The sequence below is a fragment of the Rhinoraja longicauda genome, chromosome 1 (genome assembly GCF_053455715.1).
Source record: "Rhinoraja longicauda isolate Sanriku21f chromosome 1, sRhiLon1.1, whole genome shotgun sequence".
Taxonomy (NCBI): Eukaryota; Metazoa; Chordata; class Chondrichthyes; order Rajiformes; family Arhynchobatidae; genus Rhinoraja; species Rhinoraja longicauda.
This window is the reverse complement of record NC_135953.1, coordinates 126343165-126487343: the sequence shown is the minus strand read 5'-3', so window position 1 is coordinate 126487343 and position 144179 is coordinate 126343165. Positions and strand designations below refer to the sequence as shown.

General features: G+C 41.9%; 1 protein-coding gene across 1 annotated transcript; it reads right to left on the bottom strand.

Moving 5' to 3' along the window:
* Positions 1 to 34878: 34878 nt before the first annotated feature.
* Positions 34879 to 111609, bottom strand: enpep (glutamyl aminopeptidase). The gene is made up of 20 exons (XM_078412446.1): positions 110785 to 111609; positions 86420 to 86561; positions 85510 to 85638; positions 84583 to 84703; positions 79429 to 79583; positions 77965 to 78078; positions 69663 to 69797; positions 65759 to 65824; positions 65335 to 65400; positions 65093 to 65244; positions 58242 to 58324; positions 54187 to 54311; positions 50371 to 50426; positions 45365 to 45515; positions 45199 to 45272; positions 45007 to 45108; positions 44180 to 44350; positions 43527 to 43667; positions 39958 to 40039; positions 34879 to 35332 (listed from the first exon to the last, which is right to left on the bottom strand). The coding sequence occupies exons 1-20, from the start codon at positions 111423 to 111425 to the stop codon at positions 35189 to 35191; spliced, it is 2850 nt and encodes a 949-aa protein (XP_078268572.1). The 5' UTR covers positions 111426 to 111609; the 3' UTR covers positions 34879 to 35188.
* Positions 111610 to 144179: the final 32570 nt, after the last annotated feature.

The window sequence follows — 144179 nt, the reverse complement described above, 5'->3', positions numbered from 1 at the left end:
AGATGCTGGTTTACAAAAAAAAAGATACTTACTGATAGGATCATCACCCAAAACATTACTTATTCATGTTCTCCAGCGATGCTGCCTGACCCACTGAGTTACTTCAGTACTTTGCTTCTTTTTCAGGTGTTAATATGTGTTCTATTTGAAAAATCAATATCTCTCCAAGAGAGTCCAAAAAGATGCTTGCAGGAGTAGTAGGAAAGATGTGCAGATGCTGGTTTAAATCGAAGGTAGACACAAAATGCTGGAGTAACTCAGCGGGACAAGCAGCAACTATGGAGAGAAGGAATGGGTGACGTTTCAGGTCGAGACCCTTCTTCAGATTGAAAAGTAGTCTTGCAAAAGTAGATTCCTTTGATTTGTCGGGTAATAAGGAGAAAGTGGTAAACTGTCTGCATTTGGAGGACACAGAATTAAGGGAAAAGGCAAAGTGCTGAAGTAACTTAGCAGCTCAGTCAGCACTGGAAAAGGTGGCTGGGCAATGTTTTGGGTCAGGACCCTTATTCAGAAGAATGGTCCCTTCCTGAAATGTCACCTGTCCAACCCTGCCCTAGATGTTGCCTGACCAGCTGAAGTACTCATGCACTTCTTTGCTCATATCTACAGAGTTAAGAAAATTGGCACAGGAAGAAAAGAGAAGGAAATTACAATTTTTATTCACATGTGCTTTGAATTGGTATGTACTGCTTGTAAGGCCAATGGATACAGATGTAATGGTTACCGTCAGTGAAAACTATTTGCGTGACTGAAGGAATGGGCCTGATTGAGAAGGCATTTCAACACATTAGGTTGGATTGTTTCCTTCCACGTTGTATAATTCTACAGTGCCATACAGGGCGGCACGGTAGCGCAGCGGTAGAGTTGCTGCTTTACAGCGAATGCAGCGCCGGAGACTCAGGTTCGATCCTGACTACGGGTGCTGCACTGTAAAGAGTTTGTACGTTCTCCCCGTGACCTGCTTGGGTTTTTTTTTTTTTTTTTTTTTTTTTTTTTTTTTCTTTAAATTTTTTTAATTTTATAATTGATTACAATGCATATAACAACAACAGTAAACCCCATCCCTCCCCTTCCCTACATAATCATGAAAACAAACAAACAAAAACAAACAAATAAATAAATAAAAATACATTAAAAAAAAACATAACTACAATGTAACAAAAAAAGACAAAAGCACAAAAACATGAGGCAAGGTAATTTTCACAAGTCAAATATTTCAGTATTTTCACTGCTGGGTTCAAAGAAGGTACAAAAGCATGTGGCATTGAGGGGATAGTTTTACTTGTCCTTAATATGCTGCAGCACTGGGTTCCATATGTTGAAAAACTTTTGAGGGTTGCCAGACAATTCATATCTCAACCTCTCTACGTGTAATATGCCCATTAATTCTCTTAACCAAGTCTCAAACTGAGGAGCAGAGTCTGATTTCCATAGTTTCAAAATACATCTGTTGGCAATTACCATACCATAAACCAAGATTGTGCGAGCATTATGGTCTAGCTTCTCAAGCGTTGTGGAATACCCGAATAGAGCAGTTTCAGGGTCCGGAGTTAAAGTGACGTTTAAAACAGTGGAGTATCATTGAAATAAAAGACACCAAAAGTTGTGAAGTTTTGGACAAGTCCAAAAGTGGTGAGCGAGTGTACCCTCAGCGGTCTTGCATCTATTACACAAAGGTGAGAGATCAGGAAAGATTTTATGCAGCTTAACCTTAGAGTAGTGTAATCTGTGTATAACCTTGAATTGAATCAGTTGTAGCCTAGAATTAATAGAACAGGATTTTATACTTTTCAGTACTTCCTTCCAGACATCGTCATCAATTTCAATGTTAAGGTCTTCTTCCCAGGTTTGTTTTATTTTTAAAGTAGATTTATCTAGTTTGTTTAAAAAGATACCTACAAACGATGAGATTAGGTTCTTTGCTTCCGGGGGACCCAGCAAAATTTTGGACAACAAGTCATCTTCGGGCAGGGACTCAAAAAGCGAATTGTTTTGTCGAACATAATTTCTCAGCTGTAAGTATCTGAAGAATTGAGTTTTGGGCAATGAGAACTTGGATTGTAGCTGATCAAATGATGCAAAGTGTCTATTTATGTAAAGATCTTTTATTGTAACTATCCCTTTACAGCTCCATTCTTTGAATGCTGTGTCTGTAAATGATGGGGGGGAAAGCGTGGTTATGCCAGATTGGGGCGTGCATTGACGTATTCGGAAGCTCACAAGCTTTCCTAATTTGGTGCCATATTCTCTGAGCATTGGACAGAGTGAAGTGATCCTCTCTAAGAGAGGTGAGAGATCTGGGTAATGAAAAAAGGAGAGCAGGGAGAGAAGTTTTTGGGGTTAAGCTTTTTTAAATCGCCAGCCAAGGGGGCAGGTCATATCCAACTCCCCGTTCATATGCATACTGCCAGTATACCATGACTCTAACATTGGCCGCCCAATAGTAATATAAAAAGCACGGTAACCCCAGTCCCCCATGTTCCCTCGTTTTTTGAAGATAAGCTTTTGAGATCCTGTGTGCTTTATATCCCCAAATAAATGGCATAATGATAGAATCGATTAACTTAAAGTAGGATTTGGGGATAAAAACAGGAACATTCTGAAATAAATACAGAAATCTCGGCAGGGAGACCATCTTTACTGCGTTCACGCGGCCAATGAAGGAAATAGGCAACGTTCTCCATTTCTCTATGTTCTCCTTTAGCTTGTTAAACCTTTCGGTAAAGTTAATTTTAAAAAGGGTCTTGGGGTTTTTAGATATTTTAATGCCCAGATATTTTATACTATCCGGATTTGTTTTAAACTGCATGTTGGCTAAGAATACAGGGTCTAATTCTGCTGTTATCGATATAAGTTCACTCTTCTGCCAGTTTATAGTGTAACCTGAGACCTCGCCAAAGGAATTAATAAGCTGGAATAGGTAAGGAACAGAATGTTCAGGGTCAGATACAAAGATGGCAATATCATCCGCATAAAGCGAAATCTTATGTTCCACCCCACCCAGTATTATCGGTTTTATAAGCGCATGCCCTCTTATGCCGATTGCCAGCGGCTCAATGGCTAACGCAAAGAGGAGCGGCGAGAGGGGGCAGCCCTGTCGCGTACCCCTCTGAAGGGCAAAAGGGGGTGACCTATCCTGGTTTGTGAGTATGGAAGCGGTGGGATGAGCATATATAAGACGTACCCAGGAAATAAAAGAGGCTCCAAGACCAAACTCTTCCAGCACTCTGAATAAATATCCCCACTCAACCTGATCGAAAGCTTTTTCTGCGTCTAAACACAGAATGGCTTGTTTGGAAGAACTATCGAATTTGTGATACATAATGTTCATTACTCTTCTAACATTAAAGAAAGAGAACCTATTGGGGATGAACCCGGTCTGATCCGTATGGATAATGGATTCTATACACTTATTTAGTCTAGTCGCCATTATTTTAGTAAAAATCTTGAAATCCAAATTAAGCATAGAAATTGGTCGGTATGAGGAGGGATTGGTTTCATCCCTATCTTGTTTCAATAAGAGAGAAATATTAGCATTGTACAATGACGGTGGGAGCTTTTTCAACTCGATTGAGTGGGAGAGCATCCTGTGCAGAATCGGAGTTACCTGGTCAGCAAACTTCTTATAAAATTCGACTCCAAAACCGTCTGGCCCAGGGCTCTTGCCGTTTTGCAACGACCTAATTGCATCCTTGATTTCTACAGAGGAGGGTTCTGAGTTTAAGGCCTCACAAGAGGCACTATCTAATTTTGGTATGTCCAACTTTTTTAACCATGCATTGATATCACCGTTAGCTTTGGATTTATACAGCTCTTGATAATACTCCTCAAAGCGTTCATTTATTAATTTTGGATCGGTTAAAGCAACACCCTTGCCTGATTTTATTATATGTATGGCCCTACTTGCTTGTTGCCCTCTAAGCTGACGGGCTAACAATGTATGCGGTTTGTCCCCTAATTCAAAATATCGCTGTTTCAGTCGCAGAAGCTGGTCACTGACTTGATTTGTTAGAATCGTGTTATACTCATATTTAAGACTGAGCATATTTTGCAGCGTTTGGGGGTTGTTTGTGCTCCGATACAACGTCTCCATTGGAGAAAGCTCCGAATCAATTTCTTGTAGACGTCTCTCTCTGGATTTCTTTAAAGACGCTTCATACGAAATAATATGACCCCTCATAACTGCCTTGAAAGCTTCCCACAAGGTGGAGTCCGAGACATCAGAAGTGTCATTGGTCTCCAAATATTCTGTAATTTTTTCAGACATGTATTTACAGAAAGTTCCATCATTAAGCAAGGAAAGGCGTAGTCGCCATTTAGCACATCGTTTAGACAGCTTAAAGTCAAAGATAATTGAGGTTGGAGCGTGATCTGAGATCAAAATGTTATGATATTTGGTATTTATTACATTAGGTATGAGTTTCGAGTCTAATAAAAAATAATCGATACGAGAGTATGAATTGTGCATTTTAGAAAAAAAAGAGTATTCTCTGTCTGTGGGATGCTGTATCCTCCAAATGTCAACTAAATTGGTGGAGGAGATGAGATTTTTCAAAACCGTGGATGCATTCGAAGGGCTACACATTTTATTTGATGACCTATCCAGGTGCCAGTCAAGGATTGTGTTATGGTCCCCTGCAACAATCACATTCGTATTAGAAAGGTCAGGTAGCTTATCAAAGATTTTGCGAAAGAAAGCTGCATCATCAATATTCGGACCATAAATGTTAAGCAGTGTTACATGAACAGAGTAAAGGTACCCAGTTACTATGAGAAATCGACCATTCGGGTCACTTACTGTAGAAATATGTCTGAAATCTATGTTTTTCTTAACCATAATTGCCACCCCGCGGGCTTTGCTAGAAAATGTGGATTGAAATATCTGATCTGCCCATCTGCAGCGCAACTGTCTCTGCCCCAATGTTCTAATGTGAGTTTCTTGGAGGAACACAAGGTCGGCAGATAAAGACCTAAGATGTGAAAACACCTTAGCTCGTTTAATTGGGTGGCCCATGCCGCGGACATTCCAGCTCACCATGGTAACCCTCCCACGCACATCATCATCCCCAGGAACCATCAGAAGGTGTAAATTGTATTACATAAGCAGCGACATAATAATTTGCCTCAAACAAAAAAACAGGAAGACCACCAACACAAAAACACACACAAAACTCGGACTTTCCCTCCCCCCATCCCCACTCTCCCAAACAAAGTGAGAGAAAATATCCTAACATACTGTAAACGGGGGTTACTTCAACTATCTAGCCTGTTAAGCCCAAAGGCTAGCTAAAGGCTAAATTGTGAAACCGCTAGCTAGTTAACTACAAATTCAGTCGGCATCCCCTCCGATGAACAAACAAAATTACGGATCTGTTCAACAAAAAAAACGTTTCCCTTTGAAAAATTAGCAGGAACCCATCCTGTAAAATCATCCTATTCCTGAAACGAATTAAGCACATTAAACAAAGTTAAAGTTAAATCTATTGAGTCCAATGTCTACCTTTCGTGTGAATGACCATGTCCATGGCTCAGAGTTAACTCGTTCGCATGTTAGCCGACGCCCGCCGTCCACTCCGGGCCAGCGGCTTAAACATGGATAGACATGGGAGAGTCAGTGCACTTGGACAAAAGCTTGTATCCTCAGGATTTAAGCTTACTCGACAAGAGGGTGACCATGCCCCCACGTTGAGATTGGCTGAAACAGCTGGTCTGGAGACCAGCTAGTCAGTGTTAGTCTGTTAGCCGACATTAGCTCACTGTTGTCACCGGGCTGGGCGGCAGGTTATCCGCGAATAGTTTGGCCTCCTCCGGGGTGCTAAATATCGACGTGTCGATACCCTGGGTAACCCGGAGGCGAGCAGGGTAGATATATCCGGTTCGCAGGCCTGCCTCTTTGAGCTTCTTCCTCGTGACCTCGAAAAGACGACGTTGTTTCATTATCTCTGCCGGGAGATCAGGAAAAATGTGAATTTGCTTCCCATTGTAGTTCAGCGGGTATTGTTGTTGTGACAGTCGCATTATCCGCTCTTTCTGATGGCCGCTGTGGATCTTAACTATCATGACTCTGGGGCGCGCGAGATCGTTAGCCGGTTGTCCTCCCAGCCTATACGCCCTATCAACTTCTATGGGCATCGAGAAATGTTCTGCCCCCAACAAGTCCCGAATAAAGTTACCAATGAACTCCATGGGGCGGCCGCCTTCAATCTTTTCTGGTAGTCCGACCACTTTTATGTTCTGGCGTCTGGAGCGCGCCTCCAGATCAATAACTTTATCCTGGAGGGCCTTGTTAGCATATTCTAGCCTTAGCCACTGCTGCTCCAACTGAATTAGTCGAGTGTCATGGTCACTGCTCGCATCTTCTACCATAGATATCCGTGCTCCATGTTCAGTCAGAGTGGCTTGGGTAACTTGGAGGGACACCTCCAGGGTATTAAATCGGTCATCCATCTTCTTGCTCATTTCATTTATAGCTGTAAGAATGATGGCTGTTTCAGGAGTTCCTTCTGCCGATAGTGTGATTAGCTCCGGCTCTCCACCACTAGGCCGCTCCTCATCCAGTGACGATGCTGGGTTTTCATTAAATTTCCTGACGGCTGGCTGCTTTCTGGACGACTTCTGCGTTGTCATTTTATGTCGGTCTGTTATTACAGCAGTAGACACAACTTAAAGTGGGAGTTGTACTATAAATAGTCTTTTATTCCTTAATCTCGATTTATCGGAGGGGAGCTCTAGCAAAACACGTCTATTACATCATATGCACACTAGCGCCCCCTGCTTGGGTTTTCTCCGAGATCTTCGGTTTCCTCCCACACTCCAAAGATGTACAGGTATGTAGGTTAATTGGCTGGGTAAATGTAAAAATTGTCCCTAGTGGGTGTAGGATAGTGTTAATGTACGGGGATCACTGGGCGGCACGGACCTGGTGGGCCGAAAAGGCCTGTTTCCGGCTGTATATATATGATATGATATGATATGATAATATCCGAGATAATGCCATATTATAGCATAGCCAAGGCCTCCAAACAAACTAAACTGTTGCAACATGCAAGATAATAGAAGAAATAGAACGAGAAGGTTAGAATGCATCATCAAGCTTTCTTCTCATTCAGTAAGATCATGGGTCATTTCTACTTCATCCCCACTTATCTTCCCTTACCCTGTCATCTTTTGTTTACTTGGACTCACCAGAGCATGAAGAAATGATGATGCTTTCAAACAAGTTTAAAAAGACAGTTATACAAGAAGCTTTTCAGCTTGCTTCAGTCATCTGCATCATGGATCAAGCCTCTGATAAGTGCATCTGTTCAGGAACTCAACTAAATAAAATCTTTTCTTCCTTGCCTCAAATTGTACACAAATAACAATGTTATTTTCCCTTCAAAAATTGAATCCTTCACACACAAAGAATTGTTAAGACTAAAAATTATTCCAGCTGGTGTTTTAAAAGGAAAACCACAAGGAAATGAAAACTAAATGCAAAAATATTCCAATTGCAAATAACCTTTTAAGACAGAGTAATTATTTCCTTGTCTTACTTGAGGGAGAGCTGACCAATCACTGCAATCTGACATTGAATCTAACTTCAGCAGGAGCACAAAAACGGTTGTTTGCAAATTGGTATCGGTGTTGGTTTGTAATTTTAAACTGATTTTAATTCGCACAGTGAAAATCTATTTTTGGGTGCTTTCTAGGTAAATCATACCATACATGAGGACATCTCGTCAGACAAAAGAGAAAAGAAACAGAATAAAGAATGTACTAATAATGGTACAAAGACAGTGCATTTCAAATTTTAAAAAGTGCAAGGGCCACAGCGAGGTAGACTGGAAGATTGGGAATTCTTCCCAGGCATTTGAGAGGTCCGTTCAAGAGTCTGACAATAGTGGGGAAGAAGCTGCTCTTGAATTTGGTGGTATATGCTTTCAAGGTTTTGTATCTTCTGTCTGACTGAAGAGGTCAGAAGAGGAAATGACACTGGTGTAAGGGGAGCTTGATGATGCTGGCTGCTTTTCTGAAGCAGTGCAAAGTACAGATTGGGTCGATTGGAGGAGCCAGTTTTGTGCCATTGCTACATCCATAAGTCTCTGCAATTTCTTGTGGTCTTGGCCAGGACAGTTACCATATCAAGCTGTGATGCACCCGGTTAAGTTGCACTCCGTGGTGCATCTGTAGAAGTTGGTAATGATCACTGGAGTCATGCCTAATTTCCTTAGCCTTCTGCAAGAGTAGAGGCATTGATGTGCTTTCATGGACGCCGTGTCAATGTGGTTAGACCAGGATAAATTGTTGGAGCTAGGAAGTTATACCTAGGAATTTAACCAGCAATGATACAGTCTGTGCTCCGCCCCGCTTCCTAAATTGACGTCGAGCTCCCTCATTTTGCTGACATTGAGGGAAAGGATGGTGTCGTGATACCTTGCCACCAAGCTCTTGAACATGTTCATCAGTGTTTGAGATCCGGCCCATTATGGTGGTGTCATCCACAAAATTGTGAATGGAATTAGACCAGAATTTGCTTGCACAGTTGTGAGAATAAAGGGTGCACAGCAAGGGGCTGAGAAAGCAGTCTCGAAAAACACCAGTGTTGAGAATTACTGTCATAGAGTCATAGAGTTATAGGGTGATACAGTGTGGAAACAGGCCTTTTGGCCCAACTTGCCCACACCAGCCAACATGTCCCAGCAACATTCGTCCCACCTGCCAGCATTTGGTCCATATCTCTCCAAACCTGTCCTATCCATGTACTTGCCTAACTGCTTCTTAAATGTTGGGATAGTTTTGGAGAATGTTACTCCTTATGATTGAGGTCTGTGGGTCAGTAAATCAATAGACAATAGACAATAGACAATAGGTGCAGGAGGAGGCCGTTCGGCCCTTCGAGCCAGCACCACCATTCAATGTGATCATGGCTGATCATTCTCAATCAGTACCCCATTCCTGCCTTCTCCCCATATCCCCTGACTCCGCTATCCTTAAGAGCTCTATCTAGCGTTCAGTTTCAGAGGGAAGTGCTGAGTCATAGGACCATGAGTTTGGAGATGGGTTTGTTTGGAAAGTCAGAGCTAGTGTTAATAATAAAAGAGTTTGACATAGATATTATTCTTGTTATCCAGATCTTACAGGGATGAGTGTTGGGTCAGAGGGATGGCAGCTGGTGTAGACCTGTTACAGTGGTTTAGTTTAGTTTAGTTAATTGTCACGTGCACCAAGGTACAATGAAAAGCTTTTGTTGCGTGCTAATCAGTCAGCGGAAAGACAATGCATGATTACAATTGAGACATCCACAGTGCGCAGATAGATGATAAAGGGAATAAAATTTAGTGCAAGATAAAGTCCAGTAAAGTCTGATTGAAGATAGTCTGAGGGTCTCCCATGAGCTAGAGAGTAGCTCATGATTACTCTCTAGTTGTTGTTAGGATGGTTCAGTTGCCTGATAACAACTGGAAAGGGACTGTCCCTGAATCTGGAGGTGTGCGTTTTCACACTTCTGTACCTCTTGCCTGATGGGAGAGGGGAGAAGAAGGGGTGACTGGGGCGAGACTTGTCCTTGATTATGTTTCTGGCCTTCTGTATCTTCAATTTGTGCAGCAAAGTCCCAGGATGGCGGAACTGACATATGATGAAAGAATGGGTCGACTGGGCTTATATTCACTGGAATTTAGAAGGATGAGAGGGAACCTGAATGAATACGCCACAGTCGTTACAAACTTCATAAGGAAATGTGTGGAGAACTGTCTTCCTACAAAAACAATCCGAGTGGTTCCTAACTAGAAGCCTTGGATGAACCAGGAGATCCGCATTCTTCTGAGGACCAGATTCCAGAGCATTCAGGTCTGGCGACGCAAAGGTCTATAAGAAGTCCAGATATGACCTTGACAAGACCATCAACAAGGCCAAAAGGGACTTCTGCTCAAAGCTGGAGGATGGGGCGGATGTTCGGTAAACTGTGGCAGGGCTTGAATGCCATCACCTCCCACAAGGCGAAATCAGGAGGCAGCTCAAGCAACAGTGAAGCATCACTCCCTGACGAGCTCAATGCGTTCTACGCAAGCTTTGATAGGGAGAATGCTGATGTGCCTTTCTGAGCCCCCATACAGTCACAGTCACAGAGGCCGACGTCCGAAGATCCTTCAGGGGGGTGAACCCTGGGAAAGTGCCTGGACCTGACGGTATGCCCGGTCGAGTTCTCAAAACCTGTGCAGGCCAACTGGCTGCAGTTTTTGCGGCCATTTTCAACCTCTCATTATTGAGGTCTGAGGTTTCCAACTGCTTTAAGAGGGCATCAATAATACCGGTGCCCACGAAGAGTAAGGTGGAGTGCCTCAACGACTATCGACCAGTGGCACTAACGTCCGTGGTGATGAAGTACTTTGGTTATGGTGCATATCTTACGATGCCTTTGGTCATGGTGCACATCAACTCCTACCTCCACAAGAACCTCGACCCACTACAGTTCGCCTACCATCACAACAGGTGAACGGAGGATGCGATCTCACGGGCTCTCCACTCCGCACCGGACCACTTGGACAATAAAAACACTTACGTCAGGCTGTTGTATATAGACTACAGCTCGGCGTTTAATACCATCATCCTCTCCAGTTTAAAAAAAAAATTATCAAAAAATATATTCAATTATTTAAAAACAATATTTACAATACAATAAAACAAAACAGAACCCACCACCAGAATACAACACAAACAAATATACCAAATGAAACTATTATACAACTATATTGCAATCCCTATCCAGGATGCATCCAATCCCTTGTGGTGCCCAGCGGTCCCAGAAATCCCCCAGGGTGCCCGTGGACTGCGCATAGTCCCTCTCCTTGGTAACCAGCTTTGGTTAAACAAAACTATCTTCTGGTATCTTCAAATGCCTTTTCTTAATTTAATATTACATGCTTCTAAATGCATCTGCGACAACCTAGCAAACCTGGGGACAGCATGCGACAGCGCCCGCAATAAGCTACGATACCTGGCGACAAGCCAGCTATCGCCGAGAAATTTCTATCTGGGAAATTTTTCCGCAACGCGCCGAGATCCGCTACGATTCATTGAAGACTCCTCATGATCATGCCCGCGACACCCCGGCGAACGTTTGGCGACAGCCTAGTCGCCGGCAGTCGCCTTAAAATCGCCTAAGTGGGACAGGTCCTTTATGCGTCCCTTGTTTTACTTTTCTTGACTTGTGCATGACTTAAATTGTCAGCACTTCATTCGCAATTTCTACTTAGCTAATTTAAAAAAATACTATACCCTGCATTGTGAAAATCTTAAATTCTTGGTTCACCTACCATTTCAGTCCAAGGACTTTCTTTCAGGACCCAGAGGAACTCCTTTGTCACTTTTCTTAAAATATGAATTGCATTTCTGTCCAGTTGTTTCCTCACTTTCTCCAACCTACCTTGGCTCTCCCAAAGTTCCGATGGAAATTCCAGGGTAGGGGGTTCACTTGTTAATTTTCAATTTTGTAAGAGCATTCCTGTTTGATGATGTGTTAATTTTGAACGATCGACCCTGACACATCCAATGAAATAATGATCCTGGATTGAGTGAGTATCTTTGAAAAGGTTTCTCCTGAGACCAATGCTCTGGTTCAGGGTAATGTATTGATCATTCTTTTGCCCAATCCTCATTTAATTACAAAATCCTTCAGGGTGTCAAGGGTGCTGTAAATTTGAAGTATTGTTTTCTTTTCATTTTCGCTTTATTTTTGAAAAATTGTTTCCTCCTTAACTTTGAACTGCCCATCATTAATTTGCCTTGATAAATGGAACAACTGACATCCAAATGACACCCAGCGCTGAGGAGAAAAATGAAAATAGCCAATCCAACCCACCTCAAACAAAGACTCATTTAAAAGTAAATTTATCAACAGGACCTTTGCAAACTTTGGAGAGTTTGCAAACATGTAAAGCAAGCAAAGAGAATTAAGAATTTGCATGTATTTAGTGTTTGTGGAACATCTCAGAACATGATATGAAATGGATTACTTTGAGGCACAATATGAATATTGTTAAGGAGACAAATGGAGTTGCCTATGGTGATCCTATGGGAGATGAATGGGCAGGTATCCTGCTTCTTGACAGCATTGATTGTTCCCAGGACACATAGAAAATGCCCTGTATTAATCAATAATAAGCACAAGTCACATTGGACCATTCAGTGGGGGGATGTAACAGATGGAATACTGGGGCCAACAAGGTTTCAGGTTTGATCCATGGTTTGGGGGTACATGTGAGATAGGGTTGAGGTAGCTGCACTGTAATCAGCGAAGTTTATGTTTGACGTTCGTACACATGCTCCTTGCCAGACGTGTGTGAAGTTGGTGAACATTCAGCCAAGAAACAGCCTTTCTCTACTTGCTGTACATAATGTATATCCAGAGATAGAAGATTCCTTGCCTTTCAAGATCATTGCCAACTTCATGAAACAAAAGGGGAAACAAAAAATATATGGAAAGAAAAGGCAGAACCATAATGAGACATCCTCAACTAGCAACAGGATAATTTATATGTTTATATCATTCAAAGTGCTCGAATGCAGTTCCTCTGGCATTTGCTTTGCACTCTGCCATGTGTTTCTGTTCAGGTTGCACATAAATTCTCAGCTAAAAAAAATGCAACAAAGTAAGGTAACATTACAGTTATGATATAACTGAGCTAATTTTATTCTGCGTGAGAAACATTATACCCTTGTGCATTCGACGAGATACAGGGTTTCCTTCTCCTGCACAGAACATTTTCCAGATGTTTGATTGGTTCCACATGTGTACGGGTGAAGTAAGCAGAATAAATGTGTGCAAGCTGAAAGGGCACTTAGCATTATGACCAAAAGCCAATTTTTTAAAGATGAAAGCTTAGCGACCCACCCAAGGTTTGTTAAACTGGGTGACTACCTCTGTTCTTCTCTGTTGAAGAATGACGATGTAACGAAGGACTGCCATTTCCAGTTGCAAGTGCTTCCTGCAACAATCGATTGTCGAGCACAACTAATTCAAAATACATTTTATTTGTCTGCGTACCTTCAAAGTAACTCAATGGTTGAAGTAAGTTCATATTTTGGAATCAATCTGTTACAACTGGACACATTTTGAAGAAGTGCCCGTTCATGTATAAGAGTGTTGAGTTTCAGTCCCCTCATCTAGTGGAAACTTGCTAGGGCATTTATGGTGGGATAGACAGTAATATAGGACGCACAGTTCAAATGGATGAGGGTCAAGGGTCAAGGGTCATTCCCTTCCAGCCAAGGCAAGGCTAAATATCATTTTAAAATGATCGGCAAGATTAACTACCTGGACATAACAATATTGAAGTGGAAGTAGCAAACAACATGGAATTAAAACCTAATTGTTTTAATCTTTCTGTTTTGGATATATGCTCGAGATTATGATCGCTGGTCTCTGTGGCCTCGTTGGGCCGAAGAGCTTGTTTCCATGCTCTAACTTTCAATCAATTCAATCAAAATAATGTAAAATACAAGAGAGTTTAGATTTTTATCGATATACTAAAACTCTCGTTTGTTTGTATGTTTGTTCCCGAACTACAGCCAAAACGGTACACGATAGTGCAACAATTTTGGGCCCACCTTACTCACCGTCGTCCCTTTGGTGCTAATGGAAGAAGTTTAATTGAAATCGGTGTTATATTTTTAAAGTTATTCACATTTTAAAGTTTAAATCTATCTCCAAGGGAGGGAGGCAGGAGGGAGGGAGGGAGGGGGTGGAGGGAGGGGGGGGAGGAGGGAGGGGGAGGAGGGAGGATAAAGGGGATTGAGGGGGATGGAGTGGGGGAGAGGGGAAGGGGGGAATGGGGAGGGGAAGGGGGGGAGGGGAAGGGGAGAGGGGGAAGGAGGAGGGGTAGGGGAGGAGGGAAGGGGAGGTGGGAGGGAGGGAGGAGTGGGTAGGGGAGGGGGAGAGGGGGTGGGGGGGAGAGGGGAGGGGGGATGGGGAGAGGGGAGGGGAGGGGGGAGGAGAGGGTGCTGCACCAATGCAGGAGAGGTCTGGGCCCAACGGGTCAAGTGCTCTTTAAATATTTGTCTGTTGAAATAGAAGGAGAGGGCTCATATTTGTCTCTGTTATTCATGGCACATTTTCTCTTTTCCAAATCTGCATACCATTTGCTGCTATTCAATTCTATTTAGTTAGTAGTTGACGACTGATGTTGTTTTGTGCATGTGGGTTTTTGTATGGAGATGTATGAAATTCTCCTCTTTGATCAGAAAACTGGAATAGCTGTTGTTTTTTTCAAAGGTGAGGGAATAGTCAATGTTGGAGTACTGAGAGTTTTTATATGAATAACTGTTATCCAACTTCACAAGTTAAAATTACATATTAGCCCTTAATACATTTGGGTATAACGTTTCAGTTTAGTTTTAGAGGTGAGTTTAAAGATACAGCTTGGAAACAGGCCCTTCGATCCACTGAGACCAAGCTGACCATCGATCACTCGTTCACACTAGTTCTACAATCTAAGAAAAGACACAAAGTGCTGAAGTAACTCAGTGCATCAGGCAGCATTTCTGAAGAACATGGATAGGTGACGCTTTGGGTCGGGACTCTTCTTCAGGCTGATTGTGGCAGTCAATAGTCAATAGTCGTTTATTTGTCACATACACATAAATGTGTAGTGAAATGAAACATTACCCGCAGTTGAAACACTAAGACCAATAAGAATAATCAATAAAAATGCAATAACACATACAATCATACACTAACACCAAACAAAAGAAACATCCATCACAGTGAGTCTCCTCCAGTCCCTTCTCACTGTGATGGAAGGCCAGAATGTCTTTTCTCTTCCCTGCCGTCTTCTCCCGCGGTCAGGCTGTTGAACTTGCCACGTCGGGGCAGTCGGGGCACCCGACATTGGAGCGCCGCGCCGGACGGTGAAAGGTCCGCGGCCTATTTCAGGCCACGCCGGACGGTGAAAGGTCCGCGGCGGGCCGACCCAAGCCCCGCGATTCGGGGAGGGGAAGAAAGATGGAGAGGGATAGAAAGGAAGGGCAGGAAAAAGCCTGGCAGGAAATAGGTTGATATAAGTGAGGTGGGTATTTTATAGGCAGATAGTTGGACAATGGCCAGAGACAAAAAGACAGGAGATGTTGGACAAAAGGATTAAAGAGTTGTGAAGCTAGAGGAAAGAATGTAGGTGGAAGAGGAAGGGTAGGGGAGGAAAAAGGTAAAAAAAGGTGCAAGTCCAGGTGGGGCACAGAGAGGGTGGGGGGGGGAAGAAGGGTGAGGGGATGGGGTTTGTTGTTACCTGAAATTTGAGAATTCTATGTTCACGCTGTCGAGTTGTAAGCTCCCCAAGCAGAATATATGGTGCTGCTCCTCCAGAATGAGCTCACTCTGCCAATGGAGGAGTCCAGGACAGAAAGGTTATTATGAGAATGGGAAGAGAAGCTAAAATGGTTAGCAACCAGGAGATCCACTTGGCCTTGGCAGACCAAGCACAAGTGTTCGGTGAAACAATTGACAAGTCTCACCGATGTGCAAGAGCTCACATCAAGAACACTGGATGCAGTAGATGAGGTTAGAGGAGGTGCACCTAAACTTCTATCTCAACTGGAAGGACTGCTGGGGTCCCTGAATGAAGGAAATGGGTGTTACACCTCTTGCGGTTGGAGGGGAGTGGTTTGCGTGGTCCTATGTTATCCCACTTTCGTATCTCATCCCTACACACTAGGGACAATTAAGCTACATGGCCACTGTCTTTGAGATGTGAGAGGAAACCAGAGCATCTAATGGAAACCCATGTAGTCACAGGGTGAATGTGCAAACTTCACACAGACAGCACCTGAGGTGCATAAAGTTTGGTTGAATTAGAGAGGACACCGTTGATGGAAAAAAAAGACATATTGTGCTGCAGTAACTCAGTGGGTCAGGCAGCACCACTGGAAAACATGGGTTTAGTTTAGTTTAGTTGAGAGGTACAACGCATAAACAGGCCCTTCAGCCCACCGAGTCCGCGCCGACCAGCGATTCACGCGTATGAATTCACGCATACGCATAGTGTTACACGCATATAACACTACCCTACACACACTAGGGAAAGTTTACATTTATAGAGGCCAATTAACCTACGAACCTGTTCATCTTTGGAGTGTGGGAGGAAACCCAAGAACTCGCAGAAAACCCAGGCGGTCGTGGGGAGAATGTACAAACTCCATACAGACAGCACCCATAGTTGCGATCGAACTCGAGTCTGCCGTTGAAAGTGCTATAAAGCAGCAACTCACCGCTGCTCCACCGTGCCGCCCAACTTCAATATTTATTCCAGTTTCAGGATAATAAATGTCTGGACTGGCTCAGACAGTTCTTGGGTAGGTGACATTTCACAATGAGGCCCGTCTTCAGACTCACTATCTCACTTCTGTTCTTTCACTACTGTTGATGGAGGAATGTGGGCAGTCGTTCCATGACCTGAGGAATTTATCTTAACAAAGTGGATTGATTCCAACAGTGAGAGGCTTGACTTATAAAGACTTATACTGAGTAGAATTTGCTAATTCTCTCTATTGCCCTAGGAGTAAAGAGATATTGTTGGAGACCAAAGATCCAATGAGTTTAGGGATTGTACTGGTAATGGAAGTCCACAGAGTTCAGGACAGTGCAAGAGGCAAGAGATCCACTGATGGGGGGAATTGAGTAGAAAGGAGACCCCTTGAGTTTGGGGATAATATGGAGGAAAGAGGTCCCCAAAAATTTAGGGACATTATAGGAAACAGGGGACACAAGAAATTAGGGGAAATGTGTGATACATGAACCTGAGTTCAGGAACAATAAGGGAGACTGAGGGTTTGTGATTCAGGTACATTACAGGAGACAATGATCCATTAGTTCAGGAACAATATGGGAATCAGAGGGTCTGTGATTCAGGTACATTAATGGAGACAATGACTCATGAGTTCATGAAAAATATGGGAGACTGAGGGTTTGTGATTCAAGTACATTACAGGAGACAATGACCGATGAGTTCAGAAACAATAAGGGAGACTGAGGGTCTGTGATTCAGGTACATTACAGGAGACAATGACCCATGAGTTCAGGAACAATATGGGAGACAGAGGCCATGAGTTTAGGGGTAACATGGACTTAGAGGCTGAGAGTTCAGGGACAATATGGGAGACAGGGGGCCTATGATGTAATAGTTAAATGGTCCAATGGTCCGATGGTCCGAGGTACAGTAAAATACTTTTTTTGCATACAGCTCAGCAAGGCTATTGCCATATGATACGATACAATATGATATGATACGATATAACTTTATTTATCCCAGGAGGGAAATTGGTCTGCCAACAGTTATGAAATACAAGATACATAAAACATGATATTAAAGTGTTGAGTGGAAAGTAGGATTGGGGATGTGCAAGGTTTGGAGGGGGGGGGGGGGGGGGGGGGAAAGAGGAGTCATCTACCCGACGACAGAAGGGGGAGGAGTTGTACAGTTTGATAGCCACAAGGAAAAATAATCTTCTGTGGCGTTCTGAGCTGTATCTTGGTGGAACCAGTCTATTGCTGAAGGTACTCATCAGGTTGACCCGTGTGAGATGGAGGGGGGGAGTTGTATTGTCCAGGATGCTCTGCAGTTTGAGGAGCATTGTCCACTCCAAGACCACCTCCGAAGAATCCAACTCCGCCCCCAGGATGGAGCCAGCCTTCCTGATGAGTTTGTTAATTCCACGGTCGACGTAAGCATAATCCCCCGGTTAGTACGGAATGTACAGAACAACCCACTGAGTCTATATGCAAGAGGCACCATTTTGGTGGCACTTTACAATTCCAACAGCAGCTGGCCACAAAGGTCCATTGCAGTCGTCGCCTCCATTCTGGTTGCCCAGCGAACCTTCATCCTTTGTACGATGCACGGCCCATGTCAGCCCTTGTTGCTCGGGGGCTTCCTCCCAGAGCCCATCTTGAGGGTGCAGAAAGTAACACTCCCCTGGTTCTTCTTCCCGGCCCTTTGTCCAGCGTCTGCTGCCTTCTCCCTCCATCCTTCTCTACGCAACTTCCCTCTCCAGGCGCGTTCCCCAGTTCTGCCGCGCTCGACCCAGGCCTGCCGTTGCGGCTTGCCACGATTCCTTTTTGCTGTGCGCGGCTCGCTGGTATTTAAAGGATAACACAGGAGCCAGAGGTCTGTGAGTCTAGAGACAATACAGGAGGCAGAGTTTAGTCAAGAGTCAAGAGTCAAGTCCGAAGAAGGGTCTCGACCAGAAACGTCACCCATTCCTTCTCTCCAGAGATTCTGCCTTTCCCGCTGAGTCACTCCAACATTGCGTGTCTATCTTCGGTTTAAACCAGCATCTGCAGTTCCTTCCTACACAAGAGTCAAGAGTGTTCATTTGGCATGTGTACTGGCAATGGAACAATGAAATTCTTACTCCCTGCAGCATTACAGGGGCATTAATACAATAACGCCGCACAATTACACAATAATCAATAATGCCATAAATAGATAATCAATATTAATCAGTAACCAAAATCGTAATAGCGGAAGACCAAAGTACATAGTGCAACTAAAGTCCATGGTAGGTCATAGCTGCTGAGGTCTGGTTGTGGTTGGTGTTGGGTAGTGTCTAATGGTTTGATGGGAAGAAGCTGTTCTTGAACATGGAGGTCACAATTTTCAGGCTCCTGTACTTTCTTCATGATGGTAGGACCGAGAGTTACTCCAGCTTTTTGTGTTTATCTGTCGTGAGAAGAGAGCATGGCCAGAGTGGCGTGGGCCTCTAATGACATTAACTGCCTTTCTGAGACCAAAAAAATCCTGTTAATCACTTCAACATTCGCCCAGAAGGCTCAAACTCTGGGAAGAGTGACTAGAGAAATCTCCGGAAGGCATTCACATGGCAATCGATCCCTCTGAGAAACTCCCACCAGGTCCCGACCAACCGTGGATAACCTGGCGCAGTCTCAACAAACTGCGGACAGGCATGGGGAGAAGCAAATCGAACATGCTGAAGTGGGGATATAATGAAGATGCGGCAGACTGCGAGTGCAGATGGGGCCTCCAGACTATGGAACATCTCCTGAGCTGTGACATGCTGCATGGCACACGCGCTGTAAAGGATCTTGCAGAGGCCAACGACGTGGGACTAAAATTTGCTCGCTATTGGCAAACAGTTGTGTGATGACACGAATAAAAATAAAACTTCAACAGTGGGGAGGTCAGTACCTGATATGGACCGGGCAATGTCTACCACTTTCAGCGGCCTCTTTCATTCACGGGCGTTGGAGTTGTCAAACATGGCCGTGATGCAACCAGTCAGTATGGTCTCTTTGGATAGACATTAGACAATAGACAATAGGTGCAGGAGAAGGCCATTCGGCCCTTCGAGCCAGCACCACCATTCAATGTGATCACGGCTGATCATTCTCAATCAGTACCCCGTTCCTGCCTTCTCCCCATACCCCCTGACTCCGCTATCCTTAAGAGCTCTATCTAGCTCTCTCTTGAATGCATTCAAAGAATTAGCCTCCACTGCCTTCTGAGACAGAGAATTCCACAGATTCACAACTCTCTGACTGAAAAAGTTTTTCCTCATCTCCGTTCTAAATGGCCTACCTCTTATTCTTAAACTGTGGCCCCTAGTAGTAACATTTGATTATTTGGTATTTGGCGGCGTGCAGAATCTCCTCAATCTTCGGAGGAGCGTTCTTCGTGATAGCTTCGATGTGCTGGGCCAAGAACATAACTTCAGAGGTGAATTTTGGAGTTGTGTCTGGAAACACAGTTATGGGTTGGCAATTGGAATTGTTGCAGACAGAAGCCAAAGGGAGTTGATGCAAATATAAATGGCAGCAATACTTTGTACCAAAACCCGAACCATAAATCAGACTACTCCAAAGGAATAACCTTCAGCGACAGCTATGAGATTGTGAGTCATTTACCACAAGGTCCATACAATAACAAAACAAAATATAAACATTAGTTGTAATTATATACAAGTGATTGACATAATTACAGTGACATTAAGATATAAAAGTGGAAGTGCAAGTTGTTACAAAGATTCGTGCTGATCATAATTCACAATTCAGTCACAGTCATGCTGGTTTACAAAAAAGACACAAAGTGCTGGAGTAATTCATGGTCTCACATTAAATAGAATTTAGGATTAAAAAGGGGAAATTTGTTCAGCCAATTATTGGTGAATCTTCAGAACTTTTCACTCAAATGTACTGTGGATTTGTGTCAATGAATGTACGCACGGATAAAATGGAAAGAATTTTTGGATACTGGGGGAATTAAAAGGCAGAAAAATATAATTGATGTAGTTCCACCAAGTTGCTATGGAATGGCAAGGCCACAGAGCGAACTCCTGCTCCTAATAATATTCAATGCTCTCTATGGACTCTGCTGGTCTTAATATATTAAGATGCATTCCAAGGAAAATCTTAATAAGATATGAAATTCAAAGGGTGCATCTACAGGTTTTTCTTCCCGCTCCCATCTGTAGATGATACAGAAGCTTGTAATGTGCACCAGCAGACTTGGGAAAAGCTTATTCTCCTCTGTTATTAGACTGCCTGTTAAGGATAGCGGAGTGAGGGGGTATGGGGAGAAGGCAGGAACGGGGTACTGATTGAGTGATCAGCCATGATCGCATTGAATGGCGGTGCTGGCTCGAAGGGCTGAATGGCCTACTCCTGCACCGATTGTCTATTGTCTATTGTCTATTGCTGAACATTCCTTCGATAAGCTAGGGTACAGTCCCAATTTTCCAGCCTACCTCATTGCAGACTTTGGACTGTTACACAACAATGCTGAGAAAATATATTCTGCACTTTGGTAATTTTTTTGTTGTTGCTCTACCTGTTGTATTTGTGTGTTGGCCTGATTGTATTCCTGTACAGTAGTATCAGATTTGTTTGGATAGCATGCAAAACAAAAAAGTTTAATATATTCCTTTGATTCCCTCAGTATCTAAAAATCTTTCCACTTCCACCCAGAAGTGGGTGAACGATCTGAACCTTTTCTTCAACAGGTTGGATCAGTCACCTACCCCTCCCCCGGTCCAGTCACCCCTGCTGCAGCCCCCCTTGTCTGCACGTCCGTCCAGTACACTGCCCCACCTCCCCTCCCACAGCACTTGGTTCACAGTCACCACCCACTGCTTCTGCTTCTCCTGCCCCAACCCCACCACCCCCACCTCCTCCCCCCACACCATCCACCCCCCACCCCCCCCCCCCATGCCTCCTCCTCCTCTCACACCCTTGAGCACCCAGCCCCTGTGCTCCAATCTGCCTTTCTCCACAGACCAGGTGAGAAATGAGCTCAGGAAGATCAATGCGAGGAAGGCGGCTGGTCCGGATGGCATCAGCTCGAGGCTACTCAAGTCCTGTGCAGACCAGCTGTGCGGGATAGTGGAGCACGTCTTCAATCTGAGCCTGAAACTGGGGAGAATTCCACAGCTGTGGAAAACATCCTGCGTGGTACCGGTACCAAAGACGCCGCACCCGAAGGAACTCAACAGCTACAGGCCGGTGGCACTGACATCACACCTGATGAAGACACTGGAGCGTCTGGTCCTCGCTCATCTCCGCCCCTGGTGAGACCATCAATGGATCCGCTGCAGTTCGCCTACCAGACTCGCATCGGGGTGGAGGACGCCATCATCTACCTACGGAACTGAGCTCTTTCACACCTGGAGAAGCCGGATAGCACTGTGAGGATCATGTTCTTTGATTTCTCCAGTGCATTCAACACCATCCAGCCGTGGCTTCTGGGGGGCAAGCTGGAGCGCACAGGAGTGGATCACCACCTCACTTCCTGGATTCTGGACTACCTCACCAACCGACCACAGTATGTGAGGACAAAGGACCTGGTCTCGGACAGGGTGGTCTGCAGCACTGGGGTTCCGCAGGGAAGAGTGCTAGCTCCATTCTTGTTCACCCTGTACACTGTGGACTTCAGGCACAGCTTTGCAAGCTCCTATCTACAGAAGTTCTCTGACGACTGCCATCGTTGGCCTCATCACGGGCGACGAGGACAGGGCGTACAGAGAACTGATCAAGGAGTTTGTGGACTGGTGCCAGCGGATCTGCCTCCGGATCAACGCGGGGAAAACCAGGGAGATGGTGGTGGATTTCCGCAGGTGCAGCCAGGTCCCCCCGACACCGGTGAACATCCAGGGAATGGACATCGGGAGGGTGGACTCTTATAAGTACCTGGGTGTTTACCTCAATAATAAATTGGACTGCACCGAAAACACCGATGCACTGTACAAAAAGGGCCAGAGCAGACTTTATCTGCTGAGGAGACTCAGGTCCTTTGGAGTGCAAGGGGCACTACTAAGGACCTTCTACAACACGGTGGTTGCATCAGCCATTTTCTATGGAGTGGTCTGCTGGAGCAGCAGCATCTCAGTGGCAGAGGGGAAGAGACTTGACAAGCTGGTCAGGAAGGCCAGCTCTGTCCTTCGTTGCCCCCTCAACTCAGTGCAGGTGGTGGGAGAGAGGAGGATGATGGCAAAGTTAACATCGCTGTTGGACAACGACTCCCACCCCATGCAGGACACTGTCACTGCACTGAGTAGCTCCTTTAGTGACAGACTCCTTCACCCCAAGTGTGTGAAGGAGAGATATAGGAGGTCCTTCCTTCCCGCTGCTGTGAGACTGCACAACCAGCACTGCTCCCAGCAGACAAGTCAACAGTAACAGCTAAGGAATACAATTTATCCTTGTCTCAACATTTATTTATAATGAATGATCTCTTGCTATCCACTTTGCTGCTGTAACACTGTAAATTTCCCTGGTGTGGGATGAATAAAGGAATTTATTATTATTATTATTATTATTATTATTATTATTATTATTATTATTATTATTATTATTATTATTATTATTATTATTATTATTATTATTATTATTATTATTATTATTATTATTATTATTATTATTATTATTATTATTATTATTATTATTATTATTATTAACCAGAATCCACAGTCCATGTGTGAAAAGATCTGAAGATTCACCAATCATTGACCAAAGAAATGTCCCCTCTTTTTAGTCTTAAATGGTACTTAACATGAAACCTTCAACTACTCCAGCACTTTGGGTCTTTTATTGTAAACCAGCATCTTCAGTTCCTTGTTTCTGCTCTTCACCTTCTCAACATCCCTTGGTATGTGTGACAATAATAAACCTAAACCTAAACATAAACCAATGTAAGAACTTAAAATGTCAACAATTTATTTAGAATATTACATTGTAAAAATGAATTTAACAAGTAAGAATCTTTGTAACCACTTGTACTTCCACTTTCATGTTATAATTTCACTGTAAATATGTCAGTTGCATACATAATCACACCAAATGTTTATATTTTGCTTTGTTACAGTAGGTTATATTATATTGTAAAATACTCACAATCTCGTAGCTGTTGCTGAAGGTTATTGGGTTGGTGTGATTTGATTTGTGGTTTGGGTTTTGATACATATCATTGCTGTCATTTACATATACATCAACTCCCTTTGGGTTTTGTCCGTTGCAAGTTGAATTGCCAATGAATTTTGATGTAATATTCCCCTCTGGGCAATAAAATCTAGCCGGGGGCTTTATCCTTCCTCACCATTTTAACACAAGTGTGAGGACATTACTGCATTCTGCAACTCTGACAAGCTGATCCAGACCTGTCCTTTTATCTTTCAGTTCTTTGGGCCCTTTGTTCAATCCAGTAACTCTGGCCCATTCACACAACATGTCTCTGTTCTGGTTGCCCACATAATCTGACCACCGAACTGTCCTGGGACATGGACAGATATTTTTCACATCTTTCCAATTCTGAAGCTACAAAAACAAAGAAGTTCAAAAATTATATTTAAACATGTGGTATAAATAAAGTGAGACAGAGCCGGTAGAGAGAAATTATAAATGTCTTTACTCATGAGACTGGCCAAGGCCTTATTCATGAGTTCTTCAGTTAGCCTCACGAGTGAAGGCATTTGTCTTTCCTTTTCACTTCATGCGTCCAACTGGTGCAAGAAATCTTCACTTGTTGTACCCTTGCATTTTTACCTGGCTTTTACCTGGCTTTCTATGTCCATTGTCACTCCAAGACACTCCAAGACCAATGAACCCATGCTTGTGGTGGAAGGATGTTAGACCATACAATGCGCCAGGCACCCGAGGATGACCATGGGTACCATGGGTACTAACATTTCAGCTCGCTTTATTTTGTAACCAAGCTATAAATTGGGAATAGAACTCAAAGTGCTAGAGTATCTCAGTGGGTCAGGCAGCATCTCTGGAGGACACAAAATAGACAATAATTTGTATGGGGACTCTTCTACAGACCCAAAATGTCGCCCATCCATGTTGTCCAAAGATAATGCCTGACGCGCTGAGATACTCCAGCCCTATGGGTTCTACGCAAGATTATAGCATCAGCAATTCCTTGTGACTAATAAACTGGGAGATCTTGACACAAGCAAAGGTTGCAAATACATAGCAATTTTGTAACTTTGCCCCTCCTACACCCCCCCCCCCCCCCCCCCCCCCCCCCCCCCACACACACACACACACACACACACACACACACACACACACACACACACACACACACACACACACACACACACACACACATACACACATACACACACACATACACACACATACACATACACATACACATACACATACACATACACATACACATACACATACACATACACATACACATACACATACACATACACATACACATACACATACACATACACATACACATACACATACACATACACATACACATACACATACACATACACATACACATACACATACACATACCCATACACACATATATATATATATATATTTATATATGCACTGAACTTCTTCCCGTTTATTATATTGTGTACAGAGTCCTATGTTTACCTATTCTGTTGTGCTGCTGCAAGTAAGAATTGGATTGTTCTGACATATGACGATAAAATACTCTTGACTCTTGAGAAACTATGAGATATAGAAAAGTGCAGTTGGAAATTGGAAACAAAAGGAAATGGTGGTGATGCTCAGCTGGTCAAGTAGCAACTGGGAAGAGAGGAAAACTGAGTCCATCTTGCAGATGGATGACCAGTTCTGAACACAAACAGGAACGGCTGGTTATCTGAAATTGTTCAATTGGACGTTACTTCCTGAGGGGTGCACTGTTCATAGACAGATGGTCATGGGCTGTTCCCCAAGCTTACATTGGGCTTTGTTGATGCCCAAAGATAGAGAGGACAGCATTGGTGTGGGATGGAAAATCAAAGTCCCAGATCATTGGAATTTCCTTGTTGACTAAATGAATAAATCAGGTAATATGAGAGATAAGTAGGAAGGAAATACAGATGCTAGTTTACACCGAAGATAGACACAAAATGCTGGAGTAACTCGATGGGTTAGGCAGCATCTTTGGAGAGAAGGAATGGATGAAGTTTTGGGTCGAGACCCTTCTTCAGACCTTCTCCAGTCTAAGGAAGGGTCTCGACCGGAAACGTCACCCATTCCTTCTCTCCAGAGATGCTGCCTGTCCCGCCGAGTTACTCCAGCATTTTGTGTCTAACATTAGAGATACTCTGCTCATGGAGTGGGTGGACCTTATGTGGACTTAGCTGTCTGAACAGGCCTTCACTTTCAAAGGGGAATCGGATAGATTGTTAAGTGAGAAAAAAAGTGCAGGGAATCACAGAAAGATCCTAGAATTGGACAGGCTGGATGGTTAATTATGGAACCAGCATGTGGCCAATGGGTCAAACAGCCACAGTCATGATGCAGATTCTCAACCCCATCTGTCTGCCTCCAAAAATGCTACCTGACCTATTGAGTTCCTCCGCTGGTTTCTTCTTCTGCACACAACATCCAATATTGGAAATGCAGGTTAATTAGTTAGTTTGGTTTAGTTGTTTTATTTATTGTCACGTCTACCGAGGTACAGTGAAAAGCTATGGTTGCGTGCTAACCAGTCAACAGAAAGAATACATGATTGTAATCAAGCCATCAACAGTGTACAGATACATGATAAAGGGAACAACGTTTAGTGCAAGATAAGGTCCAGTAAGGCCCGATTAGAGATGGTCTGGGTGACTCTAATGAGGTAAATGGTAGCTCAGGACCACTCTCTAGTTGTTAATAGGATGGTTGAATTACCTGATAAGCATCTTGGACAATGCAGCTCACCCCCTCCATGACACACTGGTCAACCAGAGGAGTACCTTCAGCAACAGACTGGTTCCACCAAGACGCAGCACAGAATGCTACAGAAGATCCTTTTTTCCTGTGGCTATCAAACTGTACAACTCCTCCCCCTTCTGTCATGGGGTAGACTGATTCCCCTCCCCCTCCCACCCCAATCTTTTGCGCATCCCCAATCCTGGACTTTCCACTCATCACTTTAATTACATGTTTCATGTATTTTGTGTTTTATGACTGTTGGCAGACCAATTTCCCTCCAGGGATAACTAAAGTTCTATCGTATAGGTGTCATATAGCAGCTGGAATGAAACTGTCCCTGAATCTGGACCTGTGCGTTTTCACACTTCTATACCTCTTGCCTGATGGGAGAAAGGAGAAGAGGGAGTGACCGGGGTGACAATCATCCTTGATTATGCTGCTGGCCTTATCGAGGCAGTGAGAAGTGTAAATTGAGTCAATGGAAGGGAGGTTGGTTTGTGCGATGGTCTGAATATAAATTCAGATATTGAGACTGCAGATTCTGGAATCTTGAACAAATTACATTCATTGTTTTAGAAAGTGGAAATAAAAAGAGGCAGTGTACATTTCTAATGTAATTCAATTTGGCAACTATCTATGGATAGCAATGCCAAATGTCTTGACAAGATAACAATAGAGCAAAGCTTCTGGAAGAACAGATCAAATCAAACAAACACTGCTTTTCTGTGCATGTGCAGTCAACTGATGTCTGATTTACTGTTTGGGAACTTTTGACTGCTGATAGCTCCACTGTGAATTTTACTGTAACTGCAAAATCCACTTCCATGTACTTAACAGCTATTTAGGCCTTTCTTTGCAGCAGAGTAAGCTTTGTTGAAATTTAGTTCTAGTGAACAAATGACCTGGCAGTTGAAGAGAGCATTGAAGCAAGGCTGAGGAGCAGGGAGAGAAATAAATGACCTGGTACCTCAAGTGTTTTTAACATCCACATCCAGCCATCTGTGCTCAGCTAGAACTGAGCGTAATGTACAATCAACTTTAACACTTGCTTTGAAATGTACACAGCTGAACGTGCCGATTTGACTATAGGCTTCGTCCACAAATTTACAGGTTAGTTGCCAAGAGTTTGGCTGATCGATGATGCTGTTGTGACTGTTTTAAATTTGCTGACTTCCATGGGAACCATTGAGGCATGATGAGCATTGCTTTGCATTCAACTGTTTACATGAAGCGGTATCTCTAATGGGTGCATCGGCAAAGAGAACGAGCAGAGACTAGGAGAGTATCGCAGGGAGTAGAGTTGCTGCCTTACAGCGCCAGGGACCCAGGTTCGATCCTGACTACAGGTGCTGTCTGTGCGTAGTTTGTACATTCTCCCCGTGAGTTTTCGCTGGGTGATCCGGTTTCCTCCCACACTCCAAAGACGTGCAGGTTTGTAGGTTGATTGGCTTCAGTAAAATTGTAAATTGTCCCTAGTGTGTAGGATAAAGTTAGTGTGCGGGGATTACTGGTCGGCGCGGATGCGGTGGGCCGAAAAACCTGTTTCTGCAGTTCATCTCTAAACTAAACTAAACAAAACAGGTAGACTAGAGGAGGGGTCCAGCCCAGATATTCATGAACCACTTCTCATAGAGCTGCAGCTGGGACTGTAAAATGACGTCAAAATGGTTCCTCTTGCAGATGGAATCACTGGGCTGTTTTGTACTGACCAGTGTGTTTGTGCTTATGTACGGGGGATGCTCTTGCTGATCTGCATACAAAAAAATGTCTTTCACTGTACCTGGTACACGTGACAATAAAGTAACCATAATAACCATAATAATAATCCCTATTTTTAGATTTTTTAGTTTTAGACATACAGCGCGGAAACAGGCCCCTCGGCCCACCGAATCCACACCGACCAGTGGAACTCTCTAGGTGTTCACAACTCTCTAGGTGTTCTTCAATATCTCGGAGAAAATCCACGTGATCATGGGGAGAACATGCAAACATATAGAAACATAGAAACATAGAAAATAGGTGCAGGAGTAGGCCATTCGGCCCTTTGAGCCTGCACCGCCATTCAATATGATCATGGCTGATCATTCAGCTCAGTAGCCTGTACCTGCCTTCTCTCCATACCCCCTGATCCCTTTAGCAAAAAGGGCCACATCTAACTCCCTCTTAAATATAGCCAATGAACTGGCCTCAACTACCTTCTGTGGCAGAGAATTCCACAGACTCACCACTCTCTGTGTGAAGAAATGTTTTCTCATCTCGGTCCTAAAAGACTTCCCCCTTATCCTTAAGCTGTGACCCCTGGTTCTGGACTCCCCCAACATCGGGAACAATTTTCCCGCATCTAGCCTCTCCAACCCCTTAAGAATTTTATATGTTTCTATAAGTTCCCCCCTCAGTCTTCTAAATTCCAGCGAGTACAAGCCCAGTCTATCTAGTCTTTCCTCATATGTAAGTCCCGCCATCCCAGGGATCAATCTGGTGAACCTTCTCTGTACTCCCTCTAAGGCAAGAACGTCTTTCCTCAGGTTAGGAGACCAAAACTGCACACAATACTCCAGGTGCGGTCTCACCAAGGCCCTGTACAACTGCAGCAGAACCTCCCTGCTCCTAAACTCAAATCCTCTTGCTATGAATGCCAACATACCATTCGCTTTCTTCACTGCCTGCTGCACCTGCATGCTTGCTTTCAATGACTGGTGCACCATGACACCCAGGTCACGTTGCATCTCCCCTTCTCCCAATCGGTCACCATTCAGGCAATACTCTGCTTTCCTGTTCTTGCCGCCAAAGTGGATAACCTCACATTTATCCACATTATATTGCATCTGCCATGCATTTGCCCACTCGCCTAATCTATCCAAGTCACTCTGCAGCCTCCTAGCATCCTCCTCGCAGCTAACACTGCCACCCAGCTTCGTGTCATCCGCAAACTTAGAGATGTTGCATTCAATTCCCTCGTCCAAATCATTAATATACACTGTAAATAACTGGGGTCCCAGCACTGAGCCTTGCGGTACCCCACTAGTCACTGCCTGCCATTCCGAAAAGGACCCGTTTATTCCTACTCTTTGCTTCCTGTCCGCCAACCAATTTTCTATCCACCTCAACACTGAACCCTCAATACCGTGTGCTTTAAGTTTGTACACCAATCTCCTATGTGGGACCTTGTCGAAGGCCTTCTGAAAGTCCAGATATAACACATCGACTGGTTCTCCCTTATCCACTCTACTAGTTACATCCTCGAAAAATTCTATAAGATTCGTCAGACATGATTTGCCTTTGGTAAATCCATGCTGACTTTGTCCGATGATTTCTCCACTTTCCAAATGTAATGCTATCACATCTTTAATAACTGACTCTAGCATTTTCCCCACTACCGATGTTAGGCTAACTGGTCTATAATTCCCCGTTTTCGCTCTCCCTCCCTTTTTAAAAAGTGGGATTACATTAGCTACCCTCCAGTCCTCAGGAACTACTCCAGAATCTAAAGAGTTTTGAAAAATTATCACTAATGCATCCACTATTTCTGAGGCTACTTCCTTAAGCACTCTGGGATGCAGCCTATCTGGCCCTGGGGATTTATCTGCCTTTAATCCATTTAATTTACCTAACACCACTTCCCGACTAACCTGGATTTCCCTCAGTTCCTCCATCTCTTTAGACCCCCGGTCCCCCGCTATTTCCGGCAGACGGTTTATGTCTTCCTTAGTGAAGACAGAACCAAAGTATTTGTTCAATTGGTCTGCCATCTCCTTGTTCCCTATGATCAATTCACCTGTTTCCGACTGCAAGGGACCTACATTTGCCTTAACTAATCTTTTTCTCTTGACATATTTATAAAAGCTTTTGCAGTCTGTTTTTATGTTCCTTGCCAGTTTTCCCTCATAATCTATTTTCCCTTTCCTAATTAAGCCCTTTGTCCTCCTCTGCTGGACTCTGAATTTCTCACAGTCCTCTGGTATGCTACGTTTTCTGGCTAATCTGTATGCTTCATCTTTTGTTTTAATACTATCCTGGATTTCCCTTGTTAGCCACGGATGCACTACCTTTCCTGGTTTGTTCTTTTGCCAAACTGGGATGAACACTTGTTGTAGTTCATCCATGCGACCTTTAAATGCCTTCCATTGCATGTCCACCGTCAACCCTTTCAGCATCAATCGCCAGTCTATCTTGGACAATTCACGCCTCATACCCTCAAAGTTACCTTTCTTTAAGTTCAGAACACTTGTTTCTGTATCGACTTTGTCACTCTCCATCCTAATGAAGAACTCTACCATATTATGATCACTCTTGCCCAAGGGGCCTCGCACAACAAGACTGCTAACTAACCCTTCCTCATTACTCAATACCCAGTCTAGAATGGCCTGTTCTCTCGTTGGTTCCTCAACATGTTGGTTTAGAAAACCATCTCTCAAACATTCCAAGAAATCCTCTTCCTCAGCACCCCTGCCTGTTTGGTTCACCCAATCTATATGTAGATTGAAGTCACCCATTATAACTGCTGCGCCTTTAGTGCATGCATTTCTAATTTCCTGCTTGATGCCATCCCCAACCTCCCTACTGCTGTTAGGTGGCCTGTACACAACTCCCACTAGCGTTTTCTGCCCCTTAGTGTTTCGTAGCTCTACCCATATCGATTCTACTTCCTCCAAGCTAATGTCCTTCCTTTCCACTGCTTTAATCTCCTCTCTAACCAGTAACGCTACCCCACCTCCTTTTCCTTTCTGTCTATCCCGCCTGAATATAGAATATCCCTGGATGTTGAGCTCCCAGCCTTGGTCACCCTGGAGCCATGTCTCCGTAATCCCAACTATATCATAATCATTAATAACTATCTCCACATTTAATTCATCCACCTTATTACGTATACTCCTTGCATTGAGACACAAAGCCTTCAGGCTTGTTTTTACAACTCTCTTACCCCTTGTACGATTATGTACCCACCCATCCTGTTAGCCACTCCCTGCTATATCCACGCAGAAATCTGCGGATCCACATTGGCCTCAATAGCCACTGCAGAACCCATCAAAAGCAATAAGGAATGTAGTTATCTTCAATCCCGAGGGACTGCCGAAGAGAGTTTTGACAGTACACTGCACTTTCGAATACTGCAGGCTGGCTTTAATTGCGCTTAGGCACCCAGGAAATCACGCCCCCTTTGCTATCCTACACACACTAGGGACAATTTACACTTATACTAAACCAATTTACCTACATACCTGTACTTCTTTGGAGTGTGGGAGGAAACCGAACATTAAAAAAACCCATAGAATACAGGTGCAGGAGGAGGCCATTTGGCCCTTCGAGCCAGCACTGTCATTCATCGTGATCATGGCTGATCATCCACAATCAGTAACCCGTCCCTGCCTTCTCCCCATGTCCCCCGATTCTACTAGCCCCTGGAGCTCTATCTAACTCTCTTTTAAATTCATCCAGTGAATTGGCCTGTGGCAGAGAATTCCACAAATTCACAACTCTCTAGGTGTTCTTCAATATATCGGAGAAAACCCACGTGATCATGGGGAGAACATGCAAACATATCCACCCACCCATCCTGTTGGCCACTCCCTGCAATATCCACGCAGAAATCTGTGGATCCACATTGGCCTCAATAGCCACTGCAGAACCCATCAAAAGCAATAAGGAATGTAGTCATCTTCAATCCCGAGGGACTGCCGAAGAGAGTTTTGACAGTACACTGCACTTTCGAATACTGCAGGCTGGCTTTAATTGCGTTTAGGCACCCAGGATTGTGGGGGGGGGGGGGAGAGAAGAAAGCTGGAAGAAAGGAGGAACAAGACAGTATTTGGCAGGCAATAGGTAGATACAGGTGAGGAGTTGGGGTTTTTTGGTAGGCAGATGGTTGGACAAAGGCCAAAAATGAAAGGACAACTGGATAGAAGAGATGTGAATTGTGACGCTGGAGGAAGGAATGGAGGTGGAAGTGGAGAGGAGAAATGGATGCGAGTCCCAGTGGAGCACTGGGAAAAGATGGGGGAGGAAAGGGTTGGTTAGCTACTTAAAATTGGAGAATTCAATGCTCATACTGTTGCGCTGTAAGCTACCCAAGTGCAATATGAGGTGCTGAACAGGAAGTTTAGTGGTAGCTCAGACAAGAAAGGTGCTGACAAGCCAATGAGCCTTTAGTATGGGTTTGTTTGCATAAGAACAAACTGACATAATTAATCTTGCACCATAATCCTCATGCCTGCTTTAGGCACTATAAAATTTAGCGCCAGAAGTGTGAAAACAACTAACACGCGTATCTAAATCTGAGAGCCACATGATTAAACATTCTTTGCTAAAATAGATACACTGTCTTTTTCCTGCATTTCTGTTCTTTTCAAAGCCTCCAGTCAGAAACCCAAGGAAAGTGAGGAACACCAGCAATCCTGGAAGCTGCCTCCACTAACACAAGGTGGTGTGACAGTGTCAGGTGATATGTTCAATCCAGATCCTATCAGCCTGTGCTGGAATTTCAACAGAATGCCAAAGATCTCCAAAAACTTCAAAAGTTCTAGGAGCAGAATTAGGCCATTCGGCCCATCAAGTCTACACTGCTATTCAATCCCGGCTGATCTATCTTTTATTCTGAGGCTGTGCCCTCTGGTCCTAGACTCTCTCATGTGTGGAAACATCCTCTCCGCATTCACTCTATCCAGGCCTTTCACTCTTCAGTACGTTTCAATGAGGTCCCCCCTTCTAAACTCCAGCGAGTACAGGCCCAGTGCTTTCAAAGCTGTACTCGTGCCCAAGGACTCATTGCTCGCTGAATCAAAGGCACCTGAGGAACAGCTGGGTGGACCATTCATCTCCCAGCGGGTGCTGAATGGTCACCAGATATTTTCCAACATATCAAGTAATTCATTGTGTGGAGCATCTTTAAAACACTTTGATTCGAAAGCCATTACAAATATTATTTATTCATCATTCAGCTTATGAAGTATTGAATTAAACGATTTGAGATATTTGAGCCAACTGCAGCATATGCAGGTAACTCACTTTCACCCAAGGTTCTGTAATCTATTGAGGCAAACATATGGCATGGATCAGTGGCACAGCGGGTAGAGCTGCTGCCTCATAGCACCAGGGACCCAACTTCGATCCTGCCCTCGGTTGCTGTGTTTGTGGCGTTTGCACGTTCTCTTTGTGAATGTCTGGGTTTCTACCAGGTGCTCTGATATCTCCTCCCCCACCCCACATATTACAAAGATGTCCAAATTTGTAGATTAATTTTCTTCCATAAATTGGCATGCTATCATACACCACTTTGGCTGTATTTCAGGAACAAACATACAAGAAGAGAGTCTGATATATATAGACGGTTCTACCGGGGTATGTGCAAAACAAAGCATTTAACTGTATCTAGGTACATGTGACATTAAAGTCTCATGTTATAGAATTGAATTGAATCATTTCCACATTATTAGCTGTTTGTGTCATTCGCACAATGTTGGCACAGAATTTTCTGTCAGCCACGAGATGCTTATGCCCATTGATGATTGCAGGAATAAGTATGAATTTGCATGATGTGACCGGGACACTGCAATCAGTAATGCGGTACTTGCCGATCCACTCACGGCAAATCACTACAATGCAATGAGACATTACGGGATCACATGGGGGTGAGGCGAGGGGAGGTAAATGGGCCAAAGCAAGTCACATGCAAAATAAACCCCAAAAAACTTTAGACAGTGTGCACCATGTTGACTGTTGGAAGCATCCAAGTTGTCTCAATTCTTCCAATGTCAAAACCATTATTAAACATTTAAAATGTTGAATAGTTTAGCAATGTTTAAACAATTAAGTAAATCCTAAACCACTTTGAAATCCCTTTTAAAAATATCTGAAGAATTTTAAAAAATGAACTAATTGTAAAAGAATAAATATTGAAAATATATTCAGCACCATGATTTTGGGAGGTGGTCTTGGAAAGGAGGATGCTCCTCAAACTGCGGAGCATGTTGGACAATACAGCTCACCCCTCTATGCCACACTGCTCAACCCGAGAAGTGCCTTCAGCCACAGATTGGTTCCATCAAGATGTAGTACAGAACACCACAGGTGATCCTTCTTCCCTGTGGCTATCAAACTGTACAACTCCTTCTTCCCCTTCTGTCATGGAGTAGACTGTCTCCCCCCCCCCCCCCCCCCAATCTTTGCACATCCCCAATCCTTTCCACTCATCACGTTAATTTAACATGTTGTGGCGGCTCCCAAGGGTCGGGCCATACTACTACCGACCCCTCGGCACGGGAATGGACCAGTCCAGGGAAGCGGTCCGGTACCATGTATATAAGCACAAGGTTTTGGGCGCGAAGCCATTCCGGCAGACTCGACCCGTCTGATAACCGAGGTATAATAAAATATAACGTCCCCGAAATACCTGGCTCCTTGCCTTTATTTCGGGCCTTTATCGACGCGCCACAATGTAATGTATCTTGTTGGAAGATCAATTTCCCTCTTGGAATAAATAAACTTCTATTGTATCGTATCACAGGCAGCATTAACTCTGCATTTTTCTCCGCAGATACTGCTCAAGTTGCCAAATATTCCAACATTTTGAATGCTTTTTTTAGGTTAGTTTTTCAGCAACTGCAATATTTTACTTTTACAATAACTAACAGTCATGCTGATATAAAGATTTCCAGAATTCATTGTTAGATGCAAATAAAGCCAACTGCTTGCAAGATCTAATTTCTAAAATGTTCACATTTTATTTATTTTTTCCCTCTTTATAACAATAGTTCTCATATTGTATTTGATGCAATAATGGCAATGTGTGGCTTATTCCAGTTTAATTGATTGCATTGTAAACAATGTCATCATAAGGCACAATGATTGCATGAGGAAAACAAAAGGCAGCCCACGAGCTACCTGACCACAATTAAAATATAATTTTTAAACAGTAATTTCCAAAAACTTTTCAAAAATAATACAAATTTTGACACTGGACTCAAACACTGCTGCTGCAAATGTCCTTGCATTCAGCTTTCACAAAGATGATTGTAGGTCCTTACAATTTTAGGAATTGCTCTGCAGCCATTGATCAATTTCTTTCTTGTTGTTATTTAACCAGTCTATATTTGTCTGCACAGTTTCAAGAGCTTGTTTACGAGGCATTTCTCCTGCTCCAGCTTCTGGATATTTTGCAAAGAAGTCTTTCATCTAAAATGAATAAACATAAATTTGGTATCTTGGGGGAAAGAAATTGTCCATTAAAGTAATTATTCTTCCCTGCTGATCTACACGAGAGTTTCTCTTTATTTTTCCTCCTTGCACTCTTCTAGAGCAATTGATTGATTCAATAGATTGTTATCAACTATCCAGTACAGTGTCACCACCCATCAAAACTTTCCCTTCCCTTTCATCATTTCAAAGGGAGCTGTCCTTTCTGTATAGACAACAAATGCTGGAGTAACTCAGCGGGACAGGCAACATCTCTAGATAGAAGGAATGGGTGATATTTCAGGTCGAGACCCTTCTTCAGACTGAGAGTCAGGGAAAGAGGGAGACACAGAGATAAGGAAGGGTAAGATGTGAAAACAAGACATCAAAAGAGATGCAGTTCAAGGAAAATGTAGAATAGATCATTGTTAGCTGGGAGAAGGTACACCAGCATTTTGTGTCTATCTTCAGTATAAACCAGCATCTGCAGTCCCTTCCTTAACATTCTTTCCTCCTAATCTACCTCTCAAAACACCCCGCTACCCTCCCATTCACACGGCACCTTCCCAGATAAGCATGAGTAATGCCGAATGTGTTTTCGCTGCATTCTTCCCATTATTTACGACCCCAAATAATTTGACATGCAATAGTAATTAACTTGGATTTTTTTTCTAGTTAGTAAATTATAATTGTGTTTTCATATCATAATTCAATTGATAATTTTTCTTGCCATCTCCAATCAGTCTACAAGCATCACCCTGAACATCGTGTTGTCCTCATTTTAAATATCTAACTCCGCATGTTCTCAGTGTCCAACACAAGAAGCTCAACAGAAGTTCAAAGATTTTTCAATTAGTAATTTCAAAGCCCTTTGACTACAATAATTACAAATCATTATCACAACTTCCATTTTCCCATCTTAAAAACATAGTTCTGGAACATATATCAGTTCTGTTTCTCTCTCTGTTTCTCTCTTCACCGCCTGATATTACCTGAACCAGAAAGCAATTCCAGCATTTATGTTTTATATTTGGCGTTCTATAGGCCTCCAGAAAATGGTTTAGAGTACAGGTGACCTTCTTGTTACAGCCATCTGGGAAATGGAAATTCACCCTTGCATAATTCATAAAACACAGCCCCAAAATTTGACATAAGGAATAAAATGCACCTTTTCACCATACATGTGGAGATGACTTGGCTTGGTTGGTTAATGTTTGGTTAAAGAAAAATACAGCAATTGTAAAGGTATTGCAATAATCCTTGACCACTGCAATCTTTGGATAGAGTGGATGTGGAGAAGATGTTCCCATAAGTGGGAGAGTCTAGGACTAGAGGTCATAGCCTCAGAATTAAAGGGCGTTCTTTGAGGAAGGAGATGAGGAGAAATTTCTTTAGTCACAAGGTCATGAATCTGTGGAATTCTTTGCCACAGAAGGCTGTCGAGACCAAGTCGGTGGATATTGTTAAGGCAGAGATAGATACATTCTTGATTAGTATGGGTGGCAGAGGTTATGGGGAGAAGGCAGGAGAATGGGGTTAGGAGGGAGAGAGATCAGTCATGATTGAATGGCGGAGTAGACTTGATGGACCGAATGACCTAATTCTACTCCCATTCCTTATGACGTTATGACCCTTATTATAGATTGTAAAAAGATTAGGAATGTCCAGGATAGTTTGTTACATTTTGAAGCCAATCAGGGAACAGAGTATTTAAGCAATGAACATGTGTAATAAGAGAGATTTATTAATGGTCTCACACTTAAGGATCCTCTCGTGAAGAGTTATCAAAACATGGCAGAATTTCAGATTCAGTTTAAAGTTGATTTGTTCCTTAACCATAAGGTAGAATTGGCTGATATGAACTGGGAAAATAGATTAAAGTTTAAAATTGGAGATAAATAGTGGCCTATATTCACCAAGATTTGATCATTCTCAGAAAAGTGAAGGATCTTAGGATTGGCATTAATTGAAAGAATGGGTGGAAATGTTGCAATGATTTGTGATGATCCAGAAGATTAGTGAACATGTTTAGAAATCGGTAAAGGGTGATTTAAAAAACAAATGGAGGAAATGCATCAAGAGTGAATTAGCAAGAAATATTAAAAATTGAAAGAACTTTTACCATGACATAAAAAGAGAGTAAACAAGGTGTCTATTTCTTGGATGAGACTACATTTTTTGTTTTGTAAAGTAAGGAAATAGTAAAAACTGCAAACACAAGTTTAGCATCTGGCTTCACACTTGAGAATACAAAAAAATATCTATAATAGTAAAAAAAAATCAGAGGGAGAATGAGGAGAACATTTTAAATGATTACAATCACTAGAGAATAGGCACCAGGAAGACTGATGCAACACAAGGGAGACAGTTATCTGATATTCTCCAAAAAAAAATTAGCTGCAGACATAACAGATATTTTGCAGTGATTTTTCAACATTCCCTAAATTCTGAGAAGGTCCCTGTGGATAGCAAACTTATAAACATACTATCTTTATTCGAGAAAAGAGGAAGATGTAAAGCAGAGAACAAAATGGCAATTGGCTTAACATCTATCATTGGGAAAATGCTGGAATCCATTACTAGTAACAGGACATTTAGAGAAAAATAACAGTCAAGCAGTGACAGATTTATGAGAGGGTGTGATGTACAGGGTAGGTAAATGGAAACCAACATTCAATAAGGTGTCACGTAAAAGTTAACTACCCAAGGCAAGAGCTCAAGGCATTGGTAGTTATAATAACTGGAATTATGGATTGGCTAACCAAGAGAAAACAAAATATTGGGAGAAATTGATCATTTTCAGATTTGCAAACAAGTCGGCTGAGTGCCAAGGCCACTAATTTCCAATCTATATTCAAGACTGATATATAGCCAATTATGATACAAAGATGGGAGGAAAAGCAAGTTGTGAGGAGGATGCAAAGGGAAATTGATAGTCTGAGTGAGTTGTGCAAAACATTGGCAGATGGTGGATAATGAAGGTTGTCCAGTTTTGCAAGAGGAACCAAAACAAAAACATTATTTAAATGGAGGGAAACTAGAGAATATACAGAGGGATTTGGGTGCCCTCATCCAGGAAACAGAAAGTTAGTATGCAGGCAATTGGAAAAGCAAAGGTGAATTTGGCCTTTACTGCAAAGGGGTTGGGATATAAAAGTAGGAGTCTTGCTATACCTCTTGGACAGACCACTCTGAGTATGGTGTACACTTCTGGCCTTTTTTATTTAAGGAAGGAAATATTTGTAATGATATCAATTCCGAGATAGTTCAGTGGGTTGATGTATTAGATGACAAGGTTAGTCCTGAAGAAAAGGTTGAGTAGGATGGATGTATACTTTGGAGTTTCAAAGAATGAGTAGGAATCTTACTGAAACAAATAAGAACATGCAGGGGCTTGATAGGGTAGATAATCAGAGGACATTGCCTGTAGTTGGGGAATTTAGAATTAGAGGGCATAGTTCAAATAAGGAGTTGTCCAATTAAGAAGGAAACAAAAAACCTTCTCCGAAGGTGGTGACTTATTGGAGTTCTTCATCCCAGAAGAATGTTGTACAAGACGACATTGATTATAGTCAAGAGTAAGATAGATTTTTGGTCTGTTGGGTAGTCGGAGGTTAGCTGAGCAGATGCAAAGTGGAGCAGACTTGCAGAGTCTCCTGTTCCTTTCTCACATTTATATTTCAGATTTATCACACACATGGTATGTTGCCTTTGGAATGCAAATGGTTCCTCCAGTTATTAACAACAAATGCTCACTTCAACGTTTTCATCACCCGCACATTGACCACGTGCTAGTTAGAACAAGTTTGAAAGTTGCTAAAGCTTCTTAGTATCTTACTTATATTCCTGCAGTCTCTGATTCTTTTCAAGTAAATTTAACACTGAGTCAAGACTTCAGTTGCTGTCTTACCTTCCTTCCAGGCTCTTAACACCTACGAATTCAAGGGCCCGCATCGTACTTTCATTAAATGATGTATCCCTGTCCCACTTTCCCCATCTACCACTTCATTCCACAAACTCTCATAATTAAAACCAGCCTGCACCCAAGAGTGGAGCTCAGAAATAACAGATAACTATCTTTGAATTTTATTTCTTTGCATTTATCTGAGTGAGCTTGTGATCTTGACTCACAAACGCATAGCTCCAGATTCAGGAACAGTTTCTTCCCAGCTGTTGGCAGGCAACTGAACCGTCTTCTCATCATCTGCATGTGTGGCCCTGACCTCCCTCCAACCTCTTTGGAGGCCTTTGAACTGTCTTTAATCGGACTTCAACATTACATCTTTGCACTAAACTTTGTACACTTTATCCTTTATCTGTGCACTGCGGACAGCTTGATTGTATTCATGTGTGGTATTTTCTTTGACTGAATAGCATGCAAACAAAGGCTTTTCACTGTACCTCAGTACACATGACAATAATAAACTAAATTAAATATACACTACTAATCAGGATTTTCACACAATAATGCAAAAAAAAATCAAAGATTTTCTAAAACTGCCATCTTGCTACTTAGTGTAAGAAAATAACTGCAGATGCTGGTACAAATCGAAGGTATTTGCTACTTATCTTATTTTATTGTATTATTTTATTTTAATATTTCTTATAAGTATCTTGCTACTTACCTGCCACAAACTGAGTTCAGTGTTAAATGATCTTGTTATTCTCAATATCAGCCTTCCAAGATTTCTATTAGTAATTGTGTATCTGAAAGGTGAACACAATGTAGGTTTGCTAAGTTGTTCTTTAAAGCAATATTAAACACTTGATCATTTCAACCCAAAAACATTCCTTTGAAGACCTGAACATACAGCCAACCTAAAGGTGGACATCAGGAAAACACAGGCACATCATGTGTGGATTCCTGATAGGCAATAAAAGATATTGTATTGTATTGACTGGCAACTTATTTTCAGAAAACTCAGCCTTGCTTAATTCCCAACACCAAAAGGAAAAAAAGTGGTAGGTCATTTTCATATCACTCCCTGTGATACCCTGGTGTACACAATTGACTGCAGAACTTCCACTGTTATACAGCAAACTAAAAATTACCACCTCACTTTAAAATGGTTAGGAAAATCTGGAGAAAGTAAGTTTTTCTTTCTTAAATTAGCTGAAGAAAAGTGTGTTTTTTTTCTTTCAAAAAAGTTGCAGTAACAATACCATCCAAAAAGTGATCTTGGAAGTGTTTAATCATGTTCACCCAGAAAGCTTTATCGAGCCATTAAAACGCATGCTAACATGGTGCTATGTGAGCATGCAATGCCAGTTTCATGCAGGGGACATAAATGGGTACATTGTCCCAACATGTGGCATACAAAAACCACATGTTACATTGAAATTTGCACGTAAAATTGAAAGTGCGATTCTCTGCAACATTGGGTGCTCAGAGAGCAATGATTGGTGTTGTGAACTGCCAAGTCCAATCATGATGCTAATTTGAGACACCTTATCTTCATAGGGTACATGTGAGATGAGAGTGGGCACCGCACACCTTTGAAGGCCAAAAGGATATTGTTATGTTCGAGGTAGGTGCTTGGGGCAAGGGTTGCTGCATTTGTCCAAACACAAACATTACATGTCCCATCAGTGAAAATGAAAATATTGCTGCCATCTGTGATGTGTGGCCCTGATAGCAAGCCTTGTTTAATTGGACTCCAGGTAAGGTAAGAATTAGTCTTTTAATGCATATGGAGCAGCCGATCATGCTTCTGTGTAGGCTTGCTCCCACAATCAAAGTCCAATCTACTCTTGCATGTCTACATGTGCCACAATATGGCAGCAAAGTGTGGAGTCATTCATTTTGGTAGTAGGAATAAAGTCGTAGACTATTTTCTAAATGGGGTGAGAATCCAGAAATGGGAGGTGCAAAGGGACTAGGGAGTGCTGGTGCACAATTCCCAAAAAGTTCATCTGCAAGTCAAATCAGTAAAGAAAGCAAACTCAATGCTGCCATTTATTTCAAGAGGGCTTGAATACAAAAACAGGGATGTAATGCTGAGGCTCTATAAGGTGCTGGTGAGGCCACATTTGGAATAGTGTGAGCAATTTTGGGCACCTTATCTGAGGAAGGATGTGCTGGCTCTGGAGAGGGTCGAAGGAGGTTCATAAGAATGATCCCAGGAATGAGTAGGTTAACCTATGATATGCATTTGTCAGCACTGGGCCTGTACTCTCTGGAGTTTAGAAGAATGAGGGGGGACCTCATTGAAACAGAATAGTGAAAGGCTTGGATAGAGTGGATGTGGGGAGGATGTTTCCACTAGTGGGAGAGTAAATGCAATGTGTGTTGATGAACACCAGCAGCCATTGTTTAATTTAGTTTAGAGATACAGCATTGAAACAGGCCCTTCAGTCCACCAAGTTCTTAATGACCACCAATCACACTGGTTCTATGTTACTTCACTTTCGCATCCGTTCCTTCCACTGTAGGGGCAATTTGCCGAGGCCAATTAACCCACAAACCCTCAAGTCTTTGGGATCCAGGAGGAAAACCAGAGCACCCGGAGGAAACCCATGCAATCACAAGGAGAACATGCAAACTCCACACAGCAGCCAAGGTCAGGATTGAATACGGGTCTCTGGCATTGTGAGGCACCAGCTCTTCCACAAGGTCATGAGGGATAGGAGTAGAATTAGGCCATTTGGCCCATCAAGTCTATTCCGCCATTCAATTATGGCTTTTCTGTCTCTCCTTCCTAACCCCATTCTCCTGTCTTCTCCCCATTACCTCTGACATCTGTACTAATCAAGAATCTATCTATCTCTGCATTAAAAATATCCATTGACCTAGCTTCGAGAGTCTTCTGTGGCAGAGAATTCCAGATTTACTACCTTTTGACTAAAGAAATTCCTCCTTATCTCCTTCCTAAAAGAACATCCTTTAATTCTGAGGCTATGACCTCTAGTCCTACACTCTCCCACTAGTGGAAACATCCTCTCCACATCCACTCTATCCAAGCCTTTCACTATTCTCTGTTTCAATGAGGTCCCCCCTCATTCTTCTAAACTCCAGTGAGTACTGGCCCAATGCCAACAAATGCATTTCATAGGTTAACCTACTCATTCCTGCGATCATTCTTGTAAACATCGACTGGACCCTCTCCAGTGCCAACACATCCTTCCTCAGATATGGTGCCCAAAATTGCTCACAATATTCCAAATGTGGCCTTACCAGCGCCTTATAGAGCCTCAGCATTACATCCCTGTTTTTGTATTCAAGCCCTCTTGAAATAAATGCCAGCATTGAGTTTGCTTTCTTTACTGATTTGACTTGCAGATGAACTTTTTGGGAATCGTGCACCAGCACTCCCTTGTCCCTTTGCACCTCCCATTTCTGGGTTCTCACCCCATTTAGAAAATAGTCTATGCCTTTATTCCTACTACCAAAATGAATGACTCCACACTTTGCTACACTATATTCCATCTGCCACTTCTCCACTCACTCTGTCCAAGTACTTCTGCAGAATCCCTGGTTTCTCTACACTATCTGCCCCTCCACCTATTTTCATATCATCTGCAAATTTTGCCACAGAGCCTTCAATCCCCTTATCCAAATCAATAACATATAAGCTGCACCTCCGTGCTGTGCAAGCTCAGTGTACAGGAAGAACCATGATACCATTTACCACAGTGTATACTGTATGTATAGAGGTGCAGATTGCTTGGCACATTCAATCTTAGGCTTAAATAACGTTTTCAGCCCAGCTTATTTTCATTTTGGTCACAAATCCGACTTATTAACTTTGTTTTTCTCTCCATTGGTGTTGCCTGACCTGATGAATTATTCCAGCATTCTGGTTTTATTTCAGATATCCAACATTTACAATATAGCTCCGTTCACTATTGCATCCAACCATCCATTACCAAACCGCTCCAATTGTGGATTGCATGCTTATACACATTTTTAAAAAAAAGGTATTTGAGACATCTGCCTTTGAATGAACTATGCATTGTGAAGAGATTTGAGATTTAACAGAACAATATGCAGGAATATCGGGGTTGAGGGGGAAAGGTAGATCAACTATGATTGAGTGGTGGAGTAGACCTGATGGGCCGAGTGGCCTCATTCTGCTGCTAGAACTTATGAATAACTATAATTCTTACCATTAACAACTTGGGAGAAACATAAATTTGAATAAGTTAACTTGTTCGTGAAACTGTACTGGCAGAAGAAAAGATGAGATGCCCCTACCTTTGCACTAAGTATTCCCAGTTGAGTCGTGTCCAATCCCATGCCATAGTTTTTCCGTACTTATTGTATGAAATGTACTGGATAATAGTAAACACATCCTGACTCTTTATAAGGCTTTCATTTTTTAGATATTTGAGGAGCCTGCATTATAAAGGAAAAAAAATTAGTAGATTGATTTTTGAGACAATAACAACGGATTTATATCTATGAAACAAAAAGGATGGATGACATATTGGGTACTGGCCATCGGTTCTGTAAGTTGGCTTTCAGTTTCTCCTTGAGTTGTGGAACTTCAAATCTAAATAGAGGGCTCACGTTGTCGACCTCCCCGTGGTGAGCCCTGTCAACTGACCTCAGTCAGGCGAACGACAACAGAGACAGCAGAAGCAGCTTCATAACTTCTGCTGCCTCAAACGCAAGAAGCAGATCTAAATACATTCATAAATTTTGTGTTACTTGCTCAATCTGCCATGACACCAGTCTCTGCTGACTTTGAACTGAACACTGCTGAAATGGCAACCAGATAAACAACTGGGGACAGTTTGAAGTTACACCAAAAAAACAGTTTTCACAAAATCTTTTCAGTTTCTGAAGTGGCAACAGTATATTGCAATAAATCTCACGAAGTAGGTCCAGAGCAGTTTTGCAATTACCTGTCCAATAGTTGTATATCCTCCACTGAAGCCAACCCGTAAAGAAGCTTGTCCTTCTCCTGAGCAAGAGGAGTGTCCTGATACTTCTTAAACATTAATTCCCATGAAGTCTGATTCCCAGCCTGTTGCATTCCATAACGGTACACAATCAGTCGCAGATTAGGTGCAATACTAGAATAAATAAAATTAATTTGAAATTATTTGCAAAAAAACAATCTTCTTTTAAGAGTATTTTTACTAGAATAATGCTGTATTAAGGATGGTGATATTGAGTTGAGAGAAGAAGAGTGTGCATTTTAAGTCCCATAATTTGAGGCATCAATATTTAACAATTGTGCAATATGACTGCAACCCATTTTCCACCACGTTTTGTAAATGAAGGTTGCAAAGTGTGTGTTGATCTTGCGCTCAAAAAGTAGAATGCCCATTATAATACATAATCAGGCTCAAAATTGTAAAACTAGCCTGCTTGGATTCCCAGGGTTTAGTAACACCAAAACCTGAAGTAAGAGCAGCTGGATTCACCAGACATCTGCCATTAGTCACAGAAGTGCTCTCTCCAATCCCTCAAACAAACCATTACAATAATTGCTGAGGACCCAAGACCATTGGAGGCTTCTATTGAAGTTATCCCAAAACAGAGTAAGTAAAAGTCTCCAAATTCTTTGAACAAATTGAAAGTAATAAAAAGGGGAAATTCTTCTTCAGCAATTACTTACTCTTAATAAAGCCAATGGATGTTTTGACCACAATTTCTGCCTTCCAGCCCTCCCTCCTTACCGTACTCTCTCGACCTTCCCTATAAATATCAGAAACAATGTGCTCACCGTTTTCCTGCCAACCATTCTTGAAATAAGCTGGTTGCATTGTGTAATGCTTCAGTATCTCCCATGCGGCATGAAAGTCCCAGAACATCTTCCCTTAATAACCTAGGGATACAGCAAAATTAATCTGTAGTCTATATTACACAATTCAATAGTTGGAGGGATTCATAATTTTATTATCACAAAATAGTATACCTGTTCAAATGGCTGCTTGAATCACTCCAACCAAGTGTACTTGCAATGGGCTTCACCTGTTTTCTCCAATACATCTACAAAACCAAAAATGCCAAGGAAAACATAAATGGTATGTGCTTTTATATTGACTTTTATTCATTCTTTCAAGATATTAATTATAGATCACCTGGAATTTTGGGTAAAGAATGTAATCATCTTCCAGCATGTCCCGAATATATGCAATCGATGAAATGGCTTTCGACCAAGGTAAATAATCTTCTTCTTTGACTAGATATTTTGTCATGTTTAAAGCCACAGAGTACTTTAGCAGGGTTGCCCTGCAAAAACAGGACGAACATCACAGGAAAGGTAATTAAAATTCAGCACCCCAACATATTTTACTCTTGTCAGTACAAATGTTGGTGTCAGGTGACCAGCATCTGCCCTTGATTCATTTGAATGTGCAACATTTATTGAGACCAATCTTGAATATACTGGGCCTTCGCAGCCCTCATGAGCAAGGAAATTTAAAGGTATACTGCCCTCTGGATGAAGGCAGTTCTTCTTATCCTAGTCCTAAAAGGACTCTGCCTTTTCTTTTGGTACAATGTCCCCTAGTTCCAGAAACTCCAGCATCATCCCTCAACTTACTATGTCAAGCCCAATATGAAGTTAGTATGTTTCAAGACCACCCCTCATTCTTCTGAACTCTTGAGAATATCGACTCAGTGTACTTTGTCTCCTCGGAAGACATTTCTTCCTTTTCATTACACTCCCTTTATTGAATGTATATCCTTCCTTGGGGAGGGAGATCTGACTTGTATGCAATAGTCCAGAGACTTATGTAATTGCGGTAAGGCATCTTTATTCTTGTATTCAAATCCTCTTGCAATAAATGATAGCGTTCAATAATCTGTCTCCAAGAACACCCAAATCCCTTTGAAGAGCAACACTTCAATTTCTCACCATTTCGTTTTTTTCTATTTCTTTTGCAATCAATTTTGATGACCACTATTTTTTTTCCACATTAGATTCATTTTGCCTCATGCTCACCCAATCATTTAAGGTCTATATCTTGGTGAAGCTTCTCTGTATTTTCCTTAAAAATCTCACAGCATATTGTAGATATCACAAAATGCTGGAGTAACTCAGCAGGTCAGGCAGCATCTAGGAGAGAGGGAATGGGTGACGTTTCGGGTCGAGACCCTTCTTCAGACTGAAGAAGGGTCTCGACCTGAAACGTCACCCATTCCCTTTCACCTAGATGCTGCCTGACCTGCTGAGTTACTCCAGCATTTTGTGATACCTTCCATTTGTACCAGCATCTGCAGTTATTTTCCTTCACAGCATATTGTGGTATCAATAGCAAACTTGGAAATAAATGCAACAAAAGAAAAGGGGCAGTCACACTTTTGGAAATATATTTTGGAACTCCAAAGAGACTGAGGGAGAAGAAAGAGCATATTTGCCAAAGCACTGGCCTCGCAAGGCAAAGCAAGGCAATGAGATGTCAATGGCCCAAATTGTGCAGAGGAAACAGATTCTCCAAACTGCATCCAGGAGCACATTGTTTGCAAATATGTAGTCATCCCAACTGGAGAGGAGAACTTCCAGATGTTGTTTTTTGGAAGTTAAACTGAACAGATGAAAGGAACATTTTTGAGGGGACTATTTCTAATAGTCAGAATTAACATAGCTCTGGAGAAGGACAAAGATAAAATAGGACTGAAAATAGCCACCTGAAATTATATCAGTCTCAAATTACTTGGAGGTGTTTATGAGTCAAAAGGTTCTAGATAAATAGAAGGAAAAGGTGGTACTGGAAGCTCGAGGATTCAAGGTGATAGAGGGTAGCATAAGACAAATAAACAGAAGCTGGTGTCCAATAAGTCATAGCAGAATTAGGACATTCGGCCCATCGAGTCTACTCCGCCATTCAATCCTGGCTGATCTATCTTTCCTTCTCAATCCCATTCTCCTGCCTTCTCCCCATAACCCTTGACACCCTTATTAATCAGGTATCTGTCAATCTCCGCCTTAAAAATACCCAATAACCTGGCCTCCACAGGCAATGAATTCCACAGAATCACCATCCTCTGACCAAAGAAATTCCTCCTTCCTCATCCTTATAAATTCCAGCGAGTACAGGCCCAGTGCCGTCAAACACTCAACAACATTAACCCAGTCATCCCATCTTTATTCCACATTATCACTTCTCAAGCATCATTTTCCAGTGGTCCAATGTCCACTCTTGCCTCTCCCTTACTTTTTATGTATCTGAAGAAACTTTTGCTTTCTTCTTTTAGATTATTGGCTAGCTTACCTTCATATTTCATCTTTTCTCCTTGTATTGCCATTTTAGTTACCTTCTGTTGTTTTTTAATAGCTTCCCAATCCCACTAATCTTTGCAACATTATATGCCTTCTCATTTTGTTATATGCTGTCTTTGACTTCCCTTGTCAACCACAGTCACCTCATTCTCCCCTTAGAAACTTTCTTCCTCGTTGTGATAAACAGATCCTGTGTCTTCCTTACTTCTAATACTTCTAATACTTAGAGCTTTATATGATGCAAGCCTGCAAGAGTAAAGAGAGCAGTAAAATTAAAATAGAAATTCAGAAAACAAAAAGAGGGTATGAATAAATATTGGGAAGTAAAAATAAAGAGAGTCCAAATATGTTTTGTCAATACAAAAAAGATAACTAAGGAATAAACTGGGTCTTTTTAGAATCAAAAAGGTAACCCATGCATGAAAATAGTAGATGAGGGCAAGTTTTTTTGCAGAAATATTCTGCAATTGTCTTCACAAAAGGTTTCTGATATTGGAGTGAAAGCAATAGTGTGATATATTGGATAAAAACAAATATTAAAGGGTGTATCGTCCTTGAAAATAGATAAACCACCAGATCCAGATGCAATATATCCCAGGTTAATTAAAGATGTAAAAAGGAAGCTAAGGAGACCGTGAATATATATTTTTCAATTTCCTCTGGCCTCTGGGGAACTTGGACAGTGCCATTAATAGTGAGGATATTAATGGTAACAGTAGTATTTTTTTGAGGATATTCTGTATTACAGTTGAGAAATGCTAGATGTCCTAAATCGTATTAAGGCAGGTAAATCTCCAGGGCCTGATCATATATATCCAAGGACAATGTGGGAGAGTGAAGATGACTATCAAGAATTACAGTGAGATCTTGATCATCTTACAGCTGGACAAGTGGGCTGAGGATTGGCAAATGGAGTTAAATTTGGATAAGTGTGAGATGAAGCATTTTGGCAAGTTAAACCTGGGCAGGACCTTTCTGTGAATGGTAGGATCCCGAGGAGTGTGGTAGAGTAGAGGGACCTAGGAATACAAGTATATAGTTTCCTGAAAGTGGCATCAAAGCGCCACTATAATGTGTTGAAGGCGGCTTTTGGCATGTTGGCCTTCATCCGTCAGGGAACTGAGTATAGAAGTTGGGATGTTATGTTACAGTTATACAAGACATTGGTGAGTCCACACATAGAAACATAGAAAATAGGTGCAGAAGTAGGCCATTCGGCCCTTCGAGCCAGCACCGCCATTCAATAAGATCATGGCTAATCATCCAAAATCAGTGGTCCGCTCCTGCTTTCTCCACGTGTCTCTAGATTCTGTTAGTCCTAAGAGCTAAATCTAACTCTCTCTTGAAAACATCCAGTGAATTGGCCTCCACTGCCTACTGTGGCAGAGAATTCCACAGATTCACAACTCTCTGGGTCAAAAAGTTTTTCCTCATCTCGGTCCAATCTGCCTTCTTGTTCTTGCCACCAAAGTGGATAACCTCACATTTATGCACATTATACTGCATCTGCCCACTCACCCAACCTATCCAAGTCACCCTGCAGCCTCATAGCATCCTCCTCGCAGCTCACACTACCATTCAGCTTTGTGTCATCCACAAACTTGGAGATGTTACATTTAATTCGACACTACATAGGATGAAGTCGTTTCCTTTATTCTTCAAAATAAATTTTCATAGGTCCAAAGATATGTCCTCCGTTTCTGTAACAAATTTCACTCCTTAATCACCAACTCCATCCCGGTATATGGCTCTTTTTAGAATGAACTGCATGATTGTCGACCTTGTTATTTTATTTGATATGTACTAGGGACCACAAACGAAAAGGAATGCGCTTCCATCCCCATAGAAATTCATTCCTTCTACCACTGGTACACTGTGGCTGCTCTGTGTACCATCCATAAAATGTGGCAGAAGACCAATTTGACCGTCCTCAGTGGAGCTCCGTGCCCATTCAGGAAAGCAAAGAATTTTTTTAAGCATTTTTTTCTACGTTTTTCCTCCAGTCTTGACAAAAGACCGGGAATGCACAGCCTAAAAGGGCAATGGAAGCAGATTCAACAGAATCTTCCAAAAGGTGTTTGGGGAAAGAGAAGGACAGTGGGACAAAATGGATCTCTTGTTTAGCTTAGTTTAGTTGAGAGATACAGCACAGAAACAGGCCCTGCAGCCCACCGAGTCCGCACCGGTCAGCGATCCCGGCACATGAACTCTATGCTGAAACACATTGGGGACACAATTTTGTACACTTATACCCAGCTAATTAACCTGCAAATCTGTACGTCTTTGGAGTGGGGGAGGAAACCGAAAATCTCGGAGAAAACCCAAGCGGTCAGGGGGAGAACGTACAAACTCCGTACAGACAGCACCCGTAGTCAGGTTCAAATCCGGGTCTCTGGTGCTGCAAGCGCTGTAAGGCAGCAACTCTACCGCTGCGCCACCGTGCTGCCCTTCTATCAACAAGGTGGGCAGTTCTTTATGATGATGCCCAAATGGTCATTTGTGTTACTGCAATTTCCTAGCATCTGCTATCCTAGTGGAATGCTACCGCCAGGGGTCATGAACAATATCACTGGTGCCTGCAGCTTAACCAAGAAATCTTAAAGAAGCTGGAACTTGGAGTTAATGCAAGCCTCCTTTCTGCTTCATTAATTGGCCATCACTGATATTGCACTCGCTCAGCACCCAACCTGAAATTATCCCACTCTGTTTCTAGAAATGAGATCACTAATTTACCTTTCTGTCATGAGCTCAACACCACAGTCCTGGGATCTGTGAGATAGGATGCTAACTTGCTGTATCAACCAAGGCTCCTTCTGGAAACATTTTCTCTCGAAATTCAAGGGTTGTTACTCAAACACTTACCTTGCAAGTGAAAATGTGTCATCAATAAATCCTGTGCGATCAGAGCGTGAAAATTCCTAAACAGGAAAGCAGATATTATGCCAAGTTTAGAAAGCACAAAGCTCTCTTCAAGAGCTGTGGATTGGAAAATGGCAGCAAATCCAATACCACTGTACCTTAAATGGTATACCTAACAATAAAAGACATTTGAAATGGCAATGCTGCTAACTCTAAACAAAGATGCCTATAGTGATTTTGCAATCTATTTGCTATAGATTTCCTCTTACCTTATGTAGCCATTTAATTGCAGTAGAAAACTGTCAGAGACAACAAACCAATAAGGAAACAACACAGATCTGTGGCCATTTTTGCTTCAACGAGAACAAAAAAGTCCTATACGTGGAACTAGGTTTGAGGTTAAATTGAGGTAATTCAACCTGAAAATATATTTTGTATACCATGGAAGTTTGAATTCATTATTTCACTGATTTGGGCTCCACACATTTAAAATCCATTTTGGGTTATAGGTTGTTAAGCAGTTATTGCTGCTTGGTGTACAGTGAACAAGATAAGTTTTGCTTCATTCAATAGGCCAGATATTACCAACACATAGAAACATAGAAAATTGGTGCAGGAGTAGGCCCCCCCATCTCCCTTGATTCCCTTATTCCCAAGAGCTAAATCTAACTCTCTCTTGAAAACATCCAGTGAATTAGCCTCCACTGCCTTTTGTGGCAGAGAATTCCACAGATTCACAACTCACTGGGTGAAAAAGTTTTTTTCTCATCTACCCCTCATTCTTAAACTGTGACCCTGGTTCTGGACTCCCCCAACATCGGGGACAATTTTCACACCTCCCATGCCCCACCTTCACTTTGACAGTTTCCTAGTCCCAGCTGGCTAATTGTCACTATGAACATCCAACCCTTTCACATCTCCATCCCACTTTGGTCTGAGGTTCCTACATTCATTCCTTGAACAAAGACACAACCAGTCCTTTCTGCAGTGCCATTCATCGTCTTGCGAAACTTCACAAAGAGCACAAAAAAATGTCATTGCTTTTCTGCCAATTTCATTCCTGCACTCACTTTCACTTCATCCTTATCTGATATTTCCCCTGCCTATTGTGACTCTTCCATCCCCCTCATGGCAAACTTATCAATGACAAACCCATAAGCTCCCGCAGTTATCCTGACAGCAATTCCTCACACCCTGTTTCCCGTAAACACTCCATTCCATTCTCACTGGTTTTGTGGCTTCCCAATATGCTCTGACGATGATACTTTTCACATTGTTGCTTCTGATAAGTCTTCCACTTTTCTTTAAGTCTGGCCTCTTTGCTATCATCATTGACAGGCCCTCAATGATGTCTGGTCTACCTCCTGCACTTCTGCTCTGCCAAAGTGGGAAGAAGATTGCTCTTGGCCTCCCTTCCACACCATCTGTCTTCAGATTCAATAAATCATCTTCTAATTTCAGACAGGATCGATGAGCCACATCTTCTTTCCTTCCATTTCCTCAACCACTCCTCATACCATGTAATGGCATTTTCCCCAGCATCTCATGGAGTAGCAACACCTGTCATTTTCTCTTCTCCACCGTCCAGGGTCACAAGCATTTCTTCCAGATAAAGCAGTGATTATCTTGTACTTTGAGCATCGAGTTGCCTGTCTCATTAATACTGCATACCACTCCCACTCTGTGATATCTCTGTATTTGGCCTTCTGCAGTCTTCTTCGGAAGCCCAACATTGACCTAAAGAACAACACCTTATCTTCTGTCTCAGCACACATTCAGCAGGATAATCAGCCTTTTCTGTTTATAGACAATAGGTGCAGGAGTAGGCCATTCAGCCCTTCAAGCCAGCACTGCCGTTCACCATGTTCACGGCTGATCATCCACAATCAGTACCCTGTTCCTGCTTTCTCCCATATCCTTTGACTCCACTATCATTATGAGCTTTATCTACCTCTCTCATGAAAGCATCCAGGGAATTGACCTCCACTGCCTTTTGAGGCAGAGAGTTCCACAGCTTCACAACTCTCTAAGTGAAAGAGTTTTTCTTCATCTCCGTTCTAAATGGCCTACCCCATATTCTTAAACTGTGGCCCCTGGTTCTGAACTCCCCCAACATTGGGAACATGTTTCCTGCCTCTAGCGTATCCAATCATTTCATAATCTTATATGTTTCAATAAGACCCCCTCTCATCCTTCTAAATTCCAGTGTATACAAGCCCAGTTGCTCTAGTCTTTCAACATACGACAGTCCCGCCATGCCGGGAATTAACCTCGTGAACCTATGCTCAATAGTAAGAATGTCCTTCCTCAAATTTGGAGACCAAAACTGCACACAATACTCCAGGTATGATCTCACTAGGGCCCTGTACAACTGCAGAAGGACCTATTTGCTCCTATACTCAACTCCTCTTGTTATGAAGGCCAACATTCTATTAGCTTTCTTCACTGCCTGCTGTACCTGCATGCTTACTTTCAGTGATGGATGAACTAGGACACCCAGATCTCGTTGTACCCAGACCCCTTTTCCTAACTTGATACTTCAGATAATAATCTGCCTTCCTGTTCTTACCACCGATCTGGATAACCTCACATTTATCCACATTAAACTGCATCTGCCATGCATCTGCCGACTCACACAACCTTTCCAAGTCATCCTGGATCCTCATAGCATCCTCCTCACACTTCACACTGCCACCCAGCTTTGTGTCATCTGCAAATTTGCTAATGTTTGTGTAAGCTCTTGCCAGTCCTTTTCTAACTTTATCCACCCGAGACATTAACTTGTTTTATTTACCTTTCACAGATGCTACTTGACCAGCAACCACCAAGTGCTGTGCCCTGCATCTCACAATTCATCCCTTCTCCCGCCCTTATTCATCTCTCTCCACTTATGCTCCTTCAGACAAATCAGCTATGACTAATTGAGGCGGCACGGTGGCGCAGCGGTAGAGTTGCTGCCTTACAGCACTTGCAGCGCTGAAGACCCAGGTTCGATCCTGACTACGGGTGCTGTCTGTACTGAGTTCGTACATTTTCCCCATGGGTTTTCTTCGAGATCTTCGGTTTCCTCCCACACAACAAAGATGGACAGGTTTATAGGTAAAGTGGCTGGGTATAAGTGTAAATTGTCCCTAGTGTGTGTCGGATAGCGTTAATGTGTGGGGATCACTGGTGGGTGTGGACTCTGTGGGTCGAAGGGCCTGTTTCTGCTCTGTATCGCTACACAAAGCTAAGCTAAACAAGTATTGATTACCTTCTCTCAGATGGAGCTAGAAACATAGAGCTAAGACCATTTGGCAATGAACTCCTGGTTTCCACCTCGTCGTAGATATTCCCTTTCTTCACTCACTCTCTAAAATATGATGGTTTTCTCAGTTTTTCAGTTTTGATGAAAGGTGATCCACCTGCAATGTTAACCTTTGTTTCCTTATACACATGGGCTGCCGAACCCACCAAGTGTTTCGGCCATTTTGTGTTTCTTAAATTTCAAATTTCTAGTCTTTGCAGTTTTGTTTTGATTTTCAGGTAACATTTTCAGGATTTATTTTTACAGCCACCATATCTGCATTCAGTGATTCACCAATTCACGATGCTGCTGAATGCTGCGGAGCATCCTGTAATAACACACTCCATGGAAGCACAGGGATCCCTGAGCAAAATTAATGGTTACACCAGAAGCTGCTCTCAAATTCCCTCCATTATAATGGTGATATTGACACCCTCACATCACAGCATCCTGAGTGTTTTAAGCCTCCACAGTCCTTGCCATTTACACTTTGGAAGTTGAACTTAGGAGAAAGATCATTAAATCAGTCTTACAGTGTGGTTGGCCTGTAGTTGATTGATGATTATCTGCCAGGCCGTTTCTTCATACTGTACACGAAAGAAGCCAACATGATCCGTGTTTACTTTTAGGATGTCATTTTGTGGCAGATATAATGTTTCTAAATATTTGGGGAAAAAAGAACAGCAACAAGCTATTGTAAGAAAATAGCAAACTGAACGAATGGCATTTCTAAAATAAAGAAAAGTATTATTGAAAATACTTCTCTATTGTTCTTCATTTTTGTCAACATAGTCTGACCTTCTTTATTAATTCTATTGAATTAGTTTATTAATTCTTTAATAGTTATTAATAATAAGATTGAAACTGTTAAAAAGTATTTTTATTTATTTTCTCTTTTCTTCAGTGTCTAATAGTGCTTTATTTAGACAAAAAGATGTCAGTATGTAAATCCACTAAAAATTAAGCCACATTTATCAACATTTTGTTTTCCTATCAATATAGTCAGCCCCCTCTTCTGTTTCTGGTTTTGTGGCCAAACTCTAATTTAGTAAACAAATAACTAAAACTAAATAACCATGGCACACTGGTCAACCTGAAGAGTACCTTCAGGACAGACTGGTTCCACCAAGATGCAGTACAGAACGCTGCAGGAGATCCTTCTTCAAACTGTACAACTCCTCTCACTTCTGTCGTTGGGTAGACTGACTCCCCTCCCCCCGCCCCCTCCCCAATCTTTGCATCTCCAATCCTTTCCACTGGTCACTTTAATTGCAGGTTTCAAGTATCTTGTGTTTTATGACTTTTGGCAAATCAATTTCCCTCGTAAGTAGGTATAAAATCAACTTTACGTATCGTAAAGTATAAAATCAACTTTTTAAGTTAAGTAAAGAGTAAAGATTAAAGGAATTTATTTTTAAATTTTAGGTGCCAGTATGCTGTATGTATGTACTGTGCATACTGTCACAAATAAAAGCACTGTTCAAGGTTGTTACTGACTTGCCTTCTAAACTGACTGCACCAAGCTTTAAGATAGTGTTTTATGGATATTTGCCTTTCTTGAGAGGAGGGCCCTGTTTCGTTATGGCCAAATAGCAACACAACACCGACTTTCAATCACATCATCAATGGCGATTGATTTCCAATCTCGTACCTGTACGCCATAGGTATACAATATACTTGCTTTACTGATCTCCAACTTTGGACCCAAAAAAAGTGGACCTGTGAACCTGCTATAAAGTATATTTTAATCAATAGACAAGAAACCCAAAAGTACAAATCAGTGTTTGGTCCATTGTGGGCTCCACCTTTCTTTGATTATCATTACTTTTTGCATATCTTTCATTCACTTGTTCTAGATCTCTCTACATAATCATCTATACTCCTCGTTTCCCTTTCCCCTGGGTCTCAGTCTGATGAAGGGTCTTGACCCAAAATGTCACCTCTTCCTTTTCTCCAGATATGCTGCCTGACCTGCTGAGTTGCTCTTAATAATGTATTGTTGTCCAACGTCTTGTCAGACGTAGCTAGGAAGTGACAGATACAGGACGTTCAAGGCCATTGCTTTGCTTAAAGTAGGTAGAGTGAGGAGCATGCTTCAGAATGGCCAATGAATGTAGTGCAAGTTAAGGACCACAGGACAGGGAAAAAATGCACTCCCCATATTGGGCTTGGAGAAACTCTTCTTATCTGGAGGTGCCTCTTTTCTTGCTAATATTCCTTCAGATAGCTCCAGTGTTGAAGGCACTCCAAGGCACTTGGAGCAACTTATTCAGATATACCAATATCATAAGTCAGCCCCCAGTTATATCATGGGAGCCTGATCAGAGTATCGAAAGAATGATCCAGCTGGTTCAAGAAGGAATTCACGGTGCCCTCGGTTGTTAGCATCAGACTTGGAGGAGATCAACTGGGTATTCCACTTAATTTTAACTTGGGCATTTAAAATACTCTTCGTGTCATGTTTCCTTTGTAACATAGTGTGATGTTGGGGTGGGTAAGTCATCTACTGCCAGTGGGGACATACTGGGTTACCTGATATTAAAACTTGGTGCTGACACATTTTGAAGTGTAGGAATAAATTTACCCTAAATTCATATTTTAGCTGTTCCATTCTTGTGTGCAACAGTTTGCTGCCTTAAAATAGGCTCAGTGTCATAATTAAAATTCCCAAAGCTTGACTAAACAGAACTCATTTTCTCAGGGAATATTTGAAGATAAAGTAGAGATGTTTCTAAAATTTTCACTTTTGGAATCAACTGGATGCAATTTTCAATGTATGTTTCCAATTGTTAAGGTACATCCTCAAGGGGAAACATATTAAAAATTAGCACATAGAATTCATTTGCAAATAAACATAATTGGCTTCAACTGCTAGAATATGAAAAATAATAGAACATTAACAGAACTCAGCAAAGTATCTGTGGAGGCAATAGGTGCAGTACTTTCTGTATCAGAACTCTGCATCAACACAAGAGGGATTAGGAAATATTGCAGTATATAGTTGAGTGAGGGTGGGGGTGGGACAGAGGCTGGTTGGATTAGGTGGAATCAGATGGGGAGAGGATGGTGGGCAGAGAAGCCAGGTTGGAGAGGAGAGAAGGGGAAGGGATGAGAGAGGTGCACAAAGGGAAAAGAAAACTAGGGAGACAAGAAACTGCAGACATTGGAAATTGAGTAAAACACAAAGTATAAGGATGGGAGGGGGAGGGAGGGGGGGAGGGAGGGGGGGAGGGAGGGGGGGAGGGGGGGAGGGGGGGAGGGGGGGAGGGGGGAGGGAGGGGGGAGGGAGGGGGAAGATTGGACAAAGACTAGAGATGAAAAGGAGACAAGAGGGTTTCACTCCAGGAGAGAAGAGGAGTGAAACGTAAAGCCAGTTGAAGTGATAAAGGTGGAGGTGGACAGGGATTGGCAGGTGAGTGAAAATGGGAGAAGAATACCAGGGTTGTGGGCTTCTTGCAGTTGAAAATTTCAATACCAAAGTGAATTCTGAGATGTCCGTGCAATTTGCATTTAGTCTCACCACATCAACGGAGAAGACCAAGGGAATGGATGTCAGTGTGGAAGAGGGAAAGGTAGTTAAAATGACACATAAATGGAAGGGTAAGATGGTCATTGAGAAAAGAGCACTGGTGTACTGGAAAACAGCCAAGAATTCTTAAAGCAGCATTGAGATTCACTGTTCAATTTTGAGGAAAGCTTTGAAGAACTACTCAGATAATATTATTATCGTATTACAGACACAGAAGTATTTTAATATTGAATCCTTCCAAGCTCACCAAAATGAATTAAATGCATGGCAGACATTTATTGACATAAAACGGGCAAGAAAATGTGATATTAGGTAAGTTTTATTCTATTCAGCATATATTGCCCATGCAGGTTTTTTGTCTAGTTTCGAGACACAGCATGGAAACAGGCTCTTTAACTCACCAATTTCACACCTACTTGTGATCACCCCATGCATTAGTATTATTCTACACACCAGGGACAGTTTAACAGAAGCTAATTAACCTACAAACCTGCACAACTTTGGAGTGGAGGAGGAAACCACAGCACCCGAAGAAAACCCACGCGGTCACAGTGAGAACGTGCAAACTCTGTACAGACAGCACCCAGTAGTCAGGATCAAACCCAGGTCTTTGACGTTTTAAGGCAGCACCTGTACTGCTGCACCACCCTTTCTGTGCCTGCAATTTCTTAACTGTACAAGAGTCTGGCCACAGAAATTATTTGTTCCGGGGATGAGTAACCATCAGCTTGGATCGCTTCGATGTAAACAGACTAATACACAATTACTTAATGTTCAGTGATTTCAGAAAAGTGGAACCAACTCTCATGACAACGAGACAATGGTCTCACGAGAGAAGGGTCAATTTTTGAGTTTCCACTTGGAGTGGAAATCCTCGTTTGATGTAAATTTGGGAAGGCAGTGTGTTTTGATTTTCAGAGAGAGTATTTCATATTCCCAATTTGTTGAAACTCTCCATCATTTTCAGGACCTGCTACCTACCATTTGCATGTTCTGTTTTTCCATCATTTCAAATGTTATCAAAAGACTATACTTCAGAGTCCCATCACTCATTCATACCTGCTTCTTTCGACATGTTGAAAAGTAAAGTTCCATTTTGTCCATTCAGTGCGTGCCATTGTATGGGAATGTTCCATCGGTAGCTAAAACCCAAAGAACAAAGCATTCAATATTCCTTGCACTACTTTATTATTACATTGCACGGTCCGAATTTTTCATTTTTCTTCTGCTTATAGCCATGCCTTCTCACTGCATTACTGTGCACTGAAAAGAAAACTAGTCTTTCTGAACATAGGCAAATCCAACTGAGGTGTGGAGCAACAGTACCACGCGAACAGGCAAGAAGAGACCAGTTGATAATCAATCATCTTATGTATATCCCAACCCCACTGTGGACACTAGTTTTTGTGTGCGGAACACATGCATTACAATGCTGACAACTATATTCTGCACTCTGTACCTTTCCCTTTACACTACCTATTGTAGTTACGTTTGACTTGATTATATTTAGGTACAGTATTATCTGATCGGATTGCATGCGAAACAAAGATTTTCCCAGTACCTTGGTACACATGGCAAAAATAAACCTAAACCTATTGGTAACTGCTACTTCATGATCATTCTACAGCTTCTCCAGCCATCTCCTGAAATTAGGGGAGAGGAAAAAAAACAGGGTCACGATGAGAAAACAGACACTTGGATAAATACCTTCCAAGCCCCAAAGACGATTAAGCAACTTTGTAATGTCTTTACATGAAGAAGTATTGTATAATCACTAAGTGATATTGGCTGTGGAATGAAGTTCTCTTTTTCTTGAACAGCTTAGTCGGTGTGAACTGCCCACACAGTGAGCTTTGCACACAAGGCTTGTGTTTTGAAACTGAAGGTTAGCATTAAAACCACCCTTTCATTAATATCACTTTGTCACTGATGAATACAGAATTAATTACCAAGGTAGACTGGGGCCTATTTTGAGCACTTTCATTTTGGATTCCTGGGGCAGCATCCAAACAAGGTTAATAGCCTTAAAAACAAAGTTAATAGCCTTATCACCCAATTAACTCCAGCAATGTGAGCAACCCACTTGAAAAGGTTTACATGCGCTTGTTTTGAACAGTTAATATCAATACCAAACTTATTAGCATTTTAAGTCAGAATTGGCAGTGTCAGGATGGGCAAGTCACTAGGCCTGCAGCAATCCTGGAGTAAAAATGTAACCGTTTACATGTAAAAAGCTCTGTTCTATGGAATACAGTTCAATTGCTGTTCGAGCACCATCTTGTACTTTTTATTTGTCTAAGGTGGTAGCAAAATAGATGTTTGTAAGAACAGAATATCACAACACTCTACACCACCCATATCTTCAACCTGTCCCTTTTAAAATCCACCATCCCTCCCTGCCTGAAGTCCGCCATAATCATCCCACTGCCGAAAAAGCCTGTCATCAGCGGTCTTAACGACTACCGTCCGGTAGCACTCACACCGGTCATCACAAAGTGCTTCGAGAGACTGGTCCTGCAGCACATCAAAGCCAGCCTCCCACCCACCTTCGACCCATACCAGTTTGCCTACAGAGCAAATAGGTCTACAGGGGATGCCATCGACACTGCTCTTCACACTGCACTGACCCACCTTGAACACCAGGGGAGCTATGTGAGGATGCTCTTTCTCGACTTCAGCTCTGCCTTTAACACGGTCATCCCGAGCAGACTGGTCACCAAACTTTCCGACCTTGGATTTTCCCTAACCATCTGCAAATGGATCAAGGACTTCCTGACCAACCGCCCCCAGACAGTCAAAATAGGCCCTCACCTCTCCTCCACCATTACACTGAGCACCGGCTCACCACAGGGCTGTGTGTTGAGCCCCATCCTTTACTCCCTCTACACTCACGACTGCGCCCCCACCCATCCCACCAACACCATCATCAAGTTCGCGGATGACACGACTGTGGTTGGACTTATCTCAGAAGGAGATGAGACAGCCTATAGGGATGAAATCCAAAGGCTGGCAGCATGGTGTTCAGTGAACAATCTGGTCCTGAACTCCTCCAAAACAAAGGAACTTATAATTGACTTTAGAAAAACCAGTGGAGATTACGACCCACTCTACATCAATGGGGTCTGCGTGGAAAGGGTACCAGCTTTCAGGTTCCTGGGTACGCACATCGCAGAGGATCTCACCTGGTCTACCAACACCATCACCACAGTAAAGAAGGCACAGCAGAGACTCCACTTCCTGAGGATCCTCAGGAAAACCAACCTGCAGGAGAAGCTCATGTTGTCCTTCTATCGCTGCTCCATCGAGAGTGTGCTGGCATACTGTATAACCACATGGTATGCCAGCTGCTCAGAAAAGGACAGGAAGGCCCTTCAGAGGGTCATCACGACGGCCCAGAAAATCATCGGCTGCTCACTGCCCTCCCTGGAGCACCTGTTCAGCCTGCGCTGCCTCAGTAGAGCAGGCAAAATAATAAAAGATCCATCCCACCCCGGCCACCGTCTGTTTGTTCATCTGCCCTCTGGTCGACGTTTCAGGTCAATCAAATCCCGAACAAACAGACTTAAGAACAGTTTTTACCCCAGGGCCATACGAGAACTGAACACTACCTGTGCACTAGGCAACACCGTTAAAAAATCTTGTACTTAATTTAATTGTATTTATGTATTTATTTGTTTTTGCATTTATTGCATATATGTTTGTACGCACCGTCAGGATTGGCTGTTTTTTAATTTCGTTGTACTCGTTGCAATGACAATAAATGAATATTATTATTATTATTATTATTATACCATTCATTGAAATCATTCAGCAATCCACAATCCATGAAATTTAGTTGCTGCAGCTAGATTGATTTGGACAAACCAGATGAATTCACAACCTAAATCTTTGCACTGGCTTTTCAGGAGTCACTTTGGGACTGCCATACCAGGCAGATATTTTTTTTTCACCCAGAGAGATGTGAATCCGTGGCATTCTCTGCCACAGAAGGCACTGGAGGCCAATTCACTTCCAATAGAGAGTTAGATAGAGCTCTTAGGGCTAAGGGAATCAAGAGATATGGGGAAAATGCAGGAATGGGGTACAGATTTTAGATGATCAGCCATGATCATATAGAATGGCAGTGCTGGATCAAAGGGCTGAATGGCCTACTCCTGCACCTATTTTTCTATGTTTCTATGTTTCTACCATACAATCTGCATGCTTTGTCTGTGTCCATAAAGACCATTACCAGTGTCTATGCCAGAGTTGATACTGAACAGAGCTATAGACCAGCACATAACTTGAGTAAATGTACTATTCCCTGCTGTGGGGCAATTCCCTTGACATAAGCCCTACAACACCTTCGATTACCTGTTAAATTGCTGTAGAGATTTGAATTCAATCTATATTACAACTAAAACACAAAATAAGTGCTAGAACTCCAGGATAAGCGCTCAATTAAGAAAACCAACGCCAAAGTATTATCTAACTATCTAACTGAACGTATCAACATATGCTAAGGACAATAAATAACTCCATATGCAAAAAAACAACTACCTACATGTTAACTAACTCTTAAAAAAAAAACCTAACCATATAAATGCAAGTATATCATTGGGGTTATCAAGTGGCATCTCCCTTCATTGGTGTTTCATTGAGTTAGGCCCCCGATACCTCAGGAAGGCTCAACGGTTGGTTCTGGCATCACAAAACAACCTCTTTCCCCTCTGTTCTTACCATTAATGTTATCTGTATCTTCTAAATAAAGGAAGCTGCTGCTGATTAACTCACTCAAACACCTGCATCCTATCTTCCACTTATCCTAGTCCATCATTAAACTCGCAACATCACAAGCATCAATCTTGCATAAAACACTTACACAGACTACACTTACAAAGAAATCAATGTAAGTCACTTACACTGACAAATTCTTATCTGCCTATACGTAATCCGTAATAACTAGTGTGTTTACTTTCACTATATTGGGGCTTGAATTAAAAGATTACTTATTCATAGATCATTGCTCAAATTATTCTAAAAGATTTATCACCAGGCAGATCACTGGTGAAAAATAGAGTATTCAGTAGTAAGGAGGTGACTTAAACATGATATTAATGAGACTGGCTCTAAAGTCGACACCACATCGAGTCATAGAGTCATAGAGTGATACAGTGTAGGAACAGGCCCTTTGGCCCAACTTCCCCACACTGGCCAACATGTCCCAGCTGCACTAGTCCGACCTGCCTGCATTTGGTCCATATCCCTCCAAACTTGCCCTATCCATGTACCTGTCTAACTGTTTCATAAACGTTGGGATAGACCCATCCTCAACTATCTCCTCCAGCAGCTCGTTCCATATACCCACCACCCTTTGTGTGAAAAAGTTACCCCTCAGATTCTTATTAAATCTTTTCCCTTTCACCTTGAACCTATGTCCTCTAGTCCTCGAATCCCCTACTCTGGGCAAAAGATTCTGTGCACCTACCCGATTTATTTCTCTCATGATTTTATACACCTCTATAAGATTGCCCCTCATCCTCCTGTGCTCCAAGGAATGGAGACCCAACCTACTCAACCTTTCTCTTTTGCTCAGACCCTCTACCCTGGCAACATCCGCGTATCTGAACCCCTTCAAGCATGACAATATCTTTCCTACTACATGATGCCCAGAACTGACCACAATACTCTACATGCGGTCACAACAACATCTTATACAACTGCTATATGACCTCCCAGCACAAGGTATTGGGGGTAGGGGAAGGACATGGATAGAAAATTGGTTGGCAGACAGGAAACAAAGAGTAGAGATTAAAAATGGGTCCCTTTCAGAAATGGCAGGCAGTGACTAGTGGGGTACCGCAAGGCTCGGTGCTGGGACCGCAGCTATTTACAATATACATTAATGACTTAGATGAAGGGATTAAAAGTAACATTAGCAAATTTGCAGATGTCACAAAGCTGGGTGGCAGTGTGAACTGTGAGGAGGATGCTATGAGGTTGCAGGGTGACTTGGAAGGTTGTGTGAGTAGGCAGACCCCTGGCAGATGCAGTTTAATGTAGATAAATGTGAGGATATCCACTTTGGTGGCAAGAACCATTATCTGAATGGTGTCAAGTTAGGAAAAGGGGAAGTACAAGGAGATCTGGGTGTCCTTGTTCATCAGTAACTGAAACCAAGCATGCAGGTACAACAGGCAGTGAAAAAAGCTAATGGCATGTTGGCCTTCATAACAAGAGGAGTTGAGTATAGGAGCAAAGAGGTCCTTTACAGTCATACAGGGCCCTAGTGAGACCACACCTGACGTATTTTGTGCAGTTTTGGTTTCCAAATTTGAGGAAGGACATTCTTGCTATTGAGGTAGTGCAGCGCAGGTTCACTAGGTTAATTCCTGGGATGGAGGGACTGTCATATGTTGAAAGAATGGAGCGACTGTATACACTGGAATTTAGAAGGATGGGAGGAGATCTTATTGAAACATATGATTATTAAGGGATTAGACGCGCTAGAGGCAGGAAACATGTTCCCGATGTTGGGGGAGTCCAGAACCAGGGGCCACATTTTAAGAATAAGGGGTAGACCATTTAGAACTGAGATGAGGAAGAACTTTTTCACCCATAGAGTTGTGAATTTGTGGAATTCTCTGCCTCAGAAGGCAGTGGAGGCCAAATCCCTGGATGCTTTCAAGAGAAAAGGCCGGAACGGGGCACTGATTGTGGATGACCAGCCATGATCATGGTGAATGGCGGTGCTGGCACGAAGAGCCGAATGGTCTACTCCTGCACCTATTGTCTATTGTCTATTGTCTAAAACAGGGGCCCCCAAACTTTTCAGCATGAGGGCCACATTAAATATTTGGTGCATTTTTGCGGGCCATAGGAAAAAATAAAGAAATGTCAGTTTTATAAATTTAATGAGCTCAAAAGAGAACTTAAGTAAAACAAATGGAAGAAATTCAAGCCGTCTGGAGTACATGGCAGCCTCCGGCATACACTAGTAGCACATGCAACACGTACGTTCTTACCTTAAAAAAACCCGCCAAAATGGTCAATTTTTGTGCTGTAAAAAAATGGGGAAGAAGCTGAAGGATCCGGCAGAGGAAGAGGAACTGGGAGAAGGGCTGCAAACCCCACGGACGCAAGAAGCAGCTGGGAAGACGTCTGGCCAGCTGCCGGGAGATGGGGAAATGCGGCCGGGAAGGGAGGCAGGAGAGCAAGGCCGAGAACCAGAGGGCCACCGATCGGTGGGAGAAGAAGAGGAGGAGGAGGAAAGGACAGGGTTGAGCGAGCTGGGAAAGGAGCAGCGGGAAGAACCCGAGCCGAGGGGCCTGAAGAGTCTGCAGGGGCAGAAGCAGCAAGCGCTGGAGGTCGGTGACCTGCCGGGGCCTGAGGGCGAAGGGCACAGGGAGCCATGCTAGACGGCCTTGGAGGAGGAGGCGGTGGAAGAGGAAGAGGAGCACTGCTCTGCTCGGCGGCCCCAGCCTCGAGGTGTTGAGCGCCGGCCAAGTGGAAGCGGACCCCGGCTGATGGAGATGGCATGTGGGGAGATGGGGCTGGAGGGCCAGCAGGAGCGGCGAGGGGCCGAAGAGCCGCAGGACGCGAGGCGCGGAGCAGGGGCACCGAGCCTGGAGGAGCGAGGAGCTCATGATCGGGGAGAGGTGTCGGGACACTCGGAGCGCCGGGAGGGAGCTGATTGGAGAAGACGGGGGAAGCCGAGCCACAGCACGGAACATGTTCAAATCTCTTGGGGAGCCAGATGTGGCCCGCGGGCCATAGTTTGGAGACCCCTGGTCTAAAACCATGTTAGTTCTATTACTAAATTTGACCTATGTTAAATAAATTGGTCCTCTAATGTATATTTGAAAAGCTTTGAAAATATGAAATATTAGTATTCAAAGCAAATTTGTTCCAAACTATTAAAGATATCTTACTTCAGATATGAGGGAGGTTCAGTTAGATTTGCGTTTACATCCAACAGGAAGCGTTTCTGTGTAAGCTTTGCATTTGAATCAACACTCAGCACAGGGAAACCCATTTGTCGTGTCCATGTATCCATCACTTCTTTCACTGGATCACCGCTGACCTGAATATGAAATGAAATCATCTCTACTTATTGTGGTAGCCACAACCAGCAGCATAATCAAACAAAAATAGACACCCAAAGCTTACCTACCTGAGTCAGGGCTTCCCAAAAGTCATCTGTTTTTGCATTTTGATACTGATGATCACGGAGGTATTTCTGGAGGTAGAATGCAGTATTTTATTCACATTCTTCAGTTATTATGACCAGAGAGTTCCTCTGTACTATGACAGATAATATTTTCTTTCTTTCTTGGCCCCTTAGTGCTCCAAGCCATTCACAGCCCAAATTCATACAAATTATCTCGGCTTTGCCAAGGCCACACGGATGACCCCTGTCACCTGTCGTGTTAGTCTCCTGGCCTCCTGCTGGCGGCATCTCAATGATGCCGAGGGTGTCAACGACAGCGTGACTAATAATGGGAACTCAGGACGAGAGGACTATCTGCACAAACAACCAATTCGGATAACGCAATGCCTGCTTCATTTTTGAAAATTAAAAACTAAACATCTTGTACCTGGCATCCCTTCTGAAATTTTTCTGGAGTTATCCAGTTACGCAGCATACGCAGAATCGACGCACCCTGCAATCAGAAACATACGGCATATCTATAACAAAACTGCAGATGCTGGTACAAATCAAAGACATCACAAAAAGCTGGAGTAACTCAGTGGGTCAGGCAGCATCTCAAGACAGAAAGAATGGGTGACGTTTCGGGTCGAGGCAATAGACAATAGACAATAGGTGCAGGAGGAGGCCATTTGGCCCTTCGAACCAGCACCGCCATTCAATGTGATCATGGCTGATCATTCTCAATCAGTACCCCGTTCCTGCCTTCTCCCCATACCCCCTGACTCCGCTATCATTAAGAGCTCTATCCAGCTCTCTCTTGAATTCATTCAGAGGCCCTTCTTCAGACTGAAAAAAACGAGCAAAACTGAGTTTCATGAAAGAAGTGGGCAAGTTTCTGACACAAAATGGGATTAAGAATACCCCAGATAGATGAGTTGAGATTTAGATTTAGAAAATACCCCAGGCAGATGAGTTGAGTGATAAAAGACTTTCTCTTGCCTGCAATTTGGACTTTGCTACTAGGTTAGTAATATAGCAAACAGATTACTATAAACTAATTCATAGTTTAACAGCTGGGACCTATTGAATAATATATCTGGCTACAATTCTTTTGATGAGGAAGTAAATGGAACTTTATCATTTTTACCAAGGCAATGTGAATGAAATTAAAGGTGGATCTTAATTACAATCAAACCTTTTAATTCCAAGGGACTGGCTGGAGGAGGTTCTTTTTTAATACCTTTCAACTCCAACTCATATCCTTTTGAAGAAGGGTCTCGACCTGAAACGTCACCCATTCCTTCTATCCAGAGATGTTGGTGCCGGTCCCGCTGAGTTAATCCAGCATTTTGTGTCTGTCCTTCCCCAGAGAAGTCCTGGTGCACCTCGAGAATATTTTTACAAAGTCACAAGACAACTTCTGTATGACTGCCTTCCACAGAGCTCTGCTGGTGCCACCAAGAACTGGAGATCTTCAGATTAGTGATTAGACAGTAAAGGAAGCAATGGATACGTTGTTACAATAAACCGGTTTCGACCATTGGTAATTAGACATAAATGCAGATCCAACTCAATGTTCTTCATCTTTGAAAACAACATCTTTTTTTTGTGTTCTTCCTGGCCATTTAATCACACAACCCATAGCATCCTCATCGTTCTGCTAAATTTCTAGGCCCCTGCACCTGGGATGTCAATGTCCCCCCAAAATATCAATGGTCCCATCCCTAAAATTGGACATACGGTCTGTATTCATGCCATCTGGGTAGCTGAGTTCAGATAGCAGAGAGGGGAATTGAGAACAATTTTAGCAGGTCCCATGTGATTTTCATCGAGCAGGAATGTGAATTAAATAAAAATAGAAAAGGTGTCAGACAATCACAGTTCCAGAGTTCTGCGGAAGCGAGAAACTAATCAACGTTTGTGATCCTTCTGAGCAATTTGTCACACCAGATTATCACTTTACAGTGAAGAGAATGGACCATGGGATGTTCATCGCCATGCCATTTGAGAAACTGCCCAAATTACAAATTGAGGATAGTATTTTCACACAGAAACTTCAGTATGTTGGGTGTTAAGAGGTTATCAAGACAAAAATATTATTACATAAAATCGAATTACATCTGTTTGTAAATGAACAAAGTAGAGGGTCGGAATCAATAAAAATTATAATTGAGAGGGACTTTCCTTTCCTCTCCAAATCTATTGAATCTATGTTCCCTGTCATTAAAACAACTGCAAAAAAAAGAAGAAAATCCATACTCTCTTCTTTCACAGATCTACAGTATTCCTGAGGGTACCTTATTATTTCTAGTTTATACATGACCTCAGTTTCCAAAGATACACTGGCAACATGCAGCTTCACCTCACCACTATCTCATTCTCTGTTTGCCAATATTTAATACCAGTTGAGGAGAAATCCTCTCCTGGTAAGGATCAGAAAATTTAAAGCCATCATAACTGTACCATCACAAGTGCCACCTCTACCATTCTAAACTTGTCTCAATTTAACTGTTATTTAAAATACCATCCATGCTGTTGTAAGCTCTAGCCTTGACTCTTTCAATCCCCTCGAGTTACTCTTCTGTAAACTTTAGATTATATAAATCTTTGTAGTCCACTTCCTAACTTGTACCAAGCCCCATTTGGCCATTATTCTTGTCTACACTGACAAGTATAGACAAATGTGACCTTTGTGACCACACACAAATGTGACCTTTGCGACAGAGACAGTCACTCCCGCATTGGTCTCTTCAGCCACAAGCGACGCTGCTCTAGCCGAGGTGTGGAGCAAGCGGCCAACTAGGATGCATCACCCATGGTCAGCCATGACCGAGGGGGGGGGGGGGGGGGCTAAGACTAAGACTGGTCAAGCAATAGCTCAATTTAAAATATCTTGGCTTGATTTTCAGAATTATCCATATCCTCTTCCTCCCTCTCTCCATACCTATTATGTCCTCCAGTCCCGTAACTCTGATAAATCCACACTTTCCCATGTTCTAGTCTCCTGAACGTCCCTAAATTTAATTTGGTAGCTGAAGACCTAAGCTCCGAAGTTTTCTTAAAGAAGGCTACCTTCTTCAAGATTCCCCCTGAGATCTATCACTTTTTAATAAGATTTTTTTCCGACAGCCGAGCATTGATCATTGTTTAATAAAGATCCAGTGAAGCGTCTTTCGATCAATTTGATCAATTACTTTCAACGTGCAAAAGAAATGAACGTCAGATCAGCCACCACACTCCATTTTATGCAATCACGTGAGACAAAAGTGAGATTGACTCAAACAAACCAATGCCACAGCCAGTGCAGTCCCATGCATGAAGCCACGTTACCAATAATTAATGCGCATTGCATAAAGATAGAAAATTATATCATCATTCCAAAGCACACATTTACAGCAATTAATGTGGTTGAACAATATGGTTTTCTCTCATTATCCACCACGTTAGTTTTAATCAGTTAATTTGTAGTACTATTTTATAGAAACATAGAAACATAGAAAATAGGTGCAGGAGTAGGCCATTCGGCCCTTCGAGCTTGCACCGCCATTCAATATGATCATGGCTGATCATCTAGCTCAGTAACCTGTACCTGCCTTCTCTCCATACCCCTTGATCCCTTTAGCCATAAGGGCCACATCTAACTCCCTCTTAAATATAGCCAATGAACTGGCCTCAACTACCTTCTGTGGCAGAGAATTCCACAGACTCACCACTCTCTCTCTATTTTAGATATAACATTCTGTGAAGTACAATAACAGGCATAAAGGCACATAAATTAGATATTTGAAGAATACATTTGATGTGGGTGAATATAATATTTATAAAGGAATGGATTGTATTTAGAGGTAAGATCATTCTTTCTGAAGACTCCAGCAAATTATTTTGCTTCAGATAGGCCACTATTTACATTTAACTTTTATAGTCTGCAAAGCAAATTTGTTTGCAGCATTATTTGTTCAATCTATTAAAAAAAGAATTCACTTCATTATCATTTTCAAAATATCTTGACATTAATACATGTACAAAGTAATTCAATAATAGAAGTAATGATTTGACTTAAGTTGCACATTTCTCAAAATGAACCGTGTTTAAAATTGTTCTGCAATTAGCTGAGAAGTGCAATAATCAGTCGCATGTCTTAAATGTTGTCAAAGTCTTTCAGAATAGTAAATTTCACACTAATGTGTTAATTAAATGTTTGCAATCAAACACACAATGGCATTTTCATCCCATAGTTTCTAAATCATTCAGTAATTGAAAGTGCATGTAAAAGAATCGAGCATACATTTGGATGCCTCACAAAACAGTGCCACAGAAGAGGTCTAATGTGTACTAATTCCATTTTTTACCTTACTATATGATATGCCATCAAATACAGACGTGATTTCTGCTGGGATTGATACATTAACAATGATTGGATGGGATGATAACAAAGCATCGTCGGCCATTACGTCCAAGACATCATCTGCAAGAATTTGATCTAACTGTGAAAGATAATATCGGAGATGTTATTAATCAATCACTATATCCAAGTTACCTTATCAGAGAGTTATAGAAACATGCAGCACAGCACAAGACCATTTGTCCTAACGTGCCCATGCTGGCAAAGGTACTTTAAAGGCACTCTGAAGAAAGGTCTCGACCCAAAACGTCACCCATTCCTTCTCTCCAGAGATGTCGCCTGTCTCACTGAGTTACTCCAGCATTTTGTGTCTATCTTCACTTTAAGGCAGGTTTGGATAATGTTAATAACCTACCAGTATGTTAACTTTTAACACGATAAAATCAATTTGAAATTTAAATAAAATGATAATGGTTACATTACATATAAATAATAAAATCTTCCTTTGCATTATCATTTATTTTATTTTTATTTTTTTTATTTTTTTTAAATAAAATTTTATTGGGGATAGGTACATAACCTGTTTACATCTTTACAGTCATACATTTTTGAATTGATAATATTGTCAATTATTATTATATACCTTTTACCCCTTTTTTTTAATTTATTTTATATAAACTAAATAAAGCTAACGAAGTAGATGAAGTGAAGAAAGAAAAGAGAGAGAAGAAAACTAAAAACAAAAACCAATTTAAAAGAAAAAATAACTAAAAACAAAAAAAAAAATAAAAATAAGGAAAAAATTAGTTAAAGAAGAATGGAAAAATTTATTAAAATAACAAAAACTTCATTCGAGATATATTCGTACATTCCAAAGTATAGCATTTCATTCATTCTTTAGTCCGAGTGCTAGTCAGGTTCCTGTGCTGAACTATTCTGACCCTTTAAGTAATCAATAAAAGGAGACCATGTTTCAATGAATAATTCCTGTTTGTCCAACAGGGAAAATCTGATTCTTTCCACGTTTAAGGTCTCCGTCATTTCTATAATCCACATTTTAATTGTGGGGGCCGTAGGGCCTTTCCAAAATTTTAGAATTAATTTTTTTCCTGTTATTAAACTATAATCAATAAAGTTTTTTTGTGTTGTTCTGAATGTTTTATTTAATTCTAATTCTAATATTCCGAGTATAATTAATTTTGGATCTGGGTCCAATTGTGTGCTGGTTATTTTAGATATTATACTAAAAATATTTACCCAAAATTTTTTAATTTTTATACAGTTTGCAAACATATGAGATAATGTAGCTTCTAAATGTTGACATTTATCACATTTAGGTGAAATATGTTGGAAAATTTTATGTAGTTTTGTTTTGGAATAATGTAACCTATGTAATACTTTAAATTGTATTAGAGAATGTCTGGCGTTTAGTGAACACTGATCTATATGTTGCAAACTTTCTTCCCAAGTATCTTTCGTTATTACTTGATTTAATTCTTTTTCCCATTTTTGTCTATATAAATCCGTAGAAGGCATGTCACTGTCTAATAAAATATTATATATATAAGATATTAATTTTTCTGTATTAGGATGTTTGTTCCAACATTCGTCAAGAATTTCTGAATTTCTAATTTGAAAATTTTGGGAGTTCGACTTTACGTAATCTCTAAGTTGAAGATATCTGAAATAATCATTTCCACGAAGACCATAAATCTGTTGCAACTCCTGAAATGTCAGAAAGGTGCCTTCCTTATAAAGTTGTCCCATATTTTTAATTCCATAATTCTTCCACTGTGTAAAACCCCGGTCTAACCATGAAGGCTTAAACAAAGGATTATTCACAATTGGAAGAAAAAGCGATAAATTATCTAGTTTTAATGTCTTTTTTAATTGTTTCCAAATTCGTATAGCACTAAATATTATAGGGTTTTCCCTATAAATTTTTTTGTTTAATTTAGACGTGGCAAATAATATCGAACCAATATCAAAAGGCAAACAATCTTCCTTTTCCATTTTTAACCAGTCTGGTTGAAGATCTATTTCTTCCAACCAGAAATTCATATTTTTAATATTAACTGCCCAGAAATAAAACAAAAAATTGGGTAAAGCCAGGCCTCCATTTATTTTTGATTTACACAAGTGTCTTTTATTTATCCTATGATTCTTATAATCCCAGATGAAATCATTAACAATAGAGTCCAATTTTTTAAAAAAGTTTTTTGTCAAATATATCGGAATTGTCTGAAAAAGGTATAATATTTGCGGTAAAAAAATCATTTTTATGGCATTAATTTTGCCTACCATTGAGATGGGGAGTGTTTTCCAGTATTGAATATTCTTATGTAGTTTGTTCAGTAACGGGGGGAAGTTTGCTTTAAATAATGATGTATATATCTTAGTTACATAGATACCTAGATATTTAAATTTTTCATTTACTATTTTAAATGGAAATTGTTGTATTATCTGTTTGTTATGTTCCCTTATTGGCATAATTTCGCTTTTATTCCAATTTATTCTGTATCCTGAAAGTGATCCAAATTGGGTTATTAGCTTTAATAAGTTTGGAATACTAATTTCTGGTTTTGTGATGTAAATTAATACGTCATCTGCATATAGAGAAATTTTGTTCTCTGTGTCCTTTGTGTTATATCCATGTATTTCCGGATGCCCCCTAACTCTTTCTGCCAGTGGCTCAATAGCAAGCGCAAATAATAATGGGGATAACGGGCATCCTTGTCTACAACCTCTAGCTAGGCTAAATTTCGATGACAACCTTTGGTTTGTAAATATTCTAGCCGTGGGATTTGTATATAACAGTTTTATCCATGTACAGAATTTCTCCCCTAGCTGCATATTTTCCATCACCAAAAATAAATAAGACCATTCAACCTGATCAAATGCTTTTTCAGCATCTAGTGAGATTATTGCTAGATCTTCATTAATAATTCTCTTGGAATATATAATATTAAATAATCTTCTTAGATTATAGTATGAGTATCGTTTCTGAATGAAGCCTGTTTGGTCAGGGTGTATTAATTTATTCATCACCGTACTTAATCTATTCGCTAGTATTTTAGTTAAAATTTTTTGATCTGTATTTAAAAGTGCAATTGCTCTGTATGATCCCGGGTCTTCCGGATCTTTATCAGCTTTAGGAATCAGTATTATTATAGATTCATTTAAAGTATCTGGAAGTTTCTGTTGAGTATATATATACTCATACAGTCTATGTAAACGTGGGCTAAGCAAATCATAGAATTTTTTATAAAATTCGGAGCCTAAACCATCTGGTCCTACTGCTTTACCGTTTTTTAAAGAACCAATAGACTCCTCAATATCCTTTATCGTAATCTCCCTTTCTAATAATTCTCTATCGTTTGAATCTAAACCTTTTAAATTACATTTTTTTTAAAAGTCTGCTATTCCTTCTGATTGTGCTACGGTTTTAGTTGAATAAAGGTTCTGATAATATTGAAGAAATCTATCATTTATGTCCTTGGGCATTTTTAATAATTCTCCTGTCTCTGTTCTAATTTTATGAATTATTTTTTCCCCTTCCATTTTTCGTAATTGACGTGCTAATAGTTTTTGTGGTTTGTCTCCAAATTCAAAATGTAATTGTTTTGTTTTTTGATAAAGTTTTATTACTTGTTCTGAATACATTTTATTTAATTTATATTTCAATACAGCAATTTTATTATGTTTTAAAGTAGATGGCATTCTCGCATTTTCTATATCTAGTTGTTTAATTTCACTTTCCAATGTATGTTGCTTAATCCTGTTCTCTTTATTATAAAATGCTTGAGCAGAAATTAATGTACCTCGAACATACGCTTTAAACGTTTCCCACATAAGAGAAATAGGTGTGTCAGGGTTGTCATTTACCTCCAAAAATATTTGAATCTGTTTAATAATATATTCCTGGGATGACTTTTCGTTCAAAATTTGTGGGTTAAATCTCCAATATGCTTGTTTCTCGGACATTCCATTTAATTTAATCATGAATGTTACAGGTGCATGATCCGAAATTATAATGTTATGGTATTTTGAATTATAAATAAATGGAATAAACGTAGAGTCAACTAAAAAATAATCTATTCTTGAGTATGTTTTGTGTACTGGTGAGTAAAATGAATATTCCCGTCCAGTTGGGTTTTCTATTCTCCAGACATCCTTAATATTAGTGGTATTAATAAATGAATTTAAAAATACACTTGATTGAGATTTTATTTTTTTTTGCATTGATGATCTATCTAAGTATGGATCTAATGTACAATTGAAGTCTCCTCCAATTATTAATTTATATTGTGTGAATTCAGGAATTTTATTAAATGTTTTATTAAAGAACATAGGGTTATCAAAATTAGGCCCGTAAACATTAAGAAGAATCACTTTTTCTCCATTTAATTCTCCAACTAATATAATATATCTGCCATCAATATCCACTATTGTTGAGGAGTTCTTAAAAGGTATTCCTTTACGAATTAGTATTGCAACTCCTCTAGACTTGTGGGAAAAGGAGGAGTGATATGATTCAGCAATCCACTTAGCTTTAAGTCTATGTTGAGATTCCTTCTTGAGATGTGTTTCTTGAAGAAATATTATATCAGTTTTGATTAAATTTAGATGTGCCAAAACTTTACCTCTCTTAATTGGTTCATTGATTCCCTTGACATTCCAACTACAAAATGTTATTCCCTGACCCCCACTTGTCATATTAATGTCTTGCATATTGTTTCTAAGGTGGTCTATAACCGATCAGAAGGTACAACACACAGAACCTGACCCTGCTCCCGAACCTCAAATAGATGAATTTAAAATCATATACAACGCTCTTCCGAACACATCTCCTTGTATTTGTCTTATTTTCCCATTCTAACATTAAGTTACAAAAATATTTAAAAAGAGAAAAGTGATAGAGTTGATTAATATAGGGTGAAAGAAAAGAAACTACCTCTACAATTAGTGTAGTTAGTGATAGCCACACTAACGTGGCTAGAATTCTAAAGACTTCCGTAGCCTTTGTAAAAAAAAAAAATTCTAGCTCCGTGCGCAAAGAAAATAAAGGGTTATTTCTAACATTCATATATCTTCTTTGGGAGTAACAAACTTATTTACATACCCATACATACACACACACGATATACCCCTATATATATATATACATACCCGTATGTATGCATACATAAGCACATAACCTCTACATATCTCTACATATCATATTAATTTTTCCACTAAATCTATCATAAATTTAATTTTAAATTGAAAAGTAAAGAGAAAAACGGTCAAACTTTATTATGACTTAGGCTAATTTACCTCTTGCATATCTTCCTAAATAATATAATTGTGTAATTCATTTCTATGTTAATCGAAGACTATTGATTATTCATCATTGTTATCAATCATATACAGTATTAAATTTATATGATTTATGTTAATGTTAATAATTTTATTAATAATTTTTAGTGGTAATATAGATATTTAATAAATATTGGTTATCACATATATAGTTATATATGAGTATACAGATAATAATAATGATTAGTAAACAGAAAAAACAGAAAAGATCACGGTTTTCTCCAATGTCCTCCATCCATTTCGGTTTCCGGATCTCCTCAAAGCTCTTGAAAAAACTTTAAAGGTCTTTTTAGATCTGGCGGGACTCCTAAAGGGTAATGTGAATTCTTCAGTCTGTCATGTTTCCGACTTCTTTAGCATATTCCATTGCTTTTTCATGGTCTGTAAAAAAGTGTACCTTGGACTTGTAGGAGACTCTTAGTCTTGCGGGATAAAGCAAGCTGTATCTCAGATCAGGTACCTTCTGCATTATCATTTTTAACTGAAGGAGAATATATATTACTTTACAGACAGTGACCGTGTTAATCGTATGTTTAGCGCTATAGCTTAATGATTTGTGACCATTCAAGCTGTAACAACTAAAATTAACCAAAGGTTGTTTCACCACACGTCTTCAACTACATGTCAATTGTACTGATATTCACTGCACCCTTTGATGTAAATAAACTAAACAACTTTCTTCTTTAATTTGATCATTTTTTTCCCCAAAGATATACTTTATCCACAAAATATGCACAATTATGTCACAGTGAACCAGTCACAGAACAACCCAAGTTGTTTGATTTATATTATATCTGTATGTCATCAATTTTCCTTTACCGACATTATCTGAGCAGAAAATCTGAGGGTTTTTTGTTACAATGTTTTCCAACCCCTTATTGTGCAGAATGATGGGGCCTGAAGTGATGGCATTTCCCAGTGGCGCCTTTGTGCTGCACTAACGTTCAGTACCTTACATAGGGATTTCTGGACCTTGGAATGTGCCAGCCTGCAACATCTGGTTGTCAACGATTCCTTGCACAGGAAAGACAGTGACTTTTCAGGAGTCCATAGTAGCTGCTCTTCTCACAGTCATTGATGTTAATGTCAGTGATTATCCCCTGTGGCTCAGCAGTGATATTCAGCTACCTTGTCAAAGACCCCTGCGCCCATTCCAGACTTTCTTGGCAAATGCATCTTCCAGAAAGACTTGGATGGCAGTATCATTATCACCTAAGCCACCTTGACAATGGTGTGTGGAGATGCTGAGAACTTGACTGTGCATTAAACAAAATGGTAGGAAACATCCATCTCACCCTCAATCATGCTCGGCCTCAGTACTTGTTTGTGAGTTCTGGTTATGAGGTATTGGGCCTAATGTCTCATTAGGGGTGGCACATTGTTGCCTTTAGTAGACCTGCTGTCTTGCAGTGTTCAAGACCCAGGGTAAATCCTGAACTAACATGTTTTATGTTTGCATTTTGCATGTTCTCCTGTAACTACATGTTTTCTCTGGCTATTATGGTTTCCTGCCACATCCCAAATTTGGCCATTGTAAATTGCCCCTAATGATCAGGTGAGTAGAAGAATCTGGAGGTTAATGGGAATGTGAGGAGAAAAAATATGTGTGGTTAGTATAAATGGGTAGCCGATAGTCGGCAAGGACTCAGTGGGCCGATGGCCCTGTTTCTGTTCTGTGTTACAGTATAACAGGAACAAATCAGATTTATAGGAAAGATATTGTCAAGCTTGAAAGGGTTCAGAAAAGATTTACAAGGATGTTGCCAGAACTAGAGGGGGTGAGCTGTAGGGAGACGTTGAGTAGGCTGGGTCTCTATTCCTTGGAGCGCAGGAAGATGAGGGGTGATCTTATAGAGGTGTATAAAATCATGAGAGGAATAGATTGGGTAGATGCACAGAGTCTCTTGCCCAGAGTAGGAGAATCAAGGACCAGAGGACATAGGTTCAAGGTGAAGGGGAAAAGATTTAATATGCATCTGAGGAGTAACCTTTTCACACAAAGGGTGGAAGGTGTATGGAACCAGCTGCCAGAGGAGGTAGTTGAGTCTGGGACTATCCCATCATTTAAGAAACAGACAGGTGCATGGATAGGACAGGTTTGGAGGGATATGGACCAAGCGCAGGCAAGTGGGAATAGTGTAGCTGGGACATTGTTGGCCGGTGTGGGCAAATTGGGCCGAAGGGCCTGTTTCCACACTGTGTCACTCGATGACTCTATGACTCTAAATAACTTAACCTGTCTGCTTGGGGAGCAGGCTGCCAGGTTGCACCTTCTTTTCTTGCAGAGATAATGGACAATCCACTTCCAAAATGAACTGCAGTCAAAGGTGTTCTTCTTCAGAGAGGCAGGTGGTACAGTCCAAACCAAAGTACTTTCCATAGAATCATGGCTGACCTATCCTTCACTACATCAGGGGCACCATTTAGTGATAGTTCATGCTTATGCACCTAGAGCCAATGCATATCGTGATGAAGGCAAGTAAAGCTATTCATCGACATGAAGAATGCTTTGGGATCATTCTTGCTGCTTTCTTAGGGAGATTTATAAATGACACCTCTACAGACAAAATCCATTTTTGATCTCAACCTAAAATAAAAGCAGGCTTGGGTGGTAGCTGCAGTGCAGGGATGGAGTATGGGTCGTAACACTGCAGAAAGCTCTTCCCCATAAGCACGAGGGAGTATCGCTTTGAGACTCCTAACTTCTGCCTCTCCTTGGCCACCAAATTCAATCAACCCTAATTTCTCATCCAACTACCATGGAGGTCTTTAATCACTCTCTTCACGATGAGAGAACTCTTTGTTAACTTCTTGCACGAACAGATTTTAACTGGGTTAACGCATCACTGGCAATCCCATTAAATGAGTGGGAACAGGAATTATCACAGAGCATGTGTTCAGCCTGTATCCCACAATGTGATTTCAGAACCTATCTGAAAAAAATAACTTACCATTAACCAATCAGGCATAGCTGAATTCACTCCAATATACTCGAAATAACTGGCAAATCCTTCATTCAGCCACAAATCATCCCACCAATCCATTGTGACAAGATTTCCAAACCACTGCAAACACAAATACACATGTTATTAAGATGTATATATATATATATATATATACCTACAGGTATGTAGGTTAATTGGCTGGGTAAATGTAAAAATTGTCCCTAGTGGGTGTAGGATAGTGTTAATGTGCGGGGATCACCGGGCGGCACGGACTTGGTGGGCCGAAAAGGCCTGTTTCCGGCTGTATATATATGATATGATATGATATGATATGTGAATGAGTTTAGTTTCAGTATATTCGGTTTCAGTAATTCCGAACCACTTTTGTGCCTCATTTCTCCATCTGATGGCTCTCAAGATTTTTCAATAATGACATGACATGTATTCGTCATTGAAGTTACAAATCTTCTTATCGAGTCCACATCACAAGATTAGAAATTGTTCAGCCAGAGCTGAACACACTTCTCAGCATCTGCCTACAACGGCGTCTTGTGCTTCTTGTGCGCGGTGGTGGAAAGATTGGTGGAAACAGGGCCACGACGTGAACTCTCTTTCCTTGACCACAAGTTACAAATGGAAATGTAGAAAATAAAGTCCCCTTCATTACTACTTTTCATAACGTCAACTTGATTGGAATACTTTTCTTTCGCTATTTCTGCATAATTTTTGTTGTAAAGTAAGCACGATTACGTATAAATCATGTTTATTAATATAATACACGTAGATCAAACGATCTTTCAAAATTGCCTCTATAGAGCAGATGACTGTGAATAAGAGGATAGACATAATCAAGCCACCAGCATTTACATCATATTCAGGACATTTAGAGTCCATACTCACGCAGTCCTTCTCTTTAACAGTGCTCACACAGCATCATTGATTTCTGCTGATCTTGCAATCATTCAATGTACTTTATTTGGTTTTAATGAGGTTGGTGTGAGGTTAGTTAATAAATTAACGTTGGCTGCTCTGTAATTCTGAATGTTTGTGGTTTCCACATTGTACAGGTACAAATCGTCAGTTTCTAAAACCTGCTCAAACACCTGTCTCAGATGTTTCCTACAGTATCTCAAAAGTTTGAGATCATGTCTGCCTTAAACATTTTCATCTAATGAATATTTGGATCCATCACTTTTTTTGCTGGTTAATTGATTTATGCTTTATAACTCTTTGAAATCATGGCAGTGCCCATTAATTGCACCTTATTTTGGTGTTATTGTTGTCAACCTGTGGGGACATAACAATGCCAGACTCACCACTAAATAGGTGAGGCAAACGTGCCAGGTACAGAAAACATTTATGACGCAGCACAAGTTTTAAGAAAGATTTCGCGACTGGCAGCTGTTTATAGATTCACGATATGCAAAAGTTGAACGTTCCTGGAAAATGAAAGTTGCATTCTAACCGTACCTGATGAACAAGTTCATGGGCAATAACTGTAGCAACCCGTTGCTGATTGTTGGAGGAAGACTCCTTATCATCAAATAGCAGGTTCGTCTCTCGGTAGGTGATCAGGCCCCAGTTTTCCATTGCACCTGTCCCAAAGTCAGGGATAGCAATCATATCTGCATGGGGACAGTGTCAAAATGCATATGTGACAAAATGTAAAAGCTAAATTCATTTCATCTTGAGTGTAAAATATATATAAATAATTGGGAAGGACCACAAAATGAACCAAATACTCAAAAGGGTCCCAGGACATTGTAGCGGGAGTGGTGAGTGCTGGGTTCAGCTGATTAGCTTTTGCAAAAAATGGATAGGAGCTGTGCATACATCCTCAGTGTCAGAAAATGACTTTCCTGCACCAAAATGCATTAAAAAAATAAGTCCAATATTTGAGAATGTTTTCACAGGTTAATCTATAAACCATGAAAACACAGTACCAAGAAAACAATATCCATTTTTAAATAGTAACAGACTGCTTAATGTCTTTATAGCAGCAGATGTACATATAGTATTGAAATATGGACAGAATTCTGGCAAAATAAAATTAATTTCTTTACCTGTTCCCCAGGCAACATACATGATCTCTATTAAGAAGTCAATGTTATCTCAGATGAGAGGGCAGCCTATTTCACCAAGAAACAAGTTAACAAAGCTGAAAAGCAATTCTGTTTTGGGGATAGCTATGCCATATTATTGTCCTATAAAGATCTGGGGCTTTCCTTTATAATTTGTGACAGTAAAGAACAAAGGTCTTTCCAAATTCTCTAAACAGAGTGAAAGTAGTTAATATTTATTGCACTATGATAGCGGTATAAAATATATAGCGTGTTAAGAAATGGCTCAGAAAATATCAACCAAATATTTGTGCCAATTTTAAGAATCTTATGCAAGCTCGGTGGTCATTTAAAGGTACAAACTCTGAATGAATAATTACAATTTAATCAAAGGCCTTAACCTAGTATGGACTTAGATTGCTTCACCAGTTAAAATTAGTTAGCTCAGCTGTTCTGGGAATCAACCCTGAGCCTAAATTTACAGAGCGCAATAGCTAGCTGTTCAGGGAAGACTAATGGAGAAATCTATATATTTTTCATATGGTGCTCATAAATTTACATTTGCAGCAAGCAAAGAGTTAATTTTATTTATATCAATGTACAGCAATGAGTGACAGGAGATTCTAATAATATCTGGGATATCAAAAGGGCAACACATTAAGTGGACTAGACATTCCTTTCCAAAGAATTCATGTTATTGGAGCAGAATTAGGCCATTTGGCACCTCCAGCCTATTTCACCATTCAATCACGGCTGGTCTACCTTTCCCTCTCAACTCCACTCTCCTGCCTTCTCCCCATAACCTTTAAGAGTTTAAACCAAAGAGATTTCTGCCGAATGTAATAAAAAGATAAGGAAGGAACATTCAAGGATCAGTTAACACTGTGTGTGTGTGAATTTCAACCACTCTCCAATAATGTTCTTTATAAAGATGTTATAAAAATCCTAAGCTTTGAATGTTCCACTACAACCTCTCCCTGTGCATCTCAATCCTGCTTTGATCTCCATTGTGACGGGTTGATGGCTCAAAATCAACAGTTGAAAATGTTATGATTATTGCAAATTATTCATCTTTATATTTATAATCTGCAATGTTCATCCATCATTCTCTTCTTGATTTACTCAGCTGATACTGACCAGTTTTATCTCAATGAATGGCATAAACCCACCTCATGATTCGTCCTCACTTTATTCCTCGCTAAAATGTAGTTCCAAAAGTGACAGTAACAATGTTCAATGATTCCACCATTGTCACTATCTTCATAGATCCCCTCTCCACTGTTAATGAGACAGAATTTCTTCTAGTTCAACCATCTGGCTATTTCTCAAAATGTTACATGAAACCCATCATCTCATTCCCCTTTTCAATTGAACCCATCACCTCACTTTGCAACCGAGACCGTCATTCTCCACTATGATCTGGAAGGCCAATTGTGTAATATCCTTTTTTTTTTGTTGCTTTTCTGGCATCTTCCCCTCACCAGCAAGGAAAGCATTTATTGCCCAACCTTAATGCTTTTCATTACCCGCTGCAATCCTTCCGGTAACAGTAGGATACCTTTGGGGAGTGAGTTCCAGGACTTAGACTTGGTGATGATCAAATGGCAGAGCAGACTTGGTGGGCTAAATGGCCTAATTCCTCTACTGTTTCTTATGATCTTATCTTGCTCTTCCAATTCCACCCAAGCTCTTAAACCACGACACTCTTACTCAGATCTATTTCCCAAATGAAAAGTACCTTGGAATACTGAACTGAATAAAAGGCGCTGTATAAACACTTGTTGCAATTAACTTGCCAATTATGGTCATTATATCAAAAACAGATGAATGTAAGAGAAAAAACTAATAAAGCCATTCATGATGAAGTGGTCATGATGATAGAGATAATGGTTATGCACTACTTTAGTGAAACAGCAGTTGGCAATTAAGTCAATGCATTTTTAAGAAAAAATATATTGTTGCCTTTATTCTGCAGAAAGATTAAAGTGTATGCCTGGGTATCTGCATTGCCCAAATTAAAAAATGCACATGTATATTTACTACCTTATGTTATCAAGCGACTTAACTCTGGCAAACCTGTTGTAGAACAACAACATAGTTGAAGCATTAAATATCTTTTTACCAGTTAATATCTGATTGACAATCGTCAAAATGAAGGAAGTGAGGACTGGAGGGGGGGGGGGGGAGGGAACAAAATGGTGTGGAGGGCGGGAAATCGGTTGAAGGAGGAAGGAAAATAAAGGATGATGGATTTTACTGTTACTTGGCTTTATTGGATTATGGAGGACCCAGATCTGGTCACATGTGAGTATCACAATCAGGTCAGGAATGAACCAAGCCTTGACATGCAGGTCAAGTTAGCTCAAGAAAACAATCTAATGTTAAGGACTAATTACACTTTTATCTAGCTGAGATAATTGCAAACTGCAAAGTAGCGTGGATGGGGCAGCCAGTATGATTACTGGTTAGCTTGTGAATGTTTCCAGCAAAAAAAAGACACAAAGTGCTGGAATAACTCAACAGATCACGCAGCATCTCTGGAGGACATGAATACTTGTAGGTGATGTTTTGGGTCGGGACCGTTCTTCAGTGTGATTGTGCTGGGCAGTTGGGAAGAAAGCTGGAAGGAAAGAGGGGTGGGGGAAGGACAAAGCCTGGCAAGTGATATGTGAATACAGGTAAGGAGGATTTTGGATAGGCAGATGGTTGGACAAAGGCCAGCGATGAAAAGACTAAAGGTGTGAGATAAGGATAGAAGAGATGCAACTTAGGAAGTCAGAGGAAGGAATGTAGGTGGAAGGGGAGAAATGGGTGTGTCCAGTTAAGGCACAGGGGGGAGTGGTAAAGGGTGAGGAGGGGTGGGCGTGGGGGGTGGGGATGGAGGGTGGGGGGGGGGAGGGGGGGATGGAGGGTGGGGTGGGGGGGGGGGAGAGGGGGGGGATGGAGGGTGGGGGGGGTGTTATTTTAATTTACCTAACATTAGCCAATTTAATCTTCATACCATTGGGTTGTAAGCTACCCAAGCAAAATATGATGTGCTGTTCTTCCAGTTTGCATGTGGCCACACTCTGGCAAAGGAGGATTCCCAGGACAGGTCGGTATGGGAATGGTAAAAGGTGTTAAAATGGTTAGAAACCAGGAAAACCAGGAGTGAAGCAAGGACTATAGAATGTAGAAAGGGTGGGGATGGGAAGTTGTGACTGGTGGTATGGATACATTGGAGGAGGCGGAAATGTCGGAGATTGATGTGATGGATGCGGAGGCTGCTGGGGTGAATCGTGAGGTTTAGGGGAACTTTTTCCTCGTTCCGTCTAGGGGGAGGTGGAGCAGGAGTACAATTGGACACAGAGGAGACACTGTGAGAGATCAGTGCGAAACTGTGTTTAGAAAGAAAACATCTCGGATGTCTTAAAATGGAAAACCTAATCTTGGAAGCAGATGAGCCGGAGATGGAGACAGTGGGGAGTTGGGGACAGTGTCTTTGTAAGAGACAGTGTGTGAGGACGTGCAGTCCAGGTAAACGTGGGAGATAGTGGGTTGGTAGTAGGCATCAGTTAATAGTTTGTCCCCTGTAATGGTAACAGAGAGATCAAGAAAGGGGATGGAGGTGTCAGAGATAGTCCGAGTGAATTTGTGAGCAGGAATTTAGTGGTAACGTTAATTAAATCAGTAAGTTCTGAACAGGTTCATGAAGCAGCCCCAATGCAGTTATTGATGTCGGGGGGAAAAGAGTTGGGGGATGGTGCCAGTGCACATTTAGAACAAGGATTGTTCAATATGGCCAACATAAAAGCAGGCATAGCAGGGACAATGAGAGTGCCCCTGGCTAGACTTTACAAACCAATGGTAGGAACATAAAATCATCCAATTTTCGGTAATTTAAAATAACCCACCCCCTTTCCCCCGATCTCTCTTACCAGTGCCCGATATGGACAAGCACCCATTTCTCCCGTTCCCCCTCCCGTCCCCTCCCATCCACATTCCTTACCCTGTCTTCACAACTTGCAACTCTTCTATCCTTATCTCACATCTTTAGTCTTTATATCTCTGGCCCTTGTCTAACCATCTGCTATCCAAAGCTCCCACACCTCTATCTTCCTATCTCTTGGTCAGGCATTGTACTGCCCCCCCCCCCCCCCCACCACCAGATTTCTACCCCCCCAACCACAATCATTCTGAAGAAGGGTCCCATCTTGAAACGTCATGTATTCATGTTCTCCAGAGATGCTGCCTGACCTGCTGAATTACTCCAGCAGCTTGTGTCATTTTATGTAAGCTAGCATCTCCAGTTCCTTGTTCCTAATGTTTCCACCTGTTCACACTATCTTTCAAGATAATGTATATAAATATGAAAATAAAAATAATATAACAGTAATAAGATGGATGGAATTTAAATGATCCTAAAGAAGTAATTGAATATTGATGACAGATGTGGTAACTTGTTTATCCAAGACCTTTGATGGAGACAACAGATGAATACTCATGTTTTTCACTTTGTTTCATTGAAATGCTGTAACAATATAACCATTCGTAATAAAACAGAGACAAATCACACAGACATTACCTAGTTTAGGAAGAGAATAATTAAAATTAAAATACGTTTCAAAGTAGTCAAATATTAGTTTTGTGGTATTTGCTGCAAACTCTGCTGTATGACGCTGTTTAGGCTGGACATAGATTCTAAGCTGAAAAATGTAAAACAAAGGGAAATTAAACAAATATAACAGAACACAATTCAATATATTCAGAATGAAAATCTCACATCATTGAATACAGATTGCTTTTAACATTCTACTAAATTTCCCCTCCTTCTCGTGAATCTTTTTGTTCACTCTAAGGTCAACACACAACTGCTGGATGCTTTCTGACATTTCACCCAATTTGCCACAAATCCTGTAGGCCAGTAAAGTGAATTCAGGAAGATTATTCTACCATGGGAGCAACAAAGCTGAATTTGAACTCAACACTGATCAGTACCAAATGTGTATGCAGTGGCTTGGCAGCTTATCTCTTCCCCAACTTCCAAGCATTGCTACATTGTATCTCCCTAACTGCTTATGCCATCTAACTCGATTCAGGCAGACGATCAAACTTGTAACCTTTCTAATGCATATGATTGAGCTTTGCTTATCTTTGGAGAGTCATTAGGTAGACGAACAAATTTGCTCTCCAAGTATGAAGTCTGCTTGGGCATCATCAACCCATGATTCCGAGCGCTTTATCAATGAAAATTATCTTAAACTTTGCGCCATTACCTATACAACATGGTCACACATGGTCAGCATTACATCCAATTACTGTTACTGCAACCTTAACACCAGACAGGTCATCACTGACAAGTTTTCAGTGAACTACTTTGCACCAGCTACAATGAAAAGTCAACAAATTCTCTGTGATGCTGGAATGTATAAGGGTGACTCTTACTTTGCAAGTCAGTAGACACATTAGCAATAAAAAGACGACCTTACACTCAAGCTATTAAATTACTTACAGGGATTCCTCGTGATGAGATTTTTTCTATGTAAGTAAATTGATGAACAGCAAAACAAACCAAGTATGTACTCATTGGAACAGATTTTTGGAATGTAGTTTTTTTCTGGTCACCATCCAGTTCTTCTTTCTGTAAGATGTATTAAAGGTTCATTAAATCTTTTTCTATTGTACCATCGACACAAATGTTCCATTCCTTTCAGTGTGTTTATTGCATTTCATATCTTCAGAGGGGCGTCGGCAGAGCGCAGAGGATAATTGGGACACAGCTGCCAGCCCTGGAGGACATCTACAATGCATGTTGCCTCAAGAAAGCCCCCAGCATCCACAAGGATTCCACACACCCATGCCACCGTCTGTTTGAACTACTCCCATCTGGTAGACGTTACAAAGCCTTCTACACCCGCACCTTCAGACTAAGGAACAGCTTCATCCCTAGAGCTATAACTGCTCTGAATCGGAACTGCTGAGAGCCCGCCATGATCTGTCTCTGCCCCTGGGGTCATCTGGCACAACTGACCCCTGGATGAACCTTTTTTTGCACTTTACCTTGTTCCCCCTTTTCTTTTCCCTTCTTGTTGTTTACATGTTCGCCGTGATTTATTTAATATTTGACTTGAAAGCATCGATATGGAAGCGACAATCAAAATCTCGTTGTACTTGTACAATGACAATAAAGGATATTATATTGTATTGTATTGTATTGTCCATCTCCATAAGATAGAGCAGGTGATAAAGTTACAAGTACTAAAATGTCACGATTTGCTAGCTACCAATGTTTTCAAATCAAGAATCCATAAGTTCCCAAACCTTCCACTCCCCGTCCCGACATTAACCATTCTGCAAACTGCTACAGCATCTCTCGGCCCGTTGACAGGGCCAACTTTAAGTTTGGAGTGCTATATAATTACCTCAACAGGCATGTTTGAAATCACTTCATAAGGTGCCCTGTGTATTATAGAGATGGTGTATGTCGCTTTCTTATTGGGTTCATCGAAACATGGAAATGTTTTCCGTGCATCTGTTGGTTCATGGTCTGTAGCTGCGATGCTCCTGTTGATGCAAGAACATGGTCTTATGGAGAGTGAAACACAAATGGCAAACATCTGCAGAATTATCCAAAGTAACAAAATCACTCTGGCAATTTATTTTCCCCCAACTTTTTTTCTGATTATCATCACAAAATACAGGCCATGAGGAAAAATGAGAAGAAATCTCCAATAAAAAGTAAATCCTTTCTACCTCCTGTACTAAATATCTGTAGATAACCAACCCCTCACTGTACGCAAAATACATCATACATATCATGAATATAGCAAATACGTTTCCCCCTAAACATTATGCACATTAAGTAACCGTTGAAAGAATTGAACCAATTGTAATAGAACATACAACTGTACAATTATTATCACAGACAAACACAGATTAACAATTTAATAGAAGCATCTCTTTAACCAATAATTAAAAGTCATATTTATTTAATTTTACTAATGGTTTTCTTGTGCCTCTTATAACAGTGTTTATGAATGAGGGAGATGTATTTATTTCACTTTCTCCAATATATGCTTTTGACTGGCATTCCGTGAAACGAAAAATTTATATAATTTAAAGAAAGATTTAGTTTAGTATAGAGATAGTGCGGAAACAGGCCCTACAGCCCACCGAGTCCACGCCGTCCAATGATCCCCGCATATTGACACAAGTCTACATACACTAGGGACAATTTACACTTATACCAAGTATACAAACCGAAGCCAATTAACCTTCAAACCTGTATGTTTTTGGAGTGTGGGACGAAACCGAAGATCTCGAAGAAAACCCATGCGGTCACGGGGAGAACGTACAAACCCCATACAAACAACACCCGTAGTCGATATCGAACCCTGGTCTCTGGTGGTGCAAGTGCTGTACGGCAGCAACTCTACCGCTGTTTACTCAGAAGATAATTGAATCTAAAAGTTATAGAAGGCGATCTCTTGTTTGATCTGTTACTGCAATTCTAATTTTGCTAATCCCAACCAGGGCACACAGTCTAAAAATAACAATATTCTTTATTATAATATCACATTTTCATGCCTGGTTATTTAGAAGTAAACACAAAATCTCAGAATAGATCTGTCGTGAAAAATATTGGGGCCATCTAGCAGTGATACAGTATAATTCAAGGTACACTCCAAGTGGATATAGTCTTGTCACTGTATAAAATTGGACCATTGTGCCAGGAGGGGCAGTCTGTCACTGAATACCTTGGGTAGAGAATTAAAGAGCTAAGATCTGTCACCGCATGGCTCTGGACTAAAGTATCAATGGCTCACAAAGATGAGGCAAGTGGACCAGTAAATGAAACTGTCAGTATTTGGTGAAGTACAGTCAAAATAAAGCTTGTTTCCTGCAAGTGGCCCTTGGAATTGTTTTGTATTGTAAATCTTATCATTGCCAGAAAAATGGATGCATGCTACAGGAAAAGATATATCGCCATGGCAAAGTATTTAACAATCACTGAAATATTGAACTCGCTTTCATGGATAGAAACATATAGGATTATATGGTCAGTCCACGTCTTTATTTATCTCTAAGAATGTTCTGTATGGTGCATGTAGCTATTGAGAGATAAGATTAGGCCAATAAAAGCATTTTTTACATCCCTCGCCTCATGAGATTACTGGGGTCAACCCATCCGTTGATCCAGATTCACAAGCGCAAAAAGATCTATTTGAAGCAGGGATAAATTAATTTCCATCATTCGCTTTTATTTTGTATGTTTTTATTTGAATGTGTTTTTTATTGTGATTCTGTCGTTACTGCCTTCAAGCCTCTGTATTGCTTATAGATATTAGATTACTGTTACCAGAGAAAAGACAATAGACAATAGACAATAGGTGCAGGAGTAGGCCATTCAGCCCTTCAAGCCAGCACCACCATTCAATGTGATCATGGCTGATCATTCTCAATCAGTACCCCGTTTCTGCCTTTTCCCCATACCCCCTGACTCCGCTATCCTTAAGAGCTCTATCTAGCTCTCTCTTGAAAACATTCAGAGAACTGGCCTCCACTAACCTAGTAAACCTATGCTGCACGCCCTCAATAGCAAGAATATCCTTCCTTAAATTTGGAGACCAAAACTGCACACAGTACTCCAGGTGCGGTCTCACTAGAGCCCTATACAACTGTAGAAGGACCTCTTTGCTCTTATACTCAACTCCTCTTGTTATGAAGGCCAGCATGCCATTGGCTTTCTTCACTGCCTGCTGTACCTGCATACTTCCTTTCAGTGACTGATGCACTAGGACATCCAGATCTCATTGTTTTCCTAACTTGACACAATTCAGATAACAATCTGCCTTCCTATTCTTACCACCAAAGTGGATAACCTCACACTTATCCACATTAAACTGCATCTGCCATGCATCCGCCCACTCACACAGCCTGTCCAAGTCACCCTGCAACCTCATAGTATCTTCCTCACAGTTCACACTGCCCCTCAGCTTTGTGTCATCTGCAAATTTGCTAATGAGGAAGAAACCTATTATGTTTACTGCAACACAATGAAAAATTTAATTGTTCATCCCATTTGGAGTTATTGAGCAAACAGTGATAAGATAATGAAGGGATAATTTCATTGGCCAAACTCCATTGTGATAAATTTACCTAAACTATTGAATCAAAATCTTGTTCTTTCAGGTTTCTGCTACTTAGCAGATTGTAATATGATTTTTTTTTAATTTATCATTCAGATCTGAGTGGATTATTACATTTTTTTATTACATAGCCAATATAGCCATTTTAACCAAAATATTTTTACCAAATTGAATTTCAATTTTATAACCATAATATATTGTATTGAAAACATACATTAATTGATGGATGAAAATGTAAATGGTCGAATTAGTAAGTCTGCAGATGCCACAAACATTGATGGAGTTGTGGATAGTGTCAGGTTGGCTAAGGAAGCAGATGGATATCGATCAGATGGAAGAATGGCCAAATATATGGCAGATAGATTTTAATCTTGGCAAGTGTGACGTGTTGCATTTTTGTAGGTCAAATGCAAGACAGTAAATGTCAGGACACTTAGGAGTTTTGCTACATAGAGGGTGTGTGATGTGCAAGTCCACAGCTTCCTGCCAGTGGCAACACAAGTGGATAGGATGGTAAAGAAGGCATACAGGCTTCATTAGTCAGACATTGAGTATAAATGTTGAGACGTCAAATTGCAGGTGCAATTGCAGGTGCATTGGTTAAGCAATGTTTGGAGTATTGTGAGCAGTTCTGATCACCACACAATAGGAAATATATAGAGGCTTTGGAGAAGAGGTGAAGCAGATGTGGTCTGGACTGAGCATTGGAGGCAGAGCGGGACTTGATAGAGTTTATAAAATTATGAGATGAATTGATAGGGTAAACAGTCAGACTCTTTTCCTGTTGGAGAATAAAGAGTGAGTTTGTGCAGCGCCCGTATCTGCTCTGGGCGATGGCACAAGTGGCATTGCCTGGGGTGGGAGGGAGCTCTGTAACCCGCAATGAAGCACCAGGCGTGGGGATTTCTTAATGTGTAAGAAGGAGCTGTAGACGCTGGTTTACACCAAAGATAGACACAAAATGCTGGAGTAATTCAGCGGGACCCTTCCTGTTGGGCCTCAACCTGAAACGTCAGCTATTCCTTCTCTCTAGAGATGCTGTCTGTCCCGGTAAGTTACTCCAGCATTTTGTGTCTACCGGGTGATATTATAGGGAGGGTTTGATCAGACAAACCGCTCCGCTGGATGCTGACCTCTGCAGCTGTCTAATCGCTGCACCAACAGCAGCTTCAAGTTTACAGTGGCCGTCCATTGACATTCCGCCCGCACAAAGCAGCAATTCATTCACTCAAATGTTTGTTTTTCTTTTGCATCGCCGACAATCCGGAAAACCAAGAATAACTCATGGTTTGGGAAGTGCGACATATTCCCGCTTGAGCAGCAGCTCCGATACAATTTACGATGCAAAAGAAAATTGAAGCATAAACCAATAAAACCCACAAAATCATCGTAGTCTTGTACAAATTCACCATAAATACACCTAATTAATATTTTTTAAAGCAGCATTTTCTTACGTCCATGAAGCAAAACTGGAAAATACGGATGAAACGCAGGTCTGTCTACACGCAGCAGATCAGCTGGCGAGAATGTTTAGCCCCTGCGACCTATGACCGGCACATGCCCAGTCGAGATACCAAACTCGCTTATTAGGACCTCACTCCTGAGGATGTTGGCCTTACAGTATTAGCATTAGTTTGCTCATCCTGCTAGTGGTCTCGAGGATTTTGAGGGAAACGGCGTTCGTGATTTCTCACCAGTTCTCACCAGAGGTACCTGTCGTAGGTAGTTCATGTGTCAGAAATTCTAAAGGGTGCAAGGATCACTGCTTTTTAGTTTAGTTTAGTTTAGTTTAGTTAGAGGTACAGCACAGAAGCAGGCCTTTTGGCCCACCGAGTCTGCTCCGACCAGCGATCCACACACATTAACACTATCCTACACACACTAGAGACAATTTACACTCATGCCAATTAACCTACAAACCAGTTTGTCTTCGTGGAGTGTTGGAAGAAACTGAAGATCTCAGAGAAAACCCATGCAGTCACGGAGAGAACAAAACAAAATCTGCACAGCCAGCATCCATAGTCAGGATCTAACCTGGGTCTCTGACGCTGAAAGACAGCAACTCTACTTCTGCGCCACCGTCCCAATAGACCACGGGTTTTGCATGAGGATCTGTAAACACCCTTTTCCTCAGTGAGCCAAAGCCAGTCCTGATGTACTGAAGGCTGTGGTGAATTTCACCACTGAAGGCTTGACTGCGAATTGGCAACCAGAAGTAGTCAACATTTGCAAGATTCGTGGCTGTGGATTAGAGACTGAAATTTCTCATATTTCAGGGATACCTTCTGCACCCAAGGCCTGTTGTTTATCACCTTTCTCAGACACAAACCATTTTTAAAAAGGCTGAAGAAGGATCTCGACCTGAAATGTCACCCATTCCTTCTCTCCAGAAATGCTGCCTGTCCCGCTGAATTACTCCAGCATTTTGCGTCTACCTTCTATTTCTATCAGGCCACAGCCCAGTAGAAGCTTGACAAAGGAATGTTAACCTATAGTGCCACCTGCTGTTCCAAATCAAACGTACCTCTCCAGTTGACTACAGGGGGCCTCATCAGCTTCAATGCCAGCAGGTTAATTACTTGTTCTTCGGGGAAACACGCCAAGCATAAAACTCATTAAATAGAATGTACCATAAAACAGTTTAGTCTAATGTTACCCCACATCCGGGTGGTGCCGTCAGCGATGGCAGCCTCGCCTGCAGTCTGTCTGTCTTTTTTTGTTATTTTTAGTGTGTTTTAAAAAGTATGTGTTAATGTTCTTTGGTTTGTTTTATGTGGTGGTGGGGGAGGGGGGGGGGGGGGGGCAAAACGTTTTTTCAATCTCTTACCTTACAGGAGATGCAATTGATTTCCGGATTGTATCTCCGGTCACTCTGCAGTTTAACATCATGGAGCTGGCGGCCTTGCTCGAGACTGACTTTGAGCCCCACCGTGGGACCGTTGACTTACCATCGGAGCCTGCGATCCCTTGCCTGGGATCGACGCTCCAACCACGGCCTGCGGATTTTAACATCAAGGAGTTCGCAGTCTCGGGTAGAGACCGATGTTGAGAAACTCCAATCAGCAGGAGGTTCGACCAGCCCCGTCTCGGGAGTCTGATCACCCGGCGCGGGGAGCTGAGATCCCCCCCGATGCGGGAGCTTGATCGCCCCGACGCAGAGGGCTCGACTGCCGGTTGCAGGAGCCAAGATCGCCCCGACAACAGAAGGTTCGAGTGCCCCGCGGAAGAACGAAGAAGGGTAGTTGAACTTTTATTTTGCCTTCCATCACAGTGAGGAATGTGGGGGAGTCGCTGTGGTGGATGTCCATGTTAAAAATTTATTTGGGTGTCTTGTTGCTCTTTATTAGTATGACTGTATGGCAATCTGAATTGCACTGTACCTCAATTGGGACATGTGGCAATAAATTCGTCTTGAAACCTCTTAAAACATATAGTGATCCATTTAATGCAGCATGTGCTTCGTACTAACAAAATAAACAAGCTTTGGTCAAGAGGATAAGGGAGTTCCTGTCACATAAGATAGTTTTTTCCATTTCAATTCTTTAGACTGGAGATCACGAAACCACAGCATAATAATCCAATTATTTTGTAATGCTCCTGGGTTGGCTCTGCAGATTTCATGTTGGAAAACAAAGTAAAGCTAATACATTGCACTCATTGTTGGAGTTCAGAGTGCAACCAATCTCACGAGCGATATTAATCAGAGCCATCTGGAAGTTACTGGTGGCAGGACCTTCAATGACTTCCAAAATGGCATTCGACACCATTAAATATAGTGAAGATTTGGGGACCGTTCCACCAAGTACTCTCAAAAGGCAGAATGGATTTCTAACTTCCTGCCATTAAAAATTATTTTTTATAAATATGGGGTTTTGGTCTGTGGAACTGCAGATGCTGTGTTGAACTGAAGATAGATACAAAAAGCTGAAATAACTCAGCGGGTCGGACAGCATCTCTGGAGAAAAGGAATCGGCGACGTTTAGGGTCGAGATCTGTCAGACTCTGGACAGTTTATACTCCAAAGACTGCCTTTAACCATTGTATTTAAAAGTATGATCAACTGCAACAAATAGTTGTTTTGCTGATATATTTACAGGGGTTTTAGATTGGACAAAGCAAACTGTCTAGTGTTTCCAGAGCTTGCAAATGTAGAGCCAATGTAGATCAATGGGTCTGCTGTAGAGATGGTCAACAGCTTGGACTTCCTGGCCATCCATATCACTAGCAATTTAACCTGATCCCTTTGCATTGATCCTGATTCCTTCACAATCAGGGGAATCCTGGTGAAACTGAAGTGAATGGTGAAATGAAAGAAGACATTCACGCCGAGGAGGAAGTTTTGTGTGATGAGGGTCAAGCTCGCTGCCTGCAGGATCTCACTGTTCCACAGCTCAGCTCTGACCAACTTCGCCTGCTCCATTTAGAAGGATGAGGGGGGATCTTATTGAAACATATAAGATAATTAGGGGATTGGACACATTAGAGGCAGGAAACATGTTCCCAATGTTGGGGGAGTCCAGAACAAGGGGCCACAGTTTAAGAATAAGGGGTAGGCCATTTAGAACGGAGATGAGGAAGAACTTTTTCAGTCAGAGAGTGGTGAAGGTGTGGAATTCTCTGCCTCAGAAGGCAGTGGAGGCCAGTTCGTTGGATGCTTTCAAGAGAGAGCTGGATAGAGCTCTTAAGGATAGCGGAGTGAGGGGGTATGGGGAGAAGGCAGGAACGGGGTACTGATTGAGAGTGATCAGCCATGATCGCATTGAATGGCGGTGCTGGCTCGAAGGGCTGAATGGCCTACTCCTGCACCTATTGTCTATTGTCTATCAACAACATTTCCTTCCACCACAAGGTCAGAATTATGGATATTTGTTGACAATCATACAAGATCCCACTCCATTCATGACTCTTCTGCAAAATGAAGCAGCTCATGCCAACAGGGCCTAGATAATATTCAGGAATGGCTGCTAATTAATTGACAGCTAACATTGGCACGATAAAAGTCCCAGGCATTAACCATCTCCAGCAAGAGGGTTTCCAAACACCTTCCCTTGAGATTCATAGGGACATAGAAATATAGAAATAGGTGCAGGAGGAGGCCATTTGGCCCTTCGAGTCAGCACCGCCATTCATTGTGATCATGGCTGATCATCTACAATCAGTAACCTGTGCCTGCCTTCTCTCCATATACCTTGATTCCACTAGCCCCTAGAGCTCTATCTAACTCTCTTTTAAATCCATCCAGTGAATTGGCCTCCACTGCCTTCTGTGGCACAGAATTCCACAAATTCACAACTCTCTGGGTGAAAACGTTTTTTCTCACCTCAGTTTTAAATGGCCTCCCCTTTATTCTTAAACTGTGTCCCCTGGTTCTGGACTCCCTCAACATTGGGAACATTTTTCCTGCATCTAGCTTGTCCAGTCCTTTTATAATTTTATACGTCTCTATAAGATCCCTGACAATAGCTTTATATCCTAGTGGGCAGCCACCGACCGCCATGTAATTGGATCAGTCACACAAGCATTGTGCCTACAAGAGCAGTCAGGGTGCTGGTTATACTGGGGCATGCAACTCACATCCCAGATGTTCAATAGCCTTCCCAACAGCGGCAAAGTATAAATCAAGAGAGTGAATTCATTGTTTCCACTTGTCTTGATGAGTGAAATTTCAACCACGCTCAAGCAGCTCCATACTGCATGCTGTTCATTGACTTTAGTTCAGCATTCAACACAATAGTCCCCAGACTGGCTGAGAAGCTGCTGGAACTGAGGCTTAGCACCCCTCTGTGTACCTGGGTCCTGGACTTTCTCACCGCCAAGCCCCAAGTGGTCAGGATGGGGGAATACACATCTAGCTCCCTCACCCTGAACATAGGATCCCCCCAGGGTTGCGTCCTTAGCCCCCTACTGTTCTCCCTGTACACACATGACTGTGTGGCCAGGTTCAGCTCAAACTCCATCATCAAGTTTGCTGATGACACTGTGGTGGTGGGCCGGATCTCCGACAATGATGAGAAGGCCTACCGGGAGGAGGTGGCTGATCTGGCACTCTGGTGTCAGGACAATAGCCTCCTCTTGAATGTCACTAAAACTAAGGAGCTGATTGTGGACTTTAGAAGGGCTCAACATGCAAGGACGTACACGCCACTGGAGATAAATGGGTCTATTGTGGATAGGGTGAGCAGTTTCAAATACTTGGGAGTCCGCATCGCAGAGGATCTGACGTGGGCAACGCACATTGCCACACTGGTGGGTAAGGCAAAGCAGCGCCTTTACCACCTTAGACAGCTGAGGAAATTCAGAGTGTCTCTGAGGATCCTTCATTGCTTCTACTCTGGGGCTGTAGAGAGCATCCTGTCCGGCAACATCACAGTCTGGTTTGGGAACAGCTCTGCCCAGGACAGGATGGCCCTGCAGAGAGTAGTGCGTTCGGCAGAACGCACCATGAGAACTACACTCGCCCCCCTGCAGGACCTATACATCAGGAGGTGCAGATCCAGAGCAAGCAAGATTATGAGGGACCCCTGCCACCCCAGCAACGGACTGTTCCAGCTGCTACAGTCAGGCAAACGCCTCCGCTGTCACGCTGTGAAAACGGAGAGGATGAGATGGAGTTTCTTCCCACAGGCCATCAGGACTGTTAACTTTTATAACTCCAGGGACTAAATTTTGTCTTCTCTATATTAACTTTATTAACTTTATACGCTGTAACTGTAATTCTTTTTTGTGCACAATCCGCAGGCATTGCCACTTTCATTTCACTGCACATCGTGTATGTGTATGTGACAAATAAACTTGACTTGACTTGACTTGACTTACTTGGTTTCCCAATTGTCCTGCACCCTTTCCTGCACCATCCTCAACACCCATTTCCATCACTGTTGCACAGTGTATTGCATTTATAAAAAGTACAGCAATTATTTATTAAGGCTACTCAGGTAGCACCTACCAAACACATGGCCTCTTCGACCAAAGACAAGGGCAGCAGGCCCACCACGTGCAGATTGCCCTCTGAACTCGCACACCACGCTGACTTTGAAGAATATCACTGGTCCCTCAATATCACAGAAACTAAATTCCAGAACTTCTGCTCACGCATTTCTCAGCACATGCCCTCTCAATGGCACCGTAAGAGTACCTTTACCAGAAGGGCTGTAGTTGATTAAGAATCCAGCTCCACACCACCTTTTCAAGGTTAATTAGGGGTTAACCTTGGAGGAGTTTCAGTAGTCAGAGAGTGGTGAATCTGTGGAATTCTTTGCCACAGAAGGCTGTGGAGGCAAAGTCAGTGGATATATATTTAAGGCAAAGATAGATAGATTCCTGATTAGTACGGGTGTCAGGGGAAATAGGGAGAAGGCAGGAGAATGGGGCTAGGAGGGAGAGATAGATTGGCCATGATTAAATGACTTGATGGGCCGAATGGTCCAATTCTGCTCCTATCTCATATGATCTTATGACAACAAATGCTGGCCTCACCTGCAACATCTACAATTCAAAGAAATAATAAATGCACACAAAACATACCTGTAAATATATAAATAAATAAGCAAAGAAACAAAATCATCCCAGAGCAGTTCCTCAGGAGTCCTAGAAATGTGCAGGAGGGCAGATCACTGGAGTGTAGTTTTCACCACTGATATCCAGAGCCATCCACATGGCAGCTGTGATCTCACTTAACAGATGCCTGGCATTCCAATGAATGGATGACTCGGATATTGAATGGCTTCTGCCTGTGCTGTGCTGGACGCTGAGGACTTGGCAATTATGTACAGTATTATGAATAGGCTTCAAGTGCCAAATGGAGCTGCCACTGTTCCCACTCTGCAAGGGATGAGCTGCTAATCCTCGGCAGAAGTCTGTACGACTTTGCCGTTGGATTCCCATTTATTCCTTGATGTGGCAAGCATACTTTCTAGTATGCTGTCAATAACCCAAGAGTTTCTCTGCCTGCTTAGGCCTATGTGATCTCTTGGCTGCTAAAAACATGAACTCTCCTTTCCATTCCCACACTGACCTTTCTGTCCTGGGCCTGATCCACAGTCAGAGTGAGGCCAAATGCAAATTGGAGGAACGGCGCCTCATATTTCGCTTGGGCAGCGTACAACCTAGTGGTATAAATATTGACTTCTCTCACTTCAAGTAACCCTTGCTTTCCCTGTCTCTGTCCCACCCTCACACTAGTTCTCCAACTAGTTTCACTGTCCTCCTGATTAACTTTACTGCATGTATGCTTCGTTGTTACCTTCCACAGCCAACAATGAACCATTATCCGGTCCCTCAACAATAAAAGCCACATTCTGAATGACTTCATCCTGGAAAATAAACTGGACTTCCTCTGTCTGACAGAAACCTGGCAACAACCTCTGGATTACCTCCCACTCAACCTCACTACACCCAACCTCACTACATCAACAATCCACGCTCGGAAGGCCTCTGGATTACCTCCCACTCAACCTCACTACACCCAACCTCACTACATCAACAATCCACGCTCGGAAGGCCGAGGTGGTGGGATTGTCGTAATTCACCGACAGGACTTCAAGATCAGCCTCATCTCCATCTCATCTGCTCCTTCATTTGAACACCTGGCTTTCAAACTCTCTGGCCACACACAATTAGTCATGGCAGTTGTCTACCGCCCTCCCAAACCACACCCATCATTCCTTCAAGATCAGCCTCATCTCCATCTCATCTGCTCCTTCATTTGAACACCTGGCTTTCAAACTCTCTGGCCACACACAATTAGTCATGGCAGTTGTCTACCGCCCTCCCAAACCACACCCATCATTCCTTTCTGACTTCTCTGACTTTCTGACCCAGTTCTGTTCTCTCTCCCCCTCAATCCTCCTCAATCCTCCTCCTCGGTGATTTCAACATCCATATGGACTCCACTGACTCCACAATAACCGCTGACTTCACTGAAATACAGCCTTCTTCCACCTCAAAAACATTGCCCGTCTCCGTCCATCCCTCTCCTCCACAGCTGCAGAAACCCTCATCCACACCTTCATCACCTCCCGTCTGGACTACTGCAACAGCCTCCTCTATGGCGCACCCTCAAAAATCATCAGTAAACTTCAATACATTCAAAACTCCGCTGCCCGTCTACTCACCCACACCCCGATCCGTGACCATATCATCCCCGTCCATTACAAACTCCACTGGCTCCCCATCCCCCAGAGAATCCAGTACAAAATCCTCCTCATGACCTACAAAGCCCTCCATAACCTGGCCCCATCCTACCTGACCGACCTCCTCCACAGGCACACTCCCACCTGCACCCTCCGCTCTGCTGCTGCCAATCTCCTATCCCCCCACATCCGGACCAAACTCAGATCCTGGGGGGACAGGGCTTTCTCCATCGCTGCTCCCACCCTATGGAACTCACTACCCCAAACCGTCAGAGACTCCTCCACACTCACCACATTCAAAACATCACTGAAGTCTCACCTGTTCAGTACTGCCTTCAACCACTGAAGGTCACCTCACCTTCTGTCTCCTTTCTCTGTTTGTTTACTTATTTATCTATTTATTCACTTCCCTATGTTCTCTAAATCCCTGTAAAGCGTCTTTGAGTATATGAAAAGCGCTATATAAATGTAATGCATTATTATTATTATTATTATTATATCGAAACGTATAAGATTATTAAGGGGTTGGACACGTTAGAGGCAGGAAACATGTTCCCAATGTTGGGGGACTCCAGAACAAGGGGCCACAGTTTAAGAATAAGGGGTAGGCCATTTAGTACTGAGATGAGGAAAACCTTTTTCAGTCAGAGAGTTGTGAATCTGTGGAATTCTCTGCCTCAGAAGGCAGTAGAGGCCAATTCTCTGAATGCATTCAAGAGAGAGCTAGATAGAGCTCTTAAGGATAGCGGAGTCAGGGGTATGGGGAGAAGGCAGGAATGGGCTACTGATTGAGAATGATCAGCCATGAATGGCGGTGCTGGCTCGAAGGGCCAAATGGCCTCCTCTTGCGCCTATTGTCTATTGTCTATTATCTATTCTACATTTCCTTGATCGTCGTCTGCTTTGATCTGTCGTTTTCACATCTGGCCTTTCATATCTCTAGTTTCCCTCTTCCCTGACTCTCAGTCTGAAGAAGGATCTTGACCCAAAACATTAGCCGTTCCTTCTCTCCAGAGATGTTGCCTGCCCCTCTGAGTTACTCCAACGTTTTGAGGCTAACTTCATTGTTACACCGCCTATGATACTGTGTGGCACCAGGGCCTGACCTTGAGGCTCCTCCGAACCATCCCTGACCGTCATTTAGTGCGGTTCCTTGCCAACATCCTTGCCAACCGCAGTTTTGTACTCAAGACCAGCGACGGACAATCTAGCCGACTGCGATGCCTAAGAAACGGAGTCCCCCAAGGCTCGGTACTGGCCCCCATGCTCTTCAACCTCTATATCAGCGATCTGCCACGCACGACCACGCGCCAGTATGGATACGCAGATGACTTGGCCCTACTGCACTCGGACAGGAGTTGGTCAAATGTTGAGGATGTGCTCTCGGCGGATATGGAACTTGTCGCGGGCTACCTTAAGACCTGGAGACTAAAACTGAGTGTGGCAAAAACCACCACAACGGCCGTTCACCTGAACAACAAGGAAGCTCAACGCCAGCTAACCGTCACCCTCAATGGGTCACCCCTACCCTATAACCCATTTCCTACATACCTCGGGGTGAAACTAGATCGACAGCTGACCTACAAGCAACACCTTGAAGCTCTCCGTGCTAAAGTCTCGGCACGGAACAACCTCCTGCGTTGCTTGGCCGGATCGTCATGGGGCGCCATGACATCTACTCTTCGAACCAGTGTTCTTGCACTCGTGTACAGCGCCGCTGAGTACGCCGCCCAAGCATGGTGCCGCAGCGCTCATACTAGCAAGCTAGACGCCACCCTCAACGACACCATGCGGATCATCACTGGTTGCCTACGCCCTACCCCGACAGATCTCCTGCCGGTGCTCGCAGGTATCGCACCCGCCAAGCTTCGCAGAGACTTCTTCATTCATAGGCTGGTGTGCAAGGCCCCATCGGACGCCAAACATCCTCTGCACCACCTCGCCCAGGATCCACAGCAACTGGGACCTCAATGCCTGTCATCTCGTCACCCTTTCTCCCGTCATGCAGCGACCCTCTGTGGCTCCGGTTTCAACATACTAGGAGCATGGAGAACCAGCTGGGAACAGACTTCGCGACCTCCTCAATTCACTGTCGCACCGAACACCACAGCCCCACCCGGCTCGGACATGCCCCGTAAAGAGTGGGTCGCCCTGAACCGGCTCCGCACAGGGGTCGGCCGGTTCAACGCCAACATGCATCGTTGGGAGTTGCGTCCATCAGCAGCCTGCATGTGTGGAGCAGACCAGCAAATAGCACAGCATGTCATTTTCGACTGCACTGTCCTCCGTCCCCCTGGTGGAGGGGTAGACCTCACGGCCCTCGACAACAGCACATTGCACTGGCTACAACGCCTGGAGGGCGTTACATATTTTCTGCTGCCTCAAACGCAAGAAGAAGAAGAAGCCGTTCCTTCTCTCCAGAGATGTTGCCTGCCCCTCTGAGTTACAATAGACAATAGACAATAGGTGCAGGAATAGGCCATTCGGCCCTTCGAGCCAGCACCGCCATTCAATGTGATCATGGCTGATCATTCTCAATCAGTAACTCAATCAGTTACTCCAGCGTTTTGAAGCTATCTTCATTGTAAACCAGCATCTGCAGTTCCTGCTTTCACAGTACTATACCCTTGTGCTATACAGTGATGGGCCTGTGCCTAACACTGCATATCTAGTGTTTATACAGTACTAGCTAGACCTGTGCCAACAAACACTGCACATCTCTGACCTGATCTGGGTGCAAGCCAGAAGATTGAACGTGGCCTAACATTGCATTGAGGTCCCAGGTATTTCCCGTGTATTTCACCTTTGGTGCCTCACCTTGGGCGTGGCATTGCAATATCCAATGGACACCACAGCCCCAATTGATCAGTAGTATGATTAATAATGTAATCGCGGTGAACAGGTATGTGAAAGGAGATAAGCAATTTTTTTCTGAGGTCATAGAGTCAGAGTGATAGTGTGTGGAAACAGGCTCTTCGGCCCACCTTGGCCACACCAGCCAATACGTCCCAGCTACATTAGTCCCACCGGCCCGCGTTTGACCCAAAAGTGAAATTGATTCTATATTTGTATTACACCAAAGGCAGAGTTCCTCTCACAAAAGAAGTCATTATTCTGCAGTGCTGCAATTGTCGACTCATGATTAGTTTCTGTGGAAATTTGGATTCAGCCCCAGATTAAATAGAATCATCAACTCAATGGTGTCTCCTCCTGGGAACTAATAATAGCATGCTATTAACACAGTTGGATTTACTAAAGGCCTCCACTGAATGTCTGGAGTTTTACTTTTCAGATCTGCTATGACCACAAAAGCAATTCACAAAATAATTCCGATATAAAAAAAATAAGCTTAAAACTTTACGTGCAAACTCTTGCACAAGAATCCAACAGCTTGTAATAAAAATCTGTGATATGTTCAGTAAAATATAGTTTAAAAATAACACAAAATGTGGAATATTACATCTGTATTCCAATGTGTTTCAACCCAAGTGTGTGTTTATAACATTTCCAACATATTCATACCAACAGTCCTTGATCATTATGCATTTATTAAGGTCAAATTTCCTCATGTGTACATGCTACAAATATTTTTTTTTAAAGTGTGTAAACAAGGATAAAACAGAAAGAAAACTGATAGGGCCTGAGGAAATGTCTGAGGAATTAAACATGTGTTTTGTATCTGTGGAGATCATATAAAGAACTGAAGGACAAGCCGGGAGCTAAGGAATCCCAAAGATCAGCCCTGAACATTGGGGCCTGTGCTTCTAGCTCAATGAATTTCATGTTTTACATTGCTCAGAAATCTGCAGTTGGTAATGCTGAGAGCAGGGTTATTGCTCTGGTACCACCCAGCTAGATTATCTCCTTCCTGTACTCTGACTCATCATTACCCATTATTTAGTTTAGTTTACTTTAGTTTAGTTTAGTTCACAGACACAGCTCAGAAACAGGCCCTTCGGCCCACCAAGCCCACACCGACCAGCAATCCCCACACATTAACACTATCCTACACACACTAGGGACAATTTACACTTACTGTACACCAACCCAATTAACCCACAAACCTGTGTATGTCTTTGGAGTGTGGGAGGAAACCGAAGATCTCGGAGAAAACCCGTGCAGATCATGGGAAGAACCTACAAAATCCGTACAGACAGCACCCATAGTCAGGATTAAACCCGAATCTCTGGCGCTGCAAGTGCTGTAAGGCAGCAACTCTACCGCTGTGCCGCCTTACCATCCTGTGTTCGATGATGTGGGTATCATCGGCAAAGTTAAACATGGAATTGGAGCTGTGCCTAAGCAGTCATGTGTATAGAGAAAGTAGAGCAAGGCACTGAGCATGCAGCATTGAAGTGCCCTTCTAAGTCCAAATCTATATATTACTAAACCTTTCATCTTGTATATTTGTGTGTTTGTGCTTATATTTGTTCTTGGTACAGATAGCGCGACAATTTTAGGCCCACCTTGTTCACAATTGTCCTGGAGTTCAAATGTTTGTTATATTTTTAACGTTTTTCACTTTTTAAAGTTAAAAAAATCACTTCTCCATTCATCCTGGCCGTCAGCCGTGTTCGATGTCACAATGGGACCCGCCCGAGTTACGGGAGTGGCGGCCAATGAGGGGGGGAAGGGCTGCTGAGCCATTGAGCTGAAACTTTAATAAATGCGCCCCCCCCCCCTCGCCGGGAGGACCAGCGCCTGTCCCGGCATGCCCCACACCTGACCTTCTTCCCATGGTGCCGCGCGGCGACAGAGGGTCAAACAAGATGGCCATGGCTGCTGAGCTGCCGCTGCAGGAGAGGTTTCGACCCAACAGGTCCATGGCTCGCTCTGGCCGATGCGATGGCTGACCAGGGCCGAGGGGAGTAGCGCCCTCTCCCCTTTCCGGTCCCCCCGGGACACTCCCCGGCCGCCAACGGGGCCACAGATTGTCAGTTGGGGGAAGGTTGCTGGGCCCGCAGGAGAGGCTTGCACCCAACGGGGGTTGCCGCGCCCACAGGAGAGGTTTGCACGGAGGGTTGCCAGGCCCGCAGGAGAGTTTTGGATCAGTTGGGGGAGGGTTGCTGGGCCCGCAGGAGAGGCTTGCACCCAACGGGGGTTGCCGCGCCCACAGGAGAGGTTTGCTGCACAGAGGGTTGCCAGGCCCGCAGGAGAGTTTTGGATCAGTTGGGGGAGGGTTGCTGGGCCCGCAGAAGAGGTTTGCACCCAACGGGGGTTGCCCCGCCCGCAGGAGAAATTCGGACCCAATGGGTCCACGCCCGTCTAGTTTACACTAAAGGCAGACAATCATTGCTTTATATCAGTGCAAATAAACTTATGTCAGCATCCATACTTGAGCCATTGCTTTTTTTACAATTTTATTTTATGTGCACTTTTCGATTATACAATATTTACCTGAAGTAAATTCATTCTATCTCCTTTGCTGCCTTCTGATGTCATATAATTACTTACAGTACAGTGCTCTTCAGTATTGTGTCATCTGGAATTGTTTTTTATCTGAGGAAGCAAACTATCCCCTCCCCAGCCCCAGTTTCCTTCCAGCAGCTGATCTAATTGACAGGCTGGCTGGTTGCCGAATGGGAAATCCAACAGCACAAGGTTGCTGGATATTTTGGATCTGGAGACGGGTGGGGAAGTTGACTGCGAGTCCAGGCAAGGCTGAAGATGCAGCAGATAATTTGCAGCTTCTTTTGACGGTTTGATCAAATGCCAACATCTATTTTAAGCTGATCCAACATTCGCTTCATTTCCAAGTTTCCCGAATCCTGGGACATCCATCTGGAAGCTATTAAATTTGAATTTGTTTGCACTGGGGAATTTTTATTTATTAATGAAGCACTTCCCTTATTTAGGAATGCAGTACAGAACTCCCAAGTCGAATTATGGTCATTTTCACAGAAGCACACACATGTGGGTCGTCAGGGTTGCATTCAAGCTTTGAGCTGTGTCATCCCGTCTCCTTCTCATTCACTGTGTCCTATCTACAGCTATTTATTTCTTGCCTGTCACCGTGGCATTCACACCACAGGTCTCAATTCTATCAAAAGATCAAATTATTTAGCATCTTTTCAATGCCTCTTGAGAATCTATACAACACCCGAAGTATCTAAAGAACTCAGATGAAATGTATCAAAAGTCATAAAGTTACATATATCCATGATAGTGTTTTCTTAGGAGGATTGGTCTTATCTTATTTTCTAAGAGAGGATTGGTCTTATCATATTTTTTGTATATATTATGCCTTGTGTTTAATACTGTAACTGGCCACCAACACGTGGACCCAATGCTTTCTGTGCAACATCCAAAATGATAAATACAAAATGTCATGGCTGAGGCACCATAACATAAATATATGCTATCTGTACTACTTAAGTCAAGCTCGCAAAGTTGACTTTATACATGCCTGCTGTAAATAGTGCAGATTTAAAGCCAGTAATTTCTTTCTGTGGGGATAGACACAAAATGCTGGAATTACTCAGCGGGACGGGCAGCATCTCTGGAGGGAAGGAATGGGTGACATTTCAGGTCGAGACCCTTCTTCAGACTGAGAGTCAGGGGAGGGGGAAACTAGAGACATGGAAGGGTACAAAAAGCATGTAAGGTCTGAAAAGGACACATTAAAGCAGATGATTGTCAAGGAACTGTACAATGGTTCATTGATGGATGAGGAGAAGGTAACAACAAGGCATACAAAAATTAATCAGGAGGGCAGTGAAACTAGTAGAAGAACTGGGGTGGAGGAGGGACGGAGAGAGAGGGAAAACAAGATTTACTTGAAGTTAGAGAAATCAATATCCTATAACCGCTGGGTTATAAGATACCCAAACAAAATATCAAGCGCTGTTCCTCCAATTTGCATTTGGCCTCAAAGTGACAATGGTGGAGGCCCAGGCCAGAAAGATCAATGTGGGAATGGGAGGGGGAGTTAAAGTGTTTGGCAACTGGGAAATCGTGGAGGCCTAGGTGGACTGAGCGAAGGTGTTCAGCAAAACGATGGGCCAGTCTGCACTTGGTCTCATCGCTATATAGAAGTCCACACCGAGAACAATCGATACAGTAGATGAGGTTGGAGGAAGTGCGAGTGAACTGTCAGTGACTTGTGGAGGTGGGATCCCGTTGGATTTGGCGAAAATGTTGGAGGATTATGTGTTGTGTGCGACAGCTGATGGGGTGAAGGTGAGGACTGGGGGGGGTCTGTCCTTGTTGCAACTGGGGGGAGGGGGAGTGAGAGATACAGGATACCGAGGAGACACGTGTGAAGGCCTCATCTATGATGGAAGAGGGGAGCGCCCATTCCCTACAGAATGAGGACATCTCAAATGTCCTGGTATGGAACACCTCATCTTGGGCGCAGATGCGGCATAGACATAGGAGTTGGGAGCAGGGGATAGAGTCTAATGGGAAGATGTATAGTCTAGATAGCTGAGGGAGTCAGTGGGTATATAATAGACATCAGTCGATAGTCTATGTCCTGTGGTGGAGACGGTGACATCAAGAAAGGGAAGGGAGATGTTGGAGATGGTCCAAGTGAAACATTTCTATGGATCACTTTCCTCTAAAAAGTGCTGGAAGAACTTAAAGGATCAGGGAACCCCACTGGCAGACACAGGATAAGTGATGTTTCTGACCAGGATTCTTCTTCAGATTGATGCAAGTATGGGGAGAAAGCTGGAAGAGAGATGAGAGTTGAACAAAACCTAGTATGGATACAGGTGAGGGGGGTTGATTTGCAGACTGGTGGACAAAGACCAGAGATGAAAAAGAGACACGAGGCAGTGAGATAAGGAGCCAAGAGGTGTGAGATGTGAGGCCAGTGGAAGGGTTATAGGTGGAAAGGGACGGGGAATGTGCTGTTTGTGTGAAGTTTGCATGTTCTCCATGTGACCACATGGGTTTCCTCTGAATGGTCGGGTTTACTCCCAATCCCAACGACATCTGGATTTGTCGGAAAATTGGCTTCAGTAAATTGCCCCGAGAGTGTAGGTGAATAGATGTGAAAGTGCGATAACATAGAAGTCTTGTGAACAGGTGACCAATAGTGGGGTGGACTCAGTGGGCTGAAGAGCCTGTTTCCATGCTGTGTCTTTTAATCAATGAGCTGCTGTTCCTCCAGTTTGCGTGTGATCTGACTCTGGTAACTGAGGCCCAGGACAGAAAGGTCAGCATGGGAAGGGAAGGGGAGTTTAAATGGCCTCCTTATATATCTCATTGATGTAAAGGAGGCCACGTCGGGAGCACTGAAGGCAGGAGATAAGGTTAGAGGAGGTACCGATGAACCTCTGGATGAGGGTAGAGGAAGTGCATGTCAACCTCTGCTAGGAATCCCTCATGATGAAAAGCCAGCAGAAGGATGAAATTACAATTACAATGTAATGGTTTGCTATTATTAAAAATAGGAAGATTTGCTCCTTCACTTCAGTTTCAACACTTAAATATGTAACATTCTACCACAAGGTTAGATCTTATGGTAGGGTCGGATGGATCTTGCTCCCCCATGAGGAATACCAGTCTACTTCCAGTGTGTAAAACAAGAAGTGTGGAGCAACACATAAACTATTGGAAGAAAATGCTGGAAGGACTCAGTGGTCAGATAATACCTGTGTAAAGAGAAACAGAATTAACATTTCAGGTCAAGCCACTTCAGAGCAGGAAAAGTGAGCTTTAACTTGCAGAGATTGGGAGCGGAACTGATAAAACAAAGACAATATGAAATGTAACATATATTTTAAAACATATTGTCTCTACGACAAATCTCTCTCTCTCTTTCTGTCTCTCTCTCTCTCTATCCTTTTTCTCTTTCTCTTTCTTTCTCTCTTTCTTTCCCTCACACACACTCATACTACCTTGATTAATCTAATGACCAGATGGCTCATTTACAGTTTATCACTACACAATCCTATCCTATCTATTCAATATTATGAAACTTGGATAAGGAAATGCTCTTCACCCACTTTAACAGCAACTGAGAAGTAGAATGAGGTTTTCATAACTGTTTTGCTTGGTACGTTTTTTTTTCCTTTGGATAGGTGAATGTCATTTTAGAACAGCAACAGAACAACTTGTACAAGAGGCGAGGATAATTCTTGGCCCCAGTTCTTTATCAAAGCAGCTGGACCACAGGCGATGTCGCCTTTCTTGCAACAAGATCTCAGCTGACTGACTCACTAGTGCAATACCAAGAGTTGCATGTTTAGATAAAATAAAAAGAGGTTATGTCTGCATTCTCAGGTCTGAACAAAGAATAACTGGAAGAAGAGCAGGAACATGTGGTGTCCTGGACAGCAGTTAGCCATTACTCAATATTGGTTAGTGCTGCTCATCAGATCATGATTAGGAAGGAATTCCAGGACTAAGGAATGGGTGATGTTTCGAGTCAAGACCCTTCTTCAGACTCATGTCAGGGGAGAGGGAAATACATAGATAAGGAAGTGTAAGTTGTGAAAATAGGACAAAGGGAATGGAGATCAAGGAAAATGTAGAATAGATCATTGTTAGCTGGGAGAAGGTAACAACAAAGAAACAGATAAAATGTAGTTGGGGACAGTAAGATGTCTGAGAACTGGGAAGGGGGATGGATGGAGAGAGAGGAAAAGCAAGGGTGACTTGAAGTTAGAGAAGCTAACTCATACCGCTGGGGTGTAAGTAGCCCAAGTGAATTATGAGGTCTGTTTCCTCCAATTTGCGTTGGGCCTCACTCTGACAGTGGAGGAGGCACAGGGCAGAGAGGGCAATGTGGGAATGGGAGGGCGAGTTAAAGTGTTTAGCAACCAATTTAAGGGTAAGGACCAGCCCTGCTTGCAGAAATGATTAAATTGCCAAAATATTTCAAAGCCTTAAAGTACTTTAAAATATCCTGAGATTGTGCAAGGTACCAGACAAGTGTATATCCCATTTTCCTTTTATGTAGTACACTTTGACATTTAGAACACAACACGATCAATCTTGGTGTCATCTGCAAACTTACTAAGCAACCCATCTACATTTACTGTAAGCCCAAGGCAATTATATATAATCGCAAATAACAGAGGTCCCAGCACAGATCCCTGCAGATCTCCACTGGTCACTGACCCACAGCCTAAATAATGCCCTTCCATCACAGCCCTCTGTCTATTAACAAAGCAGTTCTTGATCTATAAACCAAGTCACGACAAAGTTCATACATGATAGGAGCAGAATTACGCCATTTGGCCCATCGTCTACACCATTCAATCATGGTTGATCTATCCTTCACTCCTAACCCCATTCTCTTGCCTTCTCCCCATAACCCCATGAAATCCATGTGTCTTAATCTTCTGCATCAGCCTACCATAGGAGACATTATCAAATGTCTTACCTAAATCCATGTAGACAATACCACCCTACCACTCTACCCAAATCGATCATCTCAGTCACCTCTTGGTATTAATGCATTAAATCATTTCTTGATATTAGAGCAGCAAATCGGCTAAGACTGGAAACTGGCATCTAAGAGTAAGGACTTCAGGAGGAGGTGGAGATGGATCATCTGCTTGGTTCTTATGAGTGATGGTGGCTTCAGCCTACAACCATGCATTGGGAAGTGTTTATGCAACTTTTCTCCTTCTTTCTCTTAACTAAGTTATCGCCCAGGATTGGTTAAGGCACAAGCAGAGTTTTGAACTGTTCTGCAGGCTGTGTTTTACTTTGTTCTATCTATAACATGCCACTTCCTCAGTTTGGAATGTCATAGTCATAGAGTGATACCGTGTGGAAATGGGCCCTTTAACCCGACTTGGCCACACCGCCAACATGTCCCAGTTACACTAGTCCCACATGCCTGCGTTTGGTCCATATCCCTCTAAACTTGTCCCATCCATGTACCTATTTAACTGTTTCTTAAACTTTGGGATAGTCCCAACCTCATTAGTCTATCTTTGTATGAAGGACAAATGTTAATGTGACCATGTGGAAAAAACCTTGCTCCTCTTCAAAAAGTGCCAAAGGACATATTTCATCCACATGACAATGGAAAAGGCTGGTTTATACAAAGAAAGGGTACATCGAACTGTTGAACACTTCCTCAGAATGGTTACATCGAAATATATCCCAAAACCTTAAGAGTGTGATTCGAAGGCATAATCTTCTGATTTGGGGGGAACTGCATAGAGTGATAGTGTGGAAACAGGCCCTATGGCCCAACTTGCCCACACCGGCCAACATGTCCCAGCTACACTAGTCCCACCTGCCCGCATTTGGTCCACATCCCTTCAGGCCTGTCCTATCCATGTTCCTGTATAACTGTTTCTTAAATTTTGGGATAGTCCCTGCCTCAACTACCTCCTCTGGCAGTTTGTTCCATACATCTACCACCCTTTGCGTGAAAAGGTTACCCTTCAGATTCCTATTAAATTGTTTCCCCTTCAACTTATGTCCTCTGGTGCTCGATGCACCTACTCTGGGCAAGAGATTCTGTGCATCTCGATCTATTCCTCTGATAATCTTACACACCTCTATAAGATCACGATAAAGATCACTTAAGTGATGTGGATCGGAGGAAAAGTAGTGTTCATGAAACTACTGCAAGAATACCTCGGAGTGCCTCTCCTGCGGAACATTGCCACGTTTTCCCTATTTATAGAACCGCGAGCACCATTGGTCTGAGATTCTGACAGCAGAGTCGTGCCATTTGACACTTAACCAGTGAAGTAAATGGAATAAAATATAAACACACAGCGCTGCGCCGAGGAGCTCTGTTCTGCATGTGTAGCGCGTCTATATTATTTATCCTCCTCCGTTACAGTCCAAATGCCTGGGCACGCGAAACGAAGAGTTTCCACCCTTCATGCCAGCTACTATGTTGCACTCTGGGGTTCAAGTGGTTGAATGGGGACGGGGGCAACTCCAAATACCTCCAATTTTCCCGCGCACCCTGGCACAAAAATCCGATGGGATGCATTACCAAGGTCTACCTGGAGAGCAAAGGCGGCAAGACCCTTCCTCAATTAGAGATGGGATCCGGAGAAGACAATAGACAATAGATAATAGGTGCAGGAGGAGGCCATTCAGCCCTTCGAGCCAGCACCACCATTCAATGTGATCATGGCTGATCATTCTCAATCAGTACCCCGTTCCTGCCTTCTCCCCATACCCCCCGACTCCGCTATCCTGAAGAGCTCTATCTAGCTCTCTCTTGAATGCAAGGAACGATTTATAACCATTTCCTTGAAGGCAAAATGCTGCAGATGGACACGAGCAGCTGGAGTAACTCAGCGGGACACGGAGCATCTCTGGAGAGAAGGAATGGGTGGCGTTTCGGGTCGGGACCCTTCCCAGACAAGAAAAAACTAACCGCGCTGCATTCCTCCTTCCCAATCGCCTGCTTCCATCCGTGAACAGTCGCCGAAACCTAGTCTGAAGAAGGGTCTCGACCCGAAACGTCACCCATTCCTTCTCTCCCGAGATGCTGCCCGACCCGCTGAGTTACTCCAGCATTTCGTGGAATAAATCGATTTGTACCAGCATCTGCAGTTATTTTCTTATACTTACTTGACAATGTTGCCTTCCGTGTAGGTGGTCTTGTAGAAGCCGACCAGCGAGCCCAGCAGGCTGCTGTGGAAGTGCAGGGTGAGCAGATACTCGTGGCCGGCGGAGGTGGCGGCCAGTTGTTCCTGGGCTTCCACGACCAGGTACTGGTGGTCTGTGTACTGGAAGCAACGGCGCAAGGGGAGCGCGGTGGGCGAGACCAGACTGCTGCCGCTGCTGCTGCGGAGGGTGGGCATGGAGGTCAGTCTGCCTTCCTTGGTGTGCAGCCAGATGTACTTGGTGGGCCGGGTGGTGCGGATGTGCACGGTGACCGTGCCGGTGTAGTAGCCTCCCTCCATGTTGGGGTCCAGCTCCAGCTGGTAGTGCACCGGGTGGATGTAGTCCGGGAGCCGAAAGTTGTTCCACGGCCCGTCGGGGTCGGCGTGGGGAGGGCAGTAGTCGGCGGCCGGCGGCGGCTGCTCGGTGCTGCCTGGACCGGCCGTGGTCTCCTCATCGCACACTGGAGTGCGGCCGCTCAGCCCCACTCCCAGCCCCACGCCTAGCCCCACGGCCAGCCCCACTGCCAGACCCAGGGCAATGACGACGTACTTGTATCTGGAGCATTTCCCCTTGCGCTCCCCCTCGTCGTAGTCGATGCGCTGCATTTTGCTGGCCGCCCTCGCTGGTCGGCAGGGCGACAGTAGCAATATATATATATATATATATATATATATATATCAGCAACAGACCCCGTAACGCGCGGAAATTGGGGAGGGGAAGGGGAAGGGGAAGGGAAGGAATAAAGAAAGAAAGAAAGAAAGAACGGAGGGAAAGTTTGGTCGCCGGGAGGATCGCCGTCCCAGCTCGTACTGGGCGAAGCGGGATGTCTTCCAGCGGGTTAAATATGAAACTGCGGCGGGTTAATTAGTGAGGAGAGGCTCAGCTTTCAGAGGTCGACGGCGAGTCAACAGCGAGTCCAAGGATGCAAAGTTGCGTGTTTAACTGTTCACACTCACACTTCACCAGTCAGGAACTTCACTGCGACCTCTAAAACACCCCCATTTTTTTAAGGGGTTAAAAAAAAATATGTATGCAAATTCTTTCGAGGTTGCAAAATAAAATAATAACGTGTAGTGTGTGTGTTTTATTGCTCGCTTGTGTAGGAACATAGCTGTGTTTTGTTTTTTTATCGTGTTCTGTTCTTCTGGACTCAAGCCAACATATCCACGGGGGGACGAATCGAGTGAGTCGAATTGCAACTTTTACGGTATCTAAGTTAGAATTTGCCTCTATGAACCCCCAAAAGTAAAATGCACCCTTTTTGCAATAATTGTAATACTTTCTAAGTCAAGTCAAGTCAATTTTATTTGTATAGCACATTTAAAAACAACCCACGTTGACCAAAGTGCTATCACATTCTCGTGCTCGTTCCGAGTCCTTTGAGGCAATCTGTGTCCTTCGATGGAATACATTTCAGTGTTTGGTTCTCTGACATCCGTGGCACGGAACCATGCCCGCTGGGCTGACATGAAACATATTTAACGTATCTCATTTGCAATCATTCAGTTGCTTTGCTTTTCTCGCGTCCTCCCACCCGCAGCGCATCCTCACATCTCCGGTCGCGATGACCGGTACTCGTTTTATTCGTTAATGCGGGACTCAAAAGACTCCCAGGGCTTTGAGCACCAGTCCTGAAATTTCCACTGAGTGACCAAAACGTAAAATGCGCCTTAATATCCAATAACCTACTGCATTGTCGAACATTTGTGGAAACTGACGCATTGGTGGCTTTCCAATACATTGTGCCCTAGACCTCTCTTGGGCTTTTTCTGTCTCCTTTCCAGTTCATATCATTAGTATTGATTTATTCACAAAATGCTGGAGTAACTCAGCAGGTCAGGCAGCATCTCGGGAGAGAAGGAATGGGTGACGTTTCGGGTCGAGACCCTTCTTCAGACCCATTCCTTCTCTCCCGAGATGCTGCCTGACCTGCTGAGTTACTCCAGCATTTTGTGAATAAATCGATTTGTACCAGCATCTGGTTATTTTCTTATACTCATTAGTATTGATGACTTATTTAATAACTCTCACAATTTCCTCCGCAGTATTTATTTTAAAAATTCAATTCATCTCTCAGTACTCCTTTTTCAGACCTTCTCACTTAGTTGCAGGAATCTAAATAAATTTGCCACAGCTTTTTTTCTTGTTCTCCCCACCCACAAGCTCACAAGTTACTGGAGTAGAATTAGGTCCTTTCTGCCCATCGAGTCCACTCTGCCATTCAATCATGGCTGATCTCTGCATCCTAATCCCATTTTTCTTGCCTTCTCCCCATGACCCTTGACACCCGTTCTAATCAAGAATTTGTCTGTCTCTGCCTTAAAAATATCCACTGACGGCATCTACAGCCCTCTGTGGCAATGAGTTCCACAGATTAAATACCCTCTGACTAAAGACCCATCTTCCTTTATACTGAAAGAGCAGCTCAAGCAACATCTTTGGAATGCTAAATAGTTAATGTTTGAAGGTTTAAAACCCTTCGTTGGAACTCCCCACAGTTGCTGACTGAACTGCTGAATCTTTACAGCATTTTCTGTTACTATTTCAGTTTTTTATTCCAACATCTTTTTTTGATTTTTAAAAAATTCTCATTTATTCCATATTCCTATTTTTCAAAGTATTTTTAAACTTACAAAAGTGCCCTCAAATTATCTGCTGAATTACTTTCCATTTTCTCATTTAGCCCTATAGTCGTAAAGCCCTGTTTTTTTTTTACAAGAACTGCATTTGCTACATGTCTTGTGATCTCATTTGGTGTTCCATCTTTATGAATTGTCTCATCAAGTTTCAGTTTATTCATAATCATTCCAAAGATTCTTTAGTGTAGCACAGCTTCATTTTATTTATCTCCTTCAATCTTTTGAGGATTTTTTTTTCTGACCTGTGGTCTTATTTTTTAAATTATTGAACTTCACCTTTCCTAAGCTACTACCATTGTTTTTGACTCTTCATTATAGAAACATAGAAAATAGGTGCAGGAGTAGGCCATTCGGCCCTTCGAGCCTGCACTGCCATTCAATATGATCATGGCTGATCATCCAACTCAGTATCCTGTACCTGCCTTCTCTCCATACCCCCTGATCCCTTTAGCCACAAGGGCCACATCCAACTCCCTCTTAAATATAGCCAATGAACTGACCTCAACTACCTTCTGTGGCAGAGAATTCCACAGATTCACCACATTCTGTGTGAAAAAAAAGTTCTCATCTCAGTCCTAAAAGACTTCCCCCTTATCCTTAAACTCTGACCCCTTGTTCTGGACTTCCCCAACATCGGGAACAATCTTCCTGCATCTAGCCTGTCCAACCCCTTAAGAATTTTGTATGTTTCTATAAGATCCCCCCTCAATCTTCTAAATTTCAGCGAGTACAAGCTGAGTCTATCCAGTCTTTCTTCATATGAAAGTCCTGCCTAATAAGTCATATTATTCTTATATGTTGAAACTCTTGAATTAATTATACAGTGGTCACTATGTTTCAACTAGTTTTCATTTTGCAATACTTATTTAATTTTAACATTGCTTCTCTCCTAGTTAGACCAGAGATGCATTTACGCAAGAAGCAGCCCTATGTACAGTCTACGAAGCATTCACCATCAACTAATTGATTTCAACTAACCCATTGTAATGCACATGATCAGAATGGGGAATTGTTTCTTAGATGGCATGCAGGGTTGCTTGTTAGATAAGTATTTCTCTAGGCCACAAAATAAGTAAGCACTTTTTGTATTAGTTCCAGTAAATAATTGGAGTATTGTATGCAGCTTTGGTCTCCCCGATACGAAGGGATGTAGAGACTGTGGAAAGGGTGCAGAGGAGGTTTACCAGCATGATGCCTGGATTAAAAGGAATTAGCTAGCAGGAGAGGTTTGTACAGACCTGGATTGTTTTCTCTGGAATGCTGAAGGTTTAGGGGAGATCTGGTAGAATTATATAAAGTTCTGAGAGGAATAGAAAGTTAGACAGTCATAACTTTCTCTCCCAGAATGGAAATGTCAAAGACTAGGAGGCGTAGCTTTTAAGTGAGAGGAGCAAAGTTTAAAGGAGATGTGGAAGGCACGTTTTTTACACAGTGGGTGGTAGGTGCCTGGAACGCATTGCCAGGGATGGTGGTGGAGGCAGATACGATAGTGACATTTTTGCATGGGCACGTGGATATGCATCGAATGCTGGGATATTGATTACGTGCATGCAGATAAGAATTTGTGTTTGTATCATGTTCTCTTTATTTAGCACATGATAAAGGAAACAATCGGAAGAATATTGCCCATGAGAAATCCTTAAACTTCCCTGGAAGATCTTAAAGTAAAATTCTATCAACAATATTCTTTTGAATGCAAACCACAATTTCACATGTCTGTTCGAAAAGGATTTGTGAAATATTCCAGGGAACTCCCTGGGCATGACTGCACAAAATGTATTTAATCCCAATCCAATAGATTTGCTCACTAAATGAACTTTAATTGGTCTCTCTCTCTCTCTCTCTCTTTGGTAGGCTTTTTGTTCCACTGTTCCACAATCCTGATCAGAAGCACCTCTTCATGTCTGCTTTACACTTACCCATCTGTTCTACTAACCCAGTTCCCTTGTCTTATGCTGAAGATGTTTCACTTCTCCTTTTTGCTATCCCTCCGTTCCGACACTGCTTTCCCATATGCTGGTGATGTAAATCCGGAAAACTCTCACTCTCTGGAATTCTGCAGAGACGGATGAATTGCTGATGGAACCAGAAATTCGGATATTTGCTTTTCTCAGATCTGGATTCACTAAGCGATGCATCTCATCGAAGGAGGGCTCCCCACACTGGTACCTTCTTTGTCTAACAAAAAAAAGACCCAAACTCTTGTTAGCATCAGGCTAGCCACCATTCACAAGTATATAAATAGATAAAACCCCACTGAAGAAAAGTGTCTGGACCTGAAATGCCACCCGTTCCTTCTATCCATAGATGCCGCCTGTCCTGCTGAGTTACTCCAGCACTTTTGTGTCTATTAAAAATCTTTGATATATCTATATCTGTGTGCAGAAGACAGTATGGCCTGATAGTTGATGAGGCTAAAATCACCACTGACCTCCACCAACTCAAGAACAATTTACTCATGGTCAGTGCAATTTCCAATTTTATTGTTCTGGGAAAGAACGTGCTCGAGTGTATGGACTTAGTTCACTTTGACTCTGTTTTGATTGCAGTTTTGTGTAGAAATTGTGAACATGGGGCACCTATGGGAAACCCATATTTGGAACTTTGAATAAATCATGGAGAAAGGTTCAGGGATACAGCAACTGAAATAAATAATAGAAACAAAATAGTGATATCAGGAAAGGTTACAATGGAAGTTAAAAAGCTAGACGCTGAGCTGAGAAATGGTATTGCGCACTGGAAAACATTCTTTAAGATTTCACAAGAGAGCCTTGGAAGAGGCTATATTCATATATTGATTTATCAGTAACTGTAATTTACACATTGATTGGATTAATCATACTGACAAGGGAACTGCGAGAGATGAATTTATGGAGTGTGTCATGAATGTCTCTTAGAGCACAATGCTATATAACCTATCTGGGACCAGTCTCTTTTTAGATCTGGTGATGTGTAATGTGACAAGATTAATGAAAGATACTGTGATTAAGGATCTCTGGGGAATATTGATCGCGATATGGTGGAATTGGATTTATGATAGAGGCGGTACAGTGGCGCTGTGGTAGAGTTGCTGCCTGACAGCGCTTGCAGCTCCGGAGACCCGGGTTCGATCCCGACTACGGGTGCTGTCTGTATGGAGTTTGTACGTTCTCCCCGTGACCTACGTGGGTTTTCTCTGAGATCTTCGGTTTCCTCCCACACTCCAAAGACATAGAAGTATGTAGGTTAATTGGCTTGGTAAATGTGAAAATTGTGTATTGTGTGTAGGGGAGTGTTAATATGTGGGGATCGCTGGTCGGCGCGGACCCGGTGGGTCGAAGGGCCTATTTCCGCACTGTGTCTAAAGTTTGAGGGCAAATACCAGGGTACATATGTCCTCATAGAAACATAGAAAATAGGTGCAGGAGTAGGCCATTCGGCCCTTCGAGCCTGCACCGCCATTCAATATGATCATGGCTGATCATCCTGCTCAGTAACCTGTACCTGCCTTCTCTCCATACCCCCTGATCCCTTTAGCAAAAAGGGCCACATCTAACTCCCTCTTAAATATAGCCAATGAACTGGCCTCAACTTAAGTAAGCGTAATTACTTAAGTGTGAAAGTGGAGTTCTGGGAGAGGACTGGTTAAATTGTTGAGATATGTCAATGCATGAGTTGGAGCAGATATTTAAACAGCTAGTTCTCAGCACTCAACAGAAATTGATCCCAATTAGAAAGAGAGATTCCAGAAGAATGATGAACCATCTGTGATTAACCAAGAAGGTCGGTGGGAAATAATAAATCAGACACGGCATATTAAGTGGCAAGGGCAAGTGTTAGGCCAGTGGACTGAGAAATTTACAAGTGAAATTTGCAGTGAAAAATTAAGAGATTTGATTTTGAGAGAAAACTGGTAAGTAATATTAAAACAACCTGTGAGGTGTTCTCTGAATATATTAAGGTGGAAGGGGATACCTGGAGTTTGTTTGTGATCTTCTAGAGAAGAAGACTGGGGAATTACAAATGGAAAATAAGGCGACTGCAGATAAATTAAATCAATACGTTGCATAGATCTCAAAGATTTCAGATAGGCTAATTTGAAACATAACTGGTAACAATGGGAATGAGGTGAAACTAACAGTATTGAAGGCAGACAAATTGCTAGATCTAAAGTTTTTAAAGAAACAGGCTACAGAGATGAGGCCCTTGGCTGAAATTTTCCAAAACATACTGTGTTAGGGGGAGGTACCAGCTGATTGAAAAAGAAACACACATGTGAGCCCATTGTTCAAGATGGAAGGAAAATATATATTTTTTAAAGGGTAAGTCTGTAACTGAACATCTGTTGCTGGCAGAAGGCTGGAGAATATAATCAGGAAAGAAATAAAATAGTCAATCAGAAGTTAAAATATAATCAATCTGTCAACATCATTTTATGGAAGGTAAATTCTGTTCGACAAATTTGCTGGAGTTCTTTGAGGATGTTACAAGCAGAGGTGAGAGAGGGAAACTGTGAATACAGTGTTTTTGAATGATCAGAAGGTATTTGATAAGGAACTACACAAAAAACTGCTGGACAAGATTCTGTCTTGTGATATTGGGGAAGTTATTTGCATGGATGGTTATTTGTATCAAATGGAAAACAGAGAATTGGAATAAATGGGTATTTTTCAAGCTGGAATGATGAAACTGGTGGAGAGTCCCATTTGTCAGATCTTGGTCATCAAATTATTTATCATTCATATTATTGATTTGGAGGACAAGGCAGAATGTAAAGTGTTCAAATTTGCTGATGACACACAAATAGGCGAGAGTCTCGTTGAGTTGAGGATATTTGGACTGAATCAGGATGAATATAGGTTGAGTGAATAGGTGAAAACATGATATATGGAATTTAATGTGGGAAAGTGTGAGGTCACGCACTTCAACGAGAGGAATCCAAAGGCAGGCCATTATCTGAAAGATGCATGACGTTCAGAGAGGCCTTGACATTCTTGTGCAGAAAGCAAAATTAGTTAGCAGTCAGGTGAAGCAAGTGGTGAGGAAGACAATTAGCAGTTTGGCCTTTTCTACAAAAGAGGTTGAGGTATAGGAATAAGGAAGTATTATCACATTGTACAAGATACTTGTGAGGTCACATCTGGAGTACTGTGCACAGATTTGGTCCCCTTATTTCAGAATGGATAAACTGGCATTTGGGGCAGTCAAAAAAGATTACCATAGAACAACACAATACAAGAGCAGGCCCTTTGGCCCACAATGTCTGTGCCAAACATGATGCCAAAAATACTCATCTGCCTTTTGTTTTAGTTTGGGTGTATGGTAATTCGCATATCACTGTACCTTAATTGGTATATGTGACAATAAAAGACCTTTGAAACCTTTGAAACATTATCCATATCCCACCATACCATGCAGATCCACGAGCCTATCCAAAAGCTTTTTAAATTCTACTATCGTGTCTGCCTCACCACTACCCCTGGTAGCGCATTCCAGGGTGAGGTATTACTGGAATTCAAAACCTTGGAGGATTGTGGAAGCTTGGATCATTTGAGATATTTTAAAAGGAAGTAGATAAAACTTTGAACGATCAGGAAACAGAGAGTTATAGGGAACTTAGACAGGAGATGAGGCTTGGGGAAGATCAACCATGATCATATTGAATAGTGGGGAAGGCTTGAGAGGCCGAATGGCCTTCTCCTGCTCCTATTTTATTGTGCGTAGAATTGGGTCTCAAATAAATAATGAATCAAGGGGAAAAGGAATATTTTCTGAATATTGAGGTTCTGGGAGGTGTTTTGTATAGTTTCCAATGATCTGGTAATGTTATTTGAGGGCAGAGAGAATGTTAATGTCAAGAAAGTAGAATGAGTAGGTCCATCAAGCGTGAGAAACATAAGGTGGTAAAGTGTTAGAAGCTGTTTCTGTAGAATTCAAATAACCAACATTTGATTATTTTATAGAGGAACAAGGTCTTGCAATGTAGCCATTTGCTTTAAGAAAGAACTGAAGATTTTGTGTCTTAACTTGAGAGTAAAACATCAGTTTTTGCCTATTTTGCCACCATGTCGTAGGAAAGATGTTGACAAACTGGAAAGGGTACAGAGAAGATTTGCAAGGATGTTGCCAGGGCTAGAGGGTCTGAGCTAAAGGGAGAGGTTGAGTAGGCTGGGACTCTATTCCTTGTAGTACAGGAGGATGAAGGGTGATCTTATTGAGGTGTATAAATCATCAGAGGAATAAATCAGGTAGATGCACAGTCTCTTGCCCAGAGTAGGTGAATTGAGGACCAGATGACATTGGTTTAAGGTGAAGGGGGAAAGATTTAATAGGAATCTGACGGGTAACTTTTTCACACAAAGGGTGGTGGGTGTATGGAACAAGCTGCCAGAGGAGATAGTTGAGGCAGGGACTATCCTACCATTTAAGAAACAGTTAGACGGGTACACGGAAAGAACATGTTTGGAGGGATATGGACCAAATGCGGGCAGGCGAGACTAGTGTAGCTGGGACATGTTGGCCCGTGTGGGCAAGTTGCGCCACTCTGTATCACTTTATGGCTCTATGCAATTCCCCCAAGTCAGAAGATTATGGCTTCAAATCACACTCTTAAGGTTTTGGGATATATTTCTATCTAATCATTCTGAGGAAGTGTTCAACAGTCCGATGTACCTTTTTGTTTGTATAAACCAGCCTTTTCCATTGTCATGTGGATGAAATATGTCCTTTGGCAGTTTTTGAAGAGGAGCAACGTTCTTCCACATGGTATTGACATTTATCCTTCATACAAAGACGACTACTCTTTGTGAGACCTTGTTCAGCACAAATTGGCTATTTGCTACTTCCCTTGTAGCAGTGATTACCCTTTACCAACTGGTTCATTTCATGGATTCTCTCCATTCACATACTTTACACCCTCCACAGTCAATCACGACAGTTTTCTAAGACATTCAATATTACTTTTGAACTTGTATTGATACTGACTGCGATTGCATTTGATGATCCCTTAATTTAACTGTTAAAAAGTGCAACGGGGGCGTGGCTGTGTTCTGCAGCTGTGGCTCACCGGCAGTCTCTCCGTTTTTTTTCTCGTTTTTTTTTGTCATTGTCGTTGTTAAATGTACGTTTTGTTTTATTTTTAATTCTGTGTATGTAGGGGGGTGGGGGGGGGGGGTTGGGGGAAACCTTTTTTCAAATCTCCTCCTCAACGGAGATGCGACCTTTACCGTGTCGTATCTCCGTTCGCGCTACGGCCTAACATCGTGGAGTCGGCGGCCTCCAGCTGGGATCGACCTCAAAGACTCCGGTCGCAGGGCCTGGACTTACCATCTCGGAGGCTTCGGCCGTGGGCCCTGCAGACCGTAACATCGGGAGTTCGCAGGTCCCTGGCTGGCGACCGGCTTTTGGGAGCTCCAGCCGTAGCAGCTTCGACCGCTCCGAAGCGCGAGGTACGATCAACCCGCCCGCAGGCCCTTCATCGCCCTGCGTGGCCCGGCCGCAGCACTTTACATCGCCCGGTGGGGGCTCAGGACTTTCATCGCCCTGCGTGGCTCGGCCGCAGCACTTTCCATCGCCCTGTGGGGGCTCAGGACTTTCATCGGCCTGCTCGGCTCGGCCCTGGGACTTTCCATCGCCCGGTGGGGGCTTCAAAAAGTTGGGAGCCTCGATCACCTCGTGGCACCACGGGAGAAGAATGAGGAGGAGATAAGACTTTGCCTTCCATCACAGTGAGGGTATGCCTAGAGCAATCACTGTGATGGCTGTTTTGTGTAAAAAATTATATCTGTGTGTCTTGTGCTTTTTAATGTCTACTGCCGGACCCTGACGTGAGAGGACGCTGGCGTTGAGTATTCGCCGCTTTTCCGTCAGGATAGTTTGTCTGTTTGTTTCTATGTTAATTGTTTTTGTAAAGCGCTTTGAGCATGTGATAAGGCGCTATATAAAATAAATGGATTATAACATCCAGAAACCTTCTTGCTGCCTAATTGCCAATAAAAGCAATTATGCCTAAAACTTAGCTGAAACCAAATGAAGTCATCAACGTCTATCTGTTATCTGCAATATGGTTGGCAAGTAAAAGTACTTTTTTGCAGTGCACTTTTATCTCAGCTGCTATCATATCCTTTCAAGGTCATAGAAATTATTTTGAAAAAGAATAAGAATGTTGCTGGAAATTCTCTTCATCTTCATACTGTTAAAATAGGAACAGATATTGAAATATAATTGATACACAAGAATATATTTTAATAATCAGAAATCTACAACCTCATCAATTGAATCGGTCTGAAATGAGCAAGCAATCCTGGTTGAGGGAAATTTCCAAGAAAATTGAGGTGCAATTTAAATCATGGAGGAGTTTTTCAGCTGCTGTTTCCTGATGTCCGAAATAAAAGGTTTAAAATTCAATCAATATCTTTTCTATTGTACAATACCACCAAGAAGGGGTGGGAGCTGCTTTATTTCATCGTCGTCCACCCTGGGTAGTTCTACGGAACTGGCTGAATTTGCAGCAAAGCGTCAACTACGGTACTCTGAAGCACCAATTGCCACTTTTTACTGTTGTAGTTGACATACGATAGAAGAAGAGAACCACCATGAAAATTCCCGAACGAATTAAGAGCATTATAAAACAGAAATGTGATAATATTTGACATCGGGCCCTTTAATTTGCACCAATGACTCAAGAGCACTTTCCCAAGCAACAACAGGAGATGCACCACCTTTTTTTTTTCCCTTATCCCCCCCCCCCCCACCATCCAGAGTCCCAAACAGACTTATAACAAGAAGTGGCAGTTCCATTTTCCCAATCAAGTGTACTTCATTCAATGTTCACAATATGGTGTTTTGTACATTGAAAAACTAACCACTTTATAGTATAAAAAGATAACTGCAGATGCTGGTACAAATTGAAGGTTTTTATTCTCAAAATGCTGGAGTAACTCAGCAGGTCAGGCAGCATCTCGGGAGAGAAGGAATGGGTGACGTTTCGGGTCGAGACCCTTCTTCAAACTTTAACCACTTTATAGAATGCCTCCATTCGGTCTAAAAAGGTAGCTTGGGTGACTCAGTTGCATGTTATTTTAATTCTTCACCCCACTCCTATTCTGACTTTTATGTCTTTGATCCCCGGCACATAGTCCAATTCAAGTTTAAGTTTAAGGAGCAGAATATCATGGTCCACCTAGACACATTGCAGCTCTTGGGTTCAGGATTGAAAATAATAGCTTCAGGTAACTAGCTTTTTCTTCACACGTTCGCTTACTACCAATGCTACGTAATCTGCTGGGAATTTCCAGCACTTTCTTTTGTTGTGCCACCACTTGCTGTGCCCTCCCATCTTGCTCTTTTGGCTCTCTTCTCTCAGTACCACTATTCATTCATTAAGTAGATGGCATCACTGTACTGTACGGAGTTTGTACGTTCTCCCCGTGACCTGCGTGGGTTTTCTCCGAGATCCTCGGTTTCCTCCCACACTCCAAAGACGTACAGGTTTGTAGGTTAATTGGCTGGGCAAATGTAAAAATTGTCCCTAGTGGGTGTAGGATAGTGTTAATGTGCGGGGATCGCTGGGCGGTGCGGACCCGGTGGGCCGAAGGGCCTGTTTCTGCGCTGTATCTCAAAATATAAATATAAATCGAAACCATCTGTTGTGCCAGCTTGACAACTTTAGTCTCCGCCCTACATTAGGTTTGCCGTCTATTCTCTCCGCCCCTCCCTTCGACAACATGTTTTCTCACTTTTCTAGTTCTGATGAGCAATTGACCTGACAATTAACTCAATTTCTCTCTTCATAGATTCTACCTGATCTGCTGAGTATTTTCATCATTTTCTGTTGTTATTTTCAATGATCAAAGATTTGACCAATATTTTTAAAGGAAGGAACGGAGAAGGAGGTATAATCTTTTAGGGAATTGCAGGTTAATTGATCACATTATATCACCACTAGTATGTGGGTGAGTGATAGGATCTGGTGAAATTTGATGGGAATGTAGGGAGAATAACTTACAGGGAAAATGAAGAGGAGAATGGGATTGCCCTGTGAACCAACATAGGCTCGATAGGCCGAATGCCCCTGTTCTGTGCCATAAGAAAATTCAAGCAAAAATGGGCAACTACTATGTATGCTGGAAATCAGAAATAAAAGTAAAGCTCCTGTCCCACTTAGGCGATTTTTTAGGCGACTACAGGCGACTAGGCTGTTGCCACATGGTCGCCGGGGTGTCACCTGTATGGCCGTGAGTAGTCTCCAGAGAGTCGTAGCATTTTTCTGGATTTTGAAATATTTAAAAATTTTCAGCGACTGTTGGTTTGATGCCAATGATCGTAGCTTGACGTCTCCTGATGTAGATGCTGTCGTAGGTTGTCGCCAGGTGATGTAGGTTGTCGCCAGTGCTGACGTCGATGAATTTCATTGGCGACTACCTACGTCAACCTACGTCAACCGGCGACAGGTACCGGCGTCAAAACCGGAGGCCAAAATGACGTGAATTGGCTTCAGTTGTCGCCGACAGGGTCAAGGCTTGTCATAGTTTGTCACGAGTGAACATAGGTTGACTTCGTTTGTCGTCGGTTGTCGCCTGTTTGGTCGTAGGTTGTCGTAGGCGCGGTGGATGTCGTACTCTCGATGATTGGGTCGCCGGTTGTCAGTAGCCTGCCGCAGCTTGACGTCGACTAGGTGGTAGGTTGTTGTAGCTTGTCGTAGACATTGTCCTAGGGGGTGGGGGGTCCAGTCACCAGTTTTTCGGTGACCTGCTACGACTATGACAGTCGCCAGCAGTCGCCTAAAATATCGCCTAAGTGGGACAGGCCCTTAAGGATCGCGAAGATTTCATCAACTTGGATCGCCTCAAAAAAGAGAAAAACATTGACTTTGGTTCATATTGATGACCTTTCATCGGTACTGGATGAGAGGGAAACACAAATGCTTTCTGATATGGAGAAAGGGATGGGAGGATAAAATAAAAGGGAGAGTCTGTGATAGAGTGCTAGCTGGAGGTAGTCACCACCTCTGTTCAGACTGGTTAAACCTTGGACACAGTAGTGCCAAGTTCCATCTGTTGTCTTATCAAGCATTCGCATGCCACCTTTGTATGATGTACCTTTCATGCTGGAAGTGCAAATAAGGTTGAAATATATATTCATGTGTGCATTAGAGTCGTGGTAGGGAAGCAAATATAACTTGGGGTATTTGAGGATAATTGCTGGAGATTGGTGTTCGTGAAGTTCTTTTAAATGAGGTGCCTGGAGCAGTGTTGGTATTGGTACTGGTATTGATTTATTGTCGTCAAATGTACTAAGATGCAGTGGAAAACGTTGATTTGTATCCTGTCCAGTCAAGTCATACAACACATAACTCCAATCAAGCGATGCACAAGTACAACAGGTAGTGTAAAGTGAAAAGTAACTAGAGTGCAGAATGTAGTGCGACAGCATTACAATGTTACTCCAGAGAAATTGCAGATTAAAAAAGTACAAAGGCCACAATACAATAGGTTGGGAGATTGATGACTGCACCCTTAGCTTATGAAAGGTCCATTCAATAGGGGAAGATTCAGATGTTTCTGAACCTGGCAGTAAGTGCTTTCATGTTTTTGTACCTTCTGCCCAATGCCCGAGGGGAGAAGATGGAATACTGGAATATCCGTGAGTATGCTGCTGACTTTTGCTGAGGGGAGGCTGATATGTGCGTTGGATTAGGCGGCATCCACAACACTCTGCAATTTCTTTGGCAGAGTAGTTGCTGAACTAAGTCGTGATGCACCTCAAAAGGATGACCTTTATGATGCATCTATAGAAATTGGTAAGAGTCATGGCATTGTTGGACTTTGTTGCTATTTTCACTTACTTCAATCATATATAAGAAATCTTTAAATCTCTTCCACCGCTAAGGCCAGTGATGAGGCAACACCACTGGTATTTCCCTCGCTGTCAACCACCTCCTGTGCCTCTGCGTAGAAGACCTACTGAGCCCCTGAGGATCGTGGACATTCCTCTGAGTGAATTATTTCACCTGGAAGCTGACGCCTGTATTGGTGAATTGGTTGCTTGCTCATGGACCTGAGTGGCCATCCTTCTCACCAGTACTCACCAAGATGTACAATGACTTCAGTTCAGTTTAGTTTACTGTCACTTGTACCGAGATACAGCAAAAAGCTTTAGTTGCACGCTAACCAGTCAGCAGAAAGACAATACATGATTACAATCGATCCATTTACAGTTTGTAGATACATGGTAAGGGAATCGTGTTTAGTGCAAGGTAAAGCCAGCAAAGTCCGATCAAGGGTAGTCTGAGTAGGAAAATAACTGCAGATGCTGGTACAAATCGAAGGTATCACAAAATGCTGGAGTAACTCAGCAGGTCAGGCAGCATCTGGGAGAGAGGGAATGGGTGACGTTTCGGGTTGAGACCCTTCTTTAGACTGAGGGTCACCAAAGTGGAAGATAGCCGTTCAGGACTGCTCTCTGGTTGTGGTAGAATCATCATTCAGTTGCCTGATAACAGCTGGGAAGAAAATGTCCCTAAATCTGGTGGTGTGCATTTTCACACTTCTTGCAGTGATTATACTCCCTTACCTCCCTTATCAGTGTTGCACCTCATTTGAGAAGATTCCATGGTTGGATGAGGGGAATACACAAAAACTCTGCAGTAATTGAAATGGTTCCCAACAATGCACCATTTAGTTTTTAAGCATGATCTACAGAGTAGATTGCACAAGCAAATAAATAACAAACCAATTCGCAATGTACATGCCTTGATGTGAGATAAATAATAACGCTCCTGGGTGGGTAAGCATAGTTTATTTTGTAGGTCGTATACACTCAAGACTTTGGACAGCAGCATATCTTTGATCAAGCCCTCTCCTTCGACAAACACGACAAACACATCAAACACATCACAAAGACAGCCTTCTTCCACCTCAAAAACATTGCCCGTCTCCGTCCATCCCTCTCCTCCACAGCTGCAGAAATCCTCATCCACGCCTTCATCACCTCCCGTCTGGACTACTGCAACAGCCTCCTCTATGGCACACCCTCAAAAATCATCAGTAAACTTCAATACATTCAAAACTCCGCTGCCCGTCTACTCACCCACACCCCGATCCGTGACCATATCACCCCCATCCTTTATAAACTCCACTGGCTCCCCATCCCCCAGAGAATCCAGTACAAAATCCTCCTCATAACCTACAAAGCCCTCCATAACCTGGCCCCATCCTACCTGACCGACCTCCTCCACAGGCACACTCCCACCTGCACCCTCCGCTCTGCTGCTGCAAATCTCCTATCCCCCCACATCCGGACCAAACTCAGATCCTGGGGGGACAGGGCTTTCTCCATCGCTGCTCCCACCCTATGGAACTCACTACCCCAAAACGTTAGAGACTCCTCCACACTCACCACATTCAAAACATCGCTGAAGTCTCACCTGTTCAGTACTGCCTTCAACCACTGAAGTTCACCTCACCTTCTGTCTCCTTTCTCTGTTCGTTTATTTATTTATTTATTTATCTATTTATTAATTTCCCTATGTTCTCTAAATCTCTGTAAAGCGTCTTTGAGTATATGAAAAGCGCTATATAAATAAAATACATTATTATTATTATTATAATGTCATAATCTCTATAACCCAGAAACTCAACGCGAATGAAAAATCCACACTGTACAAGACAAAGAAATCCAGATTCAAGGAGTGAATATTTAAGGATGTGTGCAGAGTGTCACAAGTCTGGATTTCTTTATCTTGTAAAGCGTGGACTTCGTCTTAGTGTTATTGAAGTTCTGGCTAACAGAGATTATTACATCAAGCTGTTGGCTGGTGCTTCGTTAATGGAGAATGAGCTTTGGTGTGCCCAAAGGTGAATCACTTGCTGGAGAATACCCAACTAGCTCATGCAGCTGCAGCATGGATTTGGCTGGTTCACTCATGAAAACACAAGAAAATCAGAGCAGGAGGAGGCTTCAACTGGCTTCAACTCCTCATCTGTGCCAGAATTCCATTCCTTGATCTTTCAAATATTTATCTATCTCTAATTTACATAGATATTGCTTCCATCACCCTCTGGGGAAGAGGATTTCTCAGCTCCTTCACCCAAGGGAAAGACAGTTCTGCACACTTTAGCTTTAATTCACCAAATCCTTTATTTTGTAGCCAAGTCCCCTTATTCATTACTCTCCCACGGTGAGAACCCATCTCAACATCTACCTTAGGATCTTATAATTGGAATAAGGTCACCCCTCATTCTCCAATGAATACAGACCAAAGCAGTCTAACTTGGCTGGATAGGACAACCCTCTCATCCAGGAATCAGCCTGGTGAATCTCCTTTGGACTGCCTCCAACACTTTTTTCAGGTAAGACTAACAAAACAATGCACGGTGTCCCAGATGTGGCTTTGCCAACACCCTGTACAACTGCAACAGAGACGCCCCATTCTTAAACACCAACCCCTTTGCCATGAAGGCCAAAATACCATTGTCCTACTTAATGTTGTGTGCTATCACGGGCTACAAAGTGAACTCAGCCAGTGTTGGTGGGAACAATGCTTTCTATATTTTCAATCCTTGCTTACACTCTTCCCTCAAAACCTCGGGTTCTTAATTAATGTACCTGCCTCTTATGTCACACCTTGTCAGCTGTATTTTGGAAATCTAAACAGTACATCTCTATGTTCCCCTCTATCAAATCTCCCTCCGACATCCTCAAACAAAATTGAGTGCATTTGTCAAATAAGATTTATATTTAGGTTTCCTAAGTGATTAATTATTTCCTCTTCGATTATTAAAGGGCCTGTCCGACTTAGGCGATTTTTTAGGCGACTGCCGGCGACTGTCAAAGTCGTAGCAGATCGCTGAAATTTTTTTTTACCCAATGATAATGACCACGACAATGCCAAGTCAGGTCGAGATTACACCGTCTTCAGAAACATCGCAAAATTCTCACGCTTATCATTGCATTTCCGGCGTCCTGATTTTCGCTGAAATCACTGACAAGTCTGTAATTACTTGAGAGTTCTGAAATATAACATATTGCCTGGTTACTTGAAAACCAAGCTTCACGGTAACAAGGCATAAACTGGATTGACTTCCAGTTATCTAATAGCAGTATTAAGAAATTTAATTTTAAACGTGGTTAAGCGGATTTTTGTGCGGAGTGTGGACATGCTTTGAAAATGTACGGGAGATACATATCTGGTTTCTGGGTTGCATATCTGGGTTGGGAGCCTACTTTAAATGTAATCGCTGATGGCCATAAACATTGCGAGAATTCCCACGCTTACCTGACCGTCAAACTGTCGCCTCCAATCTACCTGTCAAATGTCCTGATGGTAAATAAATTGATTAAACACAAGTATTTTATGGTATCTTCAAATGACTTTACTTAATTTAATATTACATGCTTCTAACCTAGCAAACCTGGGGACAGCATGCGACAGCGCCCGCAATAAGCAACGATACCTGGCGACAAGCCAGCTGTCGCCGAGAAATTTCACTCCGGTTGATTTCTCAACGATGCGCTGAGATCCACTACGATTTTTGAAGACTCCTCACGATTATGCCCGCGACACCCCGGCGAACTGTCGGCGACAGCCTAGTCGCCAACAGTCGCCTTAAAATCGCCTAAGTGGGACAGGCCCTTGACTCTCTCAACTAGGATGATCCTTGCCTAACAATTGTTCAGTGTAAATGCCCATTTCTACTTATCAGTCATTTTCATGAATGTGGTCCAGATCTTGCAACTGATTGCATATTATGCTTTCTTTCCTGAGACGTTTCTAAAAAGATTTTTAGAGATACAGCATGGAAACAGGCCGCTCGGCCCACCGAGTCCACGCCGACCAATGATCATCCATACACTAGTTCTATCCTACACGCTAGGGACAATTTGCAGAAGCCAATTATCCTACAAACTTGCACGTCTTTGGAATGTGGGAGGAAACCAGAACACCTGCAGAAACCCCTCACGGTCACAGGAAGAGCATGCAAAAGAATAAGGGGTAGGCAATTTAGAACTGAGATGAGGAAAAACTTTTTCAGTCAGAGAGTTGTGAATCTGTGGAATTCTCTGCCTCAGAAGGCAGTGGAGGCCAATTCTCTGAATGCATTCAAGAGAGAGATAGATAGAGCTCTTAAGGATAGGGGAGTCAGGGGGTATGGGGAGAAGGCAGGAACGGGGTACTGGTTGAGAATGATCAGCCATGATCACATTGAATTGTGGTGCTGGCTCGAAGGGCCGAATGGCCTCCTCCTGCACCTATTGTCTATTGTCTATTGTCTAAACTCTGTACAGACAGCAACTGTAGTCAGGATCTAGTCCAGGTCTCTGGCGCTGTAAGGCAGTAGGTCTTCCACTGTGCCACTGTGTTGTGAAATTGTCAGCAAGTGTCCCCACATTTGACAGAATAGAAAGAAGATATTCGTGAGGCAGCTAAGTATATTAAAGCCTTTGAACTGCCTAGATGGATGTCCATGTTGATATTACAGGGGTGGGCTTCAAACAACCATAGCCATCATTGTTTCCGCTTCATATGACCCACAACTACTCGAAACAGTTTATTCTTGGTGCTCATTGATTTCAGTTTACCCAACTTGTTGACGGCACATCTGACCACAGACAGCCACTCTTACACAACCCAGTTAATCTTTGGACCAAGGCTGGAGCCAATTAATCTTGTGAAATCTTAATAAAGCTCCATTGGACATGTTATCACAAATGTAAGCATCTGGATCTGGATTCTGGACCTCCAATTATCTTTTCTATTCCCTTTTGAAAGTTAGTATTGCATCTGTTTCATGGTTGAGTAGTTACAATCACAACAACACTGTGTGAAAATGTTATTATTCTGTGATTCTTTCATTCACAACCATAAATCATACTTGACAATCTGTTTTGGACCAAGCTTGTGTATATGATCTTTCAAATCCTTGTGGAATATTTGCAACCCTTACAAAATTTGACTGTAACTCAAAAAAAACAAACATTAAAGTATAACAATACAAAAAATGAAAGAAAACATTAGAACTTATTTGTTGGAATCTGCAAAATAAATTTGGCATTTGTTGGGTTTAGCTGATAAATATTTATAACATTATATAATTAAGACCTACACCCATTTGAAAAGAAGTTAATTACACAAATCTTTTCCAAGTATTTTTGAATTGTGTAATGATTGTGTAATGGACCTAGCTTGGACTTTGTGGGTGCAGAGTGAGAGGAAGGTGGGGAGAGAAAGGTAAAAGGAAAGCAGAGAAAAGAGCATATAAAGAGTGGGGATTGGGAGAGGAGGGGATTGTGGCCCAGCTGCTGAGTGAAATCCTGGCAACAAAGTAAACCGATGCTGGCTTTAAATCATAGGGTGTTCAGACTCTGTACCTACGAGCACTTTCCTCTGTTTCCCTCCCTCTCTCCCATATATTTGATCGCTCTCTTGTTTTCAAGAGAGAGTTAGATTTAGCTCTTGCGGCTAAAGGAATCAGGGGATATGGGAGAAAAAGCAGGAACGGGGTACTGATTTTGGATGATCAGCCATGATCATATTGAATGGTGGTGCTGGCTCAAAGGGCCGAATGCCCTACTCCTGCACCTATTTTTCTATGTTTCTACGTTTCTATATTTGATCTATTCCTTCCTGATCTTTCTCTGACCCCTTAGCCTTTTCTCTCTCTTCTCCCTCACTCTTGCCCCACTCCTCATATTTACAACACACTCTGCATGCTACCTTTTCTTCACCTCCCCCCCCCCCACCCCGTTGCTGTCTATTTTCTCTATCCTTTATTTTGTCTTTTTGTCTTTTTCTTGCTTTTTCTCTTCCTCTCTATTTTCCTGTTTCTTCCCTTCTCTCTTTTCTCTCTCTCGCTTCAACGATCATCAATATCACTCAAAATTCATGCAATAAACGTACCACTGATAATTACAGTGGACCTAGCTCCTGTGATCAAGGCAAAATAATGTTGAGTCCAGTGAATTATTCAGAGATGTTTGACGTGTAGTAATACAGAAGCTTATATTGATAATCCAGAGGTGTGAGTTGAAATTCATAATGGCCGCTGCAGAATTTACTTTCTAGTTAATTAAATAATCTGCATTTAAAAAAATCCAAGTTATGAAACTGCTGGATTGTATGAAAAACTATTTGTTTTATTATTCGCTTAAGACAATGTATGGTTGTATACGTATGTATACGTACAAATTAGGAGCAGGAATATCTCTGTACTCAGCCACCAAACCTAACCTCTAAGAAAGCCAAGCAACTACACATCATCTTTAAATTAGCACTTTCAATTTTCCAAGCTCAACGTTGAGTCATTTGGCATGGGAAAAGTCCCTTTGGCCCAATGTGGCTGTATTAACAATCAAGCATTCATCCACACTAATTCCATTTGTTTTTCTTGTATCCCAATCAATCCCTTCTCCCCAAGTCTCCTGCCATTCATCTAAACTAAGGGCAGTTTCTCTACCATACAGCGCGCCTTTGGAATATGGGTGGAGCCAGAGCCACCAGGAAAACCAACATGGTCACTGTGGGAGCAGGTGTAAACTCCACTCAATCAGCACCAGAGGTCAAGATCAAATCTAAGTCACTGGATTTGTGAGGCAGCGGCACTAACAGTTGTACCATTATTCAGTTTAAATAATCCATACCACTGTCATTTCTTCTATTTTTCTAGACATTCGGTGCTGAAAATTATCCTGCTTTTTATGTTAATTCTTCCATTAGCCCCATCATCTGTTTCTCCGGTTGCCATATTTACTCCACATTGGCTTTGATTTGACCATGTCGGCTTTTCACCATTATTGACCTTCCTTTCCTTCCCTTTGCCCTTTCCACGACTCTCCTTGCTTTAAATATAAGACATCTCCAAATGTTTCCGTTTTTGATGAAAAGTCATCAAGCTTCTCTTTCCACAGATTCCACCTACTGCATTTTTCTATCGGTGGGATAATACCATCTCCAGCGTCAAGGAATCTGTTGTTAAAAGATCAAGGTTATCCCAAAACTCAAGGAAAAATGAAAATTCCAGTGGCAAAATCACTGCTATGACCATTTGTCTTTACTTCATTCTGTATTTATTGGCCTAAATGAATGAGAAAACAGATTCCTTGCTGTTAGCATCAGGGGGAAATGTTGTCTAAAATGCAGAAGGCAAGTGGAATGTGATAGAAGTTCTAGAAGTCTAGAAGTTTACATGAATATTTTTCAAAATTTAGGCAGGATGTCTATCTGGGGCAATCAATAGATAAATAAAATATCTTACACATTGTGTGTAGAAAGGTCGGCTTGATAGTCATAGCAACATAGAAAATAGGTGCAGGGGTAGGCCCTTCGGCCCTTCGAGCCAGCACCGACATTCAATATGATCATGGCTGATCATCCAAAATCAGTACCCCGTTCCTGTTCTTTCCCCATATCCCTTGATTCCATGTCAGATGATCTTTCTATGCATCCAGGTTCACATTACCCTTATCATGCGTATTTTGAATGAGGCCACAAGCTCATCCTGAAATGAATGATGGACAACCAATCTGACAATTCTGCGGAAGCGGATGCTTTGAAGTAGACGATGGGGGGGTTATCAGAGCACATTTTGTGTTGTCTGCAAACTTTTTAATCATATCCCTACATTCTCATAATTTATAGATATTATGAACAATAAGAGTTCCAGCACCGATCCCTGATGGACACCACTAGACACGGATTTCCCTTCAGAAAAAAATGGTCATCAGAGCACATGTTGAAGTAAACCCATGGGTACAGATGGTGTCATTTAATGAATCAATAGGTAAGAAAATGCAGAATGCCAGGATTGACCTTTTTGTATTGTTGTTGTTGTGTTATAAGAAAACTGATGAAGACAACATGGTGTACATGGACCATTTACATTAACATTTGTCAGGTTTTTGACAAACTCCCACATGGCTGGTCCAAAGAATTGAGACATACTGGCTAACGGAATTAGATTTAGCTCTTGCGACTAAAGGAGTCAGGGGGAACTTCCGGTGGCGCTATGGAGGGCTAGAGGGTAACGCCAGCCAGCTCCTCGTAAAAAACGGAGAAAAACCGGGGATAAATCGACCTACCTGCTGCCTGCTGGCCCTGCACCGATTGCTGTGAGTGACGTTATCAAGCGCGTGGCTCATAATGTTTCCACAACACAGCCCACCCACGGATAGAACGAAAAGTCGGGCTACCAGGCAGAATCCGCGGGAAGGCCTGACTGAAGCCTCGGCCTCAGGTAGGACGTTATCCCAAGAAGATGTGACGAAAAAAGGGACCAAAAAAGCGGAAGGTGAGGAACTCAAAAATTTTATTGCAAGTGAAATTTCTGGTTTGAGGGAAGAAATAAAGCAGATGAATGTTGCTGGAGAAATAAAAAAAATTAAGGAGGAAATGAATGACTTAAAGCTTGAGACTAAGAATATAGCAGATGATTTGAAGAATGATTTGAAGAAAGAAATCTCTGAAATATTATTTGGACTATCAAAGGAGATGAATGAGAAAATTAAAAATGGGAAAGTTGAATTAGATGAAAGGCTGAATCCTGTGGAAAAGGCATTGAATCAGCAGACGGGTGTTATAAAAGACCTTGAAGACCTAGCCGAAACAAGCGCTCACACTACAGCAAAGCTCGTTACAGAAAATCAACGTCTAACTGATATGCTGGTCAAAATAAACGACAAATGTACTGAACTGGAAGGTCGCCAGAGAAGACAGAACTTAAGAATTGCAGGTATTCCAGAAGGGGAAGAGAAAGATCAAGATATCCGAGAATTCACTGCAAACTTACTGCAAAAAGTTTTATCTCTGGACCAAAAGCCTCAACTAGCCCGAGCACATAGAGTGATGAGACGCCAGACAGGAGTAGGCGCACCCCCAAGACAAATGATAATAAAAGTACAAAACGACTATGTTGTGGAGGAGATAATGCAAAAAGCATCAAGAAACAGAAAGCTTGATCTTAAGGGTCACAGGATCAGCATTTACCGAGATTATCCAGCAGAGGTTGCAAGGAAACGAAAAGCATTCAACGAGACCAAAAGTATTCTGAGGGAAGTGGCGGATTTGAAATATGGTGTTAGTTATCCAGCTACACTAAGAGTTACTTATGACAAGAAGGAACACTTTTTCACCGACCCTGTGAAAGCACTGGACTTTGCCAAGAAGATTATACCATGAGAAGACCCCTGATGCCTCATCATGAAGAAATGACTTTGCAGGGCTGCATGGAATTGAATTGATGACTAAAGAAGCTGAGAAAGAAGTGGATCGGAAACTCTGCTATGGATACTAACAACTGCGCTACTAATATAATTAACTAATGAATACTAAAATTATACCGCGGCATTTTTAATAATTAGAATTAATAATTATTGCTAATGACTAATACTTACTTATAAAGTTACTTATAATGGAATGATCAGAGTTAAATACAGAGCTTGATTTTATTTGTTATGTTTGGAAATCTGCTCTCTTTTTTCTTTTTTACTTCCTGCTAGTAATTTTCATAGTTATTTTTATTTTTATTTTTCCTTTAATTCTGGGTTTTATTATCTGCATCTTAACACTTCCGATTATTGGATCTTGATATACCCCCGGTAAAATATTGCTATTCCAAGAAATATAGGGGCTGGATAAGTTCGAAACATCAACTACGGAAGTCGGTAGATGGGTAGCCATGTTAGTATGGCTAGCACTAACTGCACTAACATTAGATGTAGTTTTTTCTTTCTTTGTGCACAATACTAATTTTTTAACCTATCCTCTTTTTTTTTCTATTACTAATTATCATTATTATTTTCAGTTTGAACGGAGTTACAAATTGGAGCAAAGGAGATATATAGGTGAGAGGCATTTAAGAGTCTTAAAACTCATCTATTCAGAGTTCGGGTGCGGGGTCGGGTCTGTCGAACTGAACCATTGGCTCTATTATAGACCGCCATAGACAAAAAAATGCAAGATTTAAAAATGAATACGGGGAACGAAGGAATAACGTTTTGCAGTTGGAACGTTAAAGGTATTAATGAACCAATTAAGAGAGGTAAAGTATTAGCACATTTAAAAGCAATTAAAGCGGACGTGATTTTCATCCAAGAAACACATTTAAAAAAAGATGCTGAGCATAGGCTGAAAGCTAAATGGATAGATAAAACATATCATTCTTCTTTTACACATAAATCAAGAGGCGTAGCAATATTATTTCGGAAAGGTACTTTATTCAAACATACATCAACTATAACCGATAAGGATGGCAGATACATTATTGTAACAGGAGAATTAAATGCACAAAAAATGATTTTTGTCAATGTATATGGACCAAATTTTGATAGTCCACTGTTCTTTAAGAAAATATTTAACTGCATTCCGGAAATAGCACAACATAACTTAGTAATTGGAGGAGATTTAAATTGTACTTTAGATTCCTATTTAGACAGATCAACAAGACAAAGGAAAACCAAATCACATTCCAGTGACTTATTAAATGCATATATGGATACTAGTAATATTAAAGATGTTTGGAGAGTGGAAACCCCAACTGGACGAGAATACTCATTTTATTCACCTGTACATAAAACCTATTCAAGAATAGATTATTTTTTGGTCGACGCTAAACTTATCTCACTCACTTATAATTCAAAATACCATAATATTACAATCTCAGATCATGCACCTTTAACATTTATGATTAAAATAAATGGTAAAATGGAAAAACGGGGACAATGGAGATTTAACCCACAAATATTAAAAAATAAAACAACTCAGGAATATATTACAGAACAGATTAAGATTTTTTTCGAAATAAATGATAAACCGGAAATATCTTCTGCCCTACTATGGGAAACTTTTAAAGCATATGTCCGTGGAATTATGATATCTTCTCAAGCATTCTATAATAAAAAGAATTGGAGGGAACAACAGGAATTAGAAAAGGAGATTAAACAATTAGATACAGAGAACGCTGCTAATCCATCTATAATAATACATAATAAAATCGCTGCACTGAAATATAAATTAAATAAAATATACTCAGATCAAGTCGTAAAACACTACCAATACACCAAACAATCACAATTTGAATTTGGAGATGAACCTCATAAGTTACTGGCTCGTCAACTTAGAAAGATGGAAGGAGAAAAAATAATCCACAGGATTAAATCACATACTGGCGAACCTTTAGTACAACCTAAAGATATTAATGAGAGATTTCTGCAATATTATAAAAATCTATATTCAGCTAAAACGACAGAAAATAGGATAGGAATAGAAGCATTTAAAAAAAAATGTAATCTGAAGGGGTTGGATTTACAAAATAGAGAATCACTAAATGCGGAAATTTCAGTAAAAGAAGTTGAAGAGTCTATCAGATCATTAAAAAATGGTAAAACACCGGGACCAGATGGTATCGGTTCGGAATTTTATAAAACATTTTATGATCTGATCACACCACGTCTGAAGATACTTTATGAAAATATCTATATTTGTCAGAAACTACCAGAAACGTTAAATGAATCTATTATAACACTTATACCTAAAATAGACAAAGATCTGGAGGACCCAGGATCATATAGAGCTATAGCTCTTTTAAATACTGATCAAAAGATACTAACGAAAATATTAGCACAAAGATTAAGCACAGTTATTAATAAACTAATTCACCCCGATCAAACAGGATTTATACCAAAACGATATTCCTCATATAACCTCAGACGATTATATAATATTATATATTCGAAAAGAGGTATTAATAAAGACTTAGTAATTATTTCGTTAGATGCGGAGAAAGCCTTTGACCAAGTGGAATGGTCTTATTTGTTTTCGGTTATGAATTTTTTAATTTGGGAGAGAAGTTTATCACTTGGGTTAAATTATTATATACCAATCCAACAGCTAGAATAATAACAAATCAAATACTATCAAATAAATTTAATCTATTTCGAGGCTGCAGACAGGGTTGTCCTTTATCCCCACTATTGTTTGCACTTGCATTAGAACCTTTAGCTCAACGGGTGAGAATACATCCTGAAATATATGGATATGACACCACAAATACTGAAAATAAAATTTCTTTATATGCGGATGATGTATTACTTTATATCACAAACCCGGAAATTAGTATTCCAAATTTACTAAAATTAATAACTGAATTTGGATCATATTCAGGATATAGTATTAATTGGAACAAAAGTGAACTTATGCCGATAAGGGTAAATAATCTACATATATTACAACAATTTCCTTTTAAGATAGCAAACGAAAAAATAAAATATCTTGGAATTTATGTAACAAAAAGATTTGATTCTTTATTTAAATCTAATTTTCCGCTCTTATTGAATAAATTAAATAAAAATATTTTATATTGGAAAACATTACCAATCTCAATGATAGGTAGAATTAATGCAATAAAAATGATTTTTCTTCCACAATTATTATATCTTTTCCAAATGATTCCGATATATCTTCCTAAAATTTTTTTTTTTTAAATTGATTCCATAGTCACTAACTTTATCTGGGATTATAAGAGCCATAGAATAAAAAAAGAACACTTATGTAAACCAAAAATAAATGGAGGTCTAGCTCTACCAAACTTTACGTTTTATTATTGGGCAGTCAATATTAAAAATATTAACTTTTGGTTAGTAGAGACAGATAAACAACCAACCTGGTTAATAATGGAAAAAGAAGATTGTTCGCCCTTTGAAATTAGTTCGATTTTATTCGCCAATAATAAAATAAGTAAGAAAACCTATAGTGAAAACCTTATAATAGATAGTGGAATACGTATTTGGAAACAAATAAAGAAAACATTAAAATTGGAATGTATACCACTAGCTCTTACTATTGTAAATAACATCACATTTAAACCTTCAATGATAGATAAAGGTTTTTTACAATGGAAAAACTGTGGAATTAATAAGATGGGAGATCTCTATAGGGAAAATTTTTTCCTTTCATTTCAAGAATTACAACAAATTTATGGATTACATTCAAAAGATTACTTTAGATATTTACAAATTAGAGATTATGTAAAAGCAAATACACATGAAATTAGAAATAGAAAGACAGAGATTTTAGATGAATGTTTGAATAAACACCCAAATACAGAAAAATTGATATCATATATTTATAATATTCTACTGGAAAACGACGCTCCAAGTACAGAAATATATAGACAATCATGGGAAAATGAATTAGGTCAAATTATTAGACCTGATATATGGGATGAAAGTTTACAACACATACATCACTGTTCGCTAAATGCTAGACACTCTCTTATACAATTTAAAATATTACATAGACTACATTATTCAAAAGCTAAATTACATAGTATTTTTCCAAATATATCTGCCATTTGTGACAAATGTCAGCAATTGGAAGCTAATTTAACGCACATATTCACAAACTGTGAAAAAATCACTAAATTCTGGACAGAAATATTTAAAATAATTTTGAATGTTGTTAATAGGAAGCTGATCCCTGACTCAAACTTAATAATACTGGGAATATTAGAAACAGATCAATTATTAACAACGAATCAAATAATTTTTATTGATTATAGTTTAATAATTGGGAAAAAATTAATACTGAAATTCTGGAAAGGTCCTACATCCCCCACAATTAAAATGTGGATTACAGGAATGTCGGAGACACTTCATCTGGAAAGATTGAGACTTGTACTAGTGGACAGGTTGAATCTTTTCAGAGGAATATGGTCTCCATTTATTGTATATTTAAAGGGTCAAAATGGCTTGGTTCGAGGACGTGACCGTGGCCTGAATAATGGAATGGAGGAAGAATTATGAATAATAAATCATGGATATATCTCCAATGATAGATAACTTTTTTAATACTCCATTCATTTCTCCAATTTGGATCTCTTATTTTTATTTTATTTTTCTCTATCTTTTCCTCTCTTAAAAAAAAAGTATAGAAATATGTAGGACATAATTGTTAATATTAATAATATCACGAATGTATGTAATAAGTAAATTTTATTAATATGTATTTATGTTTAATAAAAATATTTATCAAAAAATAAAGGAGTCAGGGGATATGGGAGAAAAAGCAGGAACGGGGTACTGATTTTGGATGATCAGCCATGATCATATTGAATGGTGGTGCTGGCTCAAAGGGCCGAATGCCCTAGTCCTGCACCTATTTTTCTATGTTTCTATATTTGATCTCTTCCTTCCTGATCTTTCTCTGACCCCTTAGCCTTTTCTCTCTCTTCTCCCTCACTCTTGCCCCACTCCTCATATTTACAACACACTCTGCATGCTACCTTTTCTTCACCTCCCCCCCCCCCCGTTGCTGTCTATTTTCTCTATCCTTTATTTTGTCTTTTTGTCTTTTTCTTGCTTTTTCTCTTCCTCTCTACTTTCCTGTTTCTTCCCTTCTCTCTTTTCTCTCTCTCGCTTCAACGATCATCAATATCACTCAAAATTCATGCAATAAACATACCACTGATAATTACAGTGGACCTAGATCCTGTGATCAAGGCAAAATAATGTTGAGTCCAGTGAATTATTCAGAGATGTTTGACGTGTAGTAATACAGAAGCTTATATTGATAATCCAGAGGTGTGAGTTGAAATTCATAATGGCCGCTGCAGAATTTACTTTCTAGTTAATTAAATAATCTGCATTTAAAAAAATCCAAGTTATGAAACTGCTTGATTGTATGAAAAACTATTTGTTTAATTATTCGCTTACGACAATGTATGGTTGTATACGTATGTATACGTACAAATTAGGAGCAGGAATATCTCTGTACTCAGCCACCAAACCTAACCTCTAAGAAAGCCAAGCAACTACACATCATCTTTAAATTAGCACTTTCAATTTTCAAAGCTCAACGTTGAGTCATTTGGCATGGGAAAAGACCCTTTGGCCCAATGTGGCTGTATTAACAATCAAGCATTCATCCACACTAATTCCATTTGTTTTTCTTGCATCCCAATCAATCCCTTCTCCCCAAGTCTCCTGCCATTCATCTAAACTAAGGGCAGTTTCTCTACCATACAGCGCGCCTTTGGAATATGGGTGGAGCCAGAGCCACCAGGAAAACCAACATGGTCACTGTGGGAGCAGGTGTAAACTCCACTCAATCAGCACCAGAGGTCAAGATCAAATCTAAGTCACTGGATTTGTGAGGCAGCGGCACTAACAGTTGTACCATTATTCAGTTTAAATAATCCATACCACAGTCATTTCTTCTATTTTTCTAGACATCGGGTGCTGAAAATTATCCTGCTTTTTATGTTAATTCTTCCATTAGCCCCATCATCTGTTTCTCCGGTTGCCATATTTACTCCACATTAGCTTTGATTTGACCATGTCAGCTTTTCACCATTATTGACCTTCCTTTCCTTCCCTTTGCCCTTTCCACGACTCTCCTTGCTTTAAATGTCCAAATGTTTCCGTTTTTGATGAAAAGTCATCAAGCTTCTCTTTCCACAGATTCCACCTACTGCATTTTTCTCTCGGTGGGATAACACTATCTCCAGCGTCAAGGAATCTGTTGTTAAAAGATCAAGGTTATCCCAAAACTCCAGGAAAAATGAAAAATTCCAGTGGTAAAATCACTGCTATGATCATTTGTCTTTACTCCATTCTGTATTCATAGAAACATAGAAAATAGGTGCAGGAGTAGGCCATTCAATATGATCATGGCTGATCATCCAGCTCAATAACCTGTACCTGCCTTCTCTCCATACCCCCTGATCCCTTTAGCCACAAGGGCCACATCTAACTCCCTCTTAAATATAGCCAATGAACTGGCCTCAACTACCTTCTGTGGCAGAGAATTCCACAGACTCACCACTCTTTGTGTGAAGAAATGTTTTCTCATCTCGGTCCTAAAAGACTTCCCCCTTATCCTTAAGCTGTGACCCCTGGTTCTGGACTTCCCCAACATCGGGAACAATCTTCCCGCATCTAGCCTCTCCAACCCCTTAAGAATTTTATATGTTTCAATAAGATCCCCCCTCAGTCTTCTAAATTCCAGCGAGTATAAGCCTAGTCTATCCAGTCTTTCCCTTTCATTCCCATTCATTGCCCTAAATGAATGAGAAAACAGATTCCTTGCTGTTAGCATCAGGGGGAAATGTTGTCTAAAATGCAGAAGGCAAGTGGAATGTGATATAGATAAAGGTCTAGAAGTTTACATGAATATTTTTCAAAATTTAGGCAGGATGTCTATCCGGGGCAATCAATAGATAAATAAAATATCTTACGCATTGTGTGTAGAAAGGTCAGCTTGATAGGCATAGCAACATAGAAAATAGGTGCTGGGGTAGGCCCTTCGGCCCTTCGAGCCAGCACCGACATTCAATATGATCGTGGCTGATCATCCAAAATCGTACCCCGTTCCTGTTCTTTCCCCATATCCCTTGATTCCGTGTCAGATGATCTTTCTATGCATCCATGTTCACATTACCCTTATCATGCGTATTTTGAATGAGGGGGGTGGGGGGGGGGGATCATCAGAGCACATTTTGTGTTGTCTGCAAACTTTTTAATCATATCCCTACATTCTTATAATTTATAGATATTATGAACAATAAGAGTTCCAGCACCAATCCCTGATGGACACCACTAGACACGGATTTCCCGTCAGAAAAAAATGGTCATCAGAGCACATGTTGAAGTAAACCCATGGGTACAGATGGTATCATTTAATGAATCAATAGGTAAGAAAGTGCAGAATGCCAGGATAGACCTTTTTGTATTGTTGTTGTTGTGTTGTAAGAAAACGGATGAAGACAACATGGTGCACATGGACCATTTACATTAACATTTGTAAGGCTTTTAACAAACTCCCACATGGCTGGTCCAGAGAATTGAGACACACTGGCTAATGGAATCCAAAATTGGCTTCGAAATAGGAGGCAGATGGTAGTAGTGGACTTTTTTTTCTGACAGGGAATCTGTGTTTAGCGGTGTCCATCAGAGATCGGTGCTGGAACTCTTATTGTTCATAACATCAATAAATGATGAGAACGTAGGGATACGATTGGAAAAGTTTGCAGACAACACAAAATTTGGTGGAGTCACAGATATCGTAGAAGGTTGTCTGAGTTGAATCAGGAGCTAAAATTGGCATGTCGCAAATGTAATGCTACGGTGGTTATGGGAGATTTTAATATGCAGGTAGACTGGGAAAATCAGGTTGGTAATGGACCCCAGAAAAGACAGTTTGTGGAGTGCCTCCGAGATGGATTCTTAGAACAGCTTGTACTGGAGTGTACCAGGGAGAAGGTAATTCTGGATTTAGTGTTGTATAATGAACCTGAGCTGATAAGAGGACTCGAGGTAAAAGAGCCATTAGGAGGCAGTGATCTCAATATGATAAGTTTTACTCTACAAATTGAGAGGGAGAAGGGAAAATCAGAAGTGTCAGTATTACAGTATAGCAAAGGGGATTACAGAGGCATGAGGCAGGAGCTGGCCAAAATTGACTGGAAGGAGGCCCTAGCAGGGAAGACGGTGGAACAACAATGGCAGGTATTCCTGGGAATTATGCAGAAGTTGCAGGATCAATTTATCGCAAAGAGAAGGGAAGATTCTAAGGGGAGTAAGAAGCACCCATGGCTGACAAGGGAAGTCAAGGACAGCATAAAAATAAAAGAGAAGAAATATAACATAGCAAAGAAGAGTGGGAAGCCAGAGGATTGGGACTCTTTCAAAGAGCAACAGAAGATAACCAGAAAGGCAATACGAGGAGAAAAGATGAGGTACGAGCGTAAACTAGCCAATAATATAAAGGAGGATAGTAAAAGTTTTTGTAGGTATGTGAAGAGGAAAAAAATAGTCAATGCAAATGTGGGTCCCTTGAAGACAGAAGCAGGGGAATTTATTATGGGGAACAAGGAAATGGCAGACGAGTTGAACCGGTACTTTGGATCTGTCTTCACTGAGGAGGATACAAACAATCTCCCAGATGTTCCAGTGGGCAGAGATCCTAGGGTGATGGAGGAACTGGAGGAAATCCACATTAGGCAGGAAAAAGTTTTGGGTAGACTGGTGGGACTGAAGGCTGATAAATCCCCAGGGCCTGATGGTCTGCATCCCAGGGAACTTAAGGAGGTGGCTCTAGAAATTGTGGACGCATTGGTGATCATTTTCCAATGTTCTATAGATTCAGGGTCAGTTCCTGTGGATTGGAGGGTAGCCAATGTTATCCCACTTTTTAAGAAAGGAGGGAGAGAGAAAACGGGAAATTATAGACCAGTTAGTCTGACACCAGTGGTGGGGAAGATGCTGGAGTCAATTATAAAAGACGAAATTGCGGAGCATTTGGATAGCAGTAACAGGATCATTCCGAGTCAGCATGGATTTACGAAGGGGAAATCATGCTTGACTAATCTACTGGAATTTTTTGAGGATGTAACTAGGAAAATTGACATGAAGACTGGGAACCTGGGACAGTTATTGGAGTTGCCTTGATGACAGTCCGTATTATGGTTGAGGAGGTGCAGGACATCCTAATGTGTTGACAAATCTCCCAGGCCTGGTCAGATATTTTGGAGAACACTTTGGGAAGCTAGAGAAGAAATTGCAGGAATCCTTGCTGAGAAATATGAATCATCATAAGACACAGGAGAGGTGCCAGGAGACTAGATGGTGGCTAATATTGTGCATCTATTTAAGAAGGGCTGCAAGGTAAATCCTGGGACTATAAAACCAGTGAGCCTAACATCTGTGGTAGGCAAGTTACTGGAGAGGATTCTGAAGAATAAGATGCATTTA

Bases quoted from the DNA above. Each gene is read 5' to 3' on its own strand.
- enpep (XM_078412446.1), bottom strand. From the start codon at position 111,425: ATGCAGCGCATCGACTACGACGAGGGGGAGCGCAAGGGGAAATGCTCC. The intron at 79,584-84,582 runs GTAATGTCTGTG...GTCCCCATGCAG, and splicing joins TTATTCTCTTCCTAAACTAG to ATATGATTGCTATCCCTGAC. The intron at 65,245-65,334 runs GTAGGTAAGCTT...TTTCATATTCAG, and splicing joins TTTGGGAAGCCCTGACTCAG to GTCAGCGGTGATCCAGTGAA.